Here is a 130,258-nt window from a genome sequence, read left to right as displayed (position 1 = left end):
CCCATCGGAATGGGTAGTATTGTAATTTTTCTCTCCGTGAGAAGTGGTAGAAGAAACTGCTGTAGTTATTGATTTTCCCAAACATATTACGAATAATGTTGCTTCCAACGCAATCTGAAATAAGTTAATTAAATTATACCTTAAGATAAATTAATTTTGTATTAAAATAATAATTTAATTTAACTTTTTTTGAAACACTTTTTTCAGATAGATATATAATTTACTTAAGGTACTATTAAATAATTCCTATTGAATAATATTAATTATAACTACTGGACGATTGTAACTTCGTTTGCGGGAAAATTCGTTTTTCACAACGGATTTCCTATACGAAAGTAGCCTATACGTTACATAATAACTGTAGGCAAACAACACAACCGTGCCTAATATTAGTTCGTACAAACAGACAGATAGAGAGACAGACCAAAGTCGACCAAAGAAGACTCCTCTCAGCCTCCGTGGTATGCGCGGTGGATTTACAAGACGGAGGTCATGGGTTCGATCCCCGGCTGGCCCGATTGAGAATTTCTTAATTGAACCAGGTCTGGCTGGTGGGAAGTTTCGGCCTTGGCTAGTTGCCACCCTACCGACACAGACATACCGCCAAGCGATTTAGTGTTCCGGTACGATGTCGTGTAGAAACCGAGAGGGGTGAGGGTCTCCTTCTAACAAGTTATCACGCTTTCATCTAAGATTGCATCATCACTTTTTTACAGGGTATAATCTAACATAATCCCAAATTTGAGCGAAATCGGTTTTGTAGTGTTACACTTTTACTTATAAACTTATCCCTTTATAATGTTAGTGTCACACTCATAAGTTAAGAAATAAAATGACGTTTAATCTATACTAATATTATAAATGCAAAAGTAAGTATGTCTGTCTGAAACGATTTGGGCGTGGTATAGAGATAAAGTGCACTTTGAAGGAGAACATAGGCTACTTTTTCCCAGAATAATCCACGGACTCAAAAATACAGATTTTACGCAAACGAAGTTGCGGACGTCCGCTAGTTAATTTAATAAAAACACACAAACCAGCTACAAATATTAATAAATTAAATAATTATATCACGAACACTTACATTAAAAATCATCTCGTCAAAGTTTGGTTGCTGTACATTAAATACAAAAAAATATGACAAATAATAACTAACTTTATTTTTTTTGTTACGGATCCAAAATTCACTTTATTTTTTATCACTAGTCACATGTATATTCATATGTATGTTTGAGCGTTGACTGTTTTGATCTTACTCACAATATTTTCATTTCTTCGCAATGAATGAGATAATAGTTATTTACATTCAGACTTATTGTTTGAAGAATTAACATCGAGTAAACTGTTTTTAATGATGAGGTAATTACTCTCTTGCAAACGCCAAGACCTTTTAGACCAAGACCTCAGTGCGATCTGACACAGCTCTTTTTTTTTGTCCTGGGTTTGGGTTGGATCGAACCCAGGACTTCCGTCATTAAATCCACCGCGCATACCACTGCGACACGGAGGCCGTCAAAAAGATATTCTCAAAGATGAAACCTAAGGTTTTCAGCAGCGTCTCATGTGCTTTAAATAGTCTGCGTCATTGTAGAGACTTCCTGTATGATACCTGGGCAGGTACCAGGTGAGAATCGTAACTAAAAAAGTATTACGTAGCTTAAATTTACATGGCTGATTTATATATATATTTTGAAGCAGTATCCAAAGAGACAGACACTTTTCATCGACCAGAACTTTTGTCAGACACTTAAAGCTCCACTAAAAATAACCCTCACGGCAAATGTTACGCGATTACTAAATGACGCGTAAACCGATTCGGATAATTCTTGTTTTGTTTAAAGGGTATATTTCTGAGATGGTTCTATTGTCATCATGTCAGAATCTGATGTTAGGATCCTGGAGAAATAGAGGGCAACTTTCAAAAATTGCAGGGTAGTCGTCCCTGCAATTTGTTAATTTTTTCATTAAGTATTTTAAAGCATACATATTATTTGTTAGCATTATATGATATTATGAGCATATTGTGTTGTGTGGCATAATGCTGTAATAAAGATTTTTTCTTTCTTTCTTTCTTCTTTCTTTACATGTAATGAAGGTCTGGAGTCGACATGATGATGGAGTTGAAATACAGATGAGGGAAGTCATTAACAGTACCTACGATATATTTTGGAATAGCCCATTGGTTACTTTTTATTTTGATTTTCTTTTATAAACAAGTTATCTGCAGAAGTCGAAGGGCACAACTAGACAGTAATGTAATCTGTACATAAATCACTTCGTGCCCATCTTTCAAGTTGCAAAAAGAAACATGTTTTAAAATTATATCGTTTATCATCAATACAATACTAATCAATCTCCAAAAGCAAATTGACTATTTTCATTTGTTTTGATGACTTGGATTGATAAGAAAAGAAATTGATCGGAACTACAGAGTATAGGTACTTGGCAAAGTTTTTCAATTTAGATTAACATGTCATCATCATCATCATCATTATTAACAGCCAGTAGACGTCCACAACTGGACATAGGCCTTTGCATAGACTTCCAAACACCACGGTTTCGAGCCGCCAACATCTAGCGGCTCCCTGCAACCAGTATGATGACTTCGGTCCTTCAGGTGGGGGATCCCCCAACACTGCGCTTTTTGGTGCTATGTCATCATTCCAGCACCTTGAGATCCCAACGTCCGTCGGCTCTTCGAACTATATGTCCGCTATTGCTACTTCAACTTCTTGACTCGTTGAGCTATGTTAGGGATTTTGTTTCTTCTAAGGATCTCCTCATTTCTGATTCAATCACTCAGAGAATCCAAGCATAACTCGCTTTATCACCCGTTGACTGACTTTGAGCTTTCTTGTGAGGTCTAAAGTTAGCAAGATTAACATGTAGGTGCACAGTTTGCACTAATAAGAAGGGCGACTTTTGTGGTATTCGGTTACATACTGTCCAAGTTAAACGAGATTATATTAAATACAACTTTTAACTCAAAATATATGTATTAAACAAAAAATATCGTCTAAAAATGGTCTAAGGCAGTATAATGTTTGTCGGGTCAGCTATTGTATTATGATAATATAATAAATAGGCAAATAAATAAATATATATGTGATTTTCTGAGGCTGTTTCAGAATCCACTGAAACAATTACGTTCCTAATGCCATTAGACATCCACGTTATTTTTACGATGTCCAAGTGTCTTAGGCAGTATCTATTCGGTTCTATCTCTGTATTTCCACAGTAACAGGAACTACGAGGGTCAAAGCGTGGTCTACGTCTACCCTTATATATTTTTGTGCATGTAAAAGTAAACTCAAAAACTTCTGGACTGATTTCGAAAATACTTTCATCAATATAAATCTACAGTATTAGGGAATACCATAGGCTATATTTTATCACCGTATTCCCATGAAAATGGGAACAAAGTGGGTAATAGCTTGAAGTTCTGCTAGTCATAATTAATAAGCAAAGTACTTGTAACTTGTACCATACTACTATCTTTATGAATAAATTTAAAATTATGCAATAAGCTTCGAACCGGCTAACTCGGTCGATATCCGTGACCTTAAAACTGGAACATATTCGTAATTTGCCGTTATTTCTTTAGTGCAACGAATATACAATGCGTATATAATATAATTACATATAGGTACGTCCTTAATGAGCGTGAGAGCCGTGATAGCCCAGTGGATGTACCCTCTGCCTCCGATTTCGGAGGGTGTGGGTTCGAAACCGGTCCAGGAAATGCACCTCCAACTTTTCAGTTGTGTACATTTAAGTTTGTCTCAAACGGTGAAGGAAAACCTTCGTGAGGAAACCTGCATTCCAGAGAATTTTCTCAAATTTCTGCGTGTGTGAAGTCTGCCAATCCGCATTGGGCCCGCGTGGTGGACTATTGGCCTAACCCCTCTCATTCTGAGAGGAGACTTGAGCTCAGCAGTGAGCCGAATATGTATTGATGATGATGATGACTATAAACGTTATTTGCATCAGAGTGTATCATAAAAGTAGAAAATATCGAGGTTTATTGTTATACTCGTACTGACTAAACGTAAATTATTGCAATTTGGTACCTATTAGTACCAAATTGCAATAATTTACGTTTAGTCAGTCTTATAAAAACGCTAAATGAATTTTGTGTTTGGAAAAAAATTATAAAATTTCAAAGCAGATGTCAGACGTACCTAATAAAGTAAAAAGATTTTAGGCCAGGCGCTGTGAGGAGTCGAGTGTGCGCAATTAGAGGACCGACTCTTTTAACGGTTTTCAACCCATTTGCAATACATTTATTGACTAATAAAACTTTTCATCTAATCTTTCAGCTAGTTGAAGGTCGTTTCATTATAGGTTTAGAGATTTAAACCCATCTTATTTTAATTTTAAAATATAATCGCTATTTTTATGCACGTATTTCACCTATGTGCCCAATCTATTTTAATATAGTAAGTAGTTACAACAAAAACATTAAGGGTGTGAAAGAAAGTGATATATTGAATTTTGAACGTTGACCTTGCCTAAAATTACTTACTATAAAAGCGGCTCCTTGCACGGATTATGTATCAGTCGGTCAATAATTTTGTCAACATGTTCACTAAAGTAAGTCTGACTTATTCATAATTAATGGGCTTAATAAAAATTCATTAAGTTTTAATTAATTAATTTAATATACAAAATACTTAAAATTAAATGATCTGACCATTATACAACACATGTGTCTTTTTTTTCAGATCGTCACTTTGAGCGCCATCCTGGCTGTATCAGCTGCTGGACTTTTGCCCACAGCTCACTACTCATCAGCCGCCGCTGTCTCATCCCAAAGCATTGTCCGTCATGACCAACCCCACGGCATTGCTGCCGCTCAGGTCGCATATGCTGCCCCAGTAGCCTACTCTGCCCCAGTCGCCTACGCCGCTCCTCGTCTGTCCGGCCATGCTGTCTCTTCTCAAAACATCGTGAGCCACAACCAGGGCTACGGCGCTATCGGCTACGCTGCTCCTGCCCGTGTCGCTATCGCCCACTCCGCCCCTGTCGTCCACGCCGCTCCCATCGTACACGCCGCTCCCGCCCACGGTTACATCGCCGCTCACCAGCCTGAACCTTATGATGTAAGATTCGTTTTTTTATTCCTTCGTAAAGAAGGTTGCTGAAATGTTGAGTAGATATTGATTGTGTGACGTTATCTCTGCAGGCTCACCCCAACTACGAGTTCTCGTACTCCGTCGCTGACGGCCACACCGGCGACAACAAGTCCCAGCACGAGAGCCGCGACGGTGACGTCGTACACGGCGAGTACTCCCTGGTCGAGGCTGACGGCTCCGTACGCAGGGTCGAGTACTCCGCCGACGCACACAGCGGCTTCAACGCCGTGGTCCACCGCTCCGCACCCTCCGTCCACGCTGCCCCCGTAGCCCATGCCCCAGCACACATTCTAGCTCATCATTAAACCTATATTTTCATAGACATGTAAATAACTATTTATAAACGACAAAAATAAATTCATAAAATTAATTCACAGTTCCTTTTTTTAAACCTAATCTTATTATCGTAAGTAATTGAAAAGCCATATAATATGAATATGACAAATTACGACACGAACAAAAATACGAGTAGGTAAAGGTTTTGATATAAGTGTGGTAAGTTGAAAATTACAGCCGAGGCGATATTGCCCATTGGATCGGCGTGTTAGGTCTAGCCCTTTACAAAACAAATGTGGCTCTAAACAAAGGCTTTACGAACGTGTAAAAATCGGCTATGATTCCTTTTAGACTTCGGAGATGATAGCGAAAGACGTACCGGAACACTGTACAAACATTATAAACGCGAAAGTTTGTATGGATGTATGTTTGTTTGGATGTTTGTTACTCTTTAACGCCACTACTTCAGAAGCGATTTGGCTGAAATTTGGAATGGAAATAGATTTAAGCTGGATTAACACATAGGCTACTTTTTATAATAATAATAATAATAATAATAATAATAATAATAATAATAAAATGATCTTTATTACCATACTTATTACTAGGCATACATAAAATCAATTTAATTTTAATTATTGTGCTTAAGCTATAATACAAAAATGAAACGAAAAAAAGAAACTCAGCCTTATGCTGTGCATAGTGCACAGCGCTGATTTTCAGTTTGCTCCGTTACAACGGTCTAACGTGCACCGTGCTTACTAGTATATCATTTTATAAAATACAATAATACAATAGCATAAACATAAACTCAAAAAATACACTTACAAAATCAATACTTTAATAATATACAATATACAAAAATAATACATTAAGGTATAAAATAATACATAATAATACATATATGTATAATCACATATATCTACACACATATTAAATACATACAAAAAAAAAAATACGAGTTAAATATCAATGAATTTATTATATTAACAAAGAAAATATATAAATATATGGAAAAAAAGGAGAAGTAGAATTGTGGAATAATTATCTCATAATTTATTATAAAAAAATCGTGCTGCCTCTATTTGAGAATTAATGTAAAAATTTCTCACTTTGTATTTAAAGGTAGCTTCGCTAACAATCTTACCCTGAATACGAATTGGAGGTGGGAGGTCATTCCAAATCTTAGCCGCAGCGAAACGAAAGCATCCCCTAAACGCTGCATTTCTATAACTAGGAATCACCAGTTTGCATTGTTTGATCACCCGCGTCACTCCTCGATCCTTCCGCCAAAGCAGTCGCTCACACAGGTAGGTGGGTCGGTTACCTTGCAATATTCTCCGTATTAACATTATCAAGTGCAAACTTCTACGTGACTTCATCTTCATGATTTTATGTTTATTTAGCACCGGTGTGATATGGCTTCTTTTTGGAGTATTATAACAGAACCTAATGCATGCATTTTGAAGGCGCTGTACAGCATGTTCAGTCTTTTTCAGAAGACGAGGTCCGTAAATAGTGTCACAGTAATTAAATGGTGACAGAATAAGTGACTCTACAAGAGTGTGTCGGACTCTTTCCGTTAAAAAACGTCGCAATCCGTACAGCACCTTTAACTTATAAAAAGCAAATCTTATCTTGGTTTGAATATGTTCTATGAATCTTAGCTCCTCGTCTATATACAGCCCTAGGTTTTTTGCTACGGTTACACGCTCAATCACTTCCCCATTCAGCGACATGTCCGGATGTCTTCCAATTATACTTGCCCTTTGGTGCTTGCTGCCCAGTATCATGTACTTAGTTTTTTTGGCATTAAGGACCAGACAGTTGTTTTCGGCCCATATGGCTATGGAACTCAAATCGCGTTTAACTACCTCTATCGCTTCTTTGGTTGTTTTGGGATCGAAGTGATAGTATATCTGGGTATCGTCGGCATAAAGATGTGCTTTGCAAGATTTTATGCTTAGCAATATATCCGCGGTGTAAATTATAAAGAGCAACGGGCTTAGGCTCGAGCCTTGCGGTGTACCTTTTAATATCCGATCTCTTATAAAAAATTTCTACGCTCTAGAACAATGTATAACATGTTCAAATAAATGTATTGATATTATTATACTCACTGAAGCTAACATCTCAGATAACATTAGCTGTCTGTATCATATTCAGGGCTACCAAATGTTTACAGCTTTAAGAAGGAACCGAAAAGGTGGTGGTATTATTGTATATGTAAGTGACAAGCATAAATATAACATTAAAAACACGAAAACTTTACACTCTGAAAGTATATTTTTCTCAATAACAACTAACACAAAATACACTGCGAACATTTGTGCCGTTTACCGTCCTCCTAACTCAAGTAAAAACTTATTTATTTACGAAATTACATCTATTATTGAAAAATACCCTAAAAACACTGATTTATACTTACTAGGAGATATAAATATTAACCTGAAACTTGATAATCCTATAAAACATAAATATAATAACGTGTTACACAGTTTTGGCCTTTTGTGTGGAATCACAGCGCATACGAGAATTGAATTATCAAATGGAATATTAACTAAATCGTGCATAGACCACATTTACGCGCGATCCCGCACACTCGACTTCTATACTGCAGCACTCGGTACTAAACTAGCTGATCACCGGGCTGTTGTACTCGCTTGCGTCGGCGCTCGAACACAGGGTGTCCCAGTAAATGAGTTTAAATTACGTTTAAATAATGAGAAGGTGTTCACATTATTGGACCAAGTGGATTGGGAATCTATGTGTAATATGACATGTCCTACTAATATATACAACAAAATACACGAAACTTTTTTAGAATGTTATAGTAAATCTGAATACAGAATTAAAGTAAATTCGAATAATATTCGCAATAACAACAACTGGATTACGAAGAAAATTATAAATGCTTGTGAATTTAGAGATAACTTATTTCAACAATGGATAAAAAACACCAATAATTTAATTTTAAAACAAAAATACAATAAAGCAAGAAACTACGCAAACAAGTTAATTCTAAATACCAAAAATAATCATACAAGGGCAGATATTATTTCAAATAAATATAATCTAAAAAAAATGTGGGAGATCCTTAATAGATTAACCGGTAAAATTAAATGTTCTGTTGATGAAGTTTTGTTAAGCTCTTTCTGTAATCCTGGTAACACTTCAAAAAATATATCAGATAGTTTTGCGAATACGTTTAAGAATAGTGTAACACAAATAATACCTAAATGTTCTATACCCTTGCTGGACAGATCTTCTTTCAAGCACTCACTCACAAGCAATGTTAGTATGCGTTATAGACCAGCTGACTCTAAATCTGTAGAAACAATTATAAAATCCTTGAATAGTAATAAAGCTCCAGGAATTGATAGAATAAGAGCTATAGATATAAAAATGTTATGTGAAAAAATCAAAGGAGTTCTTGCACATTTAATAAACACTAGCGTAGTTACTGGCATATATCCCCCTCTTTTAAAAACTGGCATTGTCAGGCCAATATATAAAAAAGGCAGTCGCGTGGAATTTGATAATTACAGACCAATAACTATTTTACCCACCATTGACAAGGTGGTAGAAAAGTTTTTAAGCGAACAAATCCATAATTTTTACAGAAGCAATAACATATTATCAGCTAAACAATATGGCTTTCAACCACAAAAAAATACCACACAATTGCTTTCAGCATTTACAGATAAGATATATGACCACATAAATAACAAAAAACATGTTTTGGTCGTCTTTATTGACTACAGCAAGGCTTTCGACACTCTCAGACACGATAAACTGTTGCAAAGTCTTAGTGATTGTGGCATCGGCGACAAACTCCTTAATTGGTGTGAAAATTATCTCCATAAAAGATCATACCAAGTAAGAGTCAATAATGCAGATAGTTTTCCAGTACAGGTGACTGAAGGCACAGCGCAGGGTTCAGTACTGGGACCCTTGCATTACGTCTCATATGTTAATTATCTACCTAATCTGATCAAAAAATGTGATATCTATCAGTTCGCAGATGACACATGTATAATTGCAGCAGGAACCGATATCAAAGAGACCCTAGGTAGACTTCAAAATGATTTTGACTTACTGGCTGAATGGTCACACGATGTCGGTTTGGTTCTTAATGCGAGTAAAACTAAATTAAAATACATTAGTACAAGTAGTAACAGAAGCACGTATAAACCTAAATTAATTGCGCACAATCATCAATGTTTTCATATTGCCAACACTACGCGTCTAAAATCTTGTAACTGTAGTGACATCGAATTAGTAAATAAACATACCTACCTTGGACTCATTATTGACGACAGACTAAACTGGAAAGAGCATGTCAATCATGTATGTGATAAATTAAGAGGAATACTGGCAAAATTTCACTTAATTAAAGGTAAAATACCATACGGAACACTATTATTACTGTACAAATCTTTGGCTGAATCAATTATATCGTATGGCTTATCAAGCTACGGTAGAACATTTAAAACTCACCTTGATCATGTATTTTCCCTGCAGTTGCGTATTTTAAAAGAATTGGTTCCAAATAAAATTAAAAACATGTTCCAAAATGACTATCGACAATTATTCGCATATTGTAAAATTATTCCTGTACATGAAAAAGTTGAACTATCTTTATTGATTGAACATTATTTCACAGAAAATTTAATAAAAAAATCGAAAACTTATTCAGCACGACGACTTGATAAAATAAAACTACTCTTACCTAACTATAATAACCTTTACGGAAAAAGAAAACTTAATTATGTTATTCCTAATTTAATTAATCAGCTTCCTAAGTCATTAAAAGACAATCTAACTATAAGAAATATAAAACAAAAATTAAAAGAGTATTATCTAAAAGTTATCACTAATAAATATGAGTAACATAAGTATTACCAATTATTGTATGAACAGCCTGTATATAAAAATATCACTCAGATGTCAGTTTTATTCACTTCATACCCACCTTTTCTGTTTTTGTTTACATTTTGTTTCTAATTATTGTTTTTAAGTTAAACGTAGTGTTTTTATGTATTATGTGTATTTTTAATTGTAAAATTAGTTTTCACTTTCTAATTTTTAATTATTTTTAAGTTCATAGTAGATTAGTATTAGAGTATTATATAGTAGTAGATTTAATTACAGTGTTGTCAACGGCGAAGGGTGCGCAGAAAAACTTTAACAAGTTTATGTCTGCACCTTTTTAATTTTTATCATGTAATTATTATATATAATTAAATAAATAAAAAAAAAAAAAAAAAAAAAAAAAAATACCACGCGGAACATTGTTCACCTGGGACACTTGAGGACTTTTGCTGTTGCTGTCAATGGTCACAAATTGTTTCCTATTTTTCAAGAAAGATCCAAACCAATTACAAGTATTTGAGTTGACCCCGTAGTACTGCAATTTAGCTAACATGAGTTCGATATCTATACAGTCAAAGGCCCTAGAGAAGTCCAGCAGTACTAGAGCGGTACCTTCTCCTTTATCTGAGGCTGATAGAATATCGTCCGTGACTGCTGTTAGCGCGGTGGTCGTTCCATGACCCTTCCTAAATCCCGATTGAACTACCGGAAGTAAATTGTTTCTCTCCAGAAATAAGGAAAATTGTGAGCAGACCAACTTTTCGATTATCTTAGCCATAGCTGGAAGCAAGCTAATAGGTCTTAGGTCGGTATAGTCTTCTACACTATTGGTTTTCGGAAGCGGAATAACTTTGGCTAGTTTCCAAGAGTCAGGAAAAACCGCTTTTATGACAGATGTATTAATAATATAAGTGATCAATGGTAGAGTTCGTGGCAAAGTAAGTTTAATCATAGCTATCGAGATGTTGTCATGTCCAGCTGAATTTGTTGTGATACTCTTTACCGCCTTCAGAACCTCTTCATCCGAAAACGGTTCCAAGGAAAAAACTTTATCTGAACTACTTTCTAGTTTAAATCTATGTAAGGTCTCTAGCGGAACTGTGGAATTCCCAGGTAATTTTAGGAAGTGGTCATTTATACTGTCGGGATTCTTTAAATGCTCAGGAATGAACGCCTGATTACATTTCCCAAATGGTGAAACTTTCTTAAAGTGATACCACATTTTAGTTGGGTTTTTTACGTTGTCGTTAACATAATATGTAAAGTAGGCAGTTTGTTCCCTTTTGATGCTAGAATTTGTGTAGTTTTTGATATCTTTGTAATAATCCCAGTATGAACTTGCTTTATTTTTGTGCGCCTTCTTTAAAGCTTCGTCTCTTAAGCCCATCATAAGTCTGATGTTATCCGTTATCCATGGGTGAGGTTTTTCACTAACTTTGACGCTTTTTATTCCGAAAACATCCATGGATTCCCGAGATTTGCGAAAACCTGATGATTTTGATGGTATGAATGTTTGTTACTCTTTCACGCCTCGGCTACTGAACCGAATCACCTGAAATTTGAAGTAGACATAGATTATAGTCTAGAATAACACATAGGCTACTTTCATCCCGGAAAAATCCATTGTTTCCACGGGATTTGTGAAAAACTGAATTCAACGCAGACGAAGTCGCGGGCGTCCGCTAGTAAACCATAAATATATTAATGTGCTATGATCTATTTGTGAGCGAAATGTCAAAAGTTTCATTTTATTTGAGTTGAGGATAAAGCTGAAGAATTTGTTTGTTTAAACGCGCTAATCTCAGGAACTACTGGTCCGATTTGAAAAATGTTTTCAGCGTAGATAGCTCGTTTACCGAGGAAGGCTATATATTATCCCTGTATTCTTACGGGAACGGAAACCAAGCGGGTGAAACCGCGCGACGTCAGCTAGTCCATTATGTTTACGTGGACTAATAATAATTTATTTAACGTGTTTTTACCCAACTGCTAAAAGGGTTATAGATTGTCCGATTCGGTTCAATTATGCACCGTTTTATTATGCAATTTGTAGCAAACGCACCGTTTTATTATGCAGTTTAAAGAAAGCGTAACAATGCCACCCTCATAGAAGTCTTGGTCCTTATGGATGAAAATCTCTAGTAAGACAAAAATCGGCTGTAATTTTATAAGGTGTTGGTTGTAGTTCTATTTTATACTAGTGCCCACGTAGTTCCTGTTTCATGGAATATGATTCCATGGTTCATGGGAATACCGGAGATAAAGTATAGCCTATGTTCATCAGGGACAATTTAGCATTCTAATAGCGAAATGATTTTTCAAACAATCAAACCATAACTTTTTATATTATTAGAGAAAATGAAAAAATTACAATCTTTAAGAGAGACGACTATGTAGATAATTTTTCTGTCAGTCATTTTAAAGTTTTTTTTTAAAGGCACATTTGTTATCGGACGCGCTAAAAGCTGAAAGAAAGCTTGGAAGGCTCCAACGCCTGGTTTGCTACGTTAATAATTTTGTCTGACTCTCCATGAACATCACATTCACTAAATTTTAGCACCATGATTATGACTATAAGGTTAGGTGAGCCCTGGAGGAGGGATGCTAAAAGTGGGCTTACTCAACCGTCGCGGGGATCTATTAGACTTGATGATAAGAAGAATGTAAGTGGATATATACTGTTCTCGCTTTCAGAGGCGAAGAAAAAATCGAAACAATTTTAACTATTTTGTTAAACCGAAATCGTAAGAAAACTTAATTGAATATTTGAGGGATTCCTTTCAAATAAAAAAAAAAAATAACCACGCTTACAGAAATACAAGTGTATTTAATTTGCAACCCTCTAACCTCTCTAACATTCTCACGCTCTTCGGTTATGCTAAAAAAAATGTGTCAAACATATACGATATCCGCATTTTTAGCTTTTTAACTAAACCATTTTAACCTTCTCTGATGACTGCTGCTGGTTGAATATTCTTGTAATGAATATTTTTAATTGCCAGCGCACCCACTTATATTGAAAGCTCATACTTAGTGGAGATATATTCTTGTAAAGAATATTAAAATAAAAAAAAGATACTCAATAGCATGAAATGTTCTCTTATGCATATCTGACGCACTCGAAAAAAACCCTCTTCGACTCCGTAGCTATAAATATTTTGTTAGTATTGTTTTGTATTTTAATTAATCATCATCAACATTATCAGCCAATTTTAACGATTTAACAGGGCCAGATATCCTTCCATATAGTTGAGGGGATATGGAGCTTTAACCCACCACGCTGTTCCTATGCGGGTTGGCGCGCTTATGATGTTAATTTTGAACTCTTTTACAATCACAATAAATTTTTTATAATAATGACCGGTACTGACGGCTTAGTGTGCAACACCCCACTTTGGATTGAGAATTTGTTATTTTTTTTGAAAATTTATTAATCAAAATATTTTTTATATTAATTAAGAATAAAGTTTATAATATAATAGGTATATCCAGACATTTTCAATAATTATTTTGTTATTCGGATATATTTCGGATAGAGCTTGTATTAAGAATGAGATAATGGTGAAAGATTTAAAATACATGTTTGTGAAGGAAAGTATAGTTGACCTTGCTAATTAACAATCAACTGGGTAAGTACTATAAAAGGGGCTCGTTGCAAAAATTATGTATCAGTCGATCAAGTACACTTACAACATGTTCTGCAAAGTAAGTCAAGATTACATATTGAACAAATACTATTAGAAATTCTAAAATATATTACGAGTAGTAAGCCGAGTTATATAATTATATTTGATCAAGTATTTAAGTGATAGAATAATAGTAATGGTGATATTGGTAATTATAATCATGATGATTATTTTCAGATCGTGGCAGTCAGCGCTGTTTTGGCGGTAGCATCCGCTGGGCTTTTGCCCGTAGCGAACTATGGCCACGGCATCGCTGCAGCACCCATTGCATACAACGCCGCTCCCTTGGCTTACTCCGCCCCCGTCGCCTACGCCGCTCCAGCCCGCCTCTCCGGTCACGCCGCTGTTTCTTCCCAAAACATCGTCCGTCACGACCAAGGCCATAGAACTATTGCCGTTGCCGCCCCAGTAGCATACTCTGCCCCAGTTGCCTATGCCGCTCCCCGTCTGTCCGGCCACGCTGTCTCTTCTCAGAACATCGTGAGCCACAACCAGGGTTACGGCGCTATCGGCTACGCTGCTCCTGCCCGTGTCGCTATCGCCCACTCCGCCCCTGTCGTCCACGCCGCTCCCATCGTACACGCCGCTCCCGCCCACGGTTACATCGCCGCTCACCAGCCTGAACCCTATGACGTAAGATTCGTTTTTTTATTCCTTCATAAAAGTTGCTGAAATGTTGAGTATATATTCATTGTGTGTTATCTCTGCAGGCTCACCCCAACTACGAGTTCTCGTACTCCGTCGCTGACGGCCACACCGGCGACAACAAGTCCCAGCACGAGAGTCGCGACGGTGACGTCGTACACGGCGAGTACTCCCTGGTCGAGGCTGACGGCTCCGTACGCAGGGTCGAGTACTCCGCCGACGCACACAGCGGCTTCAACGCCGTGGTCCACCGCTCCGCACCCTCCGTCCACGCTGCGCCCGTAGCCCATGCCCCAGCACACATTCTGGCTCATCATTAAACTACATCCGGACGTCTATTAAAATTATTAGTAAAATTATTTTTAATTTTAAATAAAAAAATATTTAAAATCTATTCCGTATTCTTTTATTCTTCATTCATTGTTTTCTAGCTATACCTTCATAATCCTCTAAAATATTATTGACGTGTTATTGCAGGAAAGGTATGAATGATCTCACGATATAGAAATGAAACTAGCATTCAATTAAAATTAGATTTAAAATTAAACTACTATACTGCTACTATTGTAATTACCTACTGTGTTAACGTATAACTAATTTCCTTTTAAATTCTTTGTCGCTTGTATCTAACAAAACAAATTTTATATTTTGCTACATTTTATGGTACCGTCCACAAGGAATCCTTATAGTTTCGTCTGTCTGTCCATCCGTCCGTCTGTCGGTCCGCGGTTTAGTGCAGAGACTATAACTAATATAAAGCTGTAAATTAGCATTAACATGAACATTAAACATGCAAATATAGTCATGAAAAAAAATCTTGAAAAATATTTTTTTTTGGGGTACCTCCCCTAAATGTAAAGTGGGGATGAAATTTATTTATTAGTTTATTTCATAGTTTGGACTATCGTTACAGGTCTTTAAAAGTTATGAGGAGCCCTCTACCAACATTTTTCAATTTAGGGATACGTTTGATAAATATTAAGCTTGTAAGAGCTAATTTTTATTCGAGTCAAGTGTCCCCACCAATCTACGGAACCCTACACTGCGCGTGGCCCGACACGCACTTGGCCTTTACTTTAAAATACTTTAATTTCAAATTTTCTTTATTTTTGAATTAACACTAGACGCTTAAGCTACTATCATCATTACTAAAACATTTTTCATAATTAATAAGAAAGAAAACTTAAAAATTAACCATTTTTCCGTGGCAACCAGAGTTGCTAAGCTGATACACCTAACTGTGATTGCCACTGAAAATTTTCTCGGATTATGAATTTAGTGTAGTAGTAAATTATTTAATGTAGCCCGCGGGTTTTTAACATTACTAACATCTCAACTCTGTGCTAAAAAATACTGACAATATTGGAAAAAATAAAAGCTTAGTCATAGCCCGAACCAAAACTCAAATCCAGGCCCCGTTATACAAAACCACATAGGAGAACCACTTTTACCCCGTTTGTGAAATATTAAAGTTTTGGGAGATCATTTTTGTTACAGTCAAGTCCCCCCCCCTCCCCCTCTACCAGCTAAACGATTACTTATGAAAATAATCACAGAAGTAGGATATATTATAATGAAATTAGAAGAAAATTAAAATATATAAGTAGCAATTTCCATTTATAGAGTTATAGTCAACCAATCTATAAAATGTATTCGGAGCATGAAAATTGTTCCGTTGCTTAATAACTAGATAAAGTTGTCAGTTCTCTGACTTATCTTACTCAGAGTCTGTTAGAACTAGAAAGCTGATATTTGGTATGGGTATGAAGGTTTATTAATACGTCAGGGTTTACAGTACTAATTTAATCTACGGAACTCTACACTGTGCGTGACCCGACACGCACTTGGCCGTTTTTAATGGTTAGGGTTTCGATATGTGCGTCTTCCTGTATATCTGTCTGTCTGCGTATCTCAGAGACTATACTAGACATTTGTAACTCAGCTTGAGTATGTTCTAATGTCGACAAAGTCTTAAAATAAAATCTTGAAATACAATTTTCTTAGGGTGCTCCCTACATGTAAATATTAAGTAGGTAGTGCAGTTTGCAGACCTTACACATGTAGATAATTGATTTATTTTAATTTAAAATTAAATGTACAAGGATATTAAAACTACGTACTTACATATCGGACCCCACGGTCCTAGTGTTTCGACCGCAAACGGCTCAAATATGTAATCTCCGACGAGATTGCTATATTTGCGCCGCTTGAGGGTCTCTGCTGATGCAGCAGCAGCGCCCGCATCGTGCCAGGAAGATGTGAAGGCGCAAGGGTGTCTACGCAAGTCGCGTCCCACACCAAAGGCCTACCCATCTTCCATGGCATCAAAGACATGCCGTCTGGTCTCCTACCATCGTCACGCGCCAAACCGTTAGGTTCAAAAACGGCTGGCACGCCGGCGGTGACAAGAGCACGACGTATGATGTCGTTCAGGCTAGCGTGCCGCGGAATACGGCCAGTGCTCCTACTGCAAGAAATACCGTGGTGTCCGAGTTTATCGACTAGCTCTGCACAGATACAGCGATGCGGAATGTTGTGTCGTCCAACAAGGTACCAGTGCTGGACGAAGGAATTGCTTGTAGCCAAAGCCCCGATTCCCATTCTCCCACAGCCAGCAAACGGGCACGCTCCGCAGCGTTGGTGGAGGTACTAATAAGTTCCTCTCTTACCAGTCTGCAGAGCGGCTCATCCCACTGTCTCTGGGAAAATATTTTTTTTGGCAAATCAGTGCTCGGACAAGCTGTTTTCCAAGCATTCATGGGCTCGGTCTTATACGACGCTTCAAAATTAACAAGTGTGGATGCTAAAATTTTCCTGGTTAATTCCTCCGAGGCGTGGACCGAGGACAAGAACGCTGGTAAGCTAACGTCAGAAATTTTGCAAATGCCAATGCCGCCCAAGCGTACTGGTAAAGCCACACTCGGTCATTCAAGGCCACATTTAAAATTTTACATAGATAATTAAAAAGAAAACCTTAAAATGCACATGATTGAAAAGTAGGAGGTGCATTCCCCGGGCTGGATTCGAAACTACGCCCACTGAAGGTCGAGGTCATATCCACTGGGCTATCTCGGCCCTTAAGTATTGCAACACCAGTTAGCAATTATTGTGATTTATTCGGTGTTACTGTTTTAAATAAAGGCATGCGAGAGAAAGTAGGTTTTATTGAGATATTTCAAAAAAATCTAGACATACCCTGTTCACCTTTAACACACCACAAAAAATTAACTATATAAGGTGCTTTTGTTTTAAGCAATGCATCAGTTGCATATTCAACACAGAACAAGATGTTCGCTAAGGTAAGTCATATACAAAAAATTTAAACTACAACATCCTCTGTTGTTATCATAGCACTTTGATCATCTTTAAATTAAAGTGAATATAAAAGTAATATAAAACATTAATTGAAAGACTTTAAATTTAACATAATAAAACAAATATTATAAGTACTACGTTGATTGGTCTAAGAAGGATACCTCGGTCATTAAAAATAGATAATTTATATTTATATTATCATAACAATTTTTTTTTAATTTTCAGTCTTTGATCTTGACCGCCGTTCTGGCCATCGCCTCAGCAGGCCTTATTGCCGAGCCTCATTACTCTTCCGCTGCTGCAGTATCCTCGCAAAACATCGTACGTCATGACCAACCCCGAGCGGTAGTTGCCGCTGCCCCTGTCGCCTACCACGCTTCCCCAGTCGCGTACCAAGCCCCAGTTGCATACCGCTCCGCTCCAGTCGCGTACCAAGCCCCAGTTGCATACCGCACTGCCCCAGTTGCGTACCGTGCCCCAGTAGCGTACTCCGCACCTGTAGCCCACTACGCTGCCCCTAGAATTGTATCTGCCGAGCACGAGGTCGACGCTCATCCCCAATATGACTTCTCGTACTCCGTCGCTGACGGTCACACCGGCGATAACAAGTCCCAGCACGAGAGCCGCGACGGTGACGTCGTTCACGGCGAGTACTCCCTGGTCGAGGCTGACGGTTCCGTACGCAGGGTAGAGTACACAGCCGATGATCACAATGGCTTCAACGCGGTTGTCAGCAACTCAGCTCCCAACACTCATGCTGCCCCAGCGCCCACTCATGTGCTTGCTCACCATTAAATAAACTGACAATCGTTATTGTTAATACCTATTTATTTGTCTGTGAAATGTTTTTGTTAAAACTTATTAATTTATAATATATTAATTATCAATGATGTGTTTGTTTTACTAAAAAATTTAACAACGGAAATAACTTTTAAAAAGTATGCCATATGTATATGAGAAAACATTATTTTAATCTCTCTAAATTCGGCTCATTATTTAGTACGCGAAACCTACATTGGGTAATAATATGAACCAGTCAGTTGGTAATCGATAGCTCAAATTTTAAGTGACACAAGACAAAGCATTATTAATTGACACCTATTAGTTTGAACATTAAATATTTTTTAACTCCTAAAGCAAGAATATAACTAGACCTGTTTAAGTTCAAAAGAATTAAGGTTTTCGAAATGAATGGCTTACTTCCTTTAAAGCTGTCTTAGCTAAATAGATTGACCAGTGAGGCCTAGTATTGGTAGTAATTAAGCTTTTGAAACATTTACAATCATAATCATCCTGCGTGATTCTATAGAAAACCTTAAAAAATGTCTAAATGAAATATAGTTGAAATATAGTGCAAAAAATTAATATAGTTAATTCTTTATCGTCACTTATAATTTGATAACATTTTGGAGCTAGTTCAAATAAACAGAAAAAAATTATCGCAAAAAAGTTAGATATGAAATAATTAACTATCATTTAAATTTTGTTGTGTTTCACTCAGAAATCGATATTAAACTCAACTTCAAAACACTCAAGTCATAAAAAATATGATAGGCTTATATTGTCAAAAGACTTATGAGTTATTTCTTTTTAATAAACTACTTTCGATTGCACTTAAAGTGATTTTTATTTCAACACTAAACTTTATTTGGAACTACAGTACTTTTTAACGATGCTATAAAATTTTACCTACTCAATCTGCCCACTGCGCATAGTGAGCCTAATAATTACGTCAAACAAAATGTATGTTACAATTTCATGCACAGTTTATCTCTTAAATCTTATAATATAATATTTCAAATCTTTGATTGACTGAAATAGAATAAGGTATGTAGGTAATTCGAACGCTTGGCTATACCTAGTACCTAATAAGACTATCTTTACACATAGTTTTGTTTACCTAGTTGTATAATTTTAATTTATTATTACTGTTTACGATTTTTAACCGTCTTGAAAAAAGGAGGAGGTCTCGTGACGCGTTTGTTTTTTTTAATGTTTGTTACCTCAGAACTTCGTCATTTCTTAACCAATTTTAAAATTTTTTTTTCGTTGGAATGTGTACACTCTTGAAGTACACTCACTCCATTGTCACCATATCAGGATCTGATGATGGGATCCTGGAGAAATTGAGGGAAACTTTCAAAAATTGTAAGGACAACTATAGTGTTTTATATTTTTTCCATTATCCTTTTTATAGGACTACAACTTTTTTTTTTAAATAAATAAATAATTGATTTATTGAGCAAAAATATTTTTTATACAGAATATTATGTTGAAACGGCAGTTGTGCTAAAATCTATAAAAGATTTTGTGTTACAACTACCATCTCTTCACGAACGAAGATTACAATATTTTAAGCTGCAGTACAATGTACAATTAAAAACTTAGTATTAAATTGAGATTTTAAAACAACTTAATGAAGGTAAAGCTGATATAGTCGATCTGATGGTGGAGTCGAAACACACTCGAGGGAACTCTTTAACGGTTTACAACAGTTACCTTGTGTTTGCATTTGATTAATTTGTGTCGACAAGAACTTTCCACCTAGATGGGTCTTGACTGTCTTTAGGGGTGTAATGATGAAGACGAAGGACAGGTACTGGAACTCACCGCATTCAAACTGATCATCAGTTAGTACATAATATGATATATAGAATTTAGAATGATATTAATTTTTCTGCTTTTTAGTTTAGTCAGTATGTTTTATGTATTTGAAGTCGGTTGAATTTTTTTTATTATTTTTTTTAATACCTAATAACATCCAATGCTGTCAATCTAATGATGACACCAACCATTTACGCAGTACTATTAAGTGCACAAGTGTCTCCAAACACACTGGTGCATTCTCTTTTTCTTAACTCTCATAGTGCTATGTGAATGTAGATCATAAAGAGAACAGGTGCAGTACCAGGATCAGGGGGTGTAACAATAATATCAACATCCGAACTCCAGGCAGCTGTTGACCATATTATTCTTAAAATATTATTCTTAGAAGAAAAATTCTAATTACTTATTTTTATCAAAATATTTAAAGCTAAGTTAGAAGACTTAAATGGACATTAGGGACATGCTAAGAAGGAAAGTTAACAAAACATTTTTAAATAATGAGGCTTGCAACCAGAAATATTCAAAACTAATATTTGCAGACAGCTGTTGGTCAAAACGCGTAAGTTACGAGTAAGTACAAAACTTATAGTCGGAACTATTAAAAATGACGCTCTAAAAGTAAGAAATAAAGGATTTCTCACTTTTAAACTGTTTTCTATAGTATATGCCATCAGTCATAAAATAAACAATTTCCGCGTCATGTTTTTTATTGTATTTAAAGCGTTAGCTTTTAGCGATGTCTGTTCTGTGGTATTTACATATTAGATTCGTATTAATGTTCAGAGTACGTCTATGGCTCCAATGGCCCTGCCTAATCTTTTACATCGGAACTCGTCATCGGCAAACATAGACAACACCACAGATTCGTTGCTGGTTTTTTATGTATTTGTTTATCAGCTTCAGCTCAGTTCAGCTATCAGCTCACTTGAATAGCCCCAAGAAACTTGTTTTTTACAGTTTAAAAGTGCGCGACAGAAAGCCCAAACTTTACAAAAATTGTAAGAATTACAAATTTTTTGTATATTATGTTTGTCTGCGCAAATAAATACTATGAGTCGATTTGTAAAAGTTAACTAAATATTTTTTATCTAACTTTTAGATAATTTACTATTTCGACGGTATGAGTTTCGAACTCTCTATACCTCACTATATGTATATAGCATCGTGTTATAATGAGAGAAATAGAATGAGTTGGAGACTTACATTGTCAAGTTACAGATAAGAGTTACGTTACGGTGCATGTTTTATTCATTAAACTATAGTTTTCAGGACGGTTATCTCTTAGCGCTTTTGTAACGCACTAGCGGCTAGCTGCAACCACTTGCGATTGTATCGGTACACAATTTCATGTTAAACTGGAAAATCTGCAATGGTTAACCGCCCCGCGGTTCACCGTTATAGTGCTTAGTAGTCGTTGGCTGGCAACGACCCCAAAAAAATAGTTGAGCAGATTTTTTATGTCATTTTTATACTCATATCTCGTTTTTTAAGAAGTCTATTTAATCTTTATAAATACTTTTTTTATAATACTTTCAATATTTTAGAAGTAACAAAACTTAAAGTGAAATTAATTCAATACGAATGAATTAGGAATAATTTGAAGAAGATAAAATAACTATTCAATTATTTTAATTTTATTTTAATTTTATCTATATAAATAGTTGTTTACATGACTATGAGAACAGATAGACAGCAAAAGTTTTAAGTTTAATGATGAGCCAGAATGTGTGCTGGGGCATGGGCTACGGGCGCAGCGTGGACGGAGGGTGCGGAGCGGTGGACCACGGCGTTGAAGCCGCTGTGTGCGTCGGCGGAGTACTCGACCCTGCGTACGGAGCCGTCAGCCTCGACCAGGGAGTACTCGCCGTGTACGACGTCACCGTCGCGGCTCTCGTGCTGGGACTTGTTGTCGCCGGAGTGGCCGTCAGCGACGGAGTACGAGAACTCGTAGTTGGGGTGAGCCTGCAGAGATAACGTCACACAATGAATATCTACTCAACATTTCAGCAACCTTCTTTACGAAGGAATAAAAAAACGAATCTTACATCATAAGGTTCAGGCTGGTGAGCGGCGATGTAACCGTGGGCGGGAGCGGCGTGTACGATGGGAGCGGCGTGGACGACAGGGGCGGAGTGGGCGATAGCGACACGGGCAGGAGCAGCGTAGCCGATAGCGCCGTAGCCCTGGTTGTGGCTCACGATGTTCTGAGAAGAGACAGCATGCCCGGACAGACGAGGAGCGGCGTAGGCAACTGGGGCTGCGTACGAGACTGGGGCGGCTACAGCAATAGCTCCATGGCCTTGGTCGTGGCGAACAATGTTTTGCGAGGAAACAGCGGCGTGACCGGAGACGCGGGCCGGAGCAGCGTAGCCGATAGCACCGTAGCCTTGGTTGTGGCTCACGATGTTCTGAGAAGAGACAGCATGGCCGGACAGACGAGGAGCAGCGTAGGCGACTGGGGCAGCGTACGAGACTGGGGCGGCTACGGCAATAGCTCCATGGCCTTGGTCGTGGCGGACGATGTTTTGCGAGGAAACAGCGGCGTGACCGGAGATAGCAGGGGCAGAGTAGGAGATTGGTGAAGAGTAAGCCACATGGGCGGCGGGCGCGTAGTTTGCTACGGGCAAAAGCCCAGCGGATGCTACCGCCAAAAGAGCGCTGACTGCCACGATCTGAAAATGATCACCATTATTATTTTTATTAGGTACCAATATCATGATTAGTATTATACATATGCCGATCTGACACTTAAATACTATTCGTAGATCAAACAATTATGTAACTTAGCCTACTGCTCATAATATAAGTCCAATCTGATAGTATTTGTTCAATACGTTATCTTGACTTACTTTGCAGAACATGTTGTAAGTGTACTTGTTCGACTGATGCATAATTTTTGGAACGAGCCCCTTTTATAGTACTTACCCAGTTGATTGTTAATTAGCAAGGTCAACTATACTTTCCTTCACAATCATGTATTTTAAATCTTTCACCATTATCTCATTCCATACAGAAATTCACAACTTTTATACATAATATTCATTATGATAGAACAGAGATCTTGTTAATACGAGTAATTTGGTTATTTAGTACTAAGTGAAAGAATAACATCCATACAAACCAAGTTTATAGTGTTATTAATTGAATGCCGCAGAAACTTCACACCTTAGGGTAGTACAGTTACGCAAGCAACCAATAAGTTATCGGCCACAAACAGACACTTAACCCGCATATATTAAAGATACTAGTATATCCAAGTATCGCTTAAAGTTTATATATTTCGTTTATATTAAAAATATTTTATGTAATTTTGACTACCATGTACGAAGAATATATATATTTTTTAAAGAATATTTGACGTATTTTTTTAAATATGACCAATATTCCCATTCTCCTCCAACTAGTCGGGAAAAACTGTATTAGGAGTGGGTACGACAATAGACCTACGGTACGACAACCAAGTGATCGAACCACCACCCTTCGGTGATGAGCGATCGCTCTTACCGTTGAGCTATTGACTCATTCATAGCGTTTATTAACAGCCTTGTAACAGCCTCATTGGTCTAGCTAACCACTAGATGGTTTATGTGGCTAAGGATAACAAAGACTTAGGATCGATTCTAAGTTTGAGCTGTAAAATACTGAATTTATTTTCTTCTAAGAAGAAAGAAGGGAAGTTGGTGCTGTTACAACTCAGCAGAAAACACGTTAATCTGTTAATTCCGATCGTAAAAAAGTTTATACTATCAAGGGAGGACTGGCTCTGTAGTGATAATAATAGTGCTGAATAAAATATTTATTTATTACCATACTGCTCAAATTTATTGATTAATATTATATTTATATGTGACTAGCGGACGCCAGCGACTTCGTCCGCGTGGAATTTAGTTTTTCACTAATCCCTCGGCAATCATGGATTTTTGGGGATAAAAATTAGCCTATGTGTAATATATATTAATACCAATTTTCAGCTAATTTGGTTCAGTAGTTAAGGCGTGAAAGAGTAACAAACATTCATATCATCAAAATCATCAGTTTTTACTAATCTCGGAAAACCATGGATTTTTTCGGGATAAAAAGTAGCCTATGTATTAATCCAGAGTAAAATATATTTTCATTCCAAATTTCAGCTAAATCGCTTTAGTAGTAACGGCGTTAAAGAGTAACAAACATCCAAAGAAACATACATCCTAACATCCATACAAACATTCGCGTTTATAATATTATTATGATGTTCACGATGAGTCAGGCAAAATTATGGACGTAGTGAACCGTTTTCCTTCCAAGCCTTCTTTCAGATTTTTGGCGCATCCGTTAAAATATACCCCCTGAAAATTGAGCGACCAAGTCAACACTTGATTTAAAAGAAAAATTTTCTTTATCTAGGTATATTACAAAAATCGGCTCTTAGGTTGTATTTATTTTCAGAGCCGATTTTGGCATTACTAGAGATTCTTATCAAAAGGGACCAAAACTTTTATTGGAGCGGTATTATGACGCTTTTCTTTAAATGATTACAGAATAAAATGGCGCGTATTTGACCTAAATCGGACAGTCTAAAATACTGTGCAAGTTTTTTCCGAAGTTTAAAAAGAAGCTTAAATGGTTTTAACAGGTACGTAAACTAAGCTTACTGATATGTTTGTAGGCTATGGATCTTCAATGTGCAGAATTTGACCTGTTACAGTTTTATTATAAGTATAGATTTTAAGCTAAACCTGATATTTCCAAAGTTTCGAAGCTGCCTTGTTATGTGTCAAATATTATAAGCAAAATTTAAGCACTTTTTCTAAACTTGTTTGTTCAATTTCATAGATTTACGAGTCGGTCGGAGTATACCGTTCGTACAGTACATGTACCCATTGATGTTTTTATTCGTGTCGTAATTTCTCATATTCATAATATCTTAATACTCTACGTATCGTAGAGTAACCAGAGTGAGTCTTTACAAGCAACGTACTGAAGCCGGCCGTTGTCTCCTTGACAACCGCGTATACAAACTTTTTTCATAATTTGTATTTCAAAATTTAACACTAACAATAATTACGTAAATTAATATAATAATTAATAATTAGCAATAAATCCATCTTTTTAGTTTTTGTGAACAGTTTTTAAAATATTAAAAAACATAAGATGTAATTTTTCTTGAATAATATTGAAAATTACTGATGCGACGGTTCGTGTCGTACTTACTTGAGAATGTATTACTTTTTGAATTTCGTATTTGGAGTGGCTACGACACCGTCGTGTTCCATACGCTCAATCTGTGTATTGTATTTATCGATCTCCTATTAAAAAGTGTATGCACAATCAGCGACCAAAAAACGTCCCCACTCAATGAGTGCCAAACACAACTTCTTGGCACTCAATTCAAGTCGCATTTGCAAACTCAGCCTTAAACTCAATCCTTAAGGTTGAATTTGCTTTGAATTAGAGTTTTATTGAATATTGAATTCTATATATTTTATTAAATTCTAAAATTGTCAAAGCAAAATTGGCCAGTTTTTAAGTGAAATTTTCTACATGATTGTGCGTCCTTTTATTATAAGACGTCTATGATAGTATTATACTAATACCTTTCTAGTGACTTACGATAATAAAGTTAGGATTAAAAAGGAACTGTAAATTATTTTTATGAATTTATTTTTGTCGTTTATAAATAGTTATTTACATGTCTATGAAAATATAGGTTTAATGATGAGCCAGAATGTGTGCTGGGGCATGGGCTACGGGCGCAGCGTGGACGGAGGGTGCGGAGCGGTGGACCACGGCGTTGAAGCCGCTGTGTGCGTCGGCGGAGTACTCGACCCTGCGTACGGAGCCGTCAGCCTCGACCAGGGAGTACTCGCCGTGTACGACGTCACCGTCGCGGCTCTCGTGCTGGGACTTGTTGTCGCCGGTGTGGCCGTCAGCGACGGAGTACGAGAACTCGTAGTTGGGGTGAGCCTGCAGAGATAACACACAATGAATATCTACTCAACATTTCAGCAACCTCCTTTATGAAGGAATAAAAAAACGAATCTTACATCATAGGGTTCAGGCTGGTGAGCGGCGATGTAACCGTGGGCGGGAGCGGCGTGTACGATGGGAGCGGCGTGGACGACAGGGGCGGAGTGGGCGATAGCGACACGGGCAGGAGCAGCGTAGCCGATAGCGCCGTAGCCTTGGTTGTGGCTCACGATGTTCTGAGAAGAGACAGCATGGCCGGACAGACGGGGAGCGGCGTAGGCTACTGGGGCAGAGTAGGCTACTGGGGCAGCATATGCTACTGGAGCGGCGGCAATGCCGTGGGGTTGATCATGACGGACAATGCTTTGGGATGAAACAGCAGCAGCCGATGAGTAGTGAGCTGTGGGCAAGAGTCCAGCAGCTGATACAGCCAGGATGGCGCTCAAAGTGACGATCTGAAAAAAGACGAGTTTTATTACTAATCTCGTCATTTTACCAGGTTGTTGTATTAATTTGATTAATTAAAACTTATTAGTCCTTTTTTAATAAGAATGTTTAGGTCTACTTACTTTTGTGAACATGTTGAATAAGTTAGTGACCGACTGATACATAATCCGTGCAAGGAGCCGCTTATATAGTAAGTAATTTTAGGCAAGGTCAACGTCAATATTCAATATTTCACTTTCTTTTACATCCTAACCTTTATTTTTTATCATGTGCGTTTACTGTATTTAGATAGCAAGGGTCAATTACTGTGTGCGTATAAGTATCTTGTATAGTATTTTTTGTTGTCTTGCGTTATTATATACTTGCAAATTAAAATAATATAGGCTAATCAAATAGTCCATTACAAAGCGAAAATTCGAAAGAAAGAAAGAAAAAATAATTCAATAACTAGCTTGGAGAAGGCATTATTAGGCTGGTTATTGGATGAAAAGTTTTTTTTATAAATAAATTGTAAATGCTTCAATTATTAATACGATTATTTCAACTTTCTTGATTGACTGTTAATAGTAAGTTTTTAATGCTAAGTTTATATAAAAAAACGTCATGATTATCATTAGAACTATATTTTAACAGTGAACTAAGCCTCCCTCTGCACGGTTAATGGATTATCACCTATTCGGGAGGTAAAATCTAAATTTACTTTTAAGAAAATTTTTCGATTGTATTTGTTAGATTGCCAAAAAGCAGACTGTGGCAATTATTAATTATTAATTAATAATAAACAATTAATTCTATATATTTTTTTCCTTTTTTTAAAATTTTTCTTTGCTTTTGTGTTTGCTAGCTATTGAGATTAAATTTTTTTTTTGTTCTTCTGAGATTACACTACTGTATTTTTAAACTGTATTTTGTTTTATTTTATTAGTTATATAATTATTTTGTGTTCTGTTCTTCCCTCCTAAGGGTCTGACAGAATACCAGCGTTGTGGGTACTGATGTACTCACAACAAATTTTAGCTGAGTCAGGTCCATTTTTTTGGCACAACATATTTTCTATATATATATGTATTAGTTTTAAGTTATTATTACGATGTAAATGTATTAGTTTTAAGTTATTATGTAGTTATGTGTTGTGTTAACAAATAAATGATTTCTATTCTATTCTATTCTATACTAATATTATTTATTTATTTATTTACTTAATCAATACCCGGGAAGACATTACAGCTTAATGATTATGACCGGAATCGACTTAACATGCTTTATGCTTCTAATGTGTAACACCTCTACTTCCCCACTGCAGGCTGGCAATTTTTTTTTTTTTAGTAAAAACAAAATCTCAGTTTTTCGCATTTCCTCCCTACTATTTAAGTCGGTTATAAATAACAATAATCCTACTTACGTTTTAAGGAAGGTATGACTTTGGGATCCGTAGCAGACTCCGTAAAATCAATACAAGTGGATAACATGCAGTTTTACAAGTAAAATGAGCAGCTGGGTTAGTCACTAATTTGGTCTTTAGCCTCTTGACTCCTAAATGGACGACCGGTCGCCCATCGTATTCGTTACGTGACATGTAAAAAAATATAAAGTAAACTTAGGGCAATAGGCGAGCACAGTATCATGCTCCGCGCGATAGAGGAATTTAAGATTTTGTTAAATGGCGGTAGATTAAAACCGCATTCCCTGACTGTCGGCTTCTTCAACGCAGACGGGCTTTTCGATAAAATACTCGCGGGCAGCGAATGGTTAATAACAATCTATTAAAATAAACATCAAATCAGCTCGGATATGATGAAAGAATCTACCTATATACTGAATGATATCAGTGTTACTGCTGTCAGTAGACAATAGATGACATTTTGTTACATAGAGTCTCAATTTCATATACGTGTTTTGACGGCTTCCGTGGCGCAGTGGTATGCGCGGTGCATTTACAAAACAGAGGTCCTGGGTTCGATCCCCGGCTGGGCAGATTGAGATTTTCTTAATTTGTCCAGGTCTGGCTAGTGGGAGGTTTCGGCCGTGGCTAGTTACCACCCTACCGGCAAAGACGTACCGCCAAGCGATTTAGCGTCCCGGTACGATGCCGTGTAGAAACCGAAAGGGGTGTGGATTTTCATCCTCCTCCTAACAAGTTAGCCTGCTTCCATCTTAGACTGCATCATCACTTACCATTAGGTGAGATTGTAGTCAAGGGCTAACTTGTAATGAATATAAAAAAAAAACGTCAAGTAGCATACGACAAAGTTAGTGAATTAATCTGTAGGAGCTTTTTTTCATTTAAAATTTACAATAAAAACCGGCCAAGTGTGTGGGCCACGCGTAGTATAGGGTTTCGCAGATTAAATGAGAAGGTTTACTCTTGCTATGCAGAAATACCGACAGCGATACACATAGTGTGTATCGCTATTGTAAATTTTAAATGAAAAAAAGCTCCTGCAGATTAATTCACTGTCTAACACTAATAGACGAGAAAAAAATCTTCTCACTTTACATGTGTTATCTCACACTCTCTTAAAATGGAATTCATAAACGTTGTAGAGGCACCTCCAGTGGATCATTCACCCGCTGAGTGTCAAATTATCAAAGCAAATAGAGATTAAATTCGACACTCAGCGGCTGAATGATCCCCTGGGGGTGCCCCTACCACGACTATGAATTCCACTGTTAATTATCTCGCGAACATCATTATCTATTCAATTTAACAACCAAATTTGTATGCAATTTTCGAGTTCCAATTACGTTTTTTAAGTTGGTCGACTAAAACTCTTTAAAAATCATTTTTTACCTATCTGTAATTGTCCTTGTATTCCCATTATAATATATCCTACTTACGTGAATCTTTTCACGTATCCATAAACCATTAACAAAAATTACACTTAAAACGTTAATATTTCACAAACAAATCTCAGAATCGAAAAATAGTGTTAGCAGACCTTTAAAGACCCATCCAACGTTAGCTCACACTATGAGATGAACGAGTAAAAAAAAGTCCCCAATTTACATGTAGAGGAGGTACCCTAAAAAAATATTTTTTAAGATTTTATTCTGCGACTTTGTTCATATTTTACATAGTTACATACTAATGATCGATTACAGCTTTCTAACAGTATTAGTCCCTGAACTAAGCCGCGGACGGACGGACGGACGGACAGATAGACGGACATGGTGAAACTATAAGGGTCCCTTAAGACTGAACTCTAAAAAGGAGGTTCTCAATTAACCGTTATTTTTTTAATTTTTCACAACTTCGTCATTTATTTATCCAGAAAAATATTTTCTTGTTTGTTCCTGATTGGTCCCGTTTAATTTTCACGAAAATCGGTTATGTAATTATAGCTCAAATAAAATAACAGATTTTTTTTTTATTTAATTATATATAATAATTACATGATAAAAATTAAAAAGTGCAGACATAAAGTTGTTAAAGTTTTTCTGTGCACCCTTTGCCGTTGACAATACTGTAATTAAATCTACTACTATATAATACTATAATACTAATCTACTATGAACTTAAAAATAATTAAAAATTAGAAAGGGAAATCTAATTTTACAATTAAAACTACACATTAAGTGAACGAAATTGCCCATACTGTGGTGTTGACAGTCACTATGCTTAGAAAAATAGACACAGTAAAACATAAATATGAAATATTTTTCGAGTAATGCATCTTTGAAGTCGGTTCAATTTTTTGTTTAAAATATTTTATTTAAAAGTCCTTCAAAATATAAGGGAGACTTAATTCCGTAAGTAAATATTTCTTTTCTCCGTTAATTGTTGTTTTAAATGCTTATCAACTTTGATAGCAACAGGTTGGAAACCGTTTCGTTTTCTTTTTCTTTTATACTCAAATTAGGATCATTATTCTTACTAGATGGAGACGTTAGGTATAACTAATGTTGTAAAACAAGTTCACTTTTACTTACTAACACAATTTCTTGAAAAAATAACAAATAATTTGCGCCAATTGCGCCAATTTGTTTTTAACCGACTTCAAAAAAGGAGGAGGTTATAAATTCGACTCTTATGTTTTTTGTTTTCTTTTTTAAATATTTCTTGTTACCTCATAACTTCGGCATTTCTTAACCGAATTTAAAAATTCTTTTTTGTTTGAAAACGTATACTTCCAGATTGGTCCCATTTAATTTTCATGATAATATGTTCAGTAATTTTGTGTTAAAATGAAAATAACGAAATTTCCCGTGGCGCTATCGTCCACTAATGCTAGGACACATTAAAAAGAGAAAAATAAACTTTTCTTTTTAACAAAAATAAAAACCGAAAAATAACATTGCTTTTTAGTTTTGTCATTTTGAAGTCGGCTTAATTTTTTTGTTAAAAAGATTTAATAATCATTCTGTAGCTGCAGCTTGCAGATACAAAAAACCATTTCCAAGTTTATTTTACCATGTTTTTTCAAACAATTCGGGAATATTATTAATTTTGTTCTATTTAATAATCATTATCCTAATTTTATAAATAAAAATTTGCAAAAGTTTATATTGCATACTTTAATTATACTTATATACTTTAATTAAATATTTACATTTCTATACACAGGTAATTTTAATTTAGAATTGGGAATTAATTAGTAATGTGAGAGAACATGGGCTGGGGCATGGGCTACGGGCGCAGCGTGGACGGAGGGTGCGGAGCGGTGGACCACGGCGTTGAAGCCGCTGTGTGCGTCGGCGGAGTACTCGACCCTGCGTACGGAGCCGTCAGCCTCGACCAGGGAGTACTCGCCGTGTACGACGTCACCGTCGCGGCTCTCGTGCTGGGACTTGTTGTCGCCGGTGTGGCCGTCAGCGACGGAGTACGAGAACTCGTAGTTGGGGTGAGCCTGCAGAGATAAAGTCATACAGTGAATATCTACTCAACATTTCAGCAACATTCTTTACGAAGAAATAAAAAAACGATTCTTACATCATAGGGTTCAGGCTGGTGAGCGGCGATGTAACCGTGGGCGGGAGCGGCGTGTACGATGGGAGCGGCGTGGACGACAGGGGCGGAGTGGGCGATAGCGACACGGGCAGGAGCAGCGTAGCCGATAGCGCCGTAGCCCTGGTTGTGGCTCACAATGTTCTGAGAAGAGACAGCATGGCCGGACAGACGAGGAGCGGCGTAGGCGACTGGGGCAGAGTAGGCTACTGGGGCGGCATATGCTACCCGAGCGGCAGCAATGCCGTGGGGTTGATCATGACGGACAATACTTTGGGATGAGACAGCAGCAGCTGATGAGTAGTGAGCTGTGGGCAAAAGTCCAGCAGCTGACACAGCCAGGATGGCGCTCAAAGTGACGATCTGAAAAAAAAACGAGTTTATTGTTTGTCATTTTACTGTATTTGTAAAATAAGTTTTTATTAATCGAACTAATTATTAAAAAGCTGTTTGTCCTTTTTTTTAACAAGCACGAACGTATTTAGGTGTGACTTACTTTAGTGAACATGTTGACAAAGTTATTGACCGAATGATACATAATCCGAGCAAGGAGCCGCTTTTATAGTAAGTAATTTTAGGCAAGGTCGACGTCAATAATAATAATCAATAATTTACTTTCTTTCACATCTTAACCTTTAATTTTTTTTTCATGTAGGTACTTATTATATTTAGATAACTTGGGCACATGCGTAATGTGGGTGGGTAAAAGTAGTTTATAAACGATTGTTATTTTGTTGTCTTACGTTTATGTAATCTTGGAAGAAAAATTAGACGTATGTTTCTAATTCTTGATTGTTAATCATTTATTTTAAGTCCAATTTATTAACCCTAGCAGCCTATTTTAACGGTCAGTTTAGCTACGGGATATGGAGTTTAGACCCACCACGCTTCTTCAGTAGGTACAGTCGGTGGCAGTCGGCGGGCTGAGGATGACATTGTTTAAGTCTTTTCCGATCACTATCAGAAGTAAATAATAATTACTCACATACAGATGATTTATTAAACATGCATAGAAGCTGGTAAAGACATACAAAAGCTGTGCGATTTTGGCAATATTACATGGTTACGGGACGAATTTAAAAACTATTCTATTCGTAACTACGACGGCCTCCGTGGCGCAGTGGTATGCGCGGTGGATTTATAAAAGAGAGGTCCTGGGTTCGATCCCCGGCTGAGCAGATTGAGATTTTCTTAATTTGTCTAGGTCTGGCTGGTGGGAGGCTTCGGCCGTGGCTAGTTACCACCCTACCGTCAAAGACGAACCGCCAAGCGATTTAGTGTTCCGGTACGATGCCATGTAGAAACCGAAAGGGGTGTGGATTTTCATCCTCCTCATAACAAGTTAGCCCGCTTCCATCTTAGACTGCATCATCACTTACCATCAGGTGAGATTGTAGTCAAGGGCTAACTTGCTAACTTGTAAAGAATAAAAAAAAAACTAAAATGTCTATTTGAAGTCTGATTTGGGTTATTGCAATCTTTATCAGAATACGTATGCGTTTGTTAAATGAACTATATCTGGAGATTTCTAACTTAATAATTGCCAGACCAAGTAAAGAAAGAAATAACATATTTTGTGTTTCAACACAAGTTTCAAGACACCAAATTGAAAAGATATTAAATAAGATAAATAAATAAATATAAAAAATAATGTGTAGTACTAAAATGGTCACCACTCAGCTATGCTATGCTACCTTCAATGAAAAAATATAGACTCGAATTGAGAACCTTTCCCTTTTTTTGAAGTCGGTTAAAAGTTCAAAATTCATTTATTTCAAGTAGGCTCAGTTTACAAGCACTTTGATACGTCAGTTGACTATTTGTAAAGATTCTATCACCGTTTCGGAAGGCAGTTAGTGGTTGTTCCATGAACGTAGCGCTGGCCTTCCTAGAGCCATGTGGTGACGCGGGCGGAATCAGTAAGAAGCCAATCGATTGATATTATTTCGAATGAAGTGATAACTTTAGTATGAATTGAACATGAGGTTATTCTGTTATAAAATTCGAGACGATTGCAATTTCAAACTCTTTAATTTTTGCACGAAATTTTCACGGGCTCGGTGTCGAAGTGTTCTTGTTCTTCAATCATTTTGTCTTTGTCATGTTAAGTATATGAAGTTAATATAAGAATCCTGGATAATATGTATACAGTGATTGGTCTAAGGTGGTACTTGTCAGAAATAGTCTTTGACATTGGTATTTATGGAAATAATCGTGTTTATATTCGGTAAAACGTAACAAAGTGTTTTAGGTTAGTTCCTATTTAAGAGTCATATACTATGATAGAAAATACTCCTATAATTTTATAAAAAGTAATTGTAAGTGCTTACACAAAGAATTATCAACATTTTTCAGTTTACAAAGTGCTAAAATATGGCTTGAAAATAGAATATTGACGTTTTTTTTAAAAAAACGCGTATGACGTCGCCTTATACTCAGTAAGTCGGACCAACACAATAAATGTAATATAGATTCAAAATCTTAAAAGAAACCAGAAACAGACATAAATATTTAAAAAAAAATCCATGCATGCCGTAAAAGGAACCCGTTAGCTTTCAAGGTAAATATTTTTAGTTGAAAGTTGAATCAGTCAGTCACCCAGATATCCTTTTGATATTAATTATAATTAGCAACGCCTGTGACTATGTCCTCCTCATTTTTGTCCCTACATCCAATACAATCAGACTGACCATATTGCTTATTTCTGCTGACAGCATTGCTGTGTCCCGGAATGAAGAGCATGGCTACAAGCACGTGAACGCGCCTCAAATTGATGGAGTGGCACTTTATAGAACGTGCTCCTTGAATGTCCTGTGAATTGTAACACTGTTTATAGATATTAGTTCACACTTACTATCAGGTTTGCTCACTAGTCTCTAATCACAGGCTCCAGAAGTACCCTCTTAAAAAATACCCACTAGTCGTGATAGCCCTGTGGGTATGACCTCTGCCTTCGATTCGGGGGCATAGGCTCGAATCCAGTCCTGGGCATGCACCTTCAACTTTTCAGTTATGTGCATTATAAGTAATTAAATATCACGTGTCTCAAATGGTGAAGGAAAAATATCGTAAGGAAACCTGCATACCTGAGAATCTTCTTAATTCCTAACGTATGTGAAGTCTGCTAATCTGCATTGGGCCAGCGTGGTGGAATATTAGCCTAACAAACTCTTATTCTGTGAGGAGACTCGTGCTCGACAGTGACAGACTATGGGTTGTTAATGGTGGTGGTGGACCGAGTATGTATATACATACTATGACCGAGTATGTATTCTATAGCCAATACATTTATCTCTGGGTGTTTTATATTTTTTTCTTCTACCTGTATAACGTATATTATATTATTTTCCACAACGATTAATGAATTAACTGTGTTATTTAATTATTATTACACATTTAATTTAATTAATTATAGTAACACTATTAAAAAGATAAGAACTTGAAAATTAAAGTCTTCATCAATACTTATTTAAGCATATTTTATATTCAATTCATACATAGATTAAAATAAAATGTATGTCTGTCTGTGATTACAAACTAACTGTTTTCTCAAGTGCTTATAAAATGCTATTTAGAATCATAAAGGCTACTTTTAATCCCGAAAAATCCATGTTTCCCACAGGGTATATAAAAAACTGAATTTCAGCAAGCAGTTGAGTAATGTAATCGCCATTCATGTTAAACCCAATTCCGTTCAAGTCCAGAAGCTTAAAGACATCTACTTCTGCAGCGCTAAATAATTTCGAGATATGTGATCTCCCTGTAGCACTCTTCCTGCAACCGTATTGGCCTTGTAGTCTGATCCATCAACTCAGTTACATCCAAGTATTTACCTATTTCGTACAAATAGGTAAATACTTGGATGTAACTTAGTTGATTCGGAATTTCTGCAAAGACATCTGCGCAATTTTCTGCGTAATTATACCAATAATCGATTTAAATAAATAAAATTTTAGCCTCTAGTAACATATCCATTAATCCATTTAATAGTCAATTTGTTAAAGGTAATAGTTCAGAAGCTATAAGGAATCAAAAAATATGCGTTCCCAAATACCGACCGAAATCTTATGCTCTCCATAGTGGATTAGGAAAATAAAATAAAGTTACATTTTACTGAAGAAACCACTTCTTCCATCTTAAAAAAAAAGTCAATCAAACCTTGATTGCTCCTATTACTAACCAATTAGGCAAGTAATAATTATCTTCATGAACTCGTAAGAGTGTGAAAGCTAAATCTTCAGAGCTCTTGACCTTCATATTGTTAATTTAGTATAACGCTAACCTCTGATACTGTAGCGCTATTCTGTAAAGATGTTTGTATAACTCGACAGTGCGAGCTTCAAATTCATGACTATCGCTCTCTATCTATAGTACCGTGTTAGACAGAGAACGATACAGACAAATTCGGAACTCACCCTGCCGAGTTATAAAAACACCGTTACAGAATAGTGCTGCTAAGCTGATAAAACTAATATAAGTATGCATATAATGAGTTAAAAGGATAAATGAATGAAGGATGAATGAAAAGAAAGTATTTGCAATATTTGAAATTTTAATTTACTTTAATTAAATATTTACATTTCTATACACAAGATAATTTGAATTTAGAACTGGACATTAATCAGTAATGTGAGAGAACATGGGCTGGGGCATGAGCTACGGGCGCAGCGTGGACGGTGGGTGCGGAGCGGTGGACCACGGCGTTGAAGCCGTTGTGTGCGTCGGCGGAGTACTCGACCTTGCGCACGGAGCCGTCAGCCTCGACCAGGGAGTACTCGCCATGTACGACGTCACCGTCGCGGCTCTCGTGCTGGGACTTGTTGTCGCCGGTGTGGCCGTCAGCAACAGAGTAAGAGAACTCGTAGTTGGGGTGAGCCTGCAGAGATAACGTCACACAATGAATATCTACTCAACATTTCAGCAACCTCTTTTATGAAGGAATAAAAAAACGAATCTTACGTCATAGGGTTCAGGCTGGTGAGCAGCGACGTAACCGTGGGCGGGAGCGGTGTGTACGATGGGAGCGGCGTGGACGACAGGGGCGGAGTGGGCAATAGCGACACGGGCAGGAGCAGCGTAGCCGATAGCGCCGTAGCCCTGGTTGTGGCTCACGATGTTCTGAGAAGAGACAGCGTGGCCGGACAGACGGGGAGCGGCGTAGGCGACTGGGGCAGAGTATGCTACTGGGGCGGCAACGGCAATAGTTCTATGGCCTTGGTCGTGACGGACGATGTTTTGGGAAGAAACAGCGGCGTGACCGGAGAGGCGGGCTGGGGCGGCGTAGGCGACGGGGGCGGAGTAAGCCAAGGGAGCGGCGTGGTATGCGACGGGTGCTGCAGCGATACCATGGCCCTGGTCATGACGGACGATGCTTTGGGAAGATACGGCGGCGGCTGACGAGTAATGCGCAGCGGGCACTAGCCCAGCGGATGAAACCGCCAATACAGCGCTCAATGCGATGATCTGAAAATAAAACAATCTTTAATTTCTTAATTCAGAACACACTAGTAAAATTTTCCAAACTTATATTAGCAACAAGTTGTAGCAATCAGGAGATTAGAAATCTGGTATGTAATATCATGTGACAGCTTAAGTAATGAATATTGATAATATTATTTAACTATGCCGACTTACTTTGGAGTACATATTGGGAAAGTAGTCGTTCGACTGATGCATATTACTTGCAAAGTATTTCTTTTATAGTATTTGACTTTTAATGTGCAAGGTCAAAGCTCAAGCTGCGAATTATTTGCTTTCCTTAACAATTAACATAATCTCAACAAGTTTTATAATTCAGAATAAGTATTTCATAATTTATGTAGGTGAATTTAACCTGTTTAACCTGTTCAACTCTGAAAATGGTAACTTTATTGTTGCAGAAATATTTCTTCCACTGATGTTATTGCTATTTTATCAAACCAGTAAATTGTAGAACAATAGCCTACAATAACAAGAAACACCTTAATTTACGAAGTCTGAAAGCTTTAGCAAGTTATATGCTCCTGTCACAGGCTATACGGTAGTCAAATAAGGAGTTTGGACAGTCGTGCCTTTGGGAGATAGCAAATTTTAAGGATCCAGGTCCTCAATTGTCCAAGTGAAAAACGTTATCTTTTGATATTTTCTACGAGATACGGCCTACGGGATGTGAAATCATGTATCCAGTTATCAAATCCTATGCTTCGTGGCAACCCCTCGCTAGTGACAATTAATGATTTCTTTAAATAAATCAAATAAAAAAAGTGGTATTTTTCGAATGGTTCACGTGATGCTAAGTGATTTGCGACGGCGCGGCGGCCTTATTCCGAGGAAAATATAAGATAAGTTTAACTTTTATGAGGGTCTGGAGTCTGGACCTTTAAATCTTTCTACCTTTCAAAGCTATCGCAATCTAAGCTCCTTGATTACGTATTAAATACGTATTTACCTATGGTACGAGGATATGGCTGACGAACTTTCGTCCTTCATAAAATGAACTATCGGAGGATCTTGGTCCACCGATTGTTTTCAACTAATTAAAATATTTTAGAAACTAATTAAAATAATAACAAATTAGAATACTTTTAATAAATTACAATATTTCAATATTATTTAAATATTTTTTTAATTATTCTAATTGACGGACCAAGCAGATGGTTTTAATAGTAATTACAATCATTATTTAATGTGATAGCCCAGTGGATATGACCTCTGCCTTCAATTCAAGGGCGTAGGTTCGAATCCGGTCCGGGACTTGCACCTCCAAGATTTCAGTTATGTGCATTTTAAAAAATTAAATATCACGTGTCTCAAACGGTTAAGGAAAATTTCGTGAGGAAACCTACATACCTACATGAGATTTTTCTCAATTCTCTAGGTGTGGGAATCTGGCAATGCGGATTGGGCCAGCGTGGTGGGCCTGATCCCTCTCATTCTGAGAGGAGACTCGTGCTCATCAGTGAGCCGAATATGGGTTGCCAATGATGAGTATAAAATTTATCTCCATAAAATGTTAATGTTTAGTGGACACTCTGATATTCTCACTTCAACGGGATGTAATTTATTATTTGATAAAAAAAAGACAAGATATTAATTTTAACAATTTTATTGATTCAACAGCATCTAGATATAATTATTATTAAAGTTAATACATCAATAATGTTTCTTTGGAATAATATGATGAGTTGCGTATTTTACGTCAGCATGAAATCTGAAAAAGAAAGAGAATTTTAAAATGCAGTAATTGGAAAAAAATAACAGTGTAAATAACACAAAATATGATCCACATCCAATGCTTTATACCTAGAGCTTTATAAATTTATAAAAGCTAAAAGTTTCTCAGCACTTGCTTCTATTGTAATTATGGTAGACAACGTCAGCTTACATTAGACTATGATGACCTTGGGAGAAAACCTTATGGCAACCTTCCGCCAAGACCCTTCAAAGGTTTAAGGGCCTTCAAGTTTAATAATAATGAATTGAATGATTCCACGTTCTTACCCAGTATGATGGTCTCCATGGTAGTGAACGGATCTTTCGGAGCCGTCGGGCTGGTGCAGCGAGTAGTAGCCCTTCACTACGTCGCCGTCTCGTGACTCGTGCTGAGACTTCATGTCGCCCGTGTGGTGGTCCTCTACTTTGTAGTCGAATGTGTAGTGAGGGTGCGTCTAGAATAATCGTTATTAAATATTAATTTACCAAATTGTCCACGTCATGGTGAAAACAAGAATACACTTTATAGCATACCACACACGGCGTGGTGGGTTATATAGTAATAGCTCCATATACCAATTTTTATAAGGGGAGCGGGCTGGTGCTGCCATGGGCCGTTAAATAGGCTGTTGATTAAAATTTTGATGAAACACAAATATGAATAACGTTAAACTATCAGTTCTGGTCATTTTCATTAACATTTGATAGTGGTTATTAACGAGTTGAATATTATCACTATTATCATTTAGTGGTGGGCAGCGCCGGACCGAGGTAAATTTTAGAATGGAGCGAGATCCAATTATGGCGCCTTTCCTGTTTGCTCCTAACATTATATACTAGGGACGTTTGAAAAGTTCGTAGTCTAATTTATATCGGAATGTCATACATTTTTAACCGACTTCAAAAAAAGGAGGAGGTTTCTCAATTCGACCGTTCGATTTCGATTCGATTCAAGCCGTTTAAATCATAAAGATTTTAACTGGATTTTCAGATACTTCTTTCAGATACGGCTTTAATTAACACAGCACTAACTTGGTACCGCCTTCAAACTGATCAGAAGGTAGCACATACGATGTTATGTTTCGCTTTTAATTTAATGGAAACTTTTTTATGATTTTAAGGTCGGTTGTTCTTTTTTATTATTTTTTTTTCAATTACCCTCATGTTAAAGCTACATTATTCAATGTATAGCTATATTAATAGAATAAAATTGTATGCATTCATTTGCATTCGTTACGCGCGCGATCCCATCAAACATTAAATCAAATTTTTTAACATGAAAAAAAATCGAGTATCTTAATCTTAATAATAAACTTAATCACCGCAATGAAGAACTTGAAGAAGAAAGGTTTAGCAAAAAAAAAACATTTATGAAGTCATGTTAAAAACTGAAGGTGAATTAGGGCCTTCGTATATATCGTGAACTTTATTCGGCCTTTGGCCGGTGTAGAATAAAGTTCGCGCGTTTTTTGCGCTTGGGTAAAATGCCCAGCTATAGCCACAGTCGAAAGCCCTATTACAAACCCCTGGCCGAAGCCAGTGCACAATAAAGTTCGCGGCCGAAGGCCGCGCATTTTTTCGCTTGGGTAAAATGCCCAGCCATAGTCACAGACAGAAGCCCTATTACAAACCCCCGGCCGAAGGTCGGGGTGGAATAAAGTTCACGGCCGAAGGCCGCGCGTTTTTGCGCTTGGGTAAAATGCCCAGCCATAGCCACAGTCGAAAGCCCTATTACAAGCCCCCGGCCGAAGGCCGGTCCGATCTTAATGAAACAAAGCCTATATGTTGCCCTGGACTATGCTTAATCTATTGGTGAAAACCGCATCAAAATCCGTTCAGTAGAACCAGAGAATAGCGCGAACATACAGACAGAAGGACAGACAGACAGACAAGAAAATTTAAAAAAATGTTTTCGTATTCAATTGCTCATTTCTAATTGCCCTAACTTGATTTTAGTTAAATTTGGGAAAAGTACAGACACTCGATTTCTACTCTTTTATTATAGTAATAGATAGATAGATAGATAGATAGATTGACTTTTAGGAAGATAGCTGACACTATTGGCATCTCAACAGCAATTGGCAAACATCACATAATCGCCTTGGCTTCTTTGAGTTGAACAAATACTCGATCGACTGACGAATTTTCGCAACTGCTTGGAGTTGTTTGAGGCAGATATTTTTTTGTATATTTTGTGACCATGGTTAAAACCTGAGTATATTACTTTACTCCAGAAACAAAAGTACAGTCTAAATAGTGGACACGACCAAGATCCAATGTTCCAAAAAGGCAGAAGCGGTTTTGCGTGTTGGAAAAGTAATGGCCTTAGTTTTTTGAGATTCGCGGGATACTAAAAAAAGGCGTAAATATAAACTCTGATTAATAGTGAAATCTGCTGCGATGTTTCAGAGGACAAATTAAAGAAAAATAGCCATGGTCATTGAGAAGAAAAGTTTTGTTTCATCAGGATAATTTGCGAGTTTCTGCTATGCTTTTAACAAACGTGTGAAACGTTTGTTAAAAGCATAGCAGAAATTCATCAGTATAATTCAGAATTCTTACCTTACCACCATATTCATATGATCTAGTCTCGTCTCCATCAGACTTTTATCTATTTCCGTAGCTAGAAAAAGCATTCATCGAGTTCAAAATTTTTATGAAAGTAGTCTATGCATTTTCTACGAGTTTAAAGAAAAAGAAATAGCTGGTATAGAAAAGTTTCCAGACCAACAAAATAAGTGTATTGAGCTCTAAATAAAGTTGAAAAATAAATTAACTAAAAAATTATAGCTTTGTAGTTTCCTGGTTTACTTAGGCTACGAACTTATGGAACGCGAAGATTTTGACCATACTCAGACCAATTGAAAATCAGGCACAATAACGTCTCTCGATCACGTAGTGCCCGGGTGCAATCATCACCCTAGCGCCCCCTAGTACCTATAGAACCCGCGCGGCAAGTGGCGCTTGGGCGCCCCTAAGATCGCGGCACCCGGGTGTAACGCACCCCATGCACTACAGGTAAAGACTCTAGCTCACGTAGCGCCCGGGTGCAATCATCACCGTAGCGCCCCCTAGTACCTATAGAACCCGCGCGGCAAATGGCGCTTGGGCGCCCCTGAGATCGCGACATCCGGGTGTAACGCACCCCCTGCACTATAGGTAAAGACTCTCTAGCTCACGTAGCGCCCGGGTGCAATCATCACCCTAGCGCCCTCTATTACCTGTATATACCCGGGTTAAAATCAACGCACTCCCTGCACCATAGGTAAAGAAAGACGCCTCTATTAGAAGTAAATTCGCGCACGTCGCGTTCATCTCTTCGCTTTAAATATAGACGATCGAAAAGAAATTTATTTCTTTTCGATCTTGTGTTTACCATTTCGGCGCCCCCTAGGATTTGGCGCCTGGAGCGACCGCTCCGTTCGCCGTATGGACGGTCCGGCCCTGGTGGTGGGTATGTGCTCCAAAAAAAATATATTATTACCATAAGTCCTCCCCATTGGAGTAGCGCGGTTGGTCTAATAAGTCTTTGTCTTTTAGGAGAGAGTCCTGCTGGTCTATTCACTAAATTTGGCCAATTAGCCACCTAATATAATTTGCATAAAATCAATAACAACTGCATTTTTGAAAATCACGATGGCAAACACACTGGTTAGTGATTTGTGAAAAAAAAGTAATAGTGAATACGGAATAACGTGACTTACTCGTAAGAATTAGTTACAATAGCTAGTTGGTAAAATTCTTGTTTTTGTTTAAAAAAAAAGAATATTTTTTTAAATATGATCAACAATCCCGTTCCCCTCCAACTAGTCGGCAAAGACTGTATTAAGAGTGGGTACGACACTAGATGATCGAGGCGGTGATCGAACCACCACACGTCGGTGGTGAGTCCGACTGCTCTAACCGTTGAGCTATTGAGGCTTTAGAAACTAAGTGTTAAGTTACTCAAAGTTAGTGAATATACCACCTGGCCTTCGGTAGGCTATAACTGAATTTTGTAAGGTTTTTTTTTTAATTACTGTTGATGAAAATGTATATTAAAGCTTACATGATAATCAACGTGGTGACCGTGTCCATGGACAATTTCCGGGTGACCGTCGTGTTTGGAGATGTGATTGGAGGAGAATGCTGATCCATGGCCGTGCTCATACCCGAATTGTGCCACTACGGCGGTGATGAAAGTGGCAAAATATAGGACCTGTGGGTAAAAGTTATTATAGTTAATTTTCAGCAAATCACTGACTGGTGCTCATATACCTACGCATTAAGCTCGAGTTCAAGCAGCTAAATGTGACCTTCCAATGTGGATAATTGCGTAACTTGATCGAATCCGTTTGGCAGATTCATTTGATGAAATATAGTTATGTTAAATAAATGTCAAACTCCTAGGAAAACTGTCAATTTGACAATTATAATGGAATGAATTTGCTGTCAAGAACAAGTTACGCAATTACCGTCCTGATTTCTGCCCCCGATAATTTAAACACCTTCAAGGGAATCAAACAATTCCTAGTATAAACTTTAGTTTACACTTTTTTATATTAGATACTAATTGTATTATAAATTAAAAAGGGACTTTACAATCGAAAATTATTTCACTAAGTAAAAATTTCATTTTTATTAATACTACCTTTGAGTACATCTTGTTAAGAGTTGAATATGAGTGATTGTTTCCAAAACAATTTAGAAACTGATATTTGTTGATAAAACTCACAGTTTTTATATGGAAATCAATGATTGATATCATACGAATTTCACTGCAAATTGGTTTGAAACTACGCAATACGCAATATTTTTGAACACTCAACTAACAATCTAACCAAGGTCGATATGTCTATTGTTCATTTTAACTTTATTTTATTAATTATATTATAGGTTTAGTGTGATAACTAACAGAAAACGGAAAAATAAGAAGACACCAAATGTTTCGTAATTAGTTTAACCACTTTTATAAAGCAGATTATCACTTGCCGAGTATCTCTTAATAGAACCTAAGACAAATATGATGTAATGATATCACACTATCACGCTAATATTAGAAAGGCATATGTGTGTATGTGTGTTTGTTCCTCCCTTGCGGTGCCGCTTCCGATATGGCTTAAATTTGGAATGGAACTAGGATATTACTTTGGATTAACATATAGACCATCTTGGAAAACCCCCATGTTTCTCGCGAGATTTATGAAATGAAATGAATTTAAATGAAATGAAATGAACATTATTTGCCATAATACACCTAAATATACAAGATGGTCATACAAATATAAAGTCATAGTGTATTGCCATATAAATGGCGCGCAAATTTTACAATATATATAATTGTTTGAGTATATATTACTTACCCACAATCATACAATTGTTTTAATTTCGAAATACAATTTAAATTTGAAATAAACATAAAATTATACATGTCAAAACGAAAGTTAGTCTACGTCAGAGTACATAAAACATGATAAATAATAATTAAAAAAAAAAATAGAATAATTATAGATTAAATGAAAGTCAAGCATTACTCGTAATATTAGAATGTCAGACAATTATTATAATTTAGTAGCAAGAAATTCATGTACTGAATAAAATGTTTTACTACACAGCCAGCGAAAGAATAATTGAATTATGATGAAAAATAGAGCTCCCCTAGTGAATCATAAAAGTGTAGCCTTATGGGTATTTCGCCAGATACTGCAAAATAGGTATTCAATACGGTTTGTGGCAAAAGAAATATGCAAGAAGATGATGTCCCTATGATATGTGCACTCTATAACAATTTACAATACTGTTAGTACTAATAAAACAATTATAAAATGCAACTAGTTTGTTACGACCTCATTTTTGTTAAATTTTGATCTCGATTATCGGTTTAATAACCTGTTGTTTTAATCTGTTGCGATATCCTTTCAAATTATGCATACATGTGGTATAAAAGTTTGAAAAATAATTAAGTTATTATCAGTTACAAATTAAAAGTCAAAGTGTAAACAGTTCGTACTAATTAATTTAATCATGTACTTCAAGGTGTGTAAACAAAAAGTTAAATAGATATAAATATTATTGTTATGTTTAATTTGAAGCCTAGTAGCTCTGCGGTAATGAGACCGAATTCATCACTGAGAGGTCGTGGTTCGATCCCCACCCGCTGTTCTATTGTCGTACCAATTCCTAACACAGTATATTCTAACAATTTGGAGGGGAACAGAAATAAAAATGAAAAATAAAAAAACCGGATGTGCTCCCTCTAATCGTCCGTTTGTTTCGCCCGATCACATTTTTCTTTCAAAGTCAAGCTTGCGTAAAGGAGTATTGCTTCAAAAATTGTTATGTATAAACTTTGTAATGATTGTCAGGTCCTCACTATCGCGGCTTTCATCGCCGTTACATCCGCACAACTAAACGGCTACGGTGGTCATGGTCATAGTCACGCGGTCTCATCGCAGAGCATCGTGCAACATCAGAGCCATGCTCCCGCGTACTACGCGCCCGCACACAACGCCCATGCCGCACAAGACTACTACGTAAGTTATATAATCTTAAACCTCTTTAATCCGGCCCTGTCATAAAACCCGTTCTTAGCGGAGATTTAATAATTATAAACTACCGCCCTGCCGAATTTCATCTTTCTACGTCAAGTGGTTTCCGAGATATCGGAGATGATGAGTGACTTTTTGCTTATACTCTTACATACATAAGTAGATAAACTGCGATACTTCATTTCTTCTACGTCTTTTAGTGCCTTAGGTCAGTTTCGTATAGATTTATTTATCTTTCGGTAGAAGAAATAATTGTACGGCAGTTGCGTTACCGGTCCACTCTCGTGTATATTCCAAAGCCAAGACTTTTCGTAGCGAGCAACGCTTTTTTACCAGCAACTGATGAGTTGTAGGAGCTCATATCGTAAACGATTTTTCCCATTTTGTCGGTTTGCAAATGTTTAGGTACGTTTCCGGTGTACGCATCGCAGAAATTCTACTTTGGTGACTTTATGAGTCCATCTAATGGCTCACCTCTCGAACGCTTTTGATGTCATCTTTTAGTTTCCAGTTCACATCCATATAGAACACCACTATAAGAATAACACTCGATAAAATTAATTTGTAACTTTAAGGCCCCCGCACACTACGCGTTCGACTACCAAGTGCAAGACTCGCACACCGGCGACATCAAGTCCCAGCACGAAGCTCGTGAGGGAGACCACGTGACCGGCTTCTACAGTCTGCACGAGCCCGACGGCACCGTGCGTCGTGTGGAGTACACCGCTGATGCGCATAACGGGTGAGATATCATTTAAATTTGTATTAAATAACTAGTAGACGCCGCACGAATTTACCCGCGTGTTTCATGTTCCTGCAGGAATAAGGGGATAAATTATAGCCTATAGCCTGCCTCGATAAATGGGCTATCTAACACTGAAGGAATTTTTCTAATCGGACCTGAGATTAGCGCGTTCAAACAAACAAATTCTTCAGCTTTATAGTATTAGTATAGATATTAAACAGTATGTTCCTCCATTTGCGGTCAGGGCTGCCAAGTGAGGTACCTCCTCAATACGCAACAAAAGAAAGAAAGAAAACGTTTAATAATATTATAGTGTCTGATGCCTCAACCATACTGTCACGTTTGTGAACAACCTTGAAAAAGGTACTAGCTCAGCATTGTGTTGCATGAACCAAGCAAATGTTGGAGCATACCTACAGATCTCTTTTCTGTAGTTTTCATACATTTTATATGGACTTTCCGCACACGGCCGGTGACGCTAGTGGCTGGCAGACGCCACAAATCACCGGTTCTAGCATTAATATGTTCTAGCATAGCTCCAGTGTGCGGTGACACTTAAGCTTAATGTACCAGTCAAACGTAGGCTTTGTGAGGTTTTTAATACGAGCATGTGGCAGTGTCTTTTGGAAATTATCTAAGTAATAGAATGTTAAATTGATTTAAGGTTTTGTTTTTTTCTAGATTTAACGCTGTCGTACATCGCGAAGGTCATGCCCGCCACGAAGCTCCCGCCTATCATCATTAAGCCTACCTACTTTAATGTATCATGAATCGAATGTATATTTTGTTGAGTGTTTGTTGTAATAAATAATAATATAAGAAAATATAATTTTTGTTTTCACTACCCATAAAATATGTACATTGTATAACAATGAACGATAGTAATTAAAAAATGATAATGATTTTAAATGATAAAAAATGTCTGACAAGAATTTAAACTTACACCGATTGATAAATTTTAGTATTGATTTACTCTCGGACTTAAAAATATACCTAATATATGGAAAGCAAGAATAATAATTTGTATAAAAAATGTTTTTTAATTTAATTAATTTGTAACTCTAATAGCATTAACTAACTATTCTTTTTCAAAATTCCACCTTATAAAAAAAATACTATAAGATTTTTTTAAGAATACGAAAAATGAATTAAGATATTTAAAATCAAGTGGTAACTTTGTCGAACAATTTTCAGACGGCGAATTATTAATTGTTATCGGACTCATCGAAGTCTCGAAGATTGCTTGGAAGGAAAACACCCTACCACATTCATAATTGTGCCCGACTCGTCATGTATATTACATACTCAAAGTTTTAGTGGTATGGTCATGAATAAATATTTTATCCTGGGACCAAGGACCAAGTTCATTGTATACACTAGCCATATGTCGCTGTATACACTATAGCCAATAAAAGTTAGACGCGGTTAAAGTACAAACAATGATTGTGCAAACTTTATTATTTATAACGGTTTCCAATTATTTCATGTGCAATCGACATTAAGACAATTACTATTCTCGATATAAAACTCGCGAAAAATGCCAAATATATATCAGTTCAGTTACAACTAGAAACAATTTAACTTGTTTTCAAGTATCTAAACCAAAATTATGATTTCTAAGGTAATACTTATGAAGTTTCTTAACTTAATCGTAGTTGTTTTTGAATGCGTTCAAAGTTCAAGATTGTTTTTGATTTTAGAAGAGGACAAGACTTGGCTCACGTAATCATTACTTTCCCTTTGAGCGAAATAATTAGTCATAGCCTGGGCAAATAATATAAAAAATATAATAAATCACAGTTGTACTTTTGTTAATGTTGTGTTAATTGTTAAATTTATTTAGTTTACTTTTAAATTATTTTTTGTTACATGAAGAGGAAATTTTCTTGGGTTGTGTTTCTTATGACTATAATCTACTTTTTAGCTTTGAATTAATTGTAAAGAACTATTTTCTGATCTGATAAAATGAAAAATACAATAAAATTAAAAATACATAAGCGAGTGATGGGCAGTAATGACTACTCGTAGTGATTCTGCCACCAGTTTCGGAAAACCGGTTTGGAATCTGCTTGAAAGAAACTCTACTTATTTTTTGATTCGCAGATTCTAGCCGTCGCAGTCATTGTCGCTTTTGTAGCGCAATTTGACATCGCAAACGGCTATGGCGTTGCCTTCTCTTCCAGTCATTTCTCGAAGCACGATGGTCATCCAGAAGTCGTTCATGGTCACGGCCACCATGCTAACTACCACGTGAGTATAACCTATAAAAAATCAAAATTATATGATGGTAATTGGAGAAAAAAAAATAAAAAAGCCATGGCCCATGACCGAACGGCAATCAATACTTCGCTGAAGCATGACCTACCAGTGAAGTTATAGGCAAGTTAGGTTCTCTACTTCACGTTAACGGACTTAGTTAATTGTCTAGGTCATTGTTAACGTGCCCTGTGAGATGGCCCTCTTAAAGACATAGTTTTCTAGTGAACAACAAAAGCGGTTGTTATTTAACATAAAATAAAATGATCACTATGCTATAGATAGTTGTGATTATTGATTATGTTTTTCAGACGCGCCCTCACTACACATTCGACTACAAAGTAGAGGACCACCACACGGGCGACATGAAGTCTCAGCACGAGTCACGAGACGGCGACGTAGTGAAGGGCTACTACTCGCTGCACCAGCCCGACGGCTCCGAGAGATCCGTTCACTACCACGGAGACCATCATACTGGGTAATCTTATTAAAGCTAGTAGTAACTCTATTTATCGCCGATAGCTTTCTTGTAGTTGCGTAATTGTCAAAACGAAGCTTGACTGGGTCTAGTTGTTAATAACCCATCCATCCAATGTAACTCCTTTGTAAACATCTTTTGCAGCAGACTAAATTAATGCTTAATTTAGTCTGCTATATAATCTTTGCAATGGCTAGTTACTACCCTATCGGTAAAGGTATCGCCAAGTATTTTTAACAGTTAATCTGATCCGTTATAATATACTAGCTGACACCGCGCGTATTCACCCGCGTGGTTCTCGTTGCCGTAGGAATATGGGGATAATAAAGTCTAGTCTATAGCCTTCTTCGATAAATGGGCTATTAAAAAATCGGACTAGTAGTTCCTGAGATTAGCGCGTTTAACCAAACAAACTCTTGAGCTTTGTAATATTAGTATAGATAATTATTTACCATATTACTTTATTAACATTATTTTTATATAACTTCCAGATTCCACGCGGATGTGAAGTATGCCACTCACCATATTGTTCCTCATCATCATCATTACTAAAGACGAGAGAACTGATAATTACATCTGTCTGTTGAGAAGTACCTAAATTTTTATTTTTTGAAATAGTTACTGAAATAAAAACAATTTTATAAAACTTCGTTTTCTTTTAAAACCATTAAACATTTGTAATGTTCTCTGAACACGACTCATATATCTCCTTATTATTTATTTCCAACTGTGACGAATATTGCGATTTCACCGCGAGCTTGCCAACCGATCGTGTGATGGAAAGAAAATCTTCGAGCAGAAATCGGGACTTACGACACGGGTGTATGATTATGGAGTTCCTTTAGGATATGACAAACCTTACCTTCTCTTCTCTTGTCGATCTCCCTGCTTAAGTAAATTTCCTCAAGGCAAGACGTCATATGCAGGGAGGTAAATAGCTCGAAAAGCTACAGGATTATAGCTGACATCAAGTCCTACTTAATATAATGACGTTCAACTGCGAAACCTCATACGTACTTGGCCAATGTTTTTTATTTATGATTTTAACAAATGCTCTAATTTTTTTCTTTAGGCACATAAACAAGCCCCACGCCGCTTAAAAAAAAAAAAATATTCAATGTTCTTATTAAATTTAAATTTCAAATTTCACTGTTGTGTTTACCCTCGTCCCCGAGTAACAAATATTGTTTTTGTATTTTTAATACACTTTTCATGTAAGTTTTGTCATTTCAGCTACTTATCTTGCAATACTATGTTAATTCTTTTGTTATTCAAGTGATAGGAAGAAAGTTTAATAAATATCGATTTTTACATAATCAACCCTTTTCAACTATTTTAGGCGCTCTTTTACATGCAGACAATTTTAATGTGTATTCTGACTTTTATTTAGGTCTATGTTATTTCAAAAATCATACAAAAAATTAGGACTCAAAGCTTATGAGGAATATAGTCATCTACGCTAACCAGCGTGAATTTAGAACAAAAAAGCTTTCATTTAAATTCAAGCAAACTTTTATTACAAAACATATCAAAACACAAAATTTATTTCTCATGGGAAATCTGAAAACTGGTCTCTAATCGAAATAGTGCGAACTTCATTGTTACTTGTGCACAATTACACAACTGATAGTGATGAGTTCCTTAATAATACAGATGCTTGAAGGCCGTTGGATCAGCTTCTACCTTTTTTACAGAATATGTTGACGATTGTAAATTATTATAATACTAGCTAACGCCGCGCGGTTTTACCCGCGTGGTTCTCGTTTCCGTAAGAATACGGGAATAATATATCCTTTCCTGAGATTAGTGCGTTCAATCAAACAAACAAACGAACTCTTCAGCTTTATATATTAGTATAGAAGTATAGATTGTAGGATTTTTTCAAAAGAGAAACTGTTGAGTTTCTTGACGGCTCTTCACAGCAGCACTTGCCTTCCGAACCGGTGGTAGAGTCTTTACAAACTTGAAATAAGTGAAATTTTTTAAATATTTATTTAAACATAGTGTTTCTTCTTGACTTGGATTGGTCTGGGTGGCGATGGCTATTTTCTAGACGGATCTATTCTGGGTATGTATCCTTGTGTCTGTTTGGGAAAGATGCTGCAGAATAACGCGGGCTGTATAATTATAGATAAAATAATATATACACTTTTAATTGTTAACCTTCTCGCCGCTCTTCATCGGTTGAAAAATCTGTTGACATAACGGTGCATATGGCCTGATACTCGTAGAATCGAATTCCAAGAAAGAAAATAACTATAATGTCGAATCGGAACCAAATGTAGAAACTACGAATATATTTATGCCGCCATTATAGTATATCAAATTTGATCTAATGAATAAATTTGCGAAAGCTTTAAATCCAGACCATGAAGTTTTTATATATTTACACGGTCTCTTTTTCTAAATTATATGAAGCTGAAGTAAGAGCTAGTATTTTCATCGGACCATAAATGCGAATTAAATATACAGGTGAGCAGTGGTGATTCCATAGAATTCCTCAATGATATTTTATGATGGGACAGTTTAAAACGGAAAGTTTTTAGAAAGTATGATAATATTGAAGAATTGTTTTAAACTGTGCTAAAAAGTTGACTAAACTTAATCAATTTAATGACACGTGGGCTTACTCATTGAGACAGGGGCAACGTTTTCAGCAAAATTTGATTGACTTTGAACGGTGTTATCAGGGGAAATACAGCGAGAATATGATGATGAGAATATGATGAGAAGAGTTACATTTGGAGTTTTATTAGAGAAAACCCATCTATACTAATATTACAAAGTTGTAAAGTTTGTAAGGAGGTAATCTCTAAAAACACTGAACCGATTTTGAAAATACTTTTACCATTAAAAAGCCACGTAATTTGTGTGTGTTATTAGGCTTTATGTTATTCCCGTATTTCCTCGTGAACGGGAACTATGCAGTTGGAACCGCGGGGCATCTGCTAGTACAAATAGAATGTAAAAACATTATTTTTTAACTTGAATTTTCGTATTTTTATATCTCTGCTAATGTTTGTTATAATTAGCATGTTAAGTATAATTCAATGTACAGTAAAAACTAAGGTAATTGTATCGACAAAATTCAAAAATATATGTGTAAAAATCAGTAATTTTTTTTGAAAATTCGAAAAATAGCTTTAGTTTCTACAAACGCAAACTTCACAAGAACATTGAAATATATAAAAGTTTTACTGTAACTAAGTTTCAAATGATTTTACATACCTGCTGATGTTACTCGATGTTAACTGACGTTACCCAATGTAACCCGATGTTACCCGATGCTACCTAATGTTACCCATTATTAACCAATTTTACCTGTTGAAATCGTGTGGTTATAATAAGTATTAAATAAATTAGACATATATATTTGGACAATATATTCAATAGGATCAATAATAATTATACGTTGGCTTTACACGTCACAGTCACTAAACGTTAGACGCGGTTAAAGTACTTAACAACGATTGGGCAAACTGTATTAAAATTTATAACAGTGTCCAATTATTTCATGTGAAATCAACATTAAAACAATTACTATTCTCGATATAAAACTGGCGAAAAATATCAAATAAATATCAGTTCATTAACAACTAGAAACAGTTGAACTTGTCACATCACAATATCTCCAACAATATGTATTCTAAGGTAGTAATTGCAATTTTTGTTCTTATATTTGTTTTTTTTTTTATTTACAAGTTAATTTGTGAATATTTTTTAAAGGAACCCTCAAAGCACTGAGAAGTGCTAAAGGGGCCGGACTCATCACCGAAAGTTGTAGTTCGATCCTCGTCCGTTAGACTAATGTCGTACCTACTCCTAACACAGTCTTTTCCGACTAAATAGAGGGGAAGATATGGCAAGAATTCTTTAAAAAAAAATAAAAAAGATTTCCTATAATGTTAATTTTTATAATCCGCAGGTTCTATGCATTGCAGTCATTGTAGCTTTTGCAGCGCAATTTGACAATGCGAACGGCTATGGCGTAGCTTTCTCTTCCAGTCATTTCTCCAAGCATGATGGCCATCCGGAAGTCGTTCACGGTCACGGTCACCATGCTGACTACCATGTAAGTTATATTTACGTATTAGTTTTTGTGGTTAATGAACGTAAATCAGAAAATTGTAGTATTGCTAGCGTGTATTGCTAGAGATACTGGACAATACAATACACAATTTAGTGTAGTCATTATTTTCTACTCAATAACATATGGACCTGGTGACCTAAAAAGAGAATCAAAAGTAATTTCTTTTTAGGCTCTATTGTCTTTGTTGCGTTCTTTACAATTACTTTCCTTAGAGTCCGGTCATCTGCCTTAGCGACCGGCCGTGCACTGAACAGCCTTTTTTTTCTTCGACTATTATTTAAATTAAGGGGAAAGCGGTGGGGGTGGAGAAGTCTTATAAACAATTTCTTTAAAATAAAATAATACTTTACTGGTTGTTATTAGGGCACAAGACTACTAGTATTGTTATGTTTTTCAGACGCACCCTCACTACACATTCGACTACAAAGTAGAGGACCACCACACGGGCGACATGAAGTCTCAGCACGAGTCACGAGACGGCGACGTAGTGAAGGGCTACTACTCGCTGCACCAGCCCGACGGCTCCGAAAGATCCGTTCACTACCACGGAGACCATCATACTGGGTAAAAGATTCATTCATTCATACAAAGCTTAGAACCACTACACTCCAATGCGGATTGGCGGTCGTAAATCGTAGGATGTTAATGTGATAATCTTGAACTCTTTTACTATAACTACCAGATGTTAATGTTAATAAAGCCTCAATTATAGCTCAACGGTAAGAGCGGTTGGACTCATCATCAAGAGGTGGTGGTTCGAGCCCCGCCCCGTAGGTCTATTGTCGTACCCACTCCTAGCACAGTATTTCACGACTAGTTAGAGGGAATGTGAATATTGGTCATATAATAAAAGATATGACAAATATTCTTTAAAAAAAGAAATTGATTGGGACCGACAGCTTAATATGCTCTCGGGTGTCTACAGTTCTCCACTATGACTTATGAACATTTTTAGAAGAAAAAAGAAAGCTGAATATTTTACAGCTTGACCCAAGACAGAAACCCATATAGGCAATATATCTTACATTTATCCGTCCCTAGGACCACAGTTGTCATATTGACTTAGTATGATATATGTATATATATGATTTACCTTTATTTATTATTTACCTTTACCTTTATTTATTATTTACCTTTACCTTTATATATTACTATGTGTGATACGAATTATTTTATTAAAATTTCCAGATTCCACGCGGATGTGAAATACGCCACGCATCACATTGTTCCTCATCATCACCATTATTAGAGACGACAAATTGGAATTCAAATTACCAATATTATACATTCATGAATTTATATTAGACAATAAATGATATAAAATAAATGATTGTTGTTTTATTGATTAAATAAACATATAAGTAAATTAAATATACAAAACTAAGACTTTAAAATATCCTCGTTATGGTAGGGTGCCCAACTGCCAGAATTTCCACGCTGAATTGCTATTGATGAAAATCGTTGCGCGAGAATGCTGCTTGTCCGAAGATCAAATGAATAACTAAAACTTTTACCTTTATAAATTACTAAAAAATACTTGTTCTCAAATCACATTATTTATATTTAATTTTTTTTAAACCATAGTTTTTCTACGGGGATCTATTTTAGCCTTTTAAAATATTTATGAAAGAAAAGGAACAAATTTATTATTTAACAATTAATTAATTTTAACATCATTATCAAGATCAACAATTTTCCAATATCGCACATGGCATAATTTACTGATTAATTAATTTTATTAGCATTATTAACTGAAAATTTGCGATATTTTATTGCCGGTCAATTATTGTTCGTCTATACAGCAACTTTTTATTTTTTGAGTTATGAGTTGAGAATTACTTTAAATTAATAAAGAATTCGAAGTGGGATGTCGTCTGCAAGATTGTTTATTACCCTTTTAAGAATTTCAATCTATGTTTTCATCGTTCTAACTAGACGAAAAGTGTTGTGGTTCACGAGATACCTGCCCCCCTAGCCAAGTGGCACGCCGTTTCTCTTTCTACGATCGCTAACTGTCCATAGCAAATGTCATTCCCATACATTTTTCTAGTTTTCGAAGCGTTAGCGATCGTAGAAAGAGAAACGGCTTCGTCTTTACGCGGATGATAGCAAAATAAATAAATGATTATCTTATCAAATCAATTGACCTACTGTGTGATATCCACCAGCAACCATCGGATGACATTTTTGCCCAAAATCTCAATTTTGTATAATTATGTCAACTAGATCGTGAATAAGTGCAGATCGATTTTATACGACATTATTAGAATGAGAGCCTGCGATAGCCAGACCAAACTTCATAAAGGCTGAAAGTTAGTCAGCTCATGTTCTTACCTTACCTCTTAAGGTGAACACGGTAGCCTGTAATGGAGTTTGGACCGTGGTTAAACTTAAGAAGGTAGCAGGTATCAAAGGCCCAAGTTTTAAAGTTATGTTTTACAACTTTTTGATATTTTCTACAGTATATCACGAGGAATCATCTATTCTCTAGGAAAGACTTGCCACAAAGCTATGTGGCACATTTACAAGACGGAGGTTCTGGATTCGATCCCCGGCTGGGCTGATTGAGGTTTTCTTAATTAGTCTTTCATCTGTCCAATGAAATGGGAGGTGGCTGGTGGGAGACTTCAGCCGTGGCTAGTTACCACCCTACCATTAAGCGATTTAGCGTTATGCAACGATGTCGTGTAGAAACTTAAAGAGGTGTGGATTTTCTTCCTCCTCGTAACAGGTTAAACTGCATCATTATATATCAGGTGAGACTGTAAACAATGGCTAACTTGTAAAGAATAAAAAAAAAGAAGATTAATAAGAAGACTCGCCTGCACATCTATACATTCTTTATTGTGCATACCCTTTTGTATTTATGCGAGTATACAAACATGTCAATCGTTAGAACACTGCAATACTCGTAATACTAGTAAATCATTCACTCGTAATCATTTCACTTTAACATCATATCACTTTAACTCAGTTTTATGCAACACCGCTTCCTCCATGTAGTAAAACGACCGTTACGTGATATCAACTAACTTTATTGTCTTCATTTGTTCGCATACCCACGTTAAGTGAATCAAATGTAACTTATTAAAAACTAGCGGACGCCCGCGACTTCGTCCGTGTAGAATTCAGTTTTTTACAAATCTCGCGGGAACCATGGATTTTTCCGGGATGAAAAGTAGCCTATGTGTTAATCCAGAGCAAAATCAATTTTCATTTCAAATTTCAGCCAAATCGCTTTAGTAGCTGCAGCGTAAAAGAGGAACAAACATACTTACACACTTACACACTTATACACAAACTTTCGCCTTTATAATATTAGTGTGACAGTCTAGCGAATGGAGTAATGGTTCCTTGTTCAGGGATATGTTAACCAGCCAGTTACTACGTAGGGAATTTATTGAATTCACCACGTTTTTCGAAATCGACTTGTTATCGAATCTCGACGTTTCTGGCCCTGCGTGTTGATAGTGCCTGACTGTGTGAGTGTATGTGTGCATATTGTGTATTTGTGAGTATGTAGTAGCCCTCTCATAACTTTTGAACGGCTTAACCGATTTTAACGAAACAATAAGCAGCTTTTGAAAGGGATTCACCAAAAATAATATTTCTCAATTGAACCTATTCAGTATACCAGTACATTTTGAGAAATCTTAAAAAAATATATAATGGGTCTTTTTGGCCCCTTGTTCTATCATCTACTATTGATGATTATGATGAATTTTATCAATAAATGAAAGAAATTCTTTCTTGGGTTAAAGTGTAGCCCAAAAAATAACATGCTTCGAAAGCTATAGCAGTTAGGAAGGTTGCAATGTGCTTGCTCCAACTGTGCAAACCTTTTTAAAGGGTGGTATAAAATTAAATAAGATAAATAGTAAGAAAACGCGTTTAATTTCAGATCATATCGAAGTAGTCGTAAAATTAATTAACAACGTAGCAACAATGAACAAGATGATAACAATACAGAAGGAACAAACTTTAAAAATCGTAAAAATTGCCTAACTCAAGACAAAAGTAACAGAACAAGTATTTACATCACAGATCGCTTGTATTCGTAAAACTACCGTTTTCATTGCTTGTTTCTAGTTTTAATGATGATGCTTGGGGATGTGATGATGAGTGTCGAATTTCACGTCAGCGTGGAAGCTGTAACAAGGATAAAACAAAAAATATTATCTTAGAATACAAACAGAGTGCAGTTAGTTACACCGTTTACACCAGGATAGCAAATAGAATCTGCTGGCATATTCACGAAATTTCAAGTAAGTTTAGTGGAAATAGGTACAGGAACTTTACCAACTAGCTATTGTTGGTAATTCTTAAGATACGTGATATCGTATTCACTATTTATTTAATGCTAACTGATTCTTCGTGGATATCATTGAGTAGGTAGTGGGTATTGCTTAGTTGATATTGTGATTTAACAGTGGGCTTTACGAATTGCGATTGTCATAGATGCTTTGCATATATTTAATAGCACGTAGGTTAATTTCATGTTAATATTCCTACGATAAAAATATTTTTGCCACATCACTACAAGTGCTACAGCCATTTAGAAGATATAGAAGAGTTTTTAATACTGATGATAAAGGCCAAAGTTGGATAGATTGTTCTCTCATATAACTAGCGAAGACATCTTACAATTAAGATTGTGACAATAAGAGAGATTGATTGAAGTTGGGATTGATCAATATGATCAGAACTGTAGTTGAGAGATAAAAAATCCTTACCCAGTGTGGTGATCACCGTGGTAGTGTACGGTCCTCTCATGTCCATCAGGCTGGTGCAGCGCGTAGTATCCCTTCACGACGTCTCCGTCGCGGTTCTCGTGCTGCGACTTGATGTCTCCGGTGTGGTGATCCTCCACTTTGTATTCGAACTCGTATTTTGGGTGCGCCTGGGTATGAAATTAATTATTATTGGTCATATGGTCAAACCAGTACGAACTTGTAGCAATAGGGATGATGACAACTTTTTTTAAATTGTATATAAATTAGAGTATGCTAATAGTAAAGCAATTTTGTTAAAGAAACAGGGTATCTGCGATCATTACTTTCTTAGCTACAGGGATTTAAAGGGATCCCTGAAAACACCCCATACAAATTAATGCGAACTAATGACGTCGTCGGTACATAATGATCGTTAAATTTGTATGGGCGGTCAACCAAAAATATTAATATCTTTGTTATTTGTGCGTTTATGTTTATAGTTCAAATATTAAAAAATGTCACTTTTAATGTAAGGTATCTAAAACCGTATGAACTTTCATTTAATTACGATAAAAGATTTTTAATAGATTTTGAAATTTTATAATCTTATTTATTTTGCAAATATCAGACATTCTTTGCAAATTGCAGACAATCTTTGCTTTTTATGTATAAATTAGTTAACATTGACCTTATTTACCAGAATGTATCATAAAAATCAATATATTCAAACCATCCCCATTGTAGCTTCGACGAATAATTTGATTACATCTGATCGCCACCGTGGCCATGTGTTGGATGCGTTGAACTGGCCGTCTTAATATTTGTTTTTATTGCATGAAATGTTCATCAGATGTTAAGTGAGCAGGGCTACTAGAATGATTAATTGCTTTACCTCTATACTGATAACTAACCACGACCAAACATCTGTTTTCATATTATAATGTAGCGTTTATGATTTAGGTGTATATGAGATCCTTAGGCAACTACACTGCAGTGTTAGATGACTCGAAGTAGGGTTACATTACATTATAATTATATTTTAAAAGACCAAAAATAATTAAACTATAAAGTTTAATCCTTATTTTCTTGAAAAAATAATACTTTATTGACCATTCAAAATGATCATTAATGTTCTTAATGACTATGAAATTAGTATCACTTACGTAGTAGTCAACATGTCCGTGATGTCCGTGGCCATGTTCACCATGTTCGCCATGTCCGTGGTGCACGACCTCGGGATGTCCGTCATGTCGGGAGATGTGCTGCGAGGAGTAAGCGTGACCGTGTCCGTGTCCATGTTGGGCGACCGCTAGCACTACGAGGGTGGCGAAGCATAACACCTGAACCATACGAAAATTCTAATGAGTCATCATCTTGGTCAGCTAATAGACGTCCACTGCTGGATACACTGATAGTTATATAGGCCTATTGTTAGGAATACCAAAAACCAAGGTCTTGAGCCGCCTCTATACTGCGGCTGGCTTCTATCTACAGCGGACTGCAAAAATACTCATCACTTAGTTAGTTAGTAGTACATAATTGAACCCTCATGATTGTATTATCCGATACACAACGTCACCTTAAGTGCCTTATTACATGGCGTTGCTTAATATATTTAAAGTTATAGTATGCGCATTATCATCTGAGTCGTCCGGTCATAAAAGTCAAAAAAGATAGGAATGTGCAGCGCGCCTACCTGCGCACCCTAATTATCGATAAACGGCTACCTGCGCACGTGCTAATGATGAGTCAATAATGATTTGGACGATTCTGATTGGTCGGTTTCTAATGTAATTGCATTGCGTATTTTTTTTGCTATAAATGTGTTTACTGCAATTAAATAAATACATTCATGTGTTACTCGTTGCGCACTATGGATACTAATATATAATAAATTTGGCAGAAGACGAAGATTCTGATGATGAAGACTCAGATGAAGATTAATTTTATTTAGTTAATAATTATATAATATGAAATATGTATTATATTAAATCAAATATTGTTATTTTTTTTAATTTTGTGAACAAGATACGATAATAAACTTTACTTATCGATAATATGTCTTTCATTGTTACACCCTTCACTAGACGGCTCCATAAGACCCATAAGTGCAAGCGAGATAGATATAGAGAAATGATTTATGGCCCTAAGACTCAGTTGTTAATGCTATTAGTATAGCGGTATTGTTCATAGGGCTTACATAATTTTCCACCTCAAATAGGTCTAAAAAACAAACGTTATTGAATGTTGTTTATGGCACGTTATTAAGAAAACTTTCCACTAGAATCACTACTATTTGGAACCACTATTTGGAATGGATCATCTTCACTTTCCATAACCTCAATGTATTATAACATGCGTGTTTCCGAACACCGTATCCTTTGTAATAATTGCGTGACGAAAATAGCCCCGTTAACGGAGTAATAAAAAAAAATATTTAATAACTCAACTTGCAGGACATAATATCGTATTTATATCGTAATAATTAAAGGATTTTAATACCTTGGCGAACATTTTGATTGATTTGTATTGTTCTTGTTGCTGAGTCAAGCAGTCAACTGATATGTGTGAACAAAAACTTGCGTCTTTTATATTAACCACAAGGGCAAATTAACCGAGGTTCTATTGATTTCACTCAATCTAATTGCCAGTTACAGTCATTAGCCGGAATGAGTGTGTGCAGAAATTTTCAGTTGTTTCGCAAATAAATGTTATAAAAAGCGTTTAACTGTCCACAGAATGCAATATCTATTTAATGAGCTATATAATATTATCTGATCTTGCTAATAATTGAAAGTTATGAAATTTCTTCTAAGAGTGTTGTAAACAAATTCTTTGAGGTGTTGGTAACAATAATATGTTATGTAGCATAAGCGGGTATAATTTTATGCCCTAGTAACTCAGTCCATTTAATGACGCCTCCTGGTACGGTTCAAAACCAAGTTAACAGTTGTCGAGAGGACTTTTTAATCAAACTTTGAATTTTTAATCTTCGAACTCATTATTATTCTGATATTTTTTTTTTGCCGTAGAGTTTTTAAGTGGTTTGCTGAAGCCTCATAAAAGGGATTGAAGGAGCCCTGAAACTCTGTTAAAGGGCAGTATGGTACCGATTCAGCCTAGTACTAATGGTCCCGTATAAATTGAGTAAATAAGTAATTTATTTGTTAAATGTATTGTATTAGTGATTTGATTTTAAGTTAACATTTTATTAGAAGGTTGTGTTTTTAGGTACAGATTCAAAATAATTATCGTACCTGAATACCAAGCTAATTTTCTTAATTATTAATCATTTGTAATTATGTAGCTGTATATTGACTGCAGTATTGACGAATCAAAAATACAAAATGTTTTACGATAATTCAAATACTTCGAATACTTCAAACTGTTTATACTTATTTTCTGTTACCTCAGCTAATGTAAATATTATCCCATCAAAACATACTATTGGTCATCGCGTGATGTTTTATAGCCCATGACTATACATAATATGACACTTATATGGTCACTTGTATGGTCTAAGATCCGGCATTCTTGAATATACCTTCATCTGTCATTCGTTAGTGCTTTGAAATAAATGACAGATAATGTTCACACATTGTTAATAGATTGCATAGTGAAATGTGTCAAAGTGTCCCAATTAAATAACAGATGAGTGTATATATTTCTAAAGCCGGATCTGGTACCAATATAAAATGGCTTTCTATTATTTGTGGTAAGTAAAGTCGAAAACTTAAAATTAAAGTTATGCATCCATCCTCCGCACCTGCAAAGATGATCTGTCAAAGACTGTTAAAATGACCGATGACGCTCTTACCGTTTCAATAGCTCAATGGTAAGAACGATCGGACTCATCAACGAGTGGTGGTAGTTCGTTTCGGTGTCCTACAGAATGTATTTCTGGTAGTGCGCTCATGAACTGTTTGATCCACCTTCGCTGATCTACCAAAGGACTGCTAGGCATCGCAGAGATTAGCCAAATCAAAATGACATTTGCTATCGACAGGTCACGTGATCAAGACATGTCATTCCCATACATTTTTGTAGTTTTCGAAGCGTTAGCGATCGTAGAAAAAGAATCGACATGCTACTTGGCTAGGGGGGCTGTGCTGCTTCGTCGTCGATATTCCTCGGACGCGTACTAAGCGTTTTAGTTCCTCTTTCCATAAACGCATTGCAAAGATGTGGAATGCTCTTCCAGCTTCCGTTTTTCCACCACGTAAAATATATCTTGAAGACAAGACTGAATATGAATCTCATCATTGGCTGCATCATCGCGTATCATCAGGCGGGATTGCAGCTAAGCGCTTGCTTATACAAAAAAAAGTAGTGACCCTGTTTTCTGCAACAACTATGCAACGGCTTTGGGTTCGATTTCCACAACTGGAAAAATATTGTGTGATGAGCATGCTTTTCAGTGTCTGGGTGTATTTAGGCTTCTTATAGGTTAAGCTGAAGAGTTTGTTTGTTTGTTTGTTTGATTGAACGCGCTAATCTCAGAAACTACTGGTCCGATTTGAAAAATTCTTTCAGTGTTAGATAGCCCATTTATCGAGGAAGGCTATAGGCTATATAGTATCCCCATATTCCTACGGGATCGGGAACGCGGGTGAAACCGCGCGGCGTCAGCTAGTGTAATATAAATTGACGACCTCCGTGACGCAGTGGTATGCGCGGTGGTTTACAAAACGGAGGTCCTATGTTCGATCCCCGGTTGGGCAGGTTAAGATTTTCTTAATTTGTCCAGGTCTGGCTGGTGGGAGGTTTCGGCCGTGCCTAGTTACCACCTTACCGGCAAAGACGTACCGCCAAGCGATTTAGCGTTCCGGAGCGATGCCGTGTAGAAACCGAAAGCGGTGTGGATTTTCATCCTCCTCCTAACAAGTTAGCTCACTTCCTTCTTAGACTGCATTATCACTTACCATCAGGTGAGATTGTAGTCAAGAGCTAACTTGTAAAGAATAAAAAAATATATATAATTATATACTCTAAACAGACTATTCTTACTTTGGAGATTAGTAGTGATGTGTGTGTTATATCTATTTTTAATAGTTTTGAACCCATAAGGGGCCCCTAGTCATGAGCTTATTCTTGCTATATTTACAATGTACTTACGTTATACATAATATCAATAAAAAGGTAGTATCATGGAATCAACACGTATAGAAAATCAACATTAAGGATGTATTTCATTATTGTTAACAATGCGTCAGTAATGATCCTACTGAACGATAATTAAAATTTATCGGTAAAGGTATGATTTTCAGCGCTGCATAGTTAAGTAAATCATAGTTAATTGATCAATGATTATACATAAATATATCTGTTATAATATATTTACAGACATAATCATCACAGTTGTTAAAATATAAATTAAGCACTTAATAATCTTCAGTTAAGCAACAATGTACCGTAATATTATATTATCACATTAAGTACTAAAATACAATAAAAAAGAAAGTTTGCGTAGGTTAATGTTGATTTTCAAGGCAATACTGCTGAACCAATTTGGCTGAAATGGAGATTGATTATTACATGCGCTACTTTTAACCCGGGAAAATCCATGGTTGCCGTGGGATTTGTAAAAAAACTGATTTCACATGAATCAAGTAGCGGGCGTCTGCTAGTATCTCATCATCATCATCATTATCAACCTATATTCGGCTCACTGCTAAGCTCGAGTCTCCTATCAGAATGAGAGGGGTTAGGTTAGGGGTTAGTTAATTGGCAAACTTTACACACGCAGAAAATTAAAAAAAAACTCTGGTATGCAGGATTCCTCACGATGTTTTTCCTTTACCGTTTGAGACACGTGATATTTAATTTCTTAAAATGCACACAACTGAAAAGTTGGAGGTGCATGCCCCGGACCGGATTCGAACTCACACCCTCCGTAATCGGTGGCAGAGGTCTACTGGGCTAAAACGGCTCTCGCTAGTTAGTATCTTACACTTATAATAAAACTGTATCAGGTCAAGTTCTGTAAATCACCGCAAAGAGTGATGAATTTAGCTACTCCAATGAGCGCACACATGCACAATTTTATATTTAACTAGAGGACCCGCTCAAGCTTCGCTTTGACTTATGATGCACTTCTTCCCTATCCCTACCCTACCCTGCTTCTAACCTACTCCTACCCTACCCCTACATTACCTCTACCGTACCTTAACCCTACCCCTACCCTAGTCATACCCTACTTTTACCCTACCCCTAGGATTTAGGGGTTTGCAAATAGATGTAGGCCTATTCTCATAGATACCGGATAAGCACAAAAAAATTCATCAAAATCGGTCAAGCCGTTTCGGAGGAGTATGGCAACGAAAACTGTGACACGAGAATTTTATATATTAGATTAGTTTTTACACTTCTTGGACACACAACTAGACATTGTACACAATATTTAGGTATCATTTGTTTCATTTAGTCGCATACTAAATTATGATAACTTTCGTTGTTCAGTATGCGACTAAATAAAATTAAGACAATTAGCTACATTTGTTCGCCTCAATTTAGACGTGTTAGTGAAATAAGTAATAGTAAAAAAAATGTAAATAGTATTAATTTTCATTTTTAAAATAATTTAAATTTAATTTTTAAACTATCCAAACTAAACAAAATATAGTTTGGTTTAGTTTGGTTAGTTTAAAAATTTAATTCAAATTATTTTAAAATGTAACTTATGTTAAGTTAAATGTAAATGAAATAGAGAGAATTAAAAAGATTATTTCATGTTCTAAAAAAAGTTACTATACACAAACTACAAAGTCTTAGAAAAATTAATACAAAGATATACCAATATTAACAATTTCTTTATTAAATAATTAACATATCATTATACTAATGAAAAAATAATGTAGAAGTTATTTTTCTTAGTTAATAATAGTGTTTCTTCGGGATAATGTGATGCGTATCGTATTTCACATCGGCGTGGAATCTGAAACAAAATAAAATTATTACAAAAAATCAACAACGGGTTAAAGTTTAACGACATTGTCATTTGATGGTAAGTGACCATCAACTGACAGAGCAATATCAACTATTGAGGTTGTACCTTTACAGTTATTCATTTCACGCCAACTATTCTCTACGTTACTTTTTACGTAATTATTTTAACTGAACTAAAAGTATGAATTATGAATATCTGTGAATATACAGCGAAACGCTACATGAAGGTATGACGTCTATTTAGACGTCATACCTTCATGTAGCGTTTCGCGTTTCGGTAGTCATCTTTGAGTTATATATATTTATATATAACTCAAAGATGACTGACTGACATAGTGATCTATCAAAGCACAGCCCAAACCGCAGGACCGATCGGGCTGAAAGGCATGCAGTTACGTTATGACACAGGCTTCCACTAAGAAAGGATTTTGACCAATTCTACCCCCAAGGAAAAGTCTTTTTTAGAGTTACAGTTTTAAAAATTTGTTCATAAATCACAAAAAAATAAGAAATATAAATATTATTCAAGAATTTTTAAAATTCAACCCCTAAAGTGGTGAAATAGGGGTCGACAGTTTACATTGACTTCCACGCGGACGAAGTCGCGGGCGTCCGCTAGTTGTTAATAAAGATGAAATTAATAAATAGGCCAGCCGATAATCACATGTAAGATTTCCTACTTAACTACAATATGTCAAGTTATACGACTTGTTATGTGTTTCTTACAAATATGTGGTCATTTAACGGGTAGGTATCGGTTTACTAAGAAAATTATATATTTAAAAGGTACAATTAATATTAATTCTGCCTTTTGCCATGAAGACCCATGGGCCATGGTGTTGCAGTGTTAAGAAAATCTCTGAATTATATCACCGCGGCTAGTTGCCTCGAATGGTGACGGAAGGACTAGCTTATTTTTCGCCTGGCTGTCCAAAATGGAAATGCAGCCAGTATTCTTGCCACCATTTCACGTGAGCATGATTTGTATAACTGTTAGGGTAAGTTACCTTAACTTTCCCAGCACTAATATACATAATACATTCAATATCATTTTTATTTATTGTCTATGAATGAACGTGAGATCAAATTTTCAGACACTATACAAACACAGTGTTTGAATTTGTTGTCTAACAAATAATAATTAATAACAATATATAAATTCTTGGCCTTCAATGAAGTGTAAAATCGAAGTCACAGAGAAACTTGTATTCTGTAATATTCGTGATGCTAACCGTCCTGATAATCGATAACCCACTAATGCGATAATTTGAGCATATTACGAGCATATTACCGGATATATTTAAAATGATTTAAATAGCATCACGCAAGTTTAATTCGTGATAATTGCTTATAAGTATAACTGACCTAGACAGTATTTTTATTGGAATTTATTGATATTATTTATTTAATGCAAAAGAGTTGTACTGGCGCTGTATATTGTACAACAAGTAACACATGTGTGCTAGCAATCATATTCGCCGTAATAGAAAACTCTCTCTGTTTTGCTGTATATCAATGGGGTTGAACCGTCAATCATACAGTAGAGAACTTTACCCAGTATGATGGTCGCCGTGGTATTGCACAGCTCTTACGGAGCCGTCGGGCTGGTGCAGCGAGTAATAACCCTTCACAACATCACCGTCGCGCGACTCTGTGCTGCTACTTGATGTTGCCCGTGTGGTCGTGTAGTTTGTGTTAATAAACCTTACCCAGTATGATGTATGCCATAGTAGTGCACAGCTCGAACGGAGTCGTCGGGCTGGTGCAGCGAGTAATAACCCTTCACAACATCACCGTCGCGCGACTCGTGCTGCGACTTGATGTAGCCCGTGTGGTCGTGCACTTTGTGTTAATGAACTTTACCCGGTATGACGGTCGCCGTAGTAGTGCACAGCTCGTACGGAACCGTCGGGTTGGTGCAGCGAGTAGTAACCCTTCACAACATCACCGTCGCGCGATTCGTGCTGCGACTTGATATAGCCCGTGTGGTCATGTAGTTTGTATTAATGTGCTTTACCCAGTATGACGGTCACCGTGGTAGTGCAAAGCTTGTACGGAGCCGTCAAGCTGGTGCAGCTAGTAGTAGCCCTTCACACCATCACCGTCGCACGACTCGAGCTGCGACTTGATGTCGCCCGTGTGGTCGCGCACTTTGTATTAATAAACATAACCCAGTATGATGTTTGCCATAGTAGTGCACAGCTCGAACGGAGTCGTCGGGCTGGTGCAGCGACTAGTAGCCCTTCACAACATCACCGTCGCGCGACTCATGCTGCGACTTCATGTCGCCCATGTGGTCGTGTAGTTTGTGTTAATGAACTTTACCCAGTATGATGGTCGCCGTGGTAGTGCACAGCCCGTACGGAACCGTCGGGTTGGTGCAGCGAGTAGTAGCCCTTCACAACATCACCGTCGCGCGATTCGTGCTGCGACTTGATGTCGCCCGTGTGGTCGTCGTGCACTTTGTATTCGAAGGTGTATTTGGGATGAGTCTGTTAACAAAAAGAAATCAGTCATTATCACTAGCTTACTTTCAATGACCCACTGCGAAGCACAGAACTTCTATTTTTCACATATCATTTGATAATCGAGATCGATCTAAATCGTTCAAAAGATGAGGATTAGGACTTGACACACAACTTAGCTACGAGTATAATGCAGATAGCCCGTTAATCAACAATCGTTTATCAAAAGGTGATAATATTTGATACTGTAACGACTACCGACTCAAATCTTAAATCAGCGTTACGAGCTTATGAGACACTGGGATAATATTTAAATTATTTTGATTGAATGATGATTATCGACGATATGAGTTTTTATGTTAACGTGCATGGTAATCAATATGATTATGTCCGTGGTGTCCGTGGAGATGCACAATTTCCGGATGTCCGTCGTGTCGAGAAATATGTTGAGACGAATATGCATGTCCGTGTCCATATCCATAATCAGCGAAGGAAACCACAGCAAGGATGACCAAGCACAAGACCTGGAATAGAATATATCTTTTTAAGGATTTTCAGATAAAGTAGTTTATTAATCACTCTTATCGAATAGCTTCGAATTGCCTACTTTTTTTGTATAATTGTTAGTTTAACTTATTAATACTAATAAAACGACAATTCTAAGTAATGTTCAAGATACTATTTTACAAATAAGGCCAATGGAATTAAGTCAATACTAAACTTAAATGATTTATTAAACAAAATATTATTCAAATACTAATTATTTAAAAAAATACCTTGAAAGACATTTTGATTTTTTCAAAGCACTCCTTTTAACTTCTAAACACAATACTGGAATGATAAATAGACTAAAATTTCATGTCTTTTATATCTTTTAATAGCCAGGGTAACGATATAAAAATTTCACTTCACGCAATACCTTTTAAAAATTATTATTATAGTACGCGTTATAAGGTTTGCAATAGTTTCCTAATACCGAAATGAATGTATACGACAAAAGTTAGTAGGCACCAAAGTCACTAAGGTAATTTGGAATTGAAGCAAGTAAAAATATTTTAGTTATTTTATCTTTCTTAGAATCATCCAGATGAGTTTAATTTTGTGAAATAATGATGTTAATTGTACTTAATAAGAACTGTGGCTTCCAAAAATTATATCTTTAAGCGAAGCGAAATTATAATTAATTTATCTTAATTTAACACGTTATTTTTTAAATGTTGTTTGTTATTTATTTATTTATTGGCGGTGCTAGAGATGAATGTTACGTATAGGTACCGTGGACTGCCAAACGAACAAATGTATCAATTCTTTCAACTTCAAAGTAAAGCACGTCTCTCAGCCATTTACCTACAGCTTGTACATATGTTTTCTGTGTCTACAGCTCATCCTAAATTATTTTGGAAATACACAAATATAACACTTTCAGCGTAATTTTATTACAAATAAAATCAACTATAAGTTAACATAATATTTAAGATCAAGCTCCTACGATCTACATAAAAATTTCATATTTAGTGACTATTATTTGATCTGCAAGTAAGTAGTATTTTATAACACTGTCAACAAACTGTCGGTCTTAAAACTATATAGTTTTTCTGATAAATAACCAACGATATTTTATACTATAGATATGTTACGTACCTCCACTGCGCACATATATAACTTAATGTTTACCATTATATATATTTATGTATATACAGTTTTTACAGTTCCTGAACACACAACTCGATATTGTATACAATATTTAGGTACTATTTTATAAATGACTGTCGTCCTTGTTGTGACTCAATTAAATTAAGACAATAATTAGCCACTTTTGGTTGCCACAGATTTGACTCGCTAGTTACATATCTTTATTATATATTTTTTGTAAATAACCTTAATTTACCATGTTAGTGTTTACTACAATTGTAAATAGTTCAAGAATCGAATCTTTATCAAGTTTTTCCCTAACTCTTAGATAATATCTACCTATATATTTCATTTTAGGAAGGCTACAAGTTTTACAGTCTGTGGTCCTATTATAAGTAAATACGCTAGTTAATTCAGGAGTTTGGACTTTGGTGGCTTTGGAAGGTATCAGGTTTCAAGGGTCCAAACCCTATTAATATTTTTGTTATACTTTGCTTGGCCTTATATGAGAAATTAAGTCCATAATCACCAGTCACTTAGCTTCGCGGTAAACGCGACGACGAAACGTATATTCAGGTGGCTAACAAGGTTCAAGGTTCATGTCGAAGAGTCGTAAAGCTGAAGTACCAATGGTCGTTGGCATTTCTGAAATGGTTCCACGTCAGAAGCGAAAAGTTCTCTACTACTCGTAGGTGGATTGATAATGGTTCGAGGGAGTCGCTGAATTTTAGCGACTCAAGACCGTTATGTTTGCAATTCCAACTATGTAAAAGTGGCCTATATTCAGCAGTGGACATCTATCCGTTGATATTGATGATGATGATGATATACATACCGGGGCAATGTAAATAATACCGGGGGTCGTTCTGGAAATGTTTTATGAAATATTTTTCAATAAATATCTGGCTTTCTGGATTCTATAGTGTTTTTCAGATATCATTGGTACGGTGGCAGTTGTCACAGTTGTATAATGTCCTTAATAAGTACTATTATCGTGAAACGTGACTTTCAAGAGGGAAAAGAACTGTCACCCGCACTATGCTATACGAAAAGAACTGTAGCTTAGTTCACAACAGTAATTTAAATTGGTACATACTTAACCCGCCACGGGTGAGCCACGGGTGAGGTGACCATTTGTAAAACACTAAATATTTCTCCTAAAGATATTAAACGTCTGCATTGTGAATGTTGCGTTAGCAGGGGAGTAAACTATACGTGAAAATTAATATTTAAGGAGCAAAAATGCTTCGAAAAACTTATCTAATTATTTTTTTTTACTTTTAGGTACTTTATTAATTGAAATTATTAAAGAATAATTAGAATTTATTTTAATCTGTGTGCATAGTAAATTTAAATTATCTCAAATATTTGATTAAGATGTAACGGAGTGTACAGAACCCGTTGGGTCAGCGAAGATTCCGCCACTTCCACGCGCAGAGCACATTCCAGAAGCCTGCTGCTGGCGAATACTACTTCAGATAGATGAGTGATTGCATCCTATGTAAACCGAGCCTCGCCGAAGAACATTGAGCATTCGGTCTTGGGCGCAGGATGACACGGATGGGGCAAGGTTACTCACCTCGTTAGCGATGTCCTGCGTCCAGGGAGGATGCCCCCGGCGCGCATGCCGCTTTTCTCCGCAACATAGCAATTATTTGTGATAATATTTAATTGTGCTAATTATAAATCAAATAATATCGTGTGTTTTTGGTATTTAATTGGAATCCTCATTAAGGATCTACGTATCCCGTAGCCGCCTGAATCTGATTGGAGGCATGTTTGACTTGACCCAGAAACCATGTTACATAATCATCATTACAAAATATTGTTAATTTTGTGCGTTATAAATATAACTTTGTCTTTTATAGAAATAAAAATACTTTTATAACTAGAACTGGGTAATTTTACCATATCACTACATTTTCTTAGTGTTATTCATTATAGTATTATAGTAGTATAATTATTTTAAAGTCATTCCAGATACAAAAACCGACAAATCTATATTTGGGTATGCCATACCCACCTCACAGCTGTTGGTGTAACTATTTTTCACCTTCTTCACGCCGGGTTATGTTTGTAGCAAAACGAAGGTCAAGAAAGTAAAGCTGAATGAAGGAGCAAACGAGTCTTCTGGTGTAGCCACATTTAAAAACTTTAGTCTTTAAAAAATGTTTGCTATGTTAATCTGTGGTATAAAACCGATCTATTTTACTTTTGTGAACCAATTATACAGATTGCCGAAAACATACTCCTATTAAATTATGCATAGTCAATAGATCAGGATTTAAATATATATATATTTTTAATTTGTCTAAAATATTAATCAGTTATTAATCAAGTCTTTGAAGCCAACAAGTTTGTAAAGGTGACCACGTATTGTGGTACGTAAGTACTTGCCACAATAGTTCAGCAACCCCTTTAGACTATATTAGGAGGTCCTAATACACTCTTTTCCTCCTCATTGAAGGTGAACGGGAATATTGGTAATATACAAATGGATTGGTATTCTTTATAAAAAAAAAGTTGCATTTTTGAAAAATGGTAGGGACTTACTTGATCAAGAAATTAAGTATAAAATGTGTTTCGATAAATTAAAATTTTTTACTTCTGGTTTTTTCACACTACATTCATTATCGTCAAAATGTAATGGGGTAAAAAGGGGGTGAAAGTTCACACCGATCCTCTCGCGAACGAAGTCGCAGGCGTCCGCTAGTAGACCTATTAAATGTGAACCGGCGCACGACCGTGACATTGACCGAAACTAACTTGCGTAGCAGACAACCCAGTTTATTACTATGAGCGCTATTATACTGTTATTATGTTCTTTTACGTCATGTTGGGTCACTTTTTACTAAGGTTTTTCTATTTATAAATAGACTTAATTCAAATAAAATTGTTAAGTTAAGTTATGTAAGAGATTTGTTCTACGTTTGTTACTTTTTTACTATTTTTTATTAAGATAACTTATTAAATTTCTGTCAAAATCAACGGAAAAAAATCAAAGGATGCTAAGGGTGAGTCGTTTTCCGAATTTTCCACTTATCATCAAGTGGTTAAGTCAAACCACAAATAATATTGTATGATGTTGACGGCCTCCGTGGCGCAGTGTTATGCGCGGTGGATTTACAAGACGGAGGTCCTGGGTTCGAGGGCTAATTTGTAAAGAATAAAAAAAATGATAATAAACAGATGATAAAGACATTTTTCAGTTTCATTTTTAGTACTTCTAAAATAATATTATGTATTCAGAGTAAAGTATTAAGGTAAATATTAAAGAAATAAAAGTAATAAATATAAAATAAGTTTTATTCATACAAAACATATAAAAATAGCCAACAAGCTTAAATATATTTGTTTCTGTACACTTAGTCTTAAGGTAGAAACTAAGAATTAAATTCAATCATGGTGTTTGGGGATGACGTGGTGGGTGCCGAATTTCACATCAGCGTGGAAACTAAAACAAAAAGAAAGACATATTATGTTAAAAAAATATTATCATATGAAAGTCAGATTTTCCCTCTGCTATAAAGATTGAGACCTGGTCCTGTAGTTAATATGGGCAGTTAAAATAATGATGATAATGATAATGATGAAGGTAAAGTCAAACCATATCAAACATCTGATAATGAAGACAAAGTTGAACATTAACTAATATCTGTTATTTAAGACAAAGTAAAACTTTAACAAACATTTTAATAGTGATAGATAGTAATAGTGATAGTTAGTGATGCCGGATTATCAAATATCTGATAGTGCTGACACAGTTATACATCATTATCAAACATCACTGTTAATGATGACATTATCAAACATTACCAAATATCCGATAATCATGACAAGGTCAAATATTAAAACCAATCATCTGAGCCCGCTACCCCTTATTGGATCAAACTGTGAACCATAACAATAAAGCTAATGATGATCCTAAGTAACACATTTGCTCTCGACAGTAATAAACAAAGCTGGGCAATAATATTATGTATACTTTTATGAGGCAAGGAATTCAAGTGATCTTTTCAACAAGCTCTTCCAGGGAAGAATCATAGCCAAAATTAATTCTATCGCTAAGCGGCACCGTCATAATATTTTTAAGGGTAACCTACCGGTAGCCGGTTAGATAACGAAACTTTATATTTATTCTTCTGATTAAAGGGACCTGGGCAATGTATTGTTTGTATTATGTAGGACATATTCATAACAAATGTTGCAAGCGAAGTTATAGGCGATGTTTTCCGAAATCATTTGTGATCAAAACCATGTATGAAAAATTATATTCGCCAGTAAACGTAAGTAGTAGTAGTAAAGTAGTGAGTAGTTACCCAGTATGTTTGTCAGCCTCATAATGTACGTTCCTCTCGGATCCGTCAGGCTGGACCAGGCTGTAGTATCCCTTGACAACATCACCATCACGGGTCTCGTGTTGGGATTTGATATCGCCGGTGTGATGGTCTTCTACTTTGTATTCGAATTCGTACTTAGGATGAGTCTGTAAATTATAATAAAGCGAGACTGTTTATTTTCAAATTAATGAGTATTAACTTTACAGGTCGGACAGGATGAACATTTAGGCGCTTAATTCTATGTAAATAATATTTATATAGTTCAAAAGAAGTGGACCAAAAAGGAAATGACATGCTTTAGCTCCACGGTAAAGGGGATAGACTAGTCACTTGTCACATCGAGAGGTGGTGGCTCGATTTCCGCCCGCTGTACTATAAATTGTCGGATCAATTCCTAACACAGGCTTCTTTAAAAGGAAGGAATATTGGTCATATTATTTAAAATATGGCATAAATTAAAGCATTAATATGTCAATACGCTGCCGTCCCCATTTAGCGTAGGCCTAAGTTTAGAAAATTGATAAAAGGTAAGTCCTAATACTTACGTAATAATCAACTGCGTGACCATCGTGTCCCACTTTAACGACCTCAGGCTTGCCATCATGTTTGGAGATGTGTTGGGAGGAGTAGGCGGGCGCGTGGCCATGGGCGACGACCACGGCGATGAGAGCAGCGAAGCACAACACCTGGAAGATTAGCCCTATCTTAGTAACTTGTCAGTTTAAACTTTCTAAACAGTTATGAACTTTCCAGATTTTTTACGAGTACTTCGGTGAGCATTAGTTATGGTGAGGTTTAAGTTTTTGTCTTTGTCATAGTCTAATATAAATATTTAAAATCCCGTCTAGTTCATTAGAACCCTGATGAGTAGCTTTAGTCTTCGATGTAAATCAAGGCTTATTCAGATATATTAATGACCCCGCACCGGAAACCGCAGTGTTGGTCACCACATATTTGGAGGACCGATGACGTCTAGCCGCTAATAGGCAATTATTAGTTTAGAAATCCTTATATGAGGATGCCCAGTAGTGGACGTCCATTAGTTGATAATGATATTCAACTCTTAAGAGAGATGTCATCACTATCACATGAATGTTATATTAAAGAAATTGATTCTCATTTGAGAAAAGAAAGAACAAAACTTAAAGACACTTTTATATGGATCTTGTTGATGACACTAACACAAATCGAGAGCACTTCACTACTTATTATTAAAACTTTTTATTAAATATTTTAAATATATACCTTGGAGTACATTTTGATTTGTTATAGTTTGTTTAGGATACTGAAGTCAGATATGAACTGATACACTAAAGATAAAAATCCCGTCTTTTATATTGATAACAAGGGTAACTAACCAAGGTAATATTTGATTTCTCTCTAACGTTAAGTAGTTCTTAAAATTATTGAACGACTTCGTACCTATATTATATTTTACTTTACAATCGCTTTACAAAAAACGTAAGCTAAACCTACATTCATTGTGTTATAAATTGGTGATTAAAAATAAGAATCACAATTATGCAAACTCTTGCGTATGGAGTTTTTATTTAAATGTTTACCTACAACTATGCTGTAATTATAATATTGCGAATTGCCTACATTGCAATGACTTCCTATTTCTCCTTTCATATGCCAGTCAAGCTCTTTCAGCTCTATTAATTAATATAACGTTTAATTGTTTCGTGAATAGATACTCGTAGATATTATAATTATTTTTAGATAAGTGTTTGATAATAGAGTATTTTTTATTCTATAAAAAAACTAAAGTGTATCAAGGGTTACCGAAGATATCTCAGAGGCTACCAAAGGGATTTGACAAGCTTAAAAGCTATGACAAACTCAAGTCTTAAGGCTGGAATAATGGAGGGGATCTAACGTCCCTGGCGTATTCTATACAAGAATCGCACCTCGATTTGGAGGGATTCAAAATAGATAAGCGTATATGGTATGGAAGTTAGATCAGCCCTTACACCCCGAGTTTTTTTAATATTCTTTCAAGTTATTCTTGGTGGCAGCTTTTCTTTTGAATGTGGTGGTGGTAATTTGTAAGTTCAAGCGATGCCAGTAACAAAAATAAACATTCCAATTTCATAAACAATAAGAATCATGGCAAAAACACACTAAACAGGCACATGAATCATGTCTAAGACGTGAATTGATTTATAAGATCACGCATGTGTAACTAACAACATTTGGGTTTTATTTTTTAGCTTATGAGCCGAAGAGTTTAACAGTGGTGACATTAATGCTAAAGGAAATCAAAATCTAAATTATCTAAATTATATTATATAAAATCATTATATTATTATCTAAAACTATAATAGTTTTAAGTATTTTATAAAATATCATGGCTTAATCGTGCATGCACGTGACATGATTGTTTATTTAGAAATCGCGTAAAACCGCTCACTAATGGATTCTACACCTATTGCTCACACAATGTTTTTATTTTTTTAATTACTGTGATTAGTACAATTTAAAATTGGCAGTGATTTTTGTATTGATACGTGTAATTAATAATCCGTTCATAGCCTGATCTCTCTCCAACACATCACATGGCACGGTAATTTGATACAAATATTTGGTTACCATTTCATTTAAACCATTACATTGAAAGAACAGAAAGTAAAGGTGTTTGTGCATTCCTTGTACTGTAATATTTATTAATTACATATAACTATACAACTGTCGATGTTCAAATCCCGTTGCATGAACCTTGGTCACGACAGTACGTATAATTATAGTGTATATACTTGCTGCGAGATGCAATGTTGACGATGTCATGAGCGAAATCGATCTATCATCTTCCTTATTTTTAAGAGCAAGTTCACTTCATGTTGATTCATAAATATCAAATAAATTTCATCATAAATTAAATACCGAATAAGTAATTTTTAAAATAACGAATGATTGATCAGCATGCGACTTCAACATTACCATTAAACAATGAGCTCAAATTACATATTGAAACAAATGTCAAACTCGACGTGGTTTCTGGAAACACCGGAAATTCAGGAACATCTAGAAATGCCAGAAGCCAAAGTTAGACTTAGAAACCATACGCATTACAAGGATGACCAGTGTCCAGTATATAACAGGCGATTCAACGATTGAAAAAGACGCCAAATTCTTGATTGAAAGCCACATATACAGAGCTTCTCCCGCTAAGGAAGATTGCTTGTAACAGCCAAATTTCCCTACAACACCTCTGCTTGTGGTCTGTCGACTGATCGCATGAAAATAATAGAGCAAAAAAAAAATGCATTGATAACTTTTCGAAATTCGTTTTCGTGTGAAATGATTATGATATTAAGCCATTATTCTAATACAGAATTCTCTACAACAATGCCACTAAAGTAACAATAGCATTATTAATTTGAACCTGAACTAGGCTACCTAATAATATAGTATTATTAAATTCGATAAAGGCTTATTTCTAAACAAAAAATATGGTTCACGGCTCAATACATATTTGGGAAAAAACGCAGGCATGATTCACTTGGAGGTCACTTTCAACCGCTATGTAACAGAACTTGACACGAAAATACCAACAATTTTGAAGACCTTTTGGATTATATCAATCTATATTTTGTGTATTTAAGCTGCAATGATGATTTTGCTTTTTTTTGTATGATGTGTATTTTTCAAATACATTGTCGTCTTTCTCACTTTTAAAGGACATTGTCGGTTTTTGCCTCCAAAATTGCAGGTATAATAAATACAGTAATTTTTATCTTATCGTAAAGATTCGATTTCAAATGCTAGAATTAAGTGGAACATTAGATCAATAAGATTAGATTATTAAAATGACTTTAAATCCATTTTGGTATTCGAACTATTGAGGTTGTAACAAAATCAAGTTCCCCACTCCAGTTAAAGAATTTTTACTGAAACTTTCTTATAAGAAAGAAAATCTCAGTGTGTCACAGCTCGACCTGCAGTTTGAGAATTTTTTCTGAAAATTTCATATGAGAAAGAAATTCTAAGTATGTCACAACTCAACCCAGGACTCGAACCCAGGACTTCGTAATCCGAAGCCACGTAGGCAACGAGGCAGTTAAGATCACGATCATACATTATTTTTTTTTATGTTGTATAAGCTTGCGTTTGACTACAGTCATGCCTGATGGAAAGATTTTCTAGGTATAAGATAAAGCGCGCTAGCCTAGAAGATGCCTATTCACTTTTGCCTTGAAGGAGCAAAAATTGTACGTTTCAGGAAACACAGGCGTCAGAAAGGCATTTCACACCTTAGCAGTTCTAAATAAAAACACAAATTTGCATTTGTTGATGCAAAACCGATGTCGTGATAGCCCAGTGGATATGACCTTTGCCTCCGATTCCAGAGGGTGTGGGTTCGAATCCGGTCCGGGGCATGCACCTCCAGCTTTTGGGTTGTGTGCATTTTAAGAAATTAAATATCACGTGTCTCAATCGGTGAAGGAAAACATCGTGAGGAAATCTGCATACCAGAGAATTATCTTAATTCTCTGCGTGTGTGAAGTCTGCCAATCCGCATTGGGCCAGCGTGGTGGACTAACGGCCTTGCCCCTCTCATTCTGAGAGACTCGAGCTCAGCAGTGAGCCGAATATGGGTTGGGTTGATGATGATGATGATGATGATGCAAAACGTTTCGTACGACTTGACTGGACGTCGACAACGAAAGAATGCCATTTTTCACGACGTCTTGCTGTTATGTGGTAGAATGGGGAACTAGATTATAAAGTCCCTGTGCACATTTATTCATTAAATGTATTAAGCATTCAGTAAATGGGCATCCATACATATACCTACTGCTGCCTTAAAGTCGTTTAGCAAGTCCTTTCTAAAACAAAGATTAGATGCAAACAATACAACATCTGCGTTAAATCTGAATACTAATATGTATCTACCTGTTGAATTTTTAATGTCGTAGAAGTAACTGTGAGAAATCTCGAAAGACAGGGTGCTTTATTGGTTTTTATTTCGATCTATTGCGGAAACGATCATGTATTTGAAAAAAGTTCGAGTACTGTTTTTATATTCTGTACCTAAATGTTATAGGTACGAGAACTTGGACTAATTAATTTCGACAATAATTAATTAATAAAACTATCATCTTTAATTTTTAGTATGTTTTCGACCCCATTAGAGGGCCAAGATATCCAAGTGTGGAGCTCACAAAAAGTTTTGGCACGAATTTGGCAATTTTGCAGCTTCTGTACACAAAACTATGAATGGTAGGTTCATCTAAGAGTACCTGAAATAAGGTAGTAATAGAACATTTTATGACAGAGCTAACCGCCTTGCTTATTTTCTACCGCTGACAGTATTGCTGTGAATCAGTCTGATAGTTGTATTTGCCGGTGTATTTACAGGCACGTCAGGCTTAAAACAACTCAAGACACTGGGTCGCAGTTGTGAGGCTTGAAACTACTCAAGAGTGACACTGGGTAACAGTTGACGAACCCACGTCTTGTTTGTTATTCTATTTAGAGACGATGGATCTGATGGATCATCTGATTGGTCCGTCAATTATTACTATAATTTGGAAAAAAAGTACTATAAAGTTATTCTAAATATCCTGAATATGGCGAAAAGTGCGTTAAGCTGTTGCAATAGTCTTATCAGGCGTAATTTAATGTATACTAATTAGTATAATCAACAAGGACATAAAATAAAACATAATAAAAGCAATTAGTATTATTTTACACTAATTAAACAGAAAGGCATAACAGTCCTGCAAAGGCTGTAAAACAATACCGCGAAATGTAGCATCGTTAAATTTCAGTACATAGATATGGAGTAGACTGACAACCTTCACATTGGTTACGTAAATTACGTCACACGACGCGCGTGCGGTGTGTTACAATTTGACGCCCCAAGCGGTAACAGATTGATTCAATTCTTTCTCGTAACGTCTCCGGTATATATTGAGGTATACACCATTGCTAAGTCATCAGTTTCACTGCGGAAGTCTTAGAAGAAAGAGCAACATGCTAGCTAAAGTGAGGTTTAAATAAAATTTGCAGTTGTCACATCGTTTAGCCCAGTCTATAGCATCATTGTCTTTTACAGATCATTATTTGTGCGGTTACTCTGGCGGCCTGCTATGGTCAAGAATACGCTTACAAATATAGGCCTGTGCAACGTGAACAAATCAAGGAATATAAATTCCCAAGTGTACAAAGTGCCTACAACCTTCGGAACTTGGAGCCGGCGCCTATACATGAGCAGCAATCGTCTGAGGAGCTAGTATCTGCGCCTGTGTCTGTTAATAAGCAACCTGCGATATCAACACAGAGCATTCAACACTATCAACTGGTTCACGAGGAAACACAGTCACAAGAAAGTAATGGAAACTACGAGCAACCTGCTTACAAGCATTATTATCCTCAACAGGAGCAAAATATAAAGTTCCAATTACCAAAACATGGGAGTGAGAACATTCAAACGCTGCATTATCCTTCAGTCTCTCACGAGACCCCTTCGATCAGAGTTCCCTCACACGATGAGGCTCAATACATCCGCGTTCCAGCTCATCGCTACCAGTATCAGGAATCCGAACACAAGGCACCAGTTCACAATGAAGTCGATTCCCATGCTCACGATGAGCCTGTCGACTATTACGTAAGTTATTTAAATCGCAAATATATCGACGGATATCCGCAACTCAACTATAACTTTCTATTAATGTATTCGTATCACACTTTAATCTATTTCAATAACAAATTAGATCGAGAAAAGTGTCAATTTGTCTTCTTACATAAATGGTATTGCAAAATTTGTTCGTATTTCAGGCATATCCTAAATACCAGTATGAATACAAAGTGGAGGACCCTCACACCGGAGACAATAAGTACCAGCATGAGGTTCGTGATGGAGACAGTGTAAAGGGAGTGTACTCCCTACATGAGGCAGATGGCTCCGTTAGAACTGTGGAATATATTTCGGATAAACACCATGGGTAACTAAAGTTAATTAATTATTTATGAATTTACGAGTACTTTTTAATATAAACCAGTTGACGTCTGGGATTTCATGAGCTATGATTTAATTTTTTTTTAATACAATCCCTACACTTCTACTTAATGACCGTATTATGTAGAAAGTACGTACTTATTATTAATATTGCTCAAACGAAAGCAGTAATTGCAAGAATATATATTTTGAAGTTTCGAGAAGTTAACAAATTTGCTACAAGATTCAGCATTTATTTAGAATTTTTATTTGTATATTTTTTTATTAATTTGCAGATTCAACGCCATCGTCAAGCATTCAGCGCCTGGTCAACACGTACACATAGAAAGCCACCATGAAAACTGATTCTATTTTTTTATAATCTATTACTTAGTTAAGACTGATTGCCTTTAAATTATTATTATTGTTGTTGCCCTAATTATTGTCTGTTGCTATATGTGTAAATAAATATTATGCTTATTCAATGTTATTCATTATTTTTATATAACAAACCTTCCTTAAACTATAGAATAATAGTCAGTGTCTCCTGACTTCTATCTAAACTCTTTCAAGGCAAGAGTAAAAAGGCATCTTTTAGAAAAGCGCGTCCAATCTTGTGTTAAGTAGATAGGTGGTATACAACACATGGAATATTTATAAAAATTCGTTCAACTTGCATGTTTTATTGCGATTGCGATAGTATTTTGTGGTTCCTAAAATTGTGCTAGTTCAGGCTTATCATACACTACTGTACTGTTTTTAATATAATTTTCAGTAATAGAATGAAAGATGAATACATCGGTAAGGTAGTGTTGCTAGTAAATCTAAGTTCAGATACTAACATCCTTTGTTGTCGTTGTGTAGATTTGTTCTGCATCCACATGATACGTTTTTTCTCAATTACTTATTTTAAGCCAATTATAACGCAAACAATATAACTTTCGTCAATAATAATAAATTCCAAATTATTATTATTAATGATCATCCGGCATTAAAACTGGCGTTAACGAGTCAGTGAAGAATACTCGTACATGCTCTATAGGTATATTTTAGTTTTATATTATACCGATTTGAAAATCAATTAAAAATAAACTAAAAAGCGAAAAATAACATCGTATGTGCTACCTTCTGATCACTTTGAAGGCGGTGCCAACACAGTGGTGCAACTCAAGCCGTTTAAATAATAAAGTTATAAGGATTTTCCTCAGACCAATATATAGGGCCTGCCTCGCTAGACGTTACTTTTCTGTCAAAGTATATGATCAACGAACTAATGCGATTATAAAAACTGTCTCTATAGTATCGATGTTAAATAGTTATAACCGTGTTCGTCGGTTAAAGAGCTCCGTAAATATACCTTTTTGTGTAATTGAATTGTGTGAAAAACGGGCAAAAACTTCTAGTTTAGTATAAGATATATACCAAATCTAAGCTCGCTTTCTTCAGAAAATGACAGACAATTTTGTTCGTGACTATGAGTGCGATACAGGTCCTTCTATAATTGGTCTGAGGGATTTTCAGACGGTTCTTTCCCGTGGTTCTTTCAGGAACGGCTTTTTAGTCGGTCTCAAGCCTGTGGCGTATTAATATACGCCACAGGCTTGAGACCGACTTAAAAGTTATGAGAAGGTAGCACATACGATGTTATTTTTCGTTTCTTAGTTTATTTTTGTGATTTTGAAGTCGGAAGATTTTTTTTGTTAAAAAGATATTAACGTCTTAGCTTTAAGTCCTACAAAGGCTTAGCCATATATTCGTACTATACTGGCAGAATGGCATCATAAATGTAGTTAAGCTCCATCTCGATCACGGCAATTTTCAAATATAAAAACTGCATCATAATCCATCAAGCCCAAAAGATAAAAAAAAACATTGTACTTTTAGCTTAGTTCAAGTAAACACATAATTATATAATCCGTAGAGTAAGTTTATTTTCATGCGTGTCACGGCAATTCTATATTCGTTTTAGGTAAATTTCCTTGTTTTGAAATGGATTTCGTTTGTGTTCCACATTTTTTTTATTTTTTACAAGTTAGCCCTTGACTACAATCTCACCTGATGATGCAATCTAAGATGTTCTTCTAACTTGTTAGAAGTAGGGTGAAAATTCACACCCCTTTCGGTTTCTACACATCGTACCGGAACGCTAAACCGCTTGGCGGTATGTCTTTGCCGGTAGGGTGGAAACTAGCCACGGCCGAAGCCTGCTGAAGCCATAATTACTAATATTAACCGACGCCCCGTAGTTTCACCCGCGTAGTTCCTGTTCCCGTAAAAATACGGAGAAAATATAACGCAAAATATAACGCGATTTTTAGTGGTAAATGAATTTTTCAAATCAGTTGACTAGATCCAGATATTACCTACAACATCACAGACTTTACCTCTTAATATTGGTAGTATAAATATAATTTTTTACAAATTCTGCGAAAATCGTTTATTCCTCCGAGATAAAATTTTCCTTTGTGTCAATTCAGGGTATAATCAATCTACCTTTATTAGTATTTTTTTGCGTCAATGAGAAACAAACATCTAAAGAAACGTATAGTATGTTCACTTCACTAAATCATGCTATTAGTATATTCGGTATTTAAGTTGCTGTGAAATTTAAAAAAAAAAATTAATAACTATGAAAGTGCAAAGGATTTGATTTAAATTAATTTCTAAGAAAATGAAAAAGTTCCCAATTTTGTGCAAAATGTATCATCATCATCATCATCATCATTAACAACCATATTCAGCTCACTGTTGAGTACGGGTCTCCTCTCAGAATGAGAGGGGTTATGCCATAGTACACCACGCTGGCCTAATGCGGATTGGCGGACTTTATACACACGTAGAGAATTAAGAAAATTCTCAGGTATGTAGGTTTCTTCAGAGTGTTTTTCCTTAAACGTTTGAGACACGTGATATTTAGTTTCTTAAAATGCACATAAGTGAAATGTTGGAGGTGCATGCCCCGGACCGGATTCGAAACTACGCTCTCCGAACCCGAACCGAAGACAGAGGTCATGTCCACTGAGCTATCACGTCTCGACTAAGTGATATGTCCCGACACTTCTACCATATAATATATCTATATAATGTTTTCAAAACTGTGTTAGTAGGTAATTAAATAAAAGTTATAGAACATATTCGTAGGTTGGATTTAATTAGTTGCATAATGAATAATTGAATGCATGAATATTATTAAAAGCTTTGGTTCGAAAGTAATCAGATTAATTTTATATAATTACATTTGTAATCATGTACTACTTTGGTTCGTTTATTGCATGTATTAAATACCTAATGTTTACATTAGGTCACATGATATAATAAAATTGGATAATACCACACTAATGCTGTCTTTATTATTACACCGACTGGACCGATTGAGGTTTTCTTAATTGGTCCAGGGCTGGGTAGTGGGAGGCACCGGCCGTGGCTAGTTACCACCCCACCGACAAAGACGTACCGCCAAGCGAACCGACAAAGACGAACCGCCAAGCGATATAGCGTTCTGGTACGATGTCGTGTAGAATCCGAAAGGGGTGTGGATTTTCATCCTCCTCCTAACAAGTTAGTCCGCTTCCATCTTAGATTGCATCATCACTTACCATCTGGTGAGATTGTAGTCAAGGGCTAACATTTAAAAATAAAAAAAAAACACTAACACACCTTGGTCACGGCTTCACGCGTGACAGGCTGACTCAATCTCACTTACTTTTTTTGTTGTGTTTGTTATTGTTAGGAGAAGTTAAAATCAGAAAGTAAATTGGAAATTTTTGAAAACAAAACCGATCAGGATGAAATTTGGCGAATTTATTTACTTATATCCCGAATTAGATCTAAACGGGTGGTACTGTGGGGCACAGCTAGTTACTTATATGAATGGTAAAGTAATTATCGACAAACGAGTATTCTATTAGATAATCCAACAGATGCAACATTGGACAAAAACGTTACTTCCATCTGAATGTTGCGAATGCTTACATCTTAAGAACTACAATACACATTGTGTCTATTTAGTTTTTAATGATATTACTTCCTTCTCTAACTGTAAGTATACAATATGTTATATATTGTTATAAGAATTAAATTAAAAGCTAAAATTAAAAAAAAATTCATTACCAATATGAAAAACTATGAAGTAAAATTACAAGTCATATATTTTATAACTTAGAAAACCTTTAACAGGGGCATAAACTATTGGTGTGAATGATAAAATGACTTTGAACTTGGAAAACTTTCCAATAAGACTACAAATATGAATAGTTTCTGGGTCCAACAATGATGTTTGATTAAAATAAAATACTAAATATATTAAAATTGTTGTTTATTTAATTGCATGTAGTTGGTCGCTACAATGTTTGCAAATACTAGACTAGATTTAATATTAACTATGAAGAAGTAACAAATAGGAACAAATAGCTTATCAAGTCAAAAGTCTCAAAGGTAGGATGTGTATTGATGCTATGTGATTATTAGAGATTTGATTCTTAATGATGAGCTAGGACGTATTGAGGTTGATGATGCTGGGGTGCAGGTTGAGCGTGTTGGGCGTGTCCGGAACGTTCCACTTGGGCGTTGAATCTACAAAAATAAATTAGAATATATAAAATCAGTGATGAGACTTCTCTATATAGTTTAGTGACTCACTGGCACGTATCTATGGTACGTATCGTACATCTATACTAATATTATAAAGAGGTAATCTATACTAATATTATAAAGAGGTAAAGTTTGTAAGTTTGTCACATTTTTTAAATGGGGTAATCTTCGGAACTACTGGTCCGATTTTAAAAATTCTTTCACCAGTAGAATGCTACATTATCGGGGAGTGCTATAGGCTATATTTTATATTGGTATCATATATATTAGCCGAGTTACCACAGTTTTTGTCATACAGGTCGGACTGAAAATCCTCTTAAACAGACTTATTCGCATGCGCTGCCTTAACTATTGTGTAAAATTGAAATTAATGTATGGAGACTTTATGTATCTTTAAAAGTTCTACAAAAAAGTCCGCGACACCATATACCTATCTTCTATATATTAGCAGATATAGTACCTTTTGTGTTTTAAAAATTATTAATTTTATATACTTAAGTTTACGTCATTATTTATACAACTAAACTTTAATCCTTGTTAAAATAAATTATTTAATAATCACAAGGATATTATGGAGATAAGATTTGCTCTTTACAGTATGTTAATTACTTAAATAGTTTCGGAGATAATACAAAATTTCTAAAAGACGCAGAAATTCCGCTATATGACGTCCGGCGCTTTCGTTTACGTAGTTCCCGTTCCCGTGTGAATTTGGGGATCAAACCTATGACACTCGCAAATAACATAGCTTTCTATTGGTAAAACAATTTTCCAAATCGGTCCAGTAGATCCAGAGATTACCTCCTACAACCACACGAATTTTACCTCTTCATATTATTAGCATAGAAGTCTCTATTTCTCTTGGTCATACCACCGTCCACCACTCTCGAAGGACTGGACCGATTTTGCTAAGAGTAGGAGTAAGAAGTTACAGGGTAAGGTAGGGTACGGGTAGGGAAGCGTAGGGGTAGTGTAGGGGTAGGGTAGGTTTAGGGCCGGGTTTAGGGTAGTGGTAGGTTAGGGGTAGAGGTAGGGTAGTAGTAGGGTAGAGGTACGGGTAGGATAGGGAAGTGGTAGGGTAGGGGTAGGATAGGCGTGAGATAGGGGTACGGGTGGGATAGGGGTAGGATGGGGGTAGGGTGTAGGTAAGGTAGGGGTAGGGTAGGGATAGGTTTGGGGTAGGGTAGGGGTAGGGTGTGGGTAGGAGTAGGGTATGGTAGGGGTAGGGTAGATGTAGGGGTTGGGTAGGGTAGGGTTGGGGTAGTGGTAGGGTAGGGGTAGGATAGGGTAGGGGTAGGGTAGGGTAGGGGTAGTAGTAAAGTTGACATCGAAATTTACGCGGACGAAGTCGCGGGCGTCCGCTAGTAATATTATAAAGAGGTTAAGTTTAAGAGTTTGTAAGGGGTATTTGCTGGGTCTAATGAACCATTTTTGAAAATTATTTTACCAATAGAAAGCTACGATAGTGAGTTATTAGTTATCCCGTAGGTATTGTCACGTGATTGGGAAATACGCGGTAACACCGCGGGGGGTCTGCTGTTTTTATTTGAATTTAAAAAAAAATATTAGTTATATTTTCTGCTAAAATTCTCTTTTTAGTAAAAAAGCCGTAGGACTTGGTGGTTCAAATGATATTACTAGATTCAATATCACTTACTCTCATTTATAAGAAGAAATAGAAAGGTCTGTTGTAAGTCGAACATTAAAATCTAAAATTATGAGACACATGAAGCTAGTACGTATTCATAGTCTTCATGTCATTGGGCATAGTGTTGCATATAGAACGTGTCTTGAATGCACTGTAAAGTGCAGCTTTGATAGAGGCTAAAGTTGTCCACTTAACATCAGATTGGTCGACTTATTAATCTGAAAATGATGATGATAATGATGATGATGATGATGATGATGATGATGATGATGATGATGATGATGATGATGATGATGATGATGCTGATGATGATTATGATGATGATGATGATTGTTTCTTATTGATTCTTACCCATTGTGACCGTCAGCAGTGTAGTGTACGGTGCGGACGGTACCGTCGGCCTCGTGCAAGCTGTAGGAGCCAGTGACGTGGTCACCGTCGCGAGCCTCGTGTTGGGACTTGATGTCTCCGGTGTGAGTGTCGGCTACACTGTATTGGAACTCGTATTTGGGGTGAGCCTGGTTAAAAACATTTTATTTATGAGACACATTCATTATATTAAGCTTTGGTTTTTGGAAATTACTAAGTAATGCTCCCTTTTCCTCAACAATCTGTCTGTTTATAAACACGATTTATGATTCATTTTCTTTTCTTATTAAAAGAGAAATCGAGCTAAGGTTTTAAACTTCTTCAATATTATTAACAATGATATTTAATCTTTATTAACAACCTGTTAAAATGAACAACAAATCAATTGAGAAATATCAGCTACCTACGATTACTATGTATGATATCCACGAAGGGTTGACAGTAGACACCGGATGACACATTTTGTTACTTAAAAACTCAATTTCGTGTATTTCAATTAACATACGTCAAAGTTAGTGAATTAGCCTGCATCTATAAAACTATAATCGACACCATTTCACAAAATTAAATGTGGATCATCGATATAATTTATACTTACATATTCTTCATGTCCTTGAGAGTATCCGTGTTGGTTTTGGTACAACGGAGCGGCGTGGACGATGGGAGCAGAGTGGACGATTGGGGCAGCGTGGACGATTGGGGCGGAGTGGACTATTGGGGCCTGGTGGTAGGCAATAGGGGCAGCTTGCTGGATGTAGCCGTGTTGGTTGTGGGCATTGTCGTGGCGGACGATGGACTGAGACGATGTGGCGTGGCCGTGCGCTGCCTGCGCGTAGTGCTGCGCGCTGACTGCTACCAGCAGGGTGGTGAAGGCAAGGATCTGAGAAGAAATTATTGAATTGAATATATTAACTCAAAAATATTCGTCTCGTTTGTCTATGTGTCTGGTCATGGAATTCTTAGGTATTTAGATAGCTAAGAAATTATTATTAAAAATTCTCAAATGTGGTGGTGTTAAACCCCCGTGCCTCGGAGAACACTCCTTCCCGGTCATTATCTTTAGCATCCGATGTTGGCCGTTAATTTAACATCATCACCCATTATGAGTGTTTGATACCGCTAACTCGCTTTGGAGCAGCTTTGTGGGTCTAAGTACCGTATCCCTCTCCTGTAACGAGTGAGAATTGGCCTGGATATGCTGATAATGATGACTCTTAATATATAATTGTTTTAAAATACACAATTTTTTTTTTCTCAGTTCAGGTGAAACTCAAAAACTGCTTTAATAATTTGAAGTTCATTTAGTATTTCCAAACAAAAAGAAAACTTTGTTTTATTAAGTATACGAAATTCACTCCATTTCTTACTACCTAATTTATGCAAAAGAATTATTTTGAAACTCGTTAACGTAAACTATACTAGAAATGCAAATGCAGAAGTCTCGCTTTGAATCACTACTGAAAACTTTTAACTTCCGCTTCATCAAATGGTACACTATAACTTCGGATTTGTTTCTCGCACTGAGCACTTTGGCGCACATTATATTATCTGTATTAAATTATTTTTAATTAAAGTTCACTTACTTTGCAAATCATGTTGCTATGTGTGGATTGTAGTGAACTTCGTAAACGAAAGATAAGTGACTCTGAAAGACAGCAGCTTATATACCAAAATTTACATGAATCAAAGTTGCTAAGGGGGTTATTCAAAACGAGTTTTTAATACAGCGTTATGGTTTTGATTGCGTAATAAATATCTTTATCAAGTTAAAAATTCGGACAAGCGCAAGTTGAAAAGTAAAAGGTTTCAGAACGATGTTAGTTTAATTTTTTTCTTCAACTTAAATATTTATAAACAAACCTATATTGATGAGTACCTAAGTTTTTGCCCTTAGATCTCCTCATTCAGTCCCTCTTGCAAAATCCGGTCTTTGGTGGACGTCTACTAAATATAAACTACCTCACTACACACACAAATTTCATCTTTGTACGACAAGCGTATGCGGAGAAACCCATTTCGCAGGATACAATCTATAAAATGTCTAAATAACAAGTAATACATTTAAGATATCAATGGATCATCATCATTGTCAACCCATATTCAGCTCACTGCTGAGCTCGAGTCTGCTCTCAGAATGATAGGGGTTAGGCCAATAGTCTACCACACTGGCGGATTAGCAGACTTCACACACGCAGATAATTAAGAAAATTTTCTGGTATGCAGGTTTCCTCACGATGTTTTTCCTTCACCGTTTGAGGCACGTGATATTTAATTTCTTAAAATGCACACAATTAAAAAGTTGCAGGTGCATGCCCCAGACCGGATTCGAACCCACACCCTCCGGAATCGAAGGCAGAGGTCATATCCACTGGGCTATTACGGCTCTCAATGGGTACACGAGGATAACGAAGCAAAATAAAGGGTTTTACACCTTCCGAATCTAACCGAACCTAATCTAACCAAAACTATGTAAAAAGAAATTATTATTATAAAACAAATAACCTTACCATTTTGGCACAACTGAAATTACGTTTTCAGTTTAACAACTTGTTTTATTCATTTTATTTACTAAAAGCTTACTTTTATACCTAATACGATATCGGAATTTTATATAATTTTAATAACTTTTACACACATTTTAAAATTAAAAAACAAATAATACCTACTTGAGATCATCATAAACATCATTTGATTGAACACGTCACACGATGCATGCAGTTTGCTTATTTTTTAATTTTCCATCTCGCCCCCAAAAAGTGACCTTCATATTCACAAAATTGAAAGATTGAAGGCGTTTCAGTTATCATAAAGTAGAAAGCTATTTTATTCTAAGAATTTCTATAAGTATTTTTAAATTTTTAGATTCAGTAGTTTCGGACATGGAATGGTAATTTATCGTCTATGTTCTTTAATAACTTGATTAATATTTATTTTGAATCTTACAAAATAAAATCAGCCAAATTGGTTCAGTAGTGGTACCGTAGGTGCGATATAAGTAGTTGTTTGGAACCCAAAAAACGAAGACAAAACCGTTCACAAGTGCGTGACTTCACTCAAGGGCATTCTTTGCCACTCTAGGGTCTTATTTTGGTTACAGTTTGATTTGTTAATTAAGTTGTCCTGGCAAGCGTTGTGAATCATAACCTTTGTTCGACATTCTTCGTCTTATTTTTGTAATCACTTTTGAGTGTGATAAAACATTTGGGTTTTTCTTTGCGTCTCTCAGTTTATAAAATTGAAAACTTGAAATATCGCGTTATTTACTTAGTTATTTGGACTTGTAGTATAAGCCTCGTGGACGGCCGGAGACCAAAGTTGATAATGAAGATTTAAAGACTATTGTAGAAGCGGATCCATCATAAACCACGTTTGGTGGACTAGTGCCGGTGTCATTCACTACAATTTTGTTTTATCCAGCCAGACGATTACGGAAGATGTCCATTCTCAGCAACTGCAAACCATAATGGAAAAGTTAGCTGCAAGACATCTGAGGATGGTCAACCGCTGTAGGCCACTGCTGCTATACTATATAATAGACGGCTACCAAATTAGAAGAGCTTCGATTAGTATCTCTAAGACATCTACCACACTCCCCGGATCTTGCTCTAACAGATCAACATTATTTTTCAAAATTTGGATAGTTTTTTGCAAGGGAAAATACTCAACTCCGATGAGACAGTCAAAAGCGCCCTCAAAGATATTGATTCACATCTGATTGGTTTTTTTAGTAAAGGGTATCAGTCAATTACCTATAAGATTGCAAAACTACATAGATAGCAATGGTACATTATATATTTATTGATTAAATAAATATATTATTATACATTGAGAAAAATCGACTTTATTTTCCACCCTTAGAAATTGCCATTTTTCCATGTAAGGGCTATCTAATAATAATCTAAAAATCAGCAATATCATTTATTATATAATTATCATCGACTTATGAGTTCTCTATTAGATAATCCAATTATTGATGTAACATTGGGCAAAAACGCATAACTTCCTTCCGAATAGTGCGAATACTTACGCCGTGAGAACTAAACATCGATTCTATTGTTTTTATCGATAAAACCCAGATAATTCTGTGTGATCGAATCAGAAATAAGGAGATCCACAGACGAACTCAAGTCACTGACTTAGCTCAGCACGTCACAATGTTGAAGTGGCAATGGGCAGACCACATAGTTCGAAGAGCCGATGGACGTTGGGGTCTCAAGGTGCTGGACTGGCGACCCTACATCAAGCGGATTGCAGGGTGCTGCTGGGTGCTGGCGGCTCGAGACCGTTGTGTTTGGAAGTACATGTAAGAGGCCTATGTCCAGTAGTGAACGTCTGTCAGCTGATAATGATGAATGATGACCAAGAGTATTCAAAATTGAAATAGAAGATTAATTTTTTTCAAGTAGACTTAGGTTACAAGCAGTTTTGAAACGTCAGTTCAGTTCCGTTCAGTCAGTGTTCAAATCACCATCAATCATCAACTTAAAACTAAATTTTTTAAATCACCATCGAAAGTTCTAAACGTGCCCCGGTATACATGTTATATCTTCTTTTACGTATTAAATTAAAAGGAAAAAGAAAAAAAAATGATTTTCCTTGCCGATAAACTTTAAAGCATGAAATAAAATTACAAGACTTTCAAGGGACCTACTTCTTCTTCTTCTTCTTCTTCTTGGTCGCATTTTTCAATGCTGAAAGTCGTGTCCGCACTGCAGTCCCTTCGATGCATTGTTAACAATTCCCCTCCACACAGTACGGTCCTCAGCTTTTCTTATTTCTGTTGTTACAGGGAGTCCAGTTAGTAGCTTAAGCTCTTGGTCAGACGAGCGGGTAGGGGTGGTCGTTTCCTCTCCACCTTGCTCACCACTATTACTTTATCCAAGTTATCAGGAAGGCGGAACCTTAACAGTGGCATATTGTTTTAATAATTCAGGATAAATTAAATTAAATTAATAATTGAGAATTCATCAACAAAAACTATAAATGTTTTGACCTAAAGTACCTTATCATTATACTTTAATAAAAAAACCAGTAATAAAATGGCTTTGACTAAAACGATGAAACTTTTGAATGACTTCGGATTTGGAAGACTTTCCAATAATATTAGGAAATAATAGGAATAGTTTTTTCTGAACCCGACAATAATGCTTAATTACAATAAAATACCAAATATACTAAAAATGTTTATTTGATTGCACATAGTTGGTCGCTACAATGTTTGCAAATACTAGACTAGATTTAATAATAACAATGAAGAAGTAACAGAGAGATAGGAACAAATAGCATATCAAGTCAAAAGTCTCACAATGAGGTAGAGACTATTGTCTCTTTTATACAGGTTTTATGAAGGAGTTACTTTTGTATTGATGCTATGTGATTATAGAGATTTGGTGTTTAATGATGAGCTAGGACGTATTGAGGTTGATGATGCTGGGGTGCTGGTTGAGCGTGTTGGGCGTGTCCGGAACGTTCCACTTGAGCGTTGAAGCTAAAAACATAATTGAAAATATATTAATTAAATCAGTAATATGACTATTGTGTAGTGTAGACTCTATGACAGGTCTCTATAGTAATATTTTAGCCCCATTATTTAGGGGTACCAAAACAAGTTTAACATATAGGACGTTTTCATTCAATGCAATGTAAAGAAATGCTATGATATAGGCGTTAGTTCTACATCAGGTGAAGCAAACTTATCGTTTCATTCATGTTTAAAGAACGATGATGATGATGATGCTCTTACCCATTGTGACCGTCAGCAGTGTAGTGTACGGTGCGGACGGTACCGTCGGCCTCGTGCAAGCTGTAGGAGCCAGTGACGTGGTCACCGTCGCGAGCCTCGTGCTGGGACTTGATGTCTCCGGTGTGAGTGTCGGCTACACTGTATTGGAACTCGTATTTGGGGTGAGCCTGGTAAAAAAAAATATTTTCCTTTAATAAGTAAAAAAGTTTCGTTTAAAAAGTAGTCACCACCAATGTCACATTTTTGTGATTTTTGTGATGGTCCATGTACTCGTCATATACTTTTGTACATCTTATATATTGGTTATCAAAAACAAAAAAGAAAATGAAGTATGACTAATGTTCCCTTTTTCTCAGTAATCTTAAAGTCTGATTAACACGAGTTATGGTACATTTTCCTCTCTAATTAAAAGAAAAGTCAGGGCTAAAGTTTGAAATTCTTCAATATTGTTATCAACAATATATGTTGTACCTATCTATCTATTGTTGAACTAATTGTTGAATATTGTTGAAATAATTAACAGAGATAACTTTGAAACAATTTGAAATCATAAAATATAAGTTATATACTTACGTATTCTTCATGTCCTTGAGAGTATCCGTGTTGGTTTTGGTACAACGGAGCGGCGTGGACGATGGGAGCAGAGTGGACGATTGGGGCAGCGTGGACGATTGGGGCGGAGTGGACTATTGGGGCCTGGTGGTAGGCAATAGGGGCAGCTTGTTGGATGTAGCCGTGTTGGTTGTGGGCACTGTCGTGGCGGATGATGGACTGAGACGAAGTGGCGTGGCCGCGCGCTGCCTGCGCGTAGTGCTGCGCGCTGACTGCTACCAGCAGGGTGGCGAAGGCAAGGAACTGAAAAGAAATTCATCATTATCATTATCAGTCCTGTTTAACAGCCCACTGCCCACTACAAGGCCAGGCCGCCCTCCTTGTAGGAGAAGGGATATGGAGCTTAGCACACTGTTTCAATGTGGGATGGCGAGCTAAAGGTAATAATGTGAAATTCATTAACACCCACTATCAGATGTTAATTATAATGAACGGGACCGACGGCTTAATGTTCTCTCTGAGCAAGAGTTAATTTTATTTTTCCAACAATAAAGAACATTTTGTTTTATTAAGTGATACATAATTAATACATTAAGTTTTGTAAATTTATACAAATTTAAAGAATTATTTTGAAACTTAGCAATGTCAACTTAACACGATTAAAAATAAAAGGCTGAAAGTATGAAAAACTATTGCTTCGGATCACTGATGAAAACTTTTACTACTTCACTTATCGAATGAACACTTTAACTTTGTCTTTGGTTTTCGCACTCAGCACTATGGATTTATATTGGAGCACATTATACTATATGTATTAAATTAATCAAAATTTATTAACAAAGTTCACTTACTTTGCAAATCATGTTGCTATGTGTGGATTGTAGTGAACTTCGTAAACGAAAGATAATTGACTCTGAGAGACTACAGCTTATATACAAAAATTTACATGTATCAAAGTCGCTGAGGGGGTTATTCAAAACGAGTTTTTAAAACAGCGTTATAGTTTTGATTGCGTAAAAGTATCTTTATTTAGTTAAAAACGAACGGCAAAACCCTTGCATAAAGTTGAATTTACTTTTACTCGGGTTTAAGACTTTCTAGAATTGCATTTTTGGAAAAAAAATACATTGGATAAGACCTTATATCCCTATTATTTTCCCTTACTAAATTAAACTGTGATTAGTTTACATGACAACACAAATTTCACATATTATTGAACTGATTTACTTATAGTTTTCTAATATACATAGTAGCAACTCTGGATATAATTGTAAAATATTGGTATACATTTTACAATTTTGTATACACACAGACGCGATTACATGTCTTTCCATAAAATAATTAATAAGTTACCCGCATATTGTGTTGACATTTTAATTTTACTTTACAGTTTTAACTTAATAAATATTTTCACACTTAATATTGTTAGTCAATCAAAGAAAAATTGTATTATTACAATCGCTTTGATTGCGTAGATGATATTTTCCAGAGAATTATCTTTAATAACCATGTTCGGCTCACTGTTGAGCACGAATCTCCTCTCAGAATGAGACGGGTTAGGCTAACAGTCCATCACGCTGGCCCATTTGTATTGGCAGACTACACCAAAAGAAATAAGAAAATTCTAAGGTTTCCTCATGATATTTTTCCTTTTACCGTTGGAGACTTGTGAGTGATATTTCATTTCTTAAAATGCACATAGCTGAGAAGTTGAGGAGAACTATGCGAGCATATAATATTTTTGTTTTGTTTTAACGATTTACGCAGTAATTGAAATATTAAGCAGCAATAGCAAGGTACGTTTGGAATCTCTCAGACCGAAATAATTATTCTGAATTATCTTCAATCTTCATACTGGTATTTTTGCCATCATTATCATCATTATTAACAGCCGAGGGACGTCCACTGCTGGACATAGGTCTCTTGCATGGATTTCCAATCAAAACGGTCTCGTGCCGCGAGTATCCAGCGGCGGCGGCAGCGGTATTTTAGTAGAGTTCACAAATTAGTGTATATCTATACTACGAGTAATATTATAAAGCTGAAGAGTTTGTTTGTTTGTATAAAGGCGCTCAAGGCGGATCCAGTCGGATAGGACGATAAGGAAAATCCTTATGTCATACTAATAGCCACATGCATGTGGAGTAATGTTTGCTAACGTTAGGCGACGCACCACACCTGTGAGTCCCTACTTAGGTCGTAGGTAATTTTTGTCAAGTAATTCGAAAATTTTTTTTTCGTTTCTGCGTTGATTGATCGTCAAAGAATTCCTTAACCCTAAATCTAGTTGACACAAGTCCTGGACTTTGCTTGGTGTTTTTCTCTCTACCGCGAGATGGACCCGGTACCTGCACGGTGAATCCATTGAATGCTAAGATATTCGTCTCTTGCTTGATACTATCCTAACTTTGACATGGTTAACCTAACGATTAGTATGTAACGCTTATGGTTATTGTAATAAACTTATCTTTGATCCCCAGCCGTAAGACACCCCATACTGTGCGTTGGAAGAGTAAAAAAACACCATCCACACTTCACACGAAGGGGAGATAGGGGACACTTTAAAAAATATAGGTTTCTAAATTTTATTTTATAACTTTATCGGCGTATCTTACTTACATATTCATGCTAAATCACAACTAGTACTAATAGTTTCTGAGCTAACCCGCGGATGGTCATACGGGTGGGAAAATAAAAGGATTCCTAATTGTCTATGGTACCTTGATTTTTTTTAAATATCTACTTCCCTTTTTACTTCACCATCCATGTTGTTTTTCAACTTCAATCTTATGATTCAATGCAAATTATTTTGTTATTAAAGTGAAAGGAACAAATTTTAATAAGTCACGATTTTCACATAATTAACCACTTTCTAACTAAAATAGCAATTGTGATGAAGTGTTTAAAAATATTGTACTAAATCTTATATCTTTGGAATCTCCAAATCTCTAATATCTTTTTTTCAACATGACCGTTACATGTATTGAAAATTGTTAACAAAAAAATAGTGTTGAATACACTATTTTTGCTTGCTTTTTTTGAAAAAAAAAAAACTCAGTTTGTAGAAGAAAAAACCAAAGTTGAATTAGCGGAAACAACTATTCAAAAATAATTAGCAAGTATAAAATCGACGCTTAAGTAATTTTTCAGCACAATCATGGTACGACTAAACTGCACTGAAGGTAGGGTTTTTGTATTTTGTGCAAAAAACAATATAACTTAAAAACCGTAAAATTTCGGCTAACGTATATTGCATTATTTTAGTAGGTCTTGTCAGCTATGATCCTGTAATGTGTGTCGTAATATTTACGGGATACCCTATATACCTAACGGCCACACCATAAATGTTTATGGGTTTTGAGTAAGTATCAGCTGTAGATATATTTATGTCAAAGAAATGATTTTTGATTAGTGAATATTTTTATGATAATACTAGCGAACGCTCGTGACTTTATCCACATGTAACTCAGTTTTCACAAAACCGGCGGGAACCTTTTATTTTTCCAGGATTCCTAGTTGTAATAGTCTCTGCGCTAAAGCGCGAACGGTCGAACGTACAGACAGCGAACATGGCGAAACTATAAGGGTTTCTTGTAGTTTCGCCATGTTCATCTGTTTAGTGTGTCCGTCCGCGGTTTAGCGCAGGAAAGCCGGGAAAGCAGTATCAATCCATTAGGTCTCTTGTCATTATTCCCAAAAACTCGGGTAGCACAGAAATGTTTATAGTGGCAATAAAATAGCAAAATATACAGAAGAATCTCTTTAAGTCAAACGTAAACGTAAATGCCAAAAATTTCGACTTACGGAGTTTTCGAGTTTGACTTTCGAGATTTTGATTTTTGAATAAAATATTTGATTGGTAGAAAGTAAGGTTCTTATAGTAAATTAAACAAAAATCCACGTTGCAGAAGTAACAAAGTACATTATAGGCAAAGACGATTGAAAGTCTGTAATTTATTTTTATTCAAGCTGTCTGTAATTTATTTTTATTTTATTTATAGGTGTAATTATAATGATCTAGTTGTAGAAGTTATAAATCATACGTTACTGTTTCATCAGGGTTTGTCCTATTTATTTCAAGAGTTCCTTTGAAAACAATTTCGTGGTCCATAAGTTTTACATTGTCATTGTAGGTATTGAAGATATGGAAGTACTAGCGGAAGCCTGCGACTTCGTCCGCGTGGAATTTAGTTTTTCACAAATCCCTCGGGAACCATGGAATTTTCCGGGATAAAAAGTAGCCTATGTGTTAATCCATGCTGTAATATATCTCAATACCAAATTTCAGCTAATTGGGTTCGGTAGTCGAGGCGTGAAAGAGTAACAAACATTCATATCATTAAAATCATCAGTTTTCGCAAAACTCGGGAAACCATGGATTTTTTCGGGATAAAAAGTAGCCTATGTGTTAATCCAGAGTAAAATCCATTTTCATTCCAAATTTTAGCCAAATCGCATCAATAGTAGTGGCGTTAAAGAGTAACAAACATCCAAACATCCAAACATACATCCAAACATCCATACAAACTTTCGCGTTTATAATTTTAGTAGGATATACAATTTGAAACTCTTAAAATCTTAAATACACTTAAATAATTATTTAAAAAAAAAATGGTAAAATAATAATAGAAGTAGAAATATTTTTGGACTAGATTTATTTGTAAAAAAAATATTTCTTTTAAAATTTTCTTATGAACTATAACACATTCGGGTAAATAAAACATGATATTAAGGTCTAATGATGATAGCTGTGGACTGGAGCATAGTGTACCGGCGCTGGCTGGGCGTGTGTTGATGGGGCAGAGTTTTCCACTTGAGCGTTAAATCTGAAAGTTAAACCAACAGTTAAAGTCAAAGTTATTATTAAAGTCTATGTAGTTTAGTAGTACTCGCCAACTGTCGTAATGGCCCAGTGGATATGACCTGCCTTCGGTCCGATGGACGTAGAAATTCAATATTACGAGTCCCAAACGGTGAAGGAAAAAAATCGTGAGTAGACCTGTATACCTGAGAATATTCTTAATTGTGAAGTCTGCCAATCCGGATTAGGCCAGCCAGGTGGTCTTTATAGGCAGGATTGGCCGTGTGCCTAACCCTACTTATTCTAAGAGGATACTCATGCTCAACAGTGAGCCAAAAATGGGTTGATGGGATGAAATGGGATGAGTTGAGTCGCCAAGTTATTGTAATATCTATATTACCGCTTTATAAAAGACTGGATAGTCATATAAGGAGGGAAGCCTGATGATGTAGTGGGTCCTTCAAAATAGGCTTATAATGATGACGGCTTGCATTAAGTTGATGATTTCATATTATAGTAAAAGAAAAATAGCATACTTTTGCAGTTAATATGATATTTGAAGTATGTTGGGTGTTAACAATTAAAGTTGTCAAATAAAGACATTATGTGGTAGAGTTAATTTCTGATTAATTTCATTAATGATTGGAGTAATCATTAATGAAATTAATAAAGGATAATAGGAGTCTGTACTTTCTAGTCAGTGGTTTTATACCCCCGTGCGTCGGTGAGCACGCTAAATTATCGGTTCCGGTTATAATGTTTAACATCTAATAGTAATTGCCTGCCTATATTACGAGATAAATAATTACTTATAATTTAGATGATATGTTGGTCATTGGTTAGCTTATTATGTCTTCGATCGTTATCATTAGTCAGCGTTGCAAATTATCACCGAAAGCTCGCTAATATGAAGGATGGTAGTTTTAAGTTCTAAATCCCTTAAAAATAATGGCCTGGTACTGTTTGCAGTTGATGATGATGATGATGATAATGATGATGGTTTATTTACCCGCTGTGTGCATCAGCGTTGTAGTGTACGGTGCGCACGGAGCCGTCGGGTTGGTGCAGACTGTAGGAGCCGGTCACGTGGTCGCCGTCACGAGCCTCATGCTGGGACTTGATGTCACCGGTGTGCGAGTCTGCTACGTTGTATTGGAACTCGTATTTGGGGTGCGACTGGAACAAATACAATAGACGTTTAGAAGTATATTTTTATTAGTTTATTTATTCACAAAGATAAATGATTTTCAATATATTAGGATGGAACTTAAGCCATTGATGTTAGTAATTCAAAGAGTCAATAGGTGTTGGAGTCCCAAGGCACTAGAATTCCCGCACGAAAAATTGCAGTATTGGTTAAGAAACTCCTGGATATGGCGATATTGGTGTTTGAAAGCCCTGACGATGATGAATAATCCATCATCGTCATAATATTATGAATTCCACCATAAGACAGACGTCTTTTTTAGAGATCCGAAACTGCGTACATTCACAGCTTCCTGTATTTAATCCGCTGTTACTTACATGTGAAATACCAGGCTTAAATAAATATGTATTTATAGTACAGTAGGTACTATCTTTGAAAAAATGTCTGCTCTTTTTAGTAGTCGTCCATAACTTACATAGTAGTCCACGTGTCCATGTCCCTGACCGTATTGGTTATATTGGATCGGGGCAGCATGAGCGATGGGTGCAACGTGCTGGATGATAGGAGCAGCATGGACCACAGGGGCAGCGTGAACCAGAGGGGCAGCGTGAACCAGAGGGGCAGCGTGCACTGCTACTGGGGCGTGGCTGTAGCCGTGTTGGTTGTGGGAGATGTCGTGACGGATGATGGACTGGGAAGATGTGGCGTGACCGTGTTGGGAGTGGCCTTGCTGGGCGTAGTGCTGTGCGCTGACTGCTACCAGTACAGCGGCGAAGACGGCGACCTGTAAAAAACAACCCTTAAAAGTAAATAAATATTGTTTTTTTCAAGAATATTTTTTCCCATATCTTTTTTAATGTGACCAATATTCCTGTTTTGCTCCAACTAGTCGGAAAAGACTGTGTTAAAAGTTTATGCAACAATAGTACAACAGGCGGGGATCGAACCACGACCTTTTGGTGATGAGATCAGCCTTTTTACCATGGAACTATTGAGGCTTTTATTAAATTTTGAAAACGATTGCTAAATTTTTTCTATTTATTTCATAAAAAGGCTTCATTTCATTTCGTTCATATAAAAAACTTTGGTACATCGAAAGTTCTGTATATTCAAGTAGATAAGATAATTAAGTAATACAATAAACGTCTTAATTTAGAACATTTATTACTAAGGACACATAATTACTGTACTTACTCGTACTTCTGCAGAATATTTTTAAACAATTAGAATAAATTTAATTTTAAGACTGGTAAATTAAGATATTAATAATTTAAATTGAATGGCTAATATTGCTTTTATTTGTACAACTCAATAATTATAGATATATAAGCTATATCATTATTAACCTATGCCCTAGGTTATATGTTTTCTGTTTCAGAATTACAATAACTTAAATTTATTTCTGATTTTTTTTTATTATTGTAACTTCGATGGCTATGTGAATATTTTATACTCAGTGAATTTTTTTTTTTATTACTTTTTTAATTATTTTATTTATGTCATTTTGACTTACCTTAGATATCATGTTTGTATGTGTATGTTTGATCTTTGTATGCGAATGATACATATTCAGCATCAGTGAGGCCTTTTATATTAATAATCAGTATCTACTGGTGCGGTTCGATAGTTGACATGTTACGTGTAAACTGGATCTGGTTCCAAATTGTTATCTGAAAACGAGTTTAAGAGTTTTGGATTGTTTCACTTGCTAATTATGTAAGCTTAGCCAATGACCCCGCGTACCTGAAACATTTGTACGGGAAATGAAATATTAAGTAACTTTTGCGTCTTAGGATATCGAAATACTTAATATTATTAAGCTGAAGAGTTTTGTTTTTTGATTGAACGCGCAAATTTCAGGAACTACTGGTCCGATTTGAAAATTTTTTTTAGTGTTAGATAACTCATTTATCGAAGAAGGCTATAGACTATATATTATCCCCGTATTCTTACGGGAACAGGAACCGCGCTGGTGAAACCGCGCGGCGTCAGCTATACTTAATACATATTGTTAAACAAAGTCGTGAACTCAGTCAGTTTGCGATAAATTCGAACATTAACGAGTTTTATTTTCGGATTTACCAATAAATAGTGATTTCTGAGTTCAACTATAGTACAAATATTTGTCATATTATAGTCTTGAGTAAATTGGTTGAAATATGAGGATAATTATTGTAATTGTCGGATTAATTCAAGATTAAGTTTTATTCATTGAAGAGAGTTATAACGTACGTACGTAGTTTCTTAAGGGCCTTAGGGACGTATGAATGCAGATTATTGCGATGCCTAGCCGAGGAACTAGATCGAAAAGTTCCTGTGCGCAGTCTCCGAAATAAATTATGCTTGGTAAGTGTGTGTTTACGACAAGGTATGTTTCAAAGAGAGCAAGGTCATCTTTAAGCGACCAGGCGAGACACAACTTGGCTAATATTGAACTTATAGGTCCGTGCTGCAAGCCGTTAAGGAGTGAGGAGATAATCCTGGCCACTGCAACAAATTATTTCCATCATTTTGTCATCGGAACTTATTATTTATTTCATAGTAGTAAAATGTTTTGTGATGGATCTTGTCCGCGGAAGTACTACGTCATCTTTTTTCTATCGGCAGTCATTAATCTTATCTGATTGTGTACCTAATTGCCGTAGGCTCCATAATACGATCTCAGTGGCGTCAACGCGGGGTTTGGATGAGCACTCAAGTTATATCAGCGCGAGTGAGACGTTAGATTGGTCGGCTTGTGTCGTCAAAAGTCGAGATAGTACGAAGTGTTCCGTTTGTTAGGTGGGGAGTAGTGGGAGGCCGAGTGCTGGCTTTATAGGCGACTAGCTCATTCTTGTTGTGACGTGCGATTCGTCTACACCCTTTATTATTAGATAATAATCCTTCATGGATTATTTTTTTAGAATAGGCAAGGAGGAAGTCAAGACGACTGTCTTTTAAGACTTTACTAGTTTTAAAAAACGTCTTTAACCCTACATAGAACGGTCACAAGTCCGGGACTTCCCTCAAGGTCATTCTCTGCCACTCGAGGGATTCTGGTAACATTTTTAGTGGGTATTTTTAGACCTCATAGGATCCCATTCAATACTTGTGTTTTGCTTTTTAAATCCGCTTCTGATGTCAACCCCATTTTCCTTTCCTTCGACGACCGTTCTTACTTCTGAGGCATGAGGTTATAAGTCTCGTCATAAAAGACGATCTTTGGGCGTCTAGATCTGCAATTAGTATTGGGAGGTGTAGTTGCAAGCCTCAATCACTAGTCGGTTGAGATGGGTGGCGGTTCTTACAAGATAAGTATTCGAGAGCTGTTTCATAAATTAGGCTATTGTAGGAAGGTCTCTATGTGTGTTGTTTTTGCGTACAAACCACGGAGCGCCCATGGATCGCATGAATTGGTTTTAAAGGACCTGGAGTCATTGCTGTTTTTCGCTCTGAATTCTTTCTCTGGCATGGTAATCGGTGTAAATAATCAGGAAAATAAGCATGAACACCTACGCTTCAGGTTAATGCATACAGGTAGCACTATAGAACGTACTCCTTGCACGCTCTATTTAATAAGCGATGGTTTTACACTTACCATCAATTGGGTCAGCTGCTTGGTTATACGTACCTACATACATACAATCTAATAATGCCAATTGATATATTAAAAAGCTTTTAAAAAGTAGTGATTATTTAAAAGAATACTAGCCATGTTTTTTATAATATGACCAATATTATAAAAAACATGGCTAATATTCTAATAAAAAAAAAATATTTTTTTTTTTAAATTATAATATTGATAACGTCTATAAAATTCAAATATACTCCATTTTTCTATGAAAATGTCTTCTCCATCATATTCCCATTCCGCTCCAACTAGTCGGGAAAAACTGCTAGGAGTGGGTACGACAATAGAGCAACAGGGTGAGAATTGAACCACCACCCCTCGGTGATGAGTCCAACCGCTCTTACCGTTGAGCTATTGAGGTTTCAAATTATTCTATAAGTTACAATTTTTTTCAAAGTTTAATTTTTGTCTTATCTCATATTTTAAAGTAACAGGAGTATCTCATATTGTAAGGAAATATTAATCGTATTATTGTATATCTTTTTGAGGCTCTATTTTTGATAACTAAATAAAGGTTGAAGTTATTTATATTGGTACCACTAAGGTAGTGGTAACTCAAAATATAAGAGATGACGTTACAACTAGGTTCTACCATTGTACAATTTTACAAAAACAAAAGAAAAAATCTCGGTCATCCAGGAGTTTCCAAAATTTAACCACTTGCACGAGAAAAATTTACAATCAGTTTATTTTTGTGATGAAATAAAAATAAATGTTATAATAAGTAGACTAGATTTATTTAATTCAATTACTATTTTTTCTTAAAATTAAACATGACATTATAAAGATGACTATAAATAAAGTTCTTTCATTATGTTTCTATAGATGATGAGCGACGGCGTATTGTGGGGCGTAATGTCCGGCAGGCTGGACATGCGTGGAGTGTCCGGTGCGTTCAACTTGAGCATTGAATCTGAAAAAATATAGAAAATATATTAAATTAGATAAATCAAAAAGGTTTTAATAACTAATGAAGATAATTACATTTTTTAATTAGGTATTTTTTTTGGAAGAGTAAAACTTAAACATATAAAAGATGGCAATTATTCTTTTCTTTTCTATTTTAAGTCTTTTGGGTTTTTTGTTTTTTTGGCATTTTAATTTATCTTTGGTATGAGTTATTGTTGGAGAAATTAGCATAAGAAAACTTGTGCAGGACTTCTTTTTGTACGGTATATGAGCAAAAATTTTATGCGTATTACGCAAAAGCTTAATGCGTATTACGCATTGAGTCGTTCGTTATCAACCCATATTCGACTCACTACTGAGCTCGATTCTCCTCTCAGAATTAGAGGGGTTAGGCCTTAGTCCACCACGCTGGCCCAATGCGGATGCGGATTGGCAGACTTCACACACGCAGAGAATTAAAAAAAATCTCTGGTATGCAGGTTACCTCACGATGTTTTTCCTTCTCCGTTAGAGACACGTGATATTTAATTTCTTAAAATGCACACAACTGAAAAGTGGAGGTGCATGCCCCGGACCGGATTCGAACCCACACCCTCCGGAATCAGAGGCAGAGGTAATATCCACTGGGTTATCACTGATAAAGTTATTGGGTAAGTATACTTACTTACCCAATAACTTTATCAGTGATAGCACAGTGGATATAAAACAGTAAAAAATATTTTTTGATGAAAATTTTCAATTTTATATATTATCTTACCCACTGTGTCCCGCAACGTTATAGTGTACAGTGCGCACGGTACCGTCTGGTTCGTGCAGACTGTAGAACCCGTTCACATGGTCGCCGTCGCGGGCTTCGTGTTGCGACTTGATGTCACCGGTGTGTGTGTCTTGTACGCTGTACTCAAACTCGTATTTGGGATGAGCCTAGAAACAATATCTCTATTAGGTATAGTTACAAAACACTTAAAATACTGTATTACTGTATTACTGTATTACTAACTAACTAACTAACTAACTTAGTATGTGTACTGTGGTCACTAGTCACTACAGTACACACGCTAATAGACAAACCCGACGTTTTAAATTCAAAACTTCATGTAACCTGAGTCTATTAAAAAAAATAAAATTTTAAATTAAAATTAAAATTTCTTAAAAAGTTTATAGGCTAGTTACCAAGCCTGATTATAAATGAAGATTAAATTGGATTAGAGGAAGATTAAGAAATATGAAAAGTTGCTTATTAAAGACTAAAAACAAAAGTTCGACTGAAAATAATATCAACGGATTTTTGATGACACTTTACAGTTGTAGTGCAGCTTGTACCTATTTCTAAATTACACTGCAATTGTTGACACGATACTAAGCTACCATGATAAATAATGAAGATAACACTTACGTAGTAATCCTGGTGACCGTGGGCGTATTGGTTCTGACTATAATGGTTAGAGTGCTGCAAAGTAATGGCTGGTGCCGCGTAGTTAGATACTACGCCAACTCGACGGAATGGAGAGTGATGTACGACTGGGCCAGCATGGTAGGTTATGGGTGAAACATGATGAGTGGGTGCATAAGATATGGGTGCAATATTATGTGCGACATGACCAATTGATGAGTAGCCTTGATTAGAAGCGAGATTATACGAGATGGGTGATACATGATGTGTTAGAGGGGCGTGATGTGATACAGGAGTGACGTATTGGGTGATCGGTGCTGAATGAATAGCAATAGGTTGATGGTACGGTTGGACATTGTATCCATGCTGGTTATGTGCAACGTCATGGCGAATTATAGATTGTGAAGATGTTGCGTGACCATAATTTCCGTGGTCATAGTTTTGTGCACTGACTAATAGTAGTGCGGTAGTAAAGAAGATAATCTAAAAAAACAATAATAATAATTAAAAAAATTGTAGGCAAGTTAAAATTATATTTTGTTATGTATGCTCTACATGCTAGCCCATTAGGAATTTTACTTTTTACTTAATTAACTTATTATAAACTTAATAAAAAAATTATTATTCAAAATTAATGTAGGCAAGTTCAAATTAAATTCTATCTCTAAAAAGGTTCTAAATTTTGTTCAATTTATTATTTTTTTCTAGTAAATATTGTTGGGCATGTATCTATTTACTTATTTCATAAGTAATAAAATAAATACTTACTTTAGATATCATCTTTTATGCTTATAAAGCTGATCTCCGTGAACGAATGATGCTGAGAGAAATTTTACACACCTTTTTATATGGTTAAAATCTCGTTTAAATGTGATGAATTTTAATAATAAGTAGGGTACGAAACTGGTGCGTCGAATGTTCTTACACAATAATGCACTTCGTATTTTTCTTTCCAAATTTGACCGAAAGAAATATGACTCAAAAATGCTCTTGTTTTCTATAATTGATAATGAATTTACATCCCCAATAGACATAATATAAGCTAGCGAAAGCAGTAAATCTTTTAGAGACATAAAAATAATACAAAGCTGGTAAGGCTGGCATTGAATTCTTTAGAAATTGGAATTTTTTCATGACCACAATCATCAGAAATTAAGAAATGTTAACAAATGGAGAAGGAATAAGAAATTAAAAAAAATAATTATGAGAAAAGATATATTAAATATAAGCATAACCGGAGCCACTGCTCACCCCGCAGGCATTTTCTTAACGTTTCATAAAATGTATCGTCTTAACTAAATAAGAAAACGGTGAAAGACTTACAAACTAAAAAAAAAACAAAGAAATTATAATACAAAAGTTAGCACCCTAAAACGAGGTACCGATTCCGAAGTCTTGGGCCGTCGTCCCAGTCGTTTCATAATCGGATACGTATTATGAAACGCTATGCCTTACACCGTCAATACCAGAAAACATACTTCATTGTCGCGTTTTGTCTTATTCTAAGTAAAGGTAGGTAATAAATAGTGGTATTTGGGCTTAGCCGTGGAGGAGGCCGCCGTGGCCGTAGGGCGCTGCGACTGCGACGGGCGCGTGAGCTACCGCGCCAGGGTGCGCTGCGTGGCCTGTTCTGCTCACAACCGCGTTGAATCTGTAGTAATAAAGTATTTGTTTAGCATCATCATGACTAATACTCATGTACCGCTCCACCCAGTTATTGTTGAGGACTCTGCGCTCGGAATTGTAGACGAATATATATACCTAGGACACACAGTCCAGTTAGGTAGGTCCAATTTTGAGAAAGAGGTGAATCGCCGAATCCAGCTCGGCTGGACAGCGTTCGGGAAACTCCGCGACATCTTTTCGTCCAAAATTCCTCAGTGCTTGAAGACGAAAGTCTTCGATCAATGCGTGTTGCCAGTGATGACATACGGATCCGAGACTTGGTCGCTGACTATGGGCCTTATTAGAAGGCTCAAAGTCACTCAGGGGGCGATGGAGCGAGCTATGCTTGGAGTTTCTCTGTGTGTTCGAATCAGGAATGAGGAGATCCTCAGACGAACCAAAGTCACTGACATAGCTCAGCGAGTCGCGAAGCTGAAGTGGAAATGGGCGGGCCACATAGTGCGAAGAGCCGATGGACGTTGGGGCCCCAAGGTGCTGGAATGGCGACCCCGCACCGGAAAGCGCAGTGTTGGGCGACCCCCCACTAGGTGGACCGAGGATATCAAGCGGGTTGCAGGGAGCCGCTGGATGCTGGCGGCTCGAGATCGTTGTGCTTGGAGGTCCATGCAAGAGGCCTATGTCCAGCAGTGGACGTCTATCGGCTGATAAGGTAAGGTAAGGTAGGTTAGCATCATCACCTATACAGGGTCTAGTCTACCTCATTATAATAATACTTTTAATAAATTTTTGACGGCCTCCGTGGCGCAGTGGTATGCGCGGTGGATTTACAAAACGGAGGTCCTGGGTTCGATCCCCGGCTGGGCAGATTGAGATTTTCTTAATTAGTCCAGGTTTGGCTGGTGGGAGGCTTTGGCCGTGACTAGTTACCGGCAAACCGTACTGCCAAGCGAATTAGCATTCCGGTACGATGTCGTGTAGGAACCAAAAGGGGTGTGGATTTTCATCCTCCTCCTAACAAGTTAGCCGTCTTCCATCTTAGACTGCATCATCACGCACCATCAGAGTGAGATTGTAGTCAAGGGCTAACTTGTAAAGAATAAAAAAATACAAAATTTGGAGATTAGACCAATCGCGCTGCTTGAACGTGTTTTAGGTTTTACAGATGTCAGTCTCTGTAATGATCAGTGTTAGATATTAATATTAATGTTATTGACCGAGTCCAATGGCTCATAGTGCACTCAGACGCATAGTGGTTTTACTCCAGCTCTAGGCTGTATACTTGGAAGTTTTCGTAAAAAAGAAGCTTAATATTTCATAGCACTATTTAAGACTGCATGAAGTGATGAGGTAAATTAGCTCGATAGTATATTTTTGCATTGACATCAAACATACAAAATATGCAAGTCTTCCAATCAAGAGAAATTGGAGTCCAATCGAAGCCCAGGAAATAGTTTTAATTTAGCTTTGACCCACTTATTATCAAATGAAGTCAGTATTCTTCGTCGTCAACTATTCGACGTGGGCATGATTTGCTGTTAGGCTTGCATTTTGTTTAATTTTATTTTTCAATAAAAAAATTATTTTTTAAAACTATATTTTGAATAAAATAAATATTCCCTTTTCGACCAGTATTAGACATTATTTTAGTTAGTTTAGTTAAGAGTTCCGTACGAGAATAGTCCTAACAAACTCTTGACATGTCGCTGGTAAGTCCAGCCCGTTGACTGTAGAGCTATGGACGAAGAATAATATCGCAGGCTTGGATATCATAATACATACCCATTGTGGTCATCGGCAGAGTAGTTGACAGTACGAACAGTGCCGTCAGCTTCAACGAGGGAGTATTGTCCCTTCACGACGTCACCGTCGCGGGCTTCCCATTGGCTCTTTTGGTCGCCGGTGTGACCGTCAGCGACTCCATAGTTAAACTGGTAGCGGGGGTGCGACTGTGGACAACAAACGAATGAATGAAACAACCTTACGTGTCAATGAAACAGTAGAAAAGTTTAAAATTCGCCTAAAAGCTCGCCTTGTTCTGATAATCAAAAACAATGGCATTTTACTTTTAGAAGTGAATAAGATCGTCCGTGAAAGTACGCTACGTTTATTCTTGTGGCAGAATTCGTTGAAGGGCACAAGGTAGCATTGTATGACGTGTTCCTAACAAGTACAAGTGTTTCTCTTTACAGGGTCATCATCATTAACAGCCGATGGACGTCCACTGCTGGATATAGGCCTCTTGCATGGACATCCGAACAAAATGGTCTCGAGCCGCGAGCATCCAGCGGCTCCCTGCAATCCGCTTGATGTCCTCGGTCCACCTAGTAGGGGGTCCACCAACACGATGCCTAGCATTAATTGTTGTCCACTTAAAGTTAAGTGAGCTGTCTGTTTTCTTCGTCAATAATAATGAGTATAAACAACATCTTCCATTTTGGAATCCTAGAAGTAGTTTTAAGTTTTTGATTTTAATTATCACCTAACCTGACGTTTCTTAAAGTGCTTGTAAACTGAGCCTTATATTTTGACTTTGACTTAGACTTACATATACTTCAACAGGGGCAACGGCGTGCGCCACTGGAGCGTGGTAAACGGGCGCGTGAGAGACGACGGCACCGTGACCTGAGATACAAATTAATGAATAACATCATAATCGACAACGACAACATCATCAGCTTTGACGGCCTCCATGGCGTAGTGGTATGCGCGCTGGAATTACAAGACGGAGGTCCTGGGTTCGATCCCCAGCTGGCACGATTGAGGTTTTCTTAATAAGTCCAGGTTTGGCTGGTGGGAGGCTTTGGCCGTGACTAGTTAACATCCTACCGGCGTACCGTACAAGCGATTTATCGTTCCAGTACGATGTCGTGTAAATACCGAAAGGGGTGTGGATTTTCATTCTCCTCATACAACGTTAGCCCGCCTCGATGTTAGATTGCATCGTCACTTACCATCAGGTAACATTGTAGTCTAGCTTAATGGCTAACTTGTAAAGAATAAAAAAAAGCCTAATAAAAATTAAAAATGTCTTCCGACTACTGGAACTAACGCACTAGTTCTTCTTTTATGAAAATTAGGAGAACAGTGAAATATCCATTTATATCGAAGTTAAAAGTAATGGCAAGCTTACTGTACCTAGTCCATATCCAAGAGCAGGGGCGGCTAGGGCGGGAGCGGCGTAGGCGGGGGCGATTGCGCGAGCGATGGGTGCTGGGTGGCCGAGAACTATGCTCTGAGATGAGACCGCTCCGTGGGGACTCGCGATGAGTCCTCCTTGGGCTACCACCAGAAGAGCGCACGCTACGATCGCCTGAAAAAGTTGGATAAGGATTTTCGTCATTATCAATTCAATATTTATGATTTTACTAACGAAAGTCTGCAACTCCGTTTGCGTGAAATTTTTTTTTTACAAATCCCTCGGTAATGTGACTTTTTTCCGGATTAAAAGTAGCCTATGTGTTAATTGTACAACCTATGTCCATTTCAAATTTCAACCAAATTGGTTCAGAAGTTGAGAAGTAAAGGAGTAACAAACATACTAACATACACACACACAAACTTGTGCCTTTATAATATTACTGCGATGACCTTCATCATCATTAGCAGGTGATGGATGTCCACTGCTGAACGTGCATTTAGGCCATATTTTTAATAGAGTATTGCAGCATAATGCTGTATTCATGTTTGAAGAGTATAAGCTGCAGTTAAATTACAAAGACTGAACTCTTGTATCCCAGGGTGATAGCATGTGCAAGTAGGGTTGTTTCTCACAATATAAAGTTTCAAGACAATTCGAACTTTCATGATGATTTGTGAAAAATGACTTACAAAAACAATTGAACGATTTGGAACTAATCTGACTTTAGCAACTAAATGACATGCTTGTTTAACCCTTGCATTATTATTGTACGTTAGGTGTTGCTAAATTATTTCGCGTCTGTCCGGTTTAGTAAAAAAAACTTCTGTGTTTAATTACTTTAATAAAGTTTATTTATTTCAACCATTTCAATGAGTATTTATTTCGAAAATGTTTTTTTTTCATACGAAAACTTTTGTTTCATACGAAAACAACTTCGCGCTAACATCTTCGCAGATAAAAGTATACCAAACCAAACTTGATCTCACCCTAAATCTCCAGTTACAATGCAAACGAATACCTATCAGAGCCAAAGTCTCCAAACAAATTGTGATATTATCATGATACAAGAATGTTCTGGAATTTTAATAATTATAACTTGTAATCCAGATATCTATTATTTTTATCAAGATTTTTGATCAGTATACGTCCAAATTAAATTTTATCAAACACTTTACGTAGGTAAATAAAAACACTATTATAGTACCTTGGCGAACATTTTTCAAAATATTCCTGAGATTGGGACGTGAGTTCACTGAGCACTAGGGCTTGAAATGTGCCTAATTCTAAGATATCTGGCGCTTATATAGAGGCTTTAGTATGCCCTATAGGTAGACCTAAGGTCTCGCCTGCGGTGTGGCGAACAAAGCTATGTGACTGTGTATTAGTGGGCGCTGCCGCACTAATCTAGATCGACAATCTTAGAGAGGACATACCTCATGTGTAGTTTCCTACTGAGGTTAAGTTATAATTTTTGACCGTCTCTATGTAATTTTAAACTGACTTCAATAAAAGGAAGACGTTCTCAATTCGATGAGTACGTTATTTTTTTATTTTTTCGACGAGATTGTTTTTATATCAACCAATTTCAAAAATATATTTTTTGTCTGAAAGTGATTTTTTCATTACTTTGCCCTAATTTTTTCCTGGTTCCATTTAATTTTGACAAACATCGGTTAAGTATTTAAGTGGTAATCTAAATAACTGAAATAAGTGAGCAAAATTGCCGATACTGTGACGTCAGTACGCGACACTAAAAACAGAAATATCAAATCTTTTTAATAAAAAAAATTTACTGACTCCAATGATGCATTACTCCAAAAAGCGAAAAATAACATCGTACCTATGTCCTGTCTATTGATCGGTTTGAAGGCGGTGCCAAAAAACAAAATAAACTTCAAGATCCTATTTGGCATAACACCGCCTGAGGTGAAAGAACGGTTGAATGACATTTGCCGTTTGCCAACAAACAATAAAAATATTTTCCTGCAAAATGGGTACGAAAACTTTAATACAGAAAAACGTTTTTATTTTCCCTAAGAGTATGTATTTTTTATATGTCTGATTACGTGTTTTGAAAATTATGTGATAGTAATCATACTCGTAATAATTAATTGGTATCGGTAGTTTTGACTAGAATGTGTAATTAAAACAAACAAACAAAACCATTTCTGAATCTGAAATATTAATATTAATATAAATGATAAATTAAAAAAAAAATATTTTATAATCCCTTAAAATTCTTATCCATAACTTTCTTGAGTCACAGACTGAAGTAAGAATTGGTCTAGGACCATAAATTTATACACTTGTGAGTATAGGATTACGGAATAAATTAAACTTTGTAGTACAGTCTATTAAATAATTGCTTTATTGTGACTGAAAGACATCGCAGGTGTTCGAGAAAAATAATTTATTTAACATATGAATATGTTATAATATTAATATTATAATAAACAATATAATGAATACATTTTGCAATTGATATAACGGTATAAAACTTGCTTTAAAATTGCTCATCTAGATCCTTCTTAGCTTATCCTTGAAATACATTTTAAGGTATAGCAGACTCCACGTTTTTACCCCTAGTTCCCATTTCCATAGGAATACGGGATACATAAAACAAAGCTTTTGTAACTCGGTGACTATGTAGCTTTCCATTGGTATTTTTTTTTTAATTGGTCTAGTAGTTTCGTAGTTTCGGAAGATATTCGTTTCAAACAATATATGAAAATCTTACCCATTAATATATTAGTTTAGATATATAATTCAGTGGATAACACTTTTCTATTCGCTTACACAAACTACTTACTAGAATCTATTAACATTACAAAAACTCTACATTTCGTTTGAATGGTTATTAGTTAATGATAATATTTTTTGAGTAAAAATGTTGCGATAGGCCTAAAAGTTGTTTCTTTTCGAATAATGTCAACTTTATAAAGTGGCTCGTATAAATTCTTTGTCGGATATATATTTATGGTCAACTATTCGATAAGCTTTGATTGAACCGAACAAGTGACACGTGAAGGCTTGCCCAGGAGCTTTTGTGCTTTTTAGGGCATTTAATTTTTAAAATTCATTATTGCAGCATTGAATAAAGTGTAACTTTTCTCACGAATATAACTCTCATATTTTATTGATATATCTTTAACTACAATTGGTATTGTATAAAATGTAAATGAATTAAATTAATTGCAATAAATATATATATTTATTGCTATTAATTTAGTTCATAGTAGATATAGTAGAATTTCATGGTACCTATCTTTAATTCATCCCATTTTTATTAAAAGAAATTGTAACAATTAGATAAGTATATCTTGTTTTATTTAATTTTTTTTTTGTTATTTTGTTCATTAAAAAGCTTATTCAGATAAAGGTATTTAAATTAATTAAAGCGTTCTTCAGATAGTTCTTAATAATTATTTTATAGTAACAGGTACTTAATCACTCTATCACACTAATATTATAAAGGCGAAAGTTTGTGTGTGTGTGTAAGTGTGCAAGTATGTTTGTTCCTACTTTATGCTGCGGATATTAAAGTAATTTGGCTTAAATTTGAATGGCAATAGATTTTACTCTGGATTAACACATAGGCATCCCGGAAAATCCATGGTTCCCGCGGCAATTGTGAAAAACTGAATTCCACGCGGACGAAGCCGATGTAATTGTAAGGACTGTCGCCCTAGATGTTGTATGTTGATATAAGAATAAGGCGATTTATTAAACTGATATATTTATTTATTCTGTAATTAATAATTGTATAATAATATAAATAAAAGGAGTATAAAATAGGTTGTTAATTTTATGAGGTGGAATAATGTTATAATTACATCATTCATAGTGGAAAAAAACAATCTCTGAACACATGCGCGATCCACTGAGTTTTAAATATGAAATATGAAAATGTTGATGACCAGACCTCGAGTGCGCGAACGAAAAAGTTTGCCATGGAACTTCCGAACATCGCGTTTTCTAGTTTCGCCTGCATCGAGCGTTTCCCATGTAGTCGGAAGTCGTGCCGTAAATGATGCGGACCTAGCATATTCGTATAGGAACATCCATAATTAGCCCACCTATCACCACTTCAGCTTGCTCGAGAAACAGTAAAACAAATATTCAGAAATGGTATATCACAGACTACTCCGATAATCTTGTAGGATATTTGGGAGAACATCTGAGTTTATTTTTTGAAACTGATTCGGAAAGAAGAAAGTTCTTTATAAAATGTGTGCCAAGGTTCAACTCATTTAGGGCCAACTATGTACGGGAAACTACTTTTTTTAACAAGGAGTATATAATGTTGAGTAAATTATTCCAAAACTTTCGAGATAATGATAGTGAGTATCTACCTACTTATTTTAAAAATTAATGCTAAATTGTTTGTTGATGTCAATGCCTCCGTTATTTTTTTTTTACAAATAAAACTTCATACTTATATAATGCTAATGTCTGTCTGATAACATAAGATGGCTTTGACTGCTGAACGGGTTTAGGTGAATTTTGGTATAGTGATAAATGAGACTTTTAAGCAAAACATAGATTATTTATCACAATAAACGGAGTCGCAGGAGTCTGCGAGTAATCTATACATTAGAAAATTCATTTTAATTTCTTTTTAAGGATTGCAAAAGTGGCGTCCTAAACTATTATACGTAAAAGAGGAATTGTTTGTGTTCGAAGATGTCACAGAAATGGGTTATATAATGCCGAGTAACCTTAGTACTTTAATGTACAATGAGATTCTAGTAACTATAGCTGCATTAGCTAGATTTCACGCGCAGTCTTGGATTCACGAAGAGAAACACAAAAGGGAAACAGTAATGTTTCTCTGGGCATATTTCATGTATATAAATAAATAAATAAATATTCAGCTCACTATTTAGCACGAGTCTCCTCTCAGAGTGAGAAGGGTTAGGCCTTAGTCCACCACTCTGGCAGGATTCGAACTTACGCCCTCCGAATCAAAGGCAGAGGTCATATCACGTCTCTACCACTGAATATCCAATTTCAATTAAGTGAATCTATCCGGCATCACGATTACATACTTAGATAAATCGACGCACGTGACATGCGAACAAAATGATCCACTTTCATTCAATCACTATTTACTATAACGAATAACATTATTTGGATTTTATTCACGCACGATTATATGCCCTGCTACATTTCAATAGATTTGAATCACTGAAATACTCTCCTTTCTACGTTGAGTTCGAGTCGTAGGTCAGACTCAAAATTATTATTACTTTTTTCTTTCTGCGATAGATACCTCTGCGACAGATAGAGCCAATAAGATTTTAAAATAGAAATTACAATATGTTTATAAGTTATCAAAAAAATAATGAGAAAATAAACCCATTAACATTATTAACTAAAAAATAAAACATTGATGAATTACAAAATACTTGTAACCAAAATAATATTTTCATCAAGGAGACAGAATCAAGACTAGGAGATGCAGCAGAAAAACCTGAAAATGGTATTTCTGCTGCATACTACGAATGATTAACCCATCGCACTTTATCTACATTTATTCACACACGTATATACTTTTTCATTTGACCGTGTATCATCATAGCCGCACCAAACCAGGATCTGGGTGACTATTCAGTAACGGTGTTTTGTTTAACTCGCAATTTACGAATTCACCTCTATCTCTGTCTAACACGATAAACTAGAAAGAGAAATATAGAGGTGAATTCGAAATTCGCTCTTGTGAGTTACACGAAACATCGTTTCAGAATAGCCCTCCTGTATTGGGTAGATTTCATGTTTAGGGGGCGTGTGCCCACGTTAAAGTTTTTGGGGTCCCGAAAATAAACGACCCAATAATTTTCTTGGTCTAGCCGTGAAAAGGTATCAAACAGATTTACTTTCGCTTTTACAATTGGAATAGAATTATAGACTAGTATGGATAGTACTACGAAGGTATTATACTATATTTGTTTTGATATGACTCATCGTGTCAATAACCAGTGCTATGCAAAAGCAGCCAGACTAGTTTTCATAATTACGCCAAAGGTCAAATTATATGATGCCGTTGTTTCTATTTCCGACAGATTCGCGTGCGAATGTAATTTGATTTGATAATGAATGTAAATTTTATTTGTATATTCATTCTATTTGTGTATTTTGTTTGGAAGTTTTTTTGATTGGATAACCGTTGGTCCAGTAGTTAGCCATCGTGGTTTCGAATCTTGGGTCACGCTATATGAGCTACTGAGCTTTCTTTTCTTCTAAGAAATTTTCAGATGAACTTCATTTCAACTTCAACATAGTTGGGAAGTTGATGGTGTTTCATGTGTTACGAGCATATTAAGCCGTCGATCTCGGTCATTAATGATAATATAATCCGGTAGCATTTCATAGTCGTTGTTTATGAATTTAAAATTATCACTCTAAGCCCACCAACCGGCATTGAAGCAGCTTGGTGGTTCTAAGCTTCATATCCCCTCTCTTATAAAGAGTGAGGTCTACACGGCTATTCTCTAACGGTGTTTTGTATAATTCGCAATTGCGAGGTTTGAATTCACCGCTATCTTTTTCATTCTATAGTATAGTGATAAACAGAGAGAGATAGAGGTTAATTCGAAACTCGCACTCGCTAGTCTTAAAATATCGTTACAGAATAGCATAGAATACCCTAGCTGATCCAGTAGTTGCCTGGTAAAATAGACTTATAATGAACTACGTCTCAATACGAGAATCAACCTGTAATAAGTCTAGAAGGCAGCTCGGGAAATATGCTAGGAATAAATACCGGGTTTTTTCTCCCAAGGTTTGGCCTGTATAAACTCCCTGGACCTCATGAGCCTAGGTTGGTTCTATGTATAACATAAATAGTTTTCATTTCGGGAGTCTTTTTTTACATAAGTAGGTGCCTGTAAATTTGTTGGCATATCTCTTACTTTGATATTAATGTGTTATATATATATATGTTATTAATAAAATTTGTAGTAATATCTAGAATATTAAAAGAGCAGGAAATTCGATGATGCATGTAGCGTGTTGAGGGGAGTGCCATTTTGCTATTGCATAACGTATTCATTGTTTAAATAAACTACATTTCTAAATCTCTATTATATTTTTTCATTTTAAATAGATCTCTCTCTCTCTCTCTCTCTCTCTCTCTCTCTCTCTCTCTCTATTTACTTGTATGTAAATCTAAGAATATAATAATTTTTGCATTAGTTTTATTAGATAGCCCAGTAAGCCGTGGTAGCCCAGTGGATATGACCCCTGCCTCCGATTCCGGAGGGTGTGGGTTCGAATTCGGTCCGGGGCATCACCTCCAACTTTTCAGTTGTGTGCATTTTAAGAAATTAAATAGCACGTGTCTCAAACGGTGAAGGAAAACATCGTGAGGAATCCTGCATACCAGAGAATTGTCGTAATTCTCTGAGTGTGTGAAGTCTGCCAATCCGCATTGGGCCAGCGTGGTGGACTATTGGTCTAAACCCTCTCAGTCTCAGAGGAGACTCGAGCTCAGCAGTGAGCCGATTATGGGTTGATAATGATGATGAATGATGATTAGTAGATACCTTTATCTATTATGATATTGAACCTGGCAAACATATAAAATTATGTGCAATTACATACAGAGTTCATAAATGAAGTTACTTCACACGATCTTGATCTACTGATTATATCGTCGAATATTAGTGCGAATTATATAAGGAAAGGTAAAAAGTTGACCAACTATATAGGGATATGTCTTTCACAACGCCGACATAACTCTTAAATATTAACCCGGTTTCGATCTATCACTGTCACACTTTAAGGTTGTTATAATTTTGATTTTATTAATACGATAGTAAAGAATGTAATGAAGTTTTATTACAGCAATTTTATTACTGTGATATTTTTAACTAAGATTAATAACAATTTAATCAGTGCTACACTATAATTTATATATTTTCCGAAACCTAAGGTTGCCTGGAAGAAATCGCTATGTAGCGATAAGCCGTATATTGTATACTGCTTCTTCCTTGTATTGTTTGTATTTTTTCGTTTTATGTTGTAATGTAAAAATTAAGAATATAAATAAATAAATATTTCACGACCTTTTTTGATTAGTTGTGTAAGCATTGGTTTTTAACCGAAAGTCGTAGGCTAAGATTCATCATCATCGTCTTATCATTCTTCGATCCAGTGGTTAGTTTTTGTAATATATATGGATTACAAGCTTTAAATATTAAGCATTTCTTTCCTCTAAAAACGGATGTCTACTAGAAGGCCTTTTATAAGAATTTCGAAACTCCGCTGTTCTAAGCCGTCTGCATCCAGCGACTTCCTGCAACTTGCTCGATGTCAGTCCGCCTAGACGGGGCTCGACCATCACTAAGACTCTAATATTCATTGGTTCTTCGAACTATGTGCCCCGTCATTTGACACTTTAGCTTCGAGACTCGTTGAGGTATATCGGTAAGGTTAGTTCTTCTACGGATCTCCTCACTTCACACACTTCACTAGCTGACGCCGCGCGGTTTCACCCACGTGGTTTCCGTTTCCGTAAGAATACGGGGATAATATATAGCCTATAGCCTTCCTCGGTAAATGGGCTATCTAACACTGGAAACATTTTCAAATCGGACCAGTAATTCCTGAGATTAGCGGCGTTCAAACAAACAAACTTTTCAGCTTTATAATATTAGTATAGATTGTTAGATACCTTCAAGTAGAATCACTCCGTGACTTTAACTAACGTGTGGTTAATAAACTAATACCCGTAGTAAATAAAAATAATGTATTACAGACATGCATATCATAATACACGTATGAGTATGATACGTACCTACCACACAATATTTCGTAATGTAATTACTGCATACTCTAACCTATATGCCATTACCTGTTTAACACGGTATGGTAATGCAATTATGGTGTGGGTATAACAGTCCTCATGCTCGATATATTAATACTAAGCAATAAATATAACCGTATTGCGTATTTACTTTTATCTCATGTTGAAATCTCTTTAGAACCTGGTTAATAATATAAGGTGCTTGCTGAATTTATTGTATCTATTTGTTTAATTTATCAGAATTCTCGACCAGTTGAAAGACCAGCGTAATACGTATTTAAAAAGAGGAGGCTGGGTAGCGCTTTCTAAAAGAACCACAGGAAAGAACTGTCTGACAAATAAAAATCTTTAAAATACCTACAAACGACTTGAATTCGGCATCACCTAGCCGGTGGTCTAACCGCTTTCAAACTGATCGATAGGTAGCAGATACAATGTTATTTTTTACTTTTTCGTTTAGTGGTTACATATTTTAGTGTTATAAAAGGCGGTCGTTTTTTTTTTAATTTTTTAAATGACCATGGAGCGTATATGATTTTTATCAGTGAGTTTTCGGTATCAACCCATATTCAGCTCACTGCTGAGCTCGTGCCTCCACTCAGAATGAGAGGGGTTAGGTCAATAGTCTACCACGATGGTCCAATGCGGATTGGTTGACTTGACACACGCAGAGAATTAAGAAAATTCTCTAGTATGTAGATTTCCTCACGATGTTTTTTCTATAAAGAGCTCAGCCCTACAATGTGTCGTTGAAACAGGCAAATACTGATTTCCTAATTCGATTACTATCATAAAATGATAGACACCGAATTCGTTTAGCATTTAATAGTTTTCCATACAGGGCTACGAAGTATTGTATCACTAAATGAAATTGCGTTAAACGAACTCATACTATTGTCAAAAGCTTGGTTACTTTTATTTTTGAGAGAAACTGAGTTAGTAGTGAATAACCCAGCAGGTGGGCTACCTGCTTATTTCGTAAACCTAAAATTGGTTGTGTAAAACTAATCTCGATAGTCATTTTAAGTATCGTTGACATTTAACAGAATAATACACAGTCCATGAAACAGGACAGCTATGTGACCTGCTTATGTAGATGCAAATGAATTTGAATTTACGAATAGGCATGAATTTACTACGCCGCACAATGCATCTGTTTGTCTTGGACCTTAGAATGAGTCCACACTATGCGCCAACAAACTGATATAATATAAATGAACCAGGTTTAATCTGTAGTTTTTTATAAAACTTTCTTGATTAAGATGACACATACATATGTATCACTGTTATGTAACAATGTCTTTGTAGTTTGACATTGTCTCTAGTTTGTCTCTATCTCTCTCTGTTTAACACTTTACTATAGAGAGATAGACACTAATTCGAAACTTATACTGTCGAATTTTAAAAACATCGTAACAGAATAACGTATGATAAAATATGTATAGCTAAAAATAAAACGCGCGTGCTTAAAATGTGTCTATTCATACTAAAGATACCCTTAAAGCTTACTCTGCAACGGTGTCTGGAACTGGGTTGCCACGTAGTCAAGGATCTAAAGGATTTACTTTGGACTTTTCTTACCTGTTACTTTACAAAGCACTACACTTTATATTTGTTTACCATTAATCATATACGCCATGTTACTCAGGGATAATATAATGGTGAAAAAACTTTTTATATCGGTACAGTGGTTCGTCGTTCGTCATTTCCTTTATACTATTAATGTAGACGAGGGTTTCACAACTACAAAGCCTGAAAATGCCAAATCTTTGTCTCTGTAAAGTAATGTTTGCATGTTTGTCTTCTACGGTTTCCGAAAACATTCATCCAGTTGTGATAAAAGTTTGTTGAGTTATGTATCCAAACGAAAAATAATGGTCTGTAAAATATTGCAATCATTTTGTAATAGGCGTTTCAGGGTTTGCCTAATTTATCAGTCATACTATAAACAAACAGACTTGACTGATCATCTTTCTCTACAATTAGTCGAGAGAAAATGGGTCAACGGGAAGAACTTAAGACCTCTCGATGTTGAGTACAACCTTTACTGTTGGAGCCTTTATTGTTGGAGTTTTTGACGGCCTCCGTGGCGCAGTATTATGCGCGGTGGATTTACAAGACGGAGGTCCTGGGTTCGATCCCCGGCTGGGCCGATTGAGATTTTTTTAATTGGTCTTTGCCGGTAGGGTGGCTAGTTACCACCCTACCGGCAAAGACGTATCGCCAAGCGATTTAGCGTTTCGGTACGATGCCGTGTAGAAAACGAAAGGGGTGTGGATTTTCATCCTCCTCCTAACAAGTTAGCCCGCTTCCATCTTAGATTGCATCATCACTTACCATCAGGTGAGATTGTAGTCAAGGGCTAACTTGTAAAGAATAGAAAAAAAAGCCTATTTAAAATAAACCATTTTGATTTATTAATTTTGAATATCAGTTGTCTCGCTTTCTGTGAACGCCTTGAGGCCAGTAAGAGTGCGGTTAAGTCGTGCAGTGTTGCGACAATGGCAGCCGTGTCACGGCCGCGCCCAGCGAATGCGGTGAATGTCCACGAGCACATGTGTATACTGAATAAAACATTCGTAAAACAACCAATTTAGACCATGTACGCCTTATCTGTACAATTTTTCAAATGATAACTATTATTGTTGCGCATAAATAAAAGATTTCTTACTTTTTTGTTGTCTAGACATGTGGTAGATTGTTGCTTGAAATAATTCATGATATTTAGCCTAGATTAAAAGATACCAGCCATTATATTCCCAAAAATTACACCCAATTAATGAATAAATCCCGTAAAGAGAGTTTTGCTGACACCGTGATAGATAAGGTTAAAGATGGAGTCAGCCACAACCCTCATGTTACGTGAGGTACACGAGGTTTAGAACTAAAGGAAGAGCTAGCATTTAAATCTAACGTAAGTCACAAATAGAATACATTTCTAAAAAAATCTATATGTGACTTAGTTGCGGGTTTTCATTATATTAAATGCAGGGTCTTAAGTCAATATCCCGAGATATAAACGTCCTTGTGAGGTAATGCGTGGCCTACACTCCCGTTCGCTCCAGTTTCTTTACTTTCACTCTCATTGTACGATCGCTTACGCAAGCGCTTATAACTGATACAGCCTCGTCAAATATAATGATATTACTTCGAAACAATTGCATAATTAAAACACAATTTTTTACTCGTCTTAATAACAGGTGGTCAGCTGACTAACACACTTTCTTCATTGTTATGCCCTCAAGGAATTAATTGTTGATTGATTTAATATTAGAGATCTCTTATAGTCATATATTATCTAATTGGTTGCATTAAGAAAGTAAGTATGTTATGAATGTAGAACGGAAACCAGAACGTTTGCAATGGTTTGTACAACCAATATCTGCATGATATTATTAAATAATAGCCAATAGTGTGACTAAATTAACATATGACATTTTCAATGAGATAGTAGTACATAAAACAGATTTTGAGAAACAAATTTATCGTTTAGTAAAAAAAGTAACTTTAATAAATAATACAAACATAAACAAGAAATAAAAATAGAAAAGGAGAATTAGCTTAAGTAAATCACAGTCTTCAATACGAACTTAGAAACAATTTTGGTTTTTAAAATTTCCTAAATCAGTCAACTCTTGAACTAAAATTACATCTCTGTGCTTTTTTACATTACACGTTGAGACGTCGATATTTAAATAATGCCAGTCTTTACAATACTTATCCTAGTTTGTATTTACATCTTAAATATCAAATATGTCTAAAATGTTTAAGATAGGCTTCTTTTTCTTTACAACTTTTCGTATTACTTCTGTATGTGTACCTCGGGGAGGCTTATGGAAACGTTCATCTTCGTAAGTTTCATCAAACTCTTCTTCAATATCTGGATGATACTGGTCTAGAACACGTGGTGGCTTTTTAAGTTTCTTTTTAGGGACTAAAACATAGTCATCTAAATCTTCAGAGTCAAAAAGTTCCTGATTTTTGTAGGGCTTATGTTTTTTCTTTGGTCTTGGGGGTAAATAATCAGAATAAGAATCTTCCGAATGAGGAATATCTGACATTTCTGAATAACTGTTTTTAGTTGATGACCAACTGTTATGATCATCTAGCTTATACGGCTTGTATCGATCGTTTTGCTTATACATATGAATTAATTTTTCTATTTCTATATTTGATGCATCCCCTACATATTTATCATAATCATTGGTATACGAATCAGGTGTTGAATGTGGGTATTTTTGCTTACGAAAGTCTAAGTCAGATCCGTGGCTAAAGTATTTATGTTTATGCTTCTTATTTTTAGTATTACAATTTGGATCAAAGCTGACTCCAACATGACTATGACCACTGGCCTCAGCGTTAAGGTCGTCTCGTGGGTGTTTTATACTAAAGCTATGTGTATATTCACTGGGTTCCATATCCATTGGATATTTTGGTCGTTTTGATAGTGGATAATCTTTGAATAGTGATTCGTACGGATGATTCTGTCGTTTTCTATCGATTGCTTTATAAGAACTATCTATGTCACCGTCTTCTGAAAAATCATAGTTTCTATCGTAGTCTCTAAGTGCTTTTTCTTCCATTGCGTCTTCTCCATACATCGGTTGTGCGTCTAAACCATCTCTATTGACTGTTGCGGTAAATCCAGTATTTGGTCCAGCTGAGTATTCTACAGACCTCATAGAACCATCTGGTTCTATTACACTGTAATGACCTGTAATGATAAAAACAAATTGCTATTGATCAGTTTTAATAAAAAAGAGGATTCGAATCGAGCCGCCAGCATCCACCAGCTCTCTGCAAACCGTTTGATATCCTCGGTCCAACAGATATTGTGTTTATATACCGTTTACATTTTCTCAACAAATTGATGCCCACTGCTGGTCATTTGAATGTCATATTAAGGTCATGTTGACAGCTTACTTTATCTCGTCAACATAATAATAAATATGTAAAATTAATATTACTTCGTACCTTTAACCGTGTCACCTTTTTTGGCTTCCCAAACAGTTTTAATGTCACCGGTGTGAGTGTCAGATACTCCATACCCAAATGAATAGTTGGGATTTTCCTGAAATTATAATAAAAAATTATTAACACTCGATGTCAATGTAACATATTACTTTGCGCTCCTCAATTAGGTTGATGTGTTGCATTGGAAAAAATATCAAACGAGGAATGTGTGAAATGATAGCTCGCGTGCATTGACTCCGTATTTTACTTGTAGTGACAATTCGTTGCATGTCTACTGATTATACTTTAGTATTCAGAATAATCAATGAAGTTTTTAATAGTTTCCATAAAGTTGGAATGCTACTTGTGTAATCAAGTCGAAAAGACGTGAGAGCACAGATGTCAGCTCGTCTATCTAATAGCATACTTTCATCGCTACACTTTCGTTTACGATACGCTTCTTGAATACACTTGCACTTTTTACTGGCAACTAAATTTTATGTGCCTATTTTATTGCTCGCATGACATTGACGAATTAACAATTTGAAACTTTCGTAATAATTAACAAATTAACAGTATACGATAATTTGGATTTGAAGTGATTTGAAGAAGTGATATCTGAATGAATGGATTTGAAAGTTGATACGGCATTATGTTTATAAACAAAAGTTGTAAATGTCAATGGCTGGCGGCCATCTTCTCAAGTTCAAGATGAGTGAGTAGTGCACGCTCGCGCTTCACGTCAATGTCAATGACAGATCGTTCACATTTCAACTGTTTCCGCGTTACAATGTTCGTTTTGTATTTAATAAGCAAGAATTTCTGTGCAGTAATGTAGTCTGATTCCTGTTTAAAAAAACTGAATAATTGCAACAGTTTTCCATGCGTAAATAAATCTTTATGATTACTTTAATTAATGTTGTTTATTAGTTTAGATCTTTATTTAATGTAACTTTAAAGTTCTTAGTTCGTTTATAGTACAGTAGTGAGATTGAAATATGAACAGCTGTTTGCGGAATCGTACCAGCTGGCTAATTCACTATATTTGACGTATGCTAGAGCATGTACGAAATTAAGATTCTATGTAACAAAATGTCATCCGGTGCGTACTGATGGATATCTTACAGTAGGTAGATGAAAATTCTCAATTGATTTGATGTTTATTTTAATAAGTTGATAGTAAAGACCAAAATAGATAATTTTAACAAAAAAGACCAGCTGAACGCCGAAACTCTAGGAGGTATGTATAAATTAGTTGATAAAAAAATCTATAACAGGAACGATACCTTTAAAGACTATTTATATTATACATGGCACACAGCTTGCAAATACTTTAGAGATTTTGTCTTAAGTTTACATAAACTTAGTTCATCATTTTTAAATAGTTATTTAGTGTGTGTGGTATTTTCATGTTACTGTAATGCATTCGCAATAACTAAGTCAAGGATTTGTTATTTAAATCAATAGTAACAATATAGACATTACACGCTTTTTAACGGTCCGTTTGCATGTTAATGTGAATTTCCACACGATTTAATTTGAGAAACTTTCAATAGTGAATATAATTAATTTTCATTTCATTTTATTTAATTTAAAATGAATACACAATATCGGTTATGAAGATAACAATACATTTGGAAAAAGTTAAATAGGTATACCGTTTAAGAATAACTTTAGGAAAAGTTTTTTTATTTGCGTATTAATAGTACGAGAAAGCCCTGTTTTAAGACTAAATTTTAAAATCTAACAATATGTTTATTTCCTTTTTAATTATTTAAATATGTTTTGTGTTTGATTTGCTTACAGGGTCACAACAACATGGTTGATATTTTTTTAATTAATTGTACCTACGCTCCGTAGACTTCATGATCACTGTCAATTGCTCGGCTGGCCTATTCCCTATTTTGGTCTTTATTATCAACCTATAAACATCAAATCAAATGACAAAATGTCATTTACCTACTATATGTTATTCGCCAGTAAGCACCAGATAACATTTTAACACAGAATCTCAATTTCGTATAATATGTCAACTAGCAAACGTCAAAGATAGCGAATTAACCCGCAGGGATTATGTTGTCAAATTATTGTATCCCACGTAGATTCCACGGGAACACCTTTTGTGCGCCATTTTTATGAACGTAAATGTCTATACAGTATATACAGTCTATAAAGTATGTTATGTCGCTGCAGGGCTCCGAATATGGCGTTATAGAAGAGCTTTAAGCTAATTGACGAAACAGTCGTTATGTGTTCGAGTACGCAAATATTGAAAGTGAAGTACTCGTTGTGTCGACATGTAATGGTCCTGTTTCGCTCCACATTTCCCCATAATCTCAAACCCGTTTTAAGTAGGTAAAAGTACACTAAAAGAACCAGTTTGCATTAATATTATATGTGGCATAATAAGCCAATTGACCGGTTCGGATTATATTATTTTTGTATTATAAATTCACGATTGTGATGATTATAGAAACAGAACATTAAATGTATTGATACATATCAATATGTTTTATTTATAAAGTTCATTAAATCTATTTTAGACGACTTGTCAACTACTAGTATGTTTTGCTTTGTAATTTTGAGGAGATTATAGAGTGGAGATCAGTTTATGTTAACTGAAGTTTTAGTGGTAAGCTTAATTCTATGACAAATTTACCAACTTAAGTGCCGCCAAATGATTTAGCGTTTCGGTACGGTGTGACATATTTTAAAAATCTTCCAAGTTAGCCATTTCAAACATATTCGTTAATTGACATTACGAGAGATCTCTATCACGTGCCAATTTCTCGTGAAAGATAATTTATGTATGATTTACTAAAGATAATTCCTGCAGCTTGTGATTTTTTTTTCATAGACAACGTATAGTAGCCGTTGAAAGTTCAAAACTTACAAGGTCTCAGAATTACGATAGCAGTTAATATGACTGTTTAAGGGCTTATTTACTTGAAACCTAGAGTCATTATCATCAATATCCAGTTAGAAATTCATATGCGTGCAGTTGTTCGTTACATTATTATTTGATTGCCGTTTATAGTCATTAGTAATAAATTATTTCTAATTATGGAAGATTACCGCTACACTATTAACATTATAAACAGAAATTTAACTACGTACTTCATTGGGGTGCTGGTACCCTGTGGAATCGTCAACGTAATGGTCTTCTTGCCCATTTGAAAGTAAAACTTTCACTATAATTACCTGAAATGAAAAGAAAGTATCATTTATTGTCTTTTAGCTCCTTAATAAAAGTACTTTATTGCCAGTGCAGTTAATAAATAATAATTTATCTGTTGTATTTGTATAGTATATTTAATCAAATAATTGGAAATTTATATTTTTGTTATAAACAATTAATTTTATTACGCATCATAAATAAATTTAAAGTAATCCTGTAAAAAATAAATCACTGATTTTGAATATGAAATTTAATGACTGATAATATTAAAATAGTAAATGATTTACTAAAATAAAAATAAATTAAAAACTCACCAACACTGTTAGTAATTTCGCCATAATCACTAATCCACTACGCAAAAATCACTATAGAGTTTGACGTCATTCACTAATTTCTTTATTTTTTTTTATTTCTCCACAAAAACTAGTGTCAATCTGTCCATATCCAAGGTTGAAGCTACGCGAAGACGGCATGCAATGTTCATCACTTACCTATTTATAAACGCACACAATCATACCAGCGATATGCGTATGCACGTACGCACACTTTATCAACGCTGTCATTTACTTGTACCCAAGACTAGGGTCGCAACGTAATTGGTTCTAGAAATTAGGAAAAGGAGTAAAGTTGTGCTAGATTAAGTACATGACATACTCATGCTTAGCTTGTGTGTGTAATCTTAGCTTAAATTATTGTTTTATATTAATTATTAATTTGTAATTAATATATAACAAAAACTACAAAAGAAATATGACATTTAATGACAAGTGACATGAACTAAATTATGTGGTGTATTTTACATATACACATTTTTAAATGATACTATAATGTTTAATTATTTAAATAATTCAATTAATCTTTGAATGTTACCAAAATGCTTGATTATTATTTGGCAATCACTAAATAATGGTGGATGGAAGCGATATTTCATCACGATCTCGATGCTCTATTTCTGAAACTTTATTACTCTTCACGAATTTCACTAAAACGGGAATATCCATCAAATCTCAAAAATAACGTAACCCTACCTCGGATGTGCATACTGTAATTGCGTTAACTATTATTTAGGCCTATGCTTACAATAGACAATGTTGTACCCCGGATGAAGATTAGACAGAATTTCCTTACATCTTGAATAAGATAGGCACAATATCTGGTTAGATATACATCTTAATAGTAGTATCATTAATTCTGGTCTTTCGGTTGCATGAAGGCAATAAACTACTTTAGCTGCTACTTTATTTAAGAACAAGCAAACGTTTCTAATAAATTCATTTGCTCGCCAAAATTATTAAACGGCATACGATTCTGCAACTTATACTCGTATTGCATTGCGGTTGAACAGAGGTTTTGACTTTTTTATATACTGAATTGAGTATTTGATCATGTATTGTAATAAAACCTATCAAAATGCAGTAATTGATAGAAAAATCAGAGTTATATAAGAGTAAAGATGAAAATCTTCTTATGTTAAGTGCTTAGCTACTATCTTACTGTCTGGTGAAATTGGTAGTAGTAGTTAGATAGATAGATAGTGTTAGATAGGGTTGGTTCCCAGCTAGGGTTAGTTTAGGACAATATAATTTCTTAATTTACTCAGCTCAGGTGTGGTCTGGTGCGAGCGAGGCTTCGGCCGTGGCTAGTTAACACCCTACCGGCAAAAACATACGGCCAAGCGATTTATCGCTCTGGTACGATGCCGCGTAGAAACTGTCAGAGGTGGGTAAAATAAATTAAAAAAGTAAGGCCACTTTCATTTTCACATCATATAAGACCGCAGTCAAGGGTTAACTTGTCACTGAATAATAAAAGTCCATTTCAATATTACATCTTAAATACTTATAATAATTATGTACGTAAATTTTTTTTTATAGAATCTAAATAGAGCCTCAATAGCTCAACGGTAAGATCGGTCGGCCTCATCACCGAGAGGTGGTGGTTTGATCTCCGCCCCGTTGGTCAATTGTCGTACCCACTCCTAAGTCACACACACACTCCACAGTCTTTCCCGACTAGTTGGAGGGGAATTTCACATGTGAATGGTCACATTAAAAACATTACAAACATATAAAAAAATAATAACCTATTTATGCTTTATCAATCATCATCAAGTACGGCACTTTTATAACGCTTATAATAATGGACCGAGAGCGTACGATAGCCAGACGTACCTCATGTTAGGGTTATTTTAAAGTTCGCCAGTCCATGCTCTTACCGTAAGTACTCTATCCAGTTATGGACTTTGGACTTTGGATAGATCCTCAAGTATTCAAAATTCAAAATTATTAACAATCAAACTTACTTTGCAAGCACTTTCGAAACGCCAATTAATAATATTATTAGATAATAATTGGTCGAAAACTAATAATTAAAATTACGAAGGTTCCAAATGCGCCTTGGCCGTTAAGAGCCCACAACATTTTTTTTTATTTTTGATATTTCCTCTGGATTATCATGAGGGATTCCTCCTATCGCCAGATCTCAGATCCTTCTCAGAGCTTCGTGGCAACCCTTCGCGACCTTATTCGATTAAAAAATTTCAACTGTGTCTTTCGAAGGATTGCAGCGAAAATATGTGACACAAATTAGGAACCTAATTTCTCTTATTTCGGCGAGGAAAGTTAAAAAAAATACGCTTTAAACTTGGTCGGTTGCCCTCAACCTTTACACCTGCTATCTTACAAAGTCACCACAGTTTAAACTCAACTACTACTTTCCTGAAATACGGTATGTCTGGCTATTGCAGGCTGTCTATCCATAAAACATTGTACTTAAATATATTTCTTTTGACGTTAAATAATATTACGTGTTTTATGCAAATAAATAAAAGTAATACGACTATGAAAGTAAATAATAATGTACTGTTAGAAAGTTAAAATCATACAATAAAACTTGTTTTCTTACTGAAGAACAATAAAATAACTTGAAAAAAATTTAGTATCTACAGTATCGTGATCTATAAAGATCGCAAACAAGTTTTAGTATCGATTACAATAATCGCACGTGTTGATGTTTCTAAACGCGATCCATGTATTCAAGGAAAGTGAACTCGATTTGTGTTATGCATGTGCTATGTGCATACCAATTAGCATACTATTAAATTTTACTATCGATCATTACGTTACGTAGGCTTTTAGTATTTACGCGGGTCTACATGACGCTACCATTGGATACAAGTAACTCGAAATCGTGTTATTTAAGAGTCCTTACAAGATACCGTAGACTGAAAATGATGTGGGAGATGATGAATCTACATAAAAAGTAGAGACAAATAAGTAACGTCACATACAAACAAGCTAGTACAAGCTCAAAATGTATATATTTTAAGACAGTTAATCAATTTAACTCCATTGTTATAGTTTTTTTTGGTATTGACAAGTTTTAGTGTTTTATATATAAATATAAAATTAAATAGAGGGTCTATATCTGTGTGTCTATGTCTATATCTTTGCTGTAGAATCAAATTCCATTCGCATAAGTTTCTCACATGCCATACAATTTTGAACAACACGTATGTAAATATGTGTTGCACGTACTGCCTATAATGACTATGATAACATTTATGAGGTGGTTGCATATACTTTTATTGT

General features: G+C 35.9%; 15 protein-coding genes across 16 annotated transcripts; 5 read left to right on the top strand and 10 right to left on the bottom strand.

Moving 5' to 3' along the window:
• The first annotated feature begins 4,471 nt into the window (after window positions 1-4,471).
• On the top strand, window positions 4,472-5,505 carry LOC112058209 (cuticle protein 8). The gene is made up of 3 exons (XM_024098917.2): window positions 4,472-4,593; window positions 4,725-5,102; window positions 5,186-5,505. Exons 1-3 carry the CDS (start codon window positions 4,552-4,554, stop codon window positions 5,438-5,440), a joined length of 675 nt encoding a protein of 224 aa, XP_023954685.2. The 5' UTR covers window positions 4,472-4,551; the 3' UTR covers window positions 5,441-5,505.
• An 8,382-nt stretch (window positions 5,506-13,887) lies between these two features.
• Window positions 13,888-18,822, top strand: LOC112058172 (uncharacterized). The gene is made up of 6 exons (XM_052882643.1): window positions 13,888-13,991; window positions 14,150-14,605; window positions 14,683-14,935; window positions 17,229-17,474; window positions 17,855-17,916; window positions 18,158-18,822. The coding sequence occupies exons 1-6, from the start codon at window positions 13,950-13,952 to the stop codon at window positions 18,725-18,727; spliced, it is 1,629 nt and encodes a 542-aa protein (XP_052738603.1). The 5' UTR covers window positions 13,888-13,949; the 3' UTR covers window positions 18,728-18,822.
• A 3,335-nt stretch (window positions 18,823-22,157) lies between these two features.
• LOC112058171 (cuticle protein) lies at window positions 22,158-23,479 on the bottom strand. Its single transcript, XM_024098880.2, has 3 exons — window positions 23,389-23,479; window positions 22,585-23,211; window positions 22,158-22,501 (listed from the first exon to the last, which is right to left on the bottom strand). Exons 1-3 carry the CDS (start codon window positions 23,428-23,430, stop codon window positions 22,247-22,249), a joined length of 924 nt encoding a protein of 307 aa, XP_023954648.2. The 5' UTR covers window positions 23,431-23,479; the 3' UTR covers window positions 22,158-22,246.
• A 2,686-nt stretch (window positions 23,480-26,165) lies between these two features.
• Window positions 26,166-37,644, bottom strand: LOC112058208 (uncharacterized). The gene is made up of 6 exons (XM_052882642.1): window positions 37,515-37,644; window positions 37,028-37,343; window positions 31,866-32,188; window positions 31,537-31,782; window positions 26,566-26,943; window positions 26,166-26,485 (listed from the first exon to the last, which is right to left on the bottom strand). Exons 1-6 carry the CDS (start codon window positions 37,554-37,556, stop codon window positions 26,231-26,233), a joined length of 1,560 nt encoding a protein of 519 aa, XP_052738602.1. The 5' UTR covers window positions 37,557-37,644; the 3' UTR covers window positions 26,166-26,230.
• Window positions 37,645-38,968: 1,324 nt separating this feature from the next.
• LOC128198273 (cuticle protein 7-like) lies at window positions 38,969-43,713 on the bottom strand. Its single transcript, XM_052882641.1, has 4 exons — window positions 43,702-43,713; window positions 43,120-43,269; window positions 39,360-39,526; window positions 38,969-39,069 (listed from the first exon to the last, which is right to left on the bottom strand). Exons 1-4 carry the CDS (start codon window positions 43,711-43,713, stop codon window positions 39,012-39,014), a joined length of 387 nt encoding a protein of 128 aa, XP_052738601.1. The 3' UTR covers window positions 38,969-39,011.
• A 1,245-nt stretch (window positions 43,714-44,958) lies between these two features.
• Window positions 44,959-47,172, top strand: LOC112058189 (cuticle protein 7-like). Its single transcript, XM_024098900.2, has 4 exons — window positions 44,959-45,086; window positions 45,416-45,583; window positions 46,174-46,340; window positions 47,025-47,172. The coding sequence occupies exons 1-4, from the start codon at window positions 45,075-45,077 to the stop codon at window positions 47,086-47,088; spliced, it is 411 nt and encodes a 136-aa protein (XP_023954668.2). The 5' UTR covers window positions 44,959-45,074; the 3' UTR covers window positions 47,089-47,172.
• A 298-nt stretch (window positions 47,173-47,470) lies between these two features.
• LOC128198272 (histidine-rich glycoprotein-like) lies at window positions 47,471-54,416 on the top strand. Its single transcript, XM_052882640.1, has 8 exons — window positions 47,471-47,964; window positions 48,447-48,593; window positions 48,911-49,077; window positions 49,569-49,620; window positions 52,678-52,728; window positions 53,003-53,149; window positions 53,565-53,731; window positions 54,356-54,416. The coding sequence occupies exons 1-8, from the start codon at window positions 47,953-47,955 to the stop codon at window positions 54,414-54,416; spliced, it is 804 nt and encodes a 267-aa protein (XP_052738600.1). The 5' UTR covers window positions 47,471-47,952.
• A 2,633-nt stretch (window positions 54,417-57,049) lies between these two features.
• LOC112058192 (cuticle protein 19-like) lies at window positions 57,050-60,442 on the bottom strand. The gene is made up of 4 exons (XM_024098902.2): window positions 60,382-60,442; window positions 59,043-59,219; window positions 57,901-58,067; window positions 57,050-57,316 (listed from the first exon to the last, which is right to left on the bottom strand). Exons 1-4 carry the CDS (start codon window positions 60,391-60,393, stop codon window positions 57,259-57,261), a joined length of 414 nt encoding a protein of 137 aa, XP_023954670.2. The 5' UTR covers window positions 60,394-60,442; the 3' UTR covers window positions 57,050-57,258.
• A 4,310-nt stretch (window positions 60,443-64,752) lies between these two features.
• Window positions 64,753-74,743, bottom strand: LOC112058193 (cuticle protein 8-like). Its single transcript, XM_052882639.1, has 8 exons — window positions 74,738-74,743; window positions 73,807-73,947; window positions 73,241-73,407; window positions 72,342-72,375; window positions 68,779-68,781; window positions 67,658-67,813; window positions 67,150-67,316; window positions 64,753-64,813 (listed from the first exon to the last, which is right to left on the bottom strand). The coding sequence occupies exons 1-8, from the start codon at window positions 74,741-74,743 to the stop codon at window positions 64,753-64,755; spliced, it is 735 nt and encodes a 244-aa protein (XP_052738599.1).
• A 4,361-nt stretch (window positions 74,744-79,104) lies between these two features.
• On the top strand, window positions 79,105-80,694 carry LOC112058169 (uncharacterized). Its single transcript, XM_024098879.2, has 4 exons — window positions 79,105-79,252; window positions 79,323-79,874; window positions 80,045-80,211; window positions 80,501-80,694. Exons 1-4 carry the CDS (start codon window positions 79,241-79,243, stop codon window positions 80,568-80,570), a joined length of 801 nt encoding a protein of 266 aa, XP_023954647.2. The 5' UTR covers window positions 79,105-79,240; the 3' UTR covers window positions 80,571-80,694.
• Window positions 80,695-84,502: 3,808 nt separating this feature from the next.
• Window positions 84,503-94,098, bottom strand: LOC112058207 (uncharacterized). Its single transcript, XM_052882638.1, has 8 exons — window positions 93,958-94,098; window positions 93,128-93,409; window positions 92,555-92,721; window positions 92,218-92,299; window positions 88,395-88,523; window positions 87,410-87,691; window positions 86,794-86,960; window positions 84,503-84,776 (listed from the first exon to the last, which is right to left on the bottom strand). The coding sequence occupies exons 1-8, from the start codon at window positions 93,967-93,969 to the stop codon at window positions 84,683-84,685; spliced, it is 1,215 nt and encodes a 404-aa protein (XP_052738598.1). The 5' UTR covers window positions 93,970-94,098; the 3' UTR covers window positions 84,503-84,682.
• Window positions 94,099-94,185: 87 nt separating this feature from the next.
• Window positions 94,186-100,724, bottom strand: LOC112058175 (cuticle protein 8). 2 transcript variants are annotated; one of them, XM_052882519.1, is made up of 5 exons: window positions 100,568-100,724; window positions 99,530-99,838; window positions 98,917-99,083; window positions 97,828-97,932; window positions 94,186-94,197 (listed from the first exon to the last, which is right to left on the bottom strand). In XM_052882519.1, exons 1-4 carry the CDS (start codon window positions 100,628-100,630, stop codon window positions 97,842-97,844), a joined length of 630 nt encoding a protein of 209 aa, XP_052738479.1. In that variant the 5' UTR covers window positions 100,631-100,724; the 3' UTR covers window positions 94,186-94,197; window positions 97,828-97,841. The 2 variants fall into 2 exon arrangements, with proteins under 2 accessions (XP_052738479.1, XP_023954653.2); XM_024098885.2 differs by lacking the exon at window positions 94,186-94,197 and having other exon boundaries at window positions 97,745-97,932.
• Window positions 100,725-103,379: 2,655 nt separating this feature from the next.
• LOC112058206 (larval cuticle protein A1A) lies at window positions 103,380-105,839 on the bottom strand. Its single transcript, XM_024098913.2, has 4 exons — window positions 105,735-105,839; window positions 104,970-105,449; window positions 104,331-104,497; window positions 103,380-103,577 (listed from the first exon to the last, which is right to left on the bottom strand). The coding sequence occupies exons 1-4, from the start codon at window positions 105,744-105,746 to the stop codon at window positions 103,484-103,486; spliced, it is 753 nt and encodes a 250-aa protein (XP_023954681.2). The 5' UTR covers window positions 105,747-105,839; the 3' UTR covers window positions 103,380-103,483.
• Window positions 105,840-106,167: 328 nt separating this feature from the next.
• LOC112058181 (cuticle protein 8-like) lies at window positions 106,168-111,089 on the bottom strand. The gene is made up of 5 exons (XM_024098890.2): window positions 110,936-111,089; window positions 109,728-109,902; window positions 109,138-109,214; window positions 108,372-108,538; window positions 106,168-106,617 (listed from the first exon to the last, which is right to left on the bottom strand). The coding sequence occupies exons 1-5, from the start codon at window positions 110,945-110,947 to the stop codon at window positions 106,506-106,508; spliced, it is 543 nt and encodes a 180-aa protein (XP_023954658.1). The 5' UTR covers window positions 110,948-111,089; the 3' UTR covers window positions 106,168-106,505.
• A 10,915-nt stretch (window positions 111,090-122,004) lies between these two features.
• LOC112058220 (uncharacterized) lies at window positions 122,005-127,344 on the bottom strand. The gene is made up of 4 exons (XM_024098929.2): window positions 126,983-127,344; window positions 126,608-126,691; window positions 123,512-123,608; window positions 122,005-123,251 (listed from the first exon to the last, which is right to left on the bottom strand). The coding sequence occupies exons 1-4, from the start codon at window positions 127,004-127,006 to the stop codon at window positions 122,278-122,280; spliced, it is 1,179 nt and encodes a 392-aa protein (XP_023954697.1). The 5' UTR covers window positions 127,007-127,344; the 3' UTR covers window positions 122,005-122,277.
• Between the last annotated feature and the right edge of the window lie 2,914 nt (window positions 127,345-130,258).

This window comes from Bicyclus anynana, chromosome 7 (assembly GCF_947172395.1).
Source record: "Bicyclus anynana chromosome 7, ilBicAnyn1.1, whole genome shotgun sequence".
Lineage (NCBI taxonomy): Eukaryota > Metazoa > Arthropoda > Insecta > Lepidoptera > Nymphalidae > Bicyclus > Bicyclus anynana.
Note: the sequence above shows the minus strand (reverse complement) of the source record. Positions and strands in the feature narration are given on the sequence as shown.

What these genes read in the sequence shown, in the direction of transcription:
- LOC112058175 (XM_052882519.1), bottom strand. Translation starts at nt 100,630, where the DNA reads ATGCTGAATATGTATCATTCGCATACAAAGATCAAACATACACATACA. An exon ending in ATACAAACATGATATCTAAG is followed by an intron (nt 99,839 to 100,567) that starts GTAAGTCAAAAT and finishes TGTTTTTTACAG; the next exon opens with GTCGCCGTCTTCGCCGCTGT. An exon ending in AACGCTGATGCACACAGCGG is followed by an intron (nt 97,933 to 98,916) that starts GTAAATAAACCA and finishes TTTAACTTTCAG; the next exon opens with ATTTAACGCTCAAGTGGAAA.
- LOC112058189 (XM_024098900.2), top strand. An exon ending in ATGCCGCACAAGACTACTAC is followed by an intron (nt 45,584 to 46,173) that starts GTAAGTTATATA and finishes TGTAACTTTAAG; the next exon opens with GCCCCCGCACACTACGCGTT. An exon ending in ACCGCTGATGCGCATAACGG is followed by an intron (nt 46,341 to 47,024) that starts GTGAGATATCAT and finishes GTTTTTTTCTAG; the next exon opens with ATTTAACGCTGTCGTACATC.
- LOC112058169 (XM_024098879.2), top strand. An exon ending in ATGAGCCTGTCGACTATTAC is followed by an intron (nt 79,875 to 80,044) that starts GTAAGTTATTTA and finishes TTCGTATTTCAG; the next exon opens with GCATATCCTAAATACCAGTA. An exon ending in ATTTCGGATAAACACCATGG is followed by an intron (nt 80,212 to 80,500) that starts GTAACTAAAGTT and finishes ATTAATTTGCAG; the next exon opens with ATTCAACGCCATCGTCAAGC.
- LOC112058209 (XM_024098917.2), top strand. Translation starts at nt 4,552, where the DNA reads ATGTATCAGTCGGTCAATAATTTTGTCAACATGTTCACTAAA. An exon ending in TTGTCAACATGTTCACTAAA is followed by an intron (nt 4,594 to 4,724) that starts GTAAGTCTGACT and finishes CTTTTTTTTCAG; the next exon opens with ATCGTCACTTTGAGCGCCAT. An exon ending in ACCAGCCTGAACCTTATGAT is followed by an intron (nt 5,103 to 5,185) that starts GTAAGATTCGTT and finishes TTATCTCTGCAG; the next exon opens with GCTCACCCCAACTACGAGTT.
- LOC112058220 (XM_024098929.2), bottom strand. Translation starts at nt 127,006, where the DNA reads ATGGCGAAATTACTAACAGTGTTG. An exon ending in GGTACCAGCACCCCAATGAA is followed by an intron (nt 123,609 to 126,607) that starts GTACGTAGTTAA and finishes TTATAATTTCAG; the next exon opens with GAAAATCCCAACTATTCATT. An exon ending in AAAAGGTGACACGGTTAAAG is followed by an intron (nt 123,252 to 123,511) that starts GTACGAAGTAAT and finishes TTATCATTACAG; the next exon opens with GTCATTACAGTGTAATAGAA.
- LOC112058207 (XM_052882638.1), bottom strand. An exon ending in ACTGCTGACGGTCACAATGG is followed by an intron (nt 92,300 to 92,554) that starts GTAAGAGCATCA and finishes TTATGTTTTTAG; the next exon opens with CTTCAACGCTCAAGTGGAAC. An exon ending in ACTGCTGACGGTCACAATGG is followed by an intron (nt 84,777 to 86,793) that starts GTAAGAATCAAT and finishes TTATTTTTGTAG; the next exon opens with ATTCAACGCCCAAGTGGAAC.
- LOC112058181 (XM_024098890.2), bottom strand. An exon ending in TGCTCTTGGATATGGACTAG is followed by an intron (nt 109,215 to 109,727) that starts GTACAGTAAGCT and finishes TTTGTATCTCAG; the next exon opens with GTCACGGTGCCGTCGTCTCT. An exon ending in TCTGCCGATGACCACAATGG is followed by an intron (nt 106,618 to 108,371) that starts GTATGTATTATG and finishes TTATTACTACAG; the next exon opens with ATTCAACGCGGTTGTGAGCA.
- LOC112058192 (XM_024098902.2), bottom strand. An exon ending in ACGGACATGTTGACTACTAC is followed by an intron (nt 58,068 to 59,042) that starts GTAAGTGATACT and finishes TTTCATACCCAG; the next exon opens with GCGCACCCAAAATACGAGTT. An exon ending in CACGGTGATCACCACACTGG is followed by an intron (nt 57,317 to 57,900) that starts GTAAGGATTTTT and finishes TCCTTGTTACAG; the next exon opens with CTTCCACGCTGACGTGAAAT.
- LOC112058208 (XM_052882642.1), bottom strand. Translation starts at nt 37,556, where the DNA reads ATGCATCAGTCGAACGACTACTTTCCCAATATGTACTCCAAA. An exon ending in ACCAGCCTGAACCCTATGAT is followed by an intron (nt 31,783 to 31,865) that starts GTAAGAATCGTT and finishes TTATCTCTGCAG; the next exon opens with GCTCACCCCAACTACGAGTT. An exon ending in ACCAGCCTGAACCCTATGAT is followed by an intron (nt 26,486 to 26,565) that starts GTAAGATTCGTT and finishes TTATCTCTGCAG; the next exon opens with GCTCACCCCAACTACGAGTT.
- LOC112058171 (XM_024098880.2), bottom strand. Translation starts at nt 23,430, where the DNA reads ATGCATCAGTCGAACAAGTACACTTACAACATGTTCTGCAAA. An exon ending in CTTACAACATGTTCTGCAAA is followed by an intron (nt 23,212 to 23,388) that starts GTAAGTCAAGAT and finishes GATCATTTTCAG; the next exon opens with ATCGTGGCAGTCAGCGCTCT. An exon ending in ACCAGCCTGAACCTTATGAT is followed by an intron (nt 22,502 to 22,584) that starts GTAAGATTCGTT and finishes TTATCTCTGCAG; the next exon opens with GCTCACCCCAACTACGAGTT.
- LOC112058172 (XM_052882643.1), top strand. Translation starts at nt 13,950, where the DNA reads ATGTATCAGTCGATCAAGTACACTTACAACATGTTCTGCAAA. An exon ending in CTTACAACATGTTCTGCAAA is followed by an intron (nt 13,992 to 14,149) that starts GTAAGTCAAGAT and finishes GATTATTTTCAG; the next exon opens with ATCGTGGCAGTCAGCGCTGT. An exon ending in ACCAGCCTGAACCCTATGAC is followed by an intron (nt 14,606 to 14,682) that starts GTAAGATTCGTT and finishes TTATCTCTGCAG; the next exon opens with GCTCACCCCAACTACGAGTT.
- LOC128198273 (XM_052882641.1), bottom strand. An exon ending in GTCACCACGTTGATTATCAT is followed by an intron (nt 39,527 to 43,119) that starts GTAAGCTTTAAT and finishes CGATTATTCTAG; the next exon opens with ACGCACCCTCACTACACATT. An exon ending in CATGGAGACCATCATACTGG is followed by an intron (nt 39,070 to 39,359) that starts GTAAGAACGTGG and finishes TTTCTTTTTCAG; the next exon opens with ATTTCATGCTGACGTAAAAT.
- LOC128198272 (XM_052882640.1), top strand. An exon ending in CCAACAATATGTATTCTAAG is followed by an intron (nt 52,729 to 53,002) that starts GTAGTAATTGCA and finishes TATAATCCGCAG; the next exon opens with GTTCTATGCATTGCAGTCAT. An exon ending in CACGGAGACCATCATACTGG is followed by an intron (nt 53,732 to 54,355) that starts GTAAAAGATTCA and finishes TAAAATTTCCAG; the next exon opens with ATTCCACGCGGATGTGAAAT.
- LOC112058193 (XM_052882639.1), bottom strand. An exon ending in GAGGCTGACAAACATACTGG is followed by an intron (nt 72,376 to 73,240) that starts GTAACTACTCAC and finishes TTTTTGTTTTAG; the next exon opens with TTTCCACGCTGATGTGAAAT. An exon ending in ATAATCATATTGATTACCAT is followed by an intron (nt 67,317 to 67,657) that starts GCACGTTAACAT and finishes TTTTGTTAACAG; the next exon opens with ACTCATCCCAAATACACCTT.
- LOC112058206 (XM_024098913.2), bottom strand. An exon ending in ACGGTCACCAGGATTACTAC is followed by an intron (nt 104,498 to 104,969) that starts GTAAGTGTTATC and finishes TATTGTTTCTAG; the next exon opens with GCTCATCCCAAATACGAGTT. An exon ending in AACGTTGCGGGACACAGTGG is followed by an intron (nt 103,578 to 104,330) that starts GTAAGATAATAT and finishes ATATTTTTTCAG; the next exon opens with ATTCAATGCTCAAGTTGAAC.